Source organism: Sarcophilus harrisii, chromosome 3 (genome assembly GCF_902635505.1).
Source record: "Sarcophilus harrisii chromosome 3, mSarHar1.11, whole genome shotgun sequence".
Taxonomy (NCBI): Eukaryota; Metazoa; Chordata; class Mammalia; order Dasyuromorphia; family Dasyuridae; genus Sarcophilus; species Sarcophilus harrisii.
In genome coordinates this window covers 545782968-545905233 of record NC_045428.1, presented here as the reverse complement: position 1 = coordinate 545905233, position 122266 = coordinate 545782968, and the positions used below count along the sequence as shown (strand labels likewise).

The window sequence follows — 122266 nt, the reverse complement described above, 5'->3', positions numbered from 1 at the left end:
CAGACCTGTGCTGTTATTTATTCTCCTCGTTTTCCATATGGAGAAACGGAGGTCAGGAGAGGTTAGGTGAGTTGGCCAGGATCACAGATGGAAGGCTAGTATGTGAGGCTGCCTTCTAAGCCAGATCCTTCTAACTCAAAAGAGCAAGATAGACACTGAAATATGACATAAGAATATACAGCAAAAGAAAAACCAAAGAAGGAGGAGGAAGAGGAGAAGAAGACAAAGAGAAGGAGGAAGAGAAGGAGGAGGAAGAGGAGGAAAAGGAGGAGGAAGAGGAAGAAGAAGAAAAGAAGGAAGAGGAGGAGGAGGAGGAGGAGGAAGAAGAGGAGGAGGAGAAGAAGAAAGAAGAAGAAGAAGAGGAGGAGGAGGAAGAGGAGGAGGAGGAGGAGAAGGAAGAGGAGGAGAAGAAGAAAGAAGAAGAAGAAAATAGATCTTCACAAAGAAACCCCACTCCCCTACCCCCTTGAAAACCAACAGAGATTGAACAAATGAGTAAAGAAGAAAATCTCAACATAATGAAGAAATACTATAGGGTCAAAGCATGACCCACATTTCGAAACTGCTTATGTTACATCCCCTGCAATTTCCTGAATTTCTGAAGACTTGAGAGAAGTAAAAATGCAGAGCCTGGGAGTAAATTGCCTGAGTCTTTTATCATAAATGCATTAGGGAAAGGTCACATAATGCTGTACTGTGACAGACCATTTAAAACAAAAAGGAGACTTTTTAATAGCAGGCGTGCCAGACATACCAGAAAGACACAGCGTGGACAACAAGCCTGTTTTGTAGGGTGGGACATGGGGGGGGCTCTCTCTGCTTTTCTGGGCATCCATAGATTAGCGATAGAAGCTTTTGAATCTCTGGAGAGCTACAAGGATGGCAAGCACACCAAGAAAAGCCCAGCAAGAGAACATAGAGAACTCAAGAGCACTATGCTAAGAAGAGATTGGGGAGGGGGTTACTAGGTGTTCCCTTAAGAAGACCAGTACAGCTCCTGACCTTGGTGCTGGTGCTTGCCTACGGAAGCACCAAGAGCTGGAGAATTTGTTGATATGATAATCCTTGACCTTGGAGTCCCAGCACCTAAGGTCAAATCCTGATTCTGTTACAACCTCTGTAACCTTGGACAAGATATTGAAACTCTGAGCCTCGGTTTCCTTCTTTGTAAAATGAAACAGGGGGACTAAATGACTTTTAAAGTCCCTTTAAGTGCTTCCTAGGATTCTTTCCTTCTTTCAAAGATTGAAAACAGCATTGGAAATGGTTCCCATAAAAAAAATTTGTTATGGTGCACAGAAGATTCAGAGGAGAGATATTGAGATTTTAGACCTTTAGTGGAACAGTGGATGGCCAGCTGCTCAAGCATTTTAATGTTGTCTTTTTATTTCTGTCTGTTCAGTAAATGTACTATAACCTATAATAAGAGTGTATGTTCCTTTGGATCACATGAAAGTTGGCAAAGAGAGATAAGGCTATTAATAGGATGGGGGATGAAGACATTTTGATAAAGTTATGAAATATAGTTTTCTAATCTGTATTTTTAAACCTTGGGCTAAATAAGGCAAGATAGAACCTGGGTCGGTATTAGGAGGTTGGAGATTGGGTTCCAAGTCCCTGACACCCAGAAGGGGGTCCTACACATAGATCCAGGCAGAGTCCATGTTCATTCATTTTTAAAGAGAGGAATGGAGTGGAAGTGGAGCTCAGAGCAGCATCTGGTGATATGAAATAAATAAGTCACTTACAATTGTTACTTGCTCACTGCTAAATATGCAATTTTTTAAAAATTCTCTGAAGATTTCAAGGAGTTACATTCTATAGGGGAGGATACTTGTATATAAATAAGGTATACATGAGATACATATAGATACAATGTAGTCATAGAGGGGAAAGCACTTGGTCTGGAAAAGGTTTCTTGCAGAAGGTAGGATTTGATATGAAAGTCAAAGGAAGGCAGAAATCCAAAGAGACAAGCAGACGTGAAGAAAGGAGAATATTTCAGGCTAAGTGCTTGACAACATCTGATTCTTACAACAACCCTAGCGGGTGGGTGCTATGGTCATCCCTGCAGAGTATAAGAAGATTGGAAAGAAAGGACTGGACCTGATGATAAATCCAACCTGTTAGCAAGACTTACTGATTTCATGTTTGCAGTGTCTCCAGTACTTTTCCTTCTAGCCTCTGATACTGCCTTTCTGAAGGCGAGTGCAGAAATTCATCCCCTCATCTGGGGGGGGGGGATTACAATGGCCCACTGCTGCGTTGGCCTGCCTCAAGTCTCTCCCTACTTCAACTCATCCTTCATTCAGCCGCCAAAGGGATTTTCCTAAAGCACAAGTCTGCCTGTGTCATCCCCCACCCTCATTTAATAATAACAGTAATAATCATGATGATGCAATATTTCCCCTTTTGTTTGTTTCTTTGTTTTTTTCTTTCTCATGTTTTTTTTTCCTTTTGATTTGATTTTTCTTGCACAATATGACAAAAATGGAAATATATTTAAAAGGATTGCACATATTTAACCTATGTCAGATTGCTATCTGGGGAGGAGGGAGATAAGAGAGGAAGGGAGAAAAATTTAGGACCACAGCATCTTGCAAAAATTAATGTTAAAAACTATCTTTGCATGTATTTAGAAAAATAAAATACTATTAGGAAAAAATATAAATAATTATGATTTTGATGATGATGATAGGATAGCATTTTTATAGCACCTACTTTGTGTCAGGCAACCATGCTAAGCACTTTACAGATATCATCAGTGATCCTCATGGGATCAGTAGGGGAACTGCTATTTATTAACTTCATTTTGCAGTTGAGGAAACTGAGTCAAACAGATATTAAGTGGCCTATTCAAGGTCACACAGTTAGCAAGTTTGACTTTATATTTGACATTAGATTTGAACTCAGGTTTTTCTGGCTCTAGGCCTCTGGCTCTATCTACTACATCACTTAGCTAACTCAAGAATAATAATAGCTAGGGTTTCTATAGCCCCTAGTACATAGTGCCGGGCACTATGTATTCATTAATTTCAGGATCATTTATAAAACCTTCTTTTTGGCTTTTCACAACTTTTATTTCCTACAGCTTTTCTGGGCCTCTTACACTTAAAGCTAAATAAAATAATTAAAGGATGGTTTCCATCACTACTCCTCCTTTCCTCCACCCTCCAGTATTGTCCCAGGCAGCAGTGGATAGAATTTTAGTCCTGGAGGCACAAAGACCTGAGTTTAAATCCGGCCCCATACACACTTCATAGCTGTCTGATCCTGGGCAAGTCATTTAGTTCTGTTTGCCTCAGTTTCCTCATCTGTCAAATGAACTAGATAAGGAACTGGCAAACCACTCCAGTATCTCTGCCAAGAAAACCTCAAACAGGGTCATAAAGAGTTGGATATAACCAAAAAACTGAACAATCCCCACAACAACAAATGAAAATTACCAAGATTTGGGAACTCTTTGGCTATATGAGGTAAGAGGGAGTAATCAGAGTTGGCACTGAAGTTGAGAATCACCAAGATTGGACGGATGGTGGTACCCTCAATAGTAATAGGGGAATTTGAGAGAAAAGGGAAATGAGAGGGGAGGGGATAGTTAATAAGCCCTGTTTTGGACATGTTGAATTCAGGATGCCTGTGGGAAATCCAGTTCAATATGTATCTAATAGGTGGTTTTCACTTAAAGATGAGCACTCAGGAGAGAGATTGGGATCTGATATATAGATCTGAGAATCATGGAATAGAGATGGTAAATGTGCCCATGAAAGCTGATGACATATCTCCAAGTGAGAAAACAAAGAGAAAAAAGGAGAAGAGGATCCAGGATAGAGCCTTGGGGAAGACATTCACAGTTAAATTGATAAAGCCCTGAACCTAAGGTCAGGAAAACCAAAACCTGAATCCTACTTCCCACCCTAAAGAGCTAGCAAGCTGTATGGCCCTGGGCAAATCAATTAACTACTATTTGCCTCAGTTGCAAAATGAGGATAATAATAAAAAATATTACTCCCAGAGTCACTGCCAGTATATAATGGTGTATATATATTTATACATACACACATACATACATACATATATGTGTCACACATACATACATATATGTGTGTATAAACATATATATATGTGTGTATGTATTTGTATGCTTTGTAAGGTACAGCATAAAACTTCAAGTGTCATTTAAATTCTAACTATTATTTGTAGTAGGTGTGGCCCAGATGAAAAGCCAGCAAAGGAGACTGAGAAGGGGCAATCAGAGAAGTAGGAGGTGAGCCCAGACAAAGCAATGTTCAGAAAACCCAGAATTTCCAGGGGGAAAGATAACCACCTTTTTGGTGGTTTGTGGTGACAAATGTCGTGGAGACCAAGAAGGATCAGGACTCAGAAAAGACTTAAATTTGGTAATGAAGCAATCCAAAGTAAGTCTGGAGAAAGTAGTTTCAAGTGAATGCTGAGGTTAGAAGTCTGATTACAGAGGACTTAGCGAAGAATGAGAGCAGAGGAAATGGAGACAGATAATTCAAGGAGTTTGACCAGTAACAGGAAGAGATATGGGACTTTGGTTGGGGAGAAGGATATGTGGCAGAATTACTGCATGATGTGATGCTGTTCCTGTCCCTGTCTTTGTCCTTGTCTTTTTAGGAGTGGAGGAGACAGAGATAGATCTGTGAGCAGCTTCAAAGGAGCAGTACCCAGGGAGAGATCGAAAATTAGAATGAGAGAGGGGAACAGGAGAGCTGGTGTGGGAGAGCAATGGGGTGGAATGCAAACACTGAAGCAGACAAAAGGAGACAGAACCAAAGTGTACATGGAGATTAGTCGGCCTTGATACCTCTTCATCAGTCTGTGCTCTCAAAGATTTCGCTTGAGTGCCATTATAGCCTATTCTAGCAGGCACTTCTGTAAAGGGGAAGTACCTGATCCCATGCAAAGAAATAAAGGGAGAGGAGGGGAGGGAAAGGGTGAGAGGGAGAGAGAAAAAGGAAGGAAGGAAGGAAGGAAGGAAGGGGAAAAGGGAGTGAGGAAGGGAGAAAGGGAGGGAGGGAGGGAGGGAGGAAGGAATTGTCCCAAAAGAAGGGAATAATGCTGTAGTAACTACAACCCTGGAGGCAGCTTGGTGGCAAAGTGAATAAAGTTCTGGATTTGGAGACAGGAAGACTGAGCTTCAAATCTGGCTTCAGATACTTACTGACCATGTAATCCTGGGCAAGTCATTTAATCTGTTTGCCTTAATCCACCAGAGAGGGAAATGTCAAATCACTCCAGCATTTCTGCCAAGAAAAGCTCATGGATATTATCGATGTGCTTTGGTCGATACGGTTATGAAAGGTTGGACAGAATAGAACAACAATATAGCCAAAAAGAGCCCCAGAAATAAGTTGGGAACAACTGCAAAGTGACAAAGAATTATTATGAAGCTAAATAAAAGATTTAAAGGATGATGCTAGAAACAAAATTAGAGCCCTTAAGAATCTCTAAGAGAATCAGTGACTTAGAGTAGAGTATGGAGGACTTATAAATTAGCAGACATCTTGAAAAAGAGAATGTCAGTGACAGAACATAATGATGCCATGCATCAGGAAATATTGGAGTGAAGTCAAAAGACAACTCAATCTGAAAACCATTTACAATTTCCACAAACCTCTCTTTTACTCCAACTCTGACCCTGACTCTCATCCTACACCTTTTTCAGCTTTTGTCTCTTCCCCATCTCTGTCTCTGTTCTCATCTGTTTCTGTCCCCGTTTCCTTCTGTTCCTGTCTCTTTTTCTCTATATATCTTTTACTCCCTCTGCCCCTGTCTGTGTCTCTTTGCCTCTACCCCACCTCTGTCCCCATTACTGTCTCTTTCATTGTCTCTTTCTTCCTCTCTCCCTGTGCCTCTTTCTTCTGTTCTATTACAGTCCTTATCTTTCCTTACCCAAGAGCCACCATATCAGAGAGTGGATATGACTCAGGCCTTGACTATACTATTCCCAGCACTAAAGATGCATCCCCCAGGATAGCTTCTGCTAATTTAATAGACCCCACTCCGCTTAACAGGACATTCCCTTAAATGACTGTCCTTGGTGCAGAGATCTCTGGCATCATGGATTTGTGGTGCAGGGACCTTATGTCTTTGGGGAAATGTTGGGGTGAGATGAGGACTTTTACCTGGTCCCGTGGGGATCTCTATAATCTATGCTTTGTAAAAATACAGTAAAAGAAGGTTAACAGGTACAGTGTTTTCTGTCCTGTTCAAACCCCATCTGAAATGCTGTGACCAAGGTGGGGGGGGGCGTGTTTTAAAATGAAGCTGAAAAGCATCTAGGGGACAGGGACCAAGGTGGCAAGATGACTGAAGACTGAGTTACAGAGGATCTGTGAGGAAACTAGTGGCATTTAACCTAAGGAAGGTGGTCCTGGAAGGTAGGTCATGGGAAAGAGACACCAAACTTAGATCTACCCCCGACGATAGAATCAGGAGAGAGAAGTGCAAAGTATAGAGAAATATATTTCAACTGACATAAAGAACTTTATACCCTAATCAAAGCTACCCTCAAGTGAATGGACTGCCTCTGGAGGTTCTGAGTTCCCTCTCAATGGAAGTATCCAAGCTGGATATTCACTGGCATGATGTGGAAAAGAGTATTCCTATTCAAATAGGGGGGCTGGACTAGTTATCCCCTGATGTTCCTTTCAGTTTCTGTGATTTTACAGTATTGAATTGCCAAATATTACCAAGAGGTACATTGTGTTCCTCGGCGGTGACAGTGTTGCTATTATACACGAGTGAGCAAGCGTGTCTCCCCAGAAAGGGGAGGGCACCCAAAGGACCCACCCTCCTTCCTGTGGCCTCCCTAAGCCAGGGAGAACCTTGGCTCCTGCCCACTCCGGGAGTTTTCCAGGCTCAGGACGTCCCCGAAAACAGGAAGTCAGACAATGGCCACCCCTTATCGGCCCCACATTCCTTTCAGGTGATGCCCAAGGGGGAGGGGCAGGTATATGTCCCTGCCTGGATCCCTTGACCATGACCAGGGCATGGGGGTGGGGCCTCCTTGGCTGGATCCTACAGGGGCCCCAGCACTCACACTGGCCATCTTCTTGACCTTCTAGGCAAGGGACTCCCTTGCTTCCGAATTGGGAAAAACCCACTCACCTTCCACCCCCGTCAGGGCTGTCTTCCTGTTGTCTGCCCTTGATTTCTCTGGCCCTCTCTTCCTTCTTCACTTGCCTAGGACAGGAACAGGGAACTGGAATCATAGAATAGCAGGAGCTAAAGGTGACCTCAGAAGTGGCAGCAGGATTGCTCACCTATATGGTGTGTTAAAGTTTGCAAAGCGCTTTACACATAAAACCTCATTGTATCCTGACACAACCTCAAGTGTTGTTTTTATACCCATTTTAGAGATGAGGACACTAGGGGTCAGAGGCTTAATGACTTTCCAGGGTCATACAGCCAGTAAATCAAATCTTTCAGGTTTCAGAAGTACTCCCTCCACTACACCAGTGTTAGAACTAAATTTATTTATTTTTTTTTAAAGGAAGGACCTTAAAAAAACAGAATATTAGATCCTAGAACATCAGGACAGGAAGCAATCTTAGAGCCCATCTGGTTGAATCCTCCCTTTGTATGGATGAGGAAACTGAGGTAAACAGAAGTTAAGTGACTTTCTGGGAGACTGTTAATCTAATGACAAAGCTGGATTGGGAGACTTGGAAAGATTTTGAGACCCAAAGATCCTCTCTTACTCAAGCAGCTAGAGTTGCAGGAAATAGAGCAATGGGCCTGGTGTTAGGAAGACCAGGATTCAAAGCTGAAATCAGACATTTATTGGATGTGTGATCCTGGACAAATCACTTAATGTTGTTTGCCTCAGTTTCCTCAACTGTAAAATAGGGATAATAACAACAGCTACTTCCCAGAGTTGTTGTGAAAGCAGATAATAGGAGCTTTATAAATGATTATTTTCTTCCTCTGTGTCTAGCTCCTCACCCAGCTGAGTCTGCACTGATGGATACTAGGTATGTGATGATTCTAATAGTTATCCAAAGACCATGAATGAGGGGCAACATAGAAAGCCTGGGAAAGCTGGCATTGCCCCCACTTCCAGGAGGGCAGGGAGACATCTCTCAGCTCATCAGCCCTGGGAGATTGATCCATGGGGACAGCAGCTCAGACGTCACTGCTCTTCAACCCTCCCCACTAACATTTGTGTTAACTCAGCAGATTCCTGGTGGAGTGTAGGAGGGGGACAAAAGCAAGGATCCCACCATTCTTCTCTGATCTCCCAGACCCAGCTCCATGTCTAGCCCCTTCCTACTTCTAGATCTAATCCAGGGTCCTGCACTTTTCTCCTCAGTCACTTCAGCATGGGGTAGTAGAAAGAACTCTGGGCTAGGATAAGGACACCTGAATTTATGGCTTGGTTCAGCCACTGACTCAAATTTTAGCAAATCACTTCACCTCTCTAGACCTAAATTTCTCCATTTGTAAAATAAGTACTTTGGATGAAAACAAGGTTCTTAATCTAGAATTGTAAATTTAAAAAAAAATGTTGATTATTGTATTTCAATATAATTATTTTTCTTTGTACCTTATTTTATACATTTAAAAACATGGTTCTGAGCAGGGGATCATTGGCTTTACCACGCTGACTACCAAAGGGACTGTAATGTAAAAATTGTTGATTCCCTGGGCTAGAGGATCTCTGAGTAACAATAGGATTCTAGAAGGTCATGGGCCTGGAGACAGGGGGAAGAAACCTGAACAGGCCAGAGGCAGGGCAGTAAAGTGCATAGATAATTTGACAAACCTCAAACTCACAAAATCCCAAAGGGCCAGCCTTGGAAAGGGGTCATCTGGTCCAGAGATATCAGCAAGCCCCAAGCAGCCCATAACATTCTTGTGTGTAGCTTTAACTGGATTAAGCCCAGATCAACTGCATCTCTGGGTCTCGGTTTTTCCATCTATAAAATTGGTACATTAGACTAACTCAAGAGCTCTTAACTTGAAGTTATGAATTTGTTGTTTGTTTTAACATTTTGATAGCTGAATTCCGTGAATATGGAAACATGCTTAAAAGAATTTCACATGTTTAACCTCTATCAAATTGTTTACTGTCTTGGGGAGGGAGGAGTGGGGAAGAGAGGGAAAAAATTTTGAACACAATGAATTACAAAGGTGAATATTAAAAACTATCTTTGCATATATTTGGAAGAATAAAATACTATTAAAAATAAAAATAACACAAAAATATTTTGATAGATGAAATGTAATTGGAAAACAATTCTTGATATAACTGGGGAAAATATTTGACAAAATATTCAATAGAACATGAATAATAATATATTATATATAAATGATGTATAATTAATAATAATATTAATTTATGTGTTTTAAAGTCAAGATGACACACTAGATAGAGCATGGCACTTAAGTCAGAACAACTTCTCTTTCTGAGTTTAAATCTGGCCTCAGACACTTACTAGCTCTGTGACTCTGGGCAAGCCACTTAGCCCCATTTGCTTCAGTTTCCTTATCTGTGAGCTGGAAAAAGAAATGGCAAGTTACACCAGTGTCTTTGCCAAGAAAACCCCAAATGGGGTCATGAAGAGTTGGACACAACTGAAAATGACTGAACAAACTAAAAGTCAATATATAGCCTGCAGGAATTCTTCTTGCCTAGTTAAATGGGCCCCATTTCTATTGAATTTTAAGCCCCTGACCTAGTCCAACTTCTCCCAGCACAGAGAAGTTTCAACAGACACGCACACAGTCACACAGTGAGTTAGTATCAGTTGAGCATCTCTGCTTTCCTGAGTTGTGCCTCTGGACAGGTCATGACTGAAAGGAATCGGATCACCTTCTGGTCATGAGATCATGAATCCAGATGTGGAAGGGCCCTAAAAGACCATCTGGCCCAAATACTTGTTCTAGGTGAAGGGTTTGAACAAGATCTTACAGGTAAGTAAATCTGTACTCAAGCTTCCAGACTCTGAAGAAATTGGTGGGACTGATGCTATGAAGTTCTCACTTCACCCTCCCAGATTAATACTTGCTATTTCTTCCCTTTAAGCTTTTAGAGTTATCCTTCAGGGACTGGGGGGAGGGGGGAGAGATTGGTCTCTTTTTTTTAATGCTATTGAATTTTCCACATTGTTAATTGTTAGTTGTCAGTACATTTAACCATTTAAAATTTCTTTGACTTTTCAGAACTTTACTTCTGAACACTTTTTTTTGGACATTTCTTTGACTTCTCAGGAATGGAGGTGAAAAGCACCAAAAGGAAGTGGGGAGTCAAGCCAGATATTGTTAGTGGGTTTCTGGGCTGAAGGGTCTTACTAGAAACAGGTATGCACAAACCCATCAGCATGGGAGGTATTACACAAGCACTTAGCAATAACGCACAGGCTATTAGTCATGACTCTCCCCACAGCCAGTGTAGGCTCAATGTGGTGTAACAAACATGAATTGCACATTCAAGTAGTGATATAACAAACAATTTAAATCAACATGGTGTTGTAAAAGATTTCCAGAAGTCCTAGAAGGAGGGTATGTAAAGAACAATCACACATATGCCTTCTTCAGCACTCAAGAGATAATCCCAAACCAATCTATTATCCATTGTTTCACATGTCAGGGAATCCAATGATCCCCACAAATTTTTGAAGTCCTGCAACAGTCTTTTTATGTGTTAGGGAATCCAATGATTCCTGTAGATTTTTAAGTCCTGCAAGAGTCTTATCATGTCTCAGAGAATCCAATGATTCCTGAGAGTTTTGAAGTCCTACAATTTTTGGTGTCCATGAATCAAATGCCATAACTGCCATGCTCTTTCAGTGGTGGGCACAGTCAGCAACGGAACCACCTGATATTTCTTGGGTCTTCTCCTTCATTTCAAGGGTCTGCTCCGTCTCTCTGCGATGGACAAGGCAAGTACGGCTCATTGGGACCCATCTGATTCTTTCTCCATCTGTGGAGATGCAAGCAAACCCTCTCCCCCAAGCAGTTAACCTATCTGGTCCCTTCCATTCATCACTTTCTGGGTCTCTCCACATCACCTGGCAATTATCTAAAGATAGTGGAGCCATTCACAGTGGACACTGCCCTTCTGGTGGGTTATAAAACTTGTCTGCCGGAGCCAGTGCATCTTTGTCAAAAATCAAGAAGTTAATAGTATAAAGAGCTAGATTTAGAAGTTCTCTAGGGTTACCTGTGGCTCCCCCTTTCTTTTGTTTTTGGAGGAGCGTCTTAATGTCTCTGTTTCTCCTCTCTACTATTGCCTGTCCTTGAGGATGAAAAGGTATGTTAGTGGTGTGTAAAATCTTATACTGTGCACAAAACTGTGCAAAATGTTTAGAAGTAATATTTGCAGGTCCGTTATCTGTTTTTATTGCTTGTGGCACACCCATAATTGCAAATCTTGTATAAGGAATTCAGTGACCACTCGGGCTGGGTCTTTTGCTGCTGGTATTGCAAAAGTAAATCCTGAAAAGGTGTCTACCACAACATGGATAAAAGACAGACAATGGGTCACATCCATTTGCCAAATTTCATTGGGTCTCAAACCATGAGGGTTCTTCCCTGGAGGCAATGTAGGAGCGTGGAAAGGAAGGCAAGCCGTACAGGCTTTTACTATACTCCTAGCTTCCTCTCTTGTTATTCCAAATTGTAAATGTAAAGCTCAAGCATCCTGATGATTAGAATGAGATTCTTGGCTTCCTGAAATAAAGGAGTATTAGCCAACATGGTTAGAAGGCTATCTGCCTTTGAATTACCATCAAAAATAGGACTTGGAAGTCCACTATGAGAGTGGACATGCAAGATATAAATCTTACCTGGATGCTTTCTCACTTGTTCTTGAATTCCTTAAAGAGCTGATATATGTTAGAGACTACAAATTTTATTTGGGCTGTGGCAATTCTTTGTACCACACCTACTGAATAGGCCGAATCAGATATTATATTTATATCTCCTGGATAATAAGTAAGAGCTAGAATGATTGCATACAATTCATTCTGCTGAGTGGACTGAAAAGGAGTTCTGACTACTCTCTTTATAGTTAAGTCACAAGAGTATACAGCACAAATATTATGTTTGGATGCATCTGTAAAAGTAGTTGGTCCTTTAAGAGAAACTTTAGAAACCTTTTCTTCAAGAATCCATTGCCAATTATGTAATAGTCTGGTTATATTTAATGGAGAACCAAGTGTAAAATTTGGAGCCATGGCTAATAAAATTTGCCACTCTAGGATGGTTTCACAGCAGACATTAATTTGTGTATTAGTATAAAAGGTGTATGTCTTGTCAAGGTCTTATCCCAGATAAGTGTACTGTTCGCTTAATGTCCTTTAATAAAATTCTAGCCATAAGCACTGGGTAAGAAGTAAGGCTTTGTTCTGGTTGTGCTGGGAGGTTCACCCACTCTATCACACTGTCTCCTTGATGAAGGACTGCTGTGGGTGCCTCTTATATAGCAAAACTAATATTTCCAAGGGTTTTTGAGTGATTCTTTCAACCACATTGGATAAAGCCAGTTCAACTTCTCTCAAAGCCTTTTGAGCCTCTTTTGTAAGCTGGTGTGGTGAGTTTAAAGCACTGTCTCCCCTTAAAATGTCACATAATACTTGTAATTGATAGGTAGTCAAGCCTAACACTGGATGCATCCATTGGATATCTCCTATCAATTTCTGAGTCATTTAAGGTGTTTAGCTTCTCTGTTCTTAAGGAAAGTTTTTGTTCTGTAAGTACCTTAGGGTATGCTTCATATCCTAAATATTGAAAAGGAGCATGTCTTTGAATTTTTTCTGGCACTATGTGCAATTTGTAGTTCCTTAGTGTTTCTATGGTCTTTTGTAGACATACTTCTAACATTTGTTCCTCAGGTGCACATCCCAATATATCATCCATGTAATGTAATAACATTACTTTTGGAAATGCTTTTCTTACTGGAGTAAGGGCAGCAGCAACATACATTTGATACATAGTAAGGCTGTTTTTCCTTCCCTGTGGCAAAACTGTCCATTCATATCTTTTATAAGGCTCAGCTAAGTTAACGCTGGGCACTGAAAAGGCAAATCTTTTCATATCCTACTTATCTAGAGGGATAGAATAGAAAAAATCCTTAATGTCTATAACCCAAAGAGGCCATTCTCTAGGCAATTGAGTAGGAGATGGAAGTCCAGGCTGAAGAGTTCCCATAGTTTCCATCTGTTCATTCACCTTTCTTAAATCAGTCAACATCCTCCATTTTCCAGATTTCTTTCTTACAATAAATGCTAGGGAATTCCAAGGACTTAGAGAAGGTCGTTAGTATCCTTGGTCAAGTTGCTCCTGTACTATATCTAATAAGGCCTGATTTCTATCACTAGCTAAGGGCCACTGTTCTGTCCACACTGGTGTATCAGTTTTCCATTGGATAGGAACAGGTGAAAGTGTTGGCAGGCCTTCAACAGCAGCCCTGCCTAAAAATCCAAAGTACTCATTTTTAATCCTAATTGTTGTAAAATGTCTCTTCCCCACAGATTGATGGGGATTGTTTCAACTATAAAAGGAGTAAAAACTCCTGTTTCACCTTCAAATATCCATCTCAAAGGGATAGTACTAACTTCAGCTGCTATTGATCCTCCTATGCCAGACATGTAGGTGTCTGCTTTAATCTCTGGTCAGTGATTGGGCCAATTGGTACCTCTAATGATTGTACAATCTGCACCTGTGTCTACCAATGCTTCTAATGGTATGCCATTTATATAGATAGTGAGCATAGGTCAGTCAGCTGTCACAGCTGCTGTCCAGTATATACCTGGATATTGTTGTTTGGAGTCAGAATCTGGGTGACTATCACAAGATTGCTTAAACCTGATGCTGCTACTTCTCCTGGTTGATAAGTCACAAATTGTCTACCTGTATTAGTGACTGGGATATTATCTACACATTCACCAGTTTCCCACATCAGTATATGGATGAACACTGTTTTGTACGTACTCTCAGGAGATGAAATGGTCAAGTCTACTGTGCCTGGAGGCAAGGGATCCATAGGCTGGAGAGGAACAGATTTCACCTCTCCAGGGGGTATCTCAGTTGTCCCAGCTGCATACAACTCTATTCTCCCCAGTTGTAATCCCTTTCTCCCATCAGGTTGCTTCCTGGCTGATTGATTGTGTAATCCCTTCTCCTATTAGATTGCTTCCTGGTTGATTGGTCATGTCTGGATACTGAACTTCTAAAGGCTCTCTGGGTGTAGCATTGGCTGCCATCATGCCCCAAGTATTTTTTGTCTTGGGCCCTGGGGCTGGGCCCCTCATCCTGTTTCCCTGAATCAATCTATATTCTGATTCCCAATGGAAGCCTCTGTTGCATTTTGGACATGGGGTATTGGGTCTTGTTCTTCCACCCTCTTTTTTTCACTCTGTCTCTATGCCAACATTGAGCTTTCAGATGCCCTACTTTACCATACTAAAAGCATTGACAAGTCTCTCTGGAAGTCCCTTGCCAAAAGGGACCCTGTTTTCCCATGTTTGGATCTTGGGAAGTCTGCATCATAGCCTGGCTATAAGAGGCATTTGTGCCCACTGAGGCACAGTGTCTTATGATCTTCTCTAAAGGAGCATCCTTGCATAGTCCTAGTATAATTCTTCTACAAACCTCATTAGCATTTTCTTTAGCAAGTTGCCTTATTATAATTTCTGTTACTGCATTTTCACCATTAGTTTGTATGACAGCTGTCTGCAAACGTCCCACAAAATCAGCAAAGGGTTCATTTAGCCCTTGTGCTATTTTTGTGAAGGCTTCTCCCTTGTTGTGTTTACCTGAGAGAAAAGCCCATGCTTTGATAGCAGCAGAAGCAATTTGCTCATATGCTGCTATGGGGTAATTAATTTGTACTGAAATGTCTCCATAAGAACCTACCCCTGTTAGTTGGTCATAGGTGATTGGAGGATTAACTTCACTTTGCCTATTTTGTTGGGCTTGTATCCTACAGAGCTCACTATATTTAGAAAGCCTCAACAAGTTTTGTCCAGGTTCTAAGCATGTCCTTGCTATAGATTTCCAGTCCCTAGGGGTTAAGATTTCATAAGCCAAATTCTGTAATAACATCTTAACATAAGCTAATGTAGCTCCATAAAGAGTGCAAGCCTTTTTCAGGTCTTTGAGGATTTCTATATCAAAAGGAATGTATCTTCTACTTTCTTGACCTAAAAAGTTAAACTGTTGAATCACAGGATACATTCCTATTTTCAAATCAGCTGTATCCTGCCCTTCTTCTGTGGCTTTAAGTAGTGTCGTTTGCAATCTAGTCATAAGAGGGGGTGATTGCTGGGGGAGAGGTGCTGGTGGTGTCACTGCCCCTCCCACTACTCCTTCTCCCCTCCATCCCTGAAAGTGAAGTTGATGGGGGCATGTCAATAATCTGTTCCCTTTTATGCAGGGTTGAAGCTGCCTTGTGAGAGGGAGAATCACCACTCCCTTCAATATCACTTAAGTCCTCATGCCCTCTGGTGATATTGCCATTAATTTGTCCTTTGTCTTCCTCTTTTTCCTCACACTTCCTCATCTGGCTGTTCTTAAAACTTTTCTTTTTTCTATAACTTGCAGGATTCTTTAAGGCCAATTGTATTATGTTGTATATATAGAATATTTCCTTGGAAATTGAACCAGGACCTTTATCATTGTAGTATTCACATAGATGATCTCCTACTAGTTTCCAATTATCTGTCCCTATATCATCTTCCTTTAAGAACCAAAGGGATGTGTGTTCTAATGTACCCAAGAGTCTAGTGATCTGCAACCAAGTTACAATTAAGCCTTGTCCCTTGATCAACTAAAGTATGCTTTCTACAGTGCCCTCTCAGGGCAGGGGTGGGGATGGGGCTGGGGCTAGGGGAGAATCTTTTCCCAATATCTGCCCCATTTCAGCTAGAAAAGGTTACTAGTTTAGCCCTTAACAAAGTAAGTTTCCTGTTTGTCTATTAAAATACTCACCCTATTTCCTGGTCCCTGGGGACTTCTTCAGTGAAATTAGAGTCCTTGGTCCATACGTTGGGCACCAAATGTGAAGACCGAATTAGCATCCTGGATACCTTAAAATCAGCCAGAGTCAGGATAAGCAAAAGTCCTTGGTCTTTATTCTTGGTCTTTAGAGGTAGGAGTGAATCGGATGGAAGCAGGAACTCTACGACCTCTCCTCTTTGTCTCCCGCCCAAAAAGTGACTCTGGCTAGTCTTGCTCCACCCCCTAGTCCCTCCTACAATTCTCTGTATACATCAATTATCAAGCCAGCACAGAATACTGGGAAGGGCCATTTTCCAAGCATATGTTTGTAGAGTATTGTCCAATTGGTAATTAGCCTTAAGTGCTAGGTTGTTTGATTCCAGTGCATATATTCAGTTTCAGCCCTTTACAGATATCCTTATAACTTCTAATCCTGGTCTCAGTGTCTCCACTGGAGTGGGTAAGTCTGTCTGGAAGGATTCCTTTCCCTTTCTCCAACTAAATCTTCTGGGCCCAAGATTTCTGGATGTGGTGATTCCTGTCCCAAGATGCCATTACCAGGGGAAATTGTTAAGAAGAGAAACATTTCCTCTCCTTCCCTGCACTGAAAGATTCACAAAAGAAGAGGCAACAAATAATTCCTTCTCAAGACCTGGTTTCTATCTCCACGTCTGGGTCTATCCTTGCCTACCTAAGTGATTTCTTCTTAGAGTTTGATCATACATTTTAAGACCACCAGGGATGTGATTGATCCTTTGATTAGCCAATGGCTAGTACTGTCCCCATAATAATAGCTAGTGAATGCTGAGTTTAGTGAATGCCAGTGAATTTATGGTTTACAATTTTTTAAATTTAGCATTCTTTTCTACAGTTATATATAAAAACAATTTTTAACATTTGTCTTTAAAACTTTGAGTTCCAAATTCTTTCTCCTCCTCCCCTCCCACCCCACTCCCATTAAGAATGCAAGCAATTTGGCATAGGTTATATATGGTTTAAAAAACACTTTGCAAATATTACCTCATTCCATCCTCAATACAACCTGGGAGGGATTACTTTTATTATCCCATTTTATAGTCAAGGTAACTGAAGCAGACAGCAGCTTAGTGACTTATCAGGGAGCACATAGTTAATGTGTCAGAGGATGAATTAGAACTCAGGACCTGGCATTCTATGTAATGTACCATCTAACAATCAAGGAATGACTAAAGTAAAATAAAAATATATACATTATTCTTCCTTTACACAGGTATATTAAAATTTGAAAGGGGCTGAAACCAATGAACTGCTCCCAACTTCACATCCTTTCTGGGCTGAGAAATGGTCATTGAAGGTGTGAGTCTCTCAAGGGCTATTATAGGGAAAGCAACTACTGGGGCTGAGTGAGAAAAAGTCATAATACTTCCTTATGTCTGTTACCTCCCTCTCTCTCTCTCCCTCCTCTCTCTCTCTCTCTCTCTCTCTCTCTCTCTCTCTCTCTCTCTCTCTCCAATACACACACACGCACACACATTTATACACTCACATATATATGCACATACATATATACACATGCACACACACTTGCACACATACTCACACACACTTGCACAATACACACATACATACAACATGAACATACACACACTGTTTCCCATCCCTCTCCCCCCCCCGGACCCATACACATCATAGTAATTAGCTATAGTCAGTTAGCCCTATTCTGTCCCTCTCCTTGACTCTTTGGGTGATACTCATCATGAACTATACCAGGGAAGGAAGAAAAGGAAGAAATAGACACAAAAGTTGATTGTGATTTTCTTAATTACCTTTTCTTTCTTTGTTATCCTTAAGATCTGAGATTTCCCCCACACTTTTGCTATCTCATCAATGTGCTATCACACATTTGCAACTATAGGACTCCTTTCCTCTTAAAACTAGCACCTTTCCGTGGAGGGAGGGAAGGGAAAAGTTGGAACAGAAGTGAGTGCAAGGGATGATGCTGTAAAAAATTACCCAGGCATGGGTTCTGTCAATAAAAAGTTATTATTATAAGAAAAAGAAAAGCCAAAAAAAACCCCAAAAGACTAGTGCCTTTCCTTTGTTAACTATCTCCTCTCTATCCTGTGGATAGCTTGTTTGTCCACAGTTGTTTGCATGTGGTCTCCCAAATTAGATTGTAAGCTCCTTGAGGACAGGGGTTGACTTATCTTTCTTTGGTACCCCCAGTGTTGGCATAGTTTTTATTGACTAACATTTACTTTGTGAATCTATGCCTCAGCAAACTCCCAACTGGGTTGCTCTTGCTCTGTGTACTATGGCCTAATTAAAGTGTCATGTTCTTAGTAGCCCTCGTTAGTATTACAAGCCTACTGTGATGATTCCATTGTCCTTGATGGTGAAAAAAACTTATATTAAAATTTTGCAGATTTTTTTCCATTGTTACTTGTTATCTTCCTCCGTTCATTCTTAATTACCCTCAGGATGATTGGCATATTTGGGTCTGTCATTAAATTTTCTTTCTTTCTTTCTTTCTTTCTTTCTTTCTTTCTTTCTTTCTTTCTTTCTTTCTTTCTTTCTTCCTTCCTTCCTTCCTTCCTTCCTTTCTTTCTTTCTTTCTTTCTCTTTCTTTCTCTTTCTTTCTTTCTTTCTTTCTTTCTTTCTCTCTTTCTTTCTTTCTTTCTTTCTTTCCTTCTTTCTTTCCTCCTCTTCTTCCTCCTCCTCCTCCTTCTTTCTTCTTCTTTTCTATAAGGGTTAAAGGACTTTTCCAGGGTTACATCTCTAGTAAGTGTCAATGAAGCCACATTTGAACTCAATGTTCCTTACACCTAACTGCCCCACCAAACATTCTTTAAACTGGCTTTAATCCTCTTCCTCATCTCTAATTTGTATGATTATACTCATGACCTTTCATTACTATTATACTTCCCTTATCAACTCACTTTCCCACTCTCATCAGTGGCTCTTTCAAGCCTTTTTGGAACTTCTTTCAAACCTCTTATGCTTCTTACTCCTCCAGCCCTCAGCTGAGAACCTTGCCTCATATTTTATAGAAAAAAATGAGGCTGTTCACCATGAACTTCCTCTTTTTGCTCTCTTCTTCATTTCCTATCATTCAGGTGCTTTCTACCATTTTCTCTTCCTTCACCCCTGTCTCACATAATAAAGTGGCCTAACTCCTTATCAAGGCTGCCTCCTCTACTTGTTTAAGTGATCCCATTCCATCCTGTCTCTTCCAATAGATAACCCCTCTGTCATCCCCACTCTTGGTTATTTTCAATTTCTCTCTGTCCACTGGCTCATTTCCTACTGCTTATAAACAAATCCATGTCTCCCCTCTCCTGAAAAAACTTTGTCTCGATTCTTCCATCCCTAACTATCATCCTGTATCTTTTCTACCATTTGAGGATAAACTTGTCAAAAAGTCAAACTATAATAACTGGCTTCATTTTCTCTCCTCTCGATCTCTTCTAAACCCCTACAGTCTGGCTTCCCCTTATCATTCCACCGAAACTGCTCTCTCCAAAGTTACTAATGATCTCTCCCTTTTCCTTCTCTCTCTCTTTCTTCCCTCTCTCTTTCTCTTTCTCTCTCTCACCATATGCACAAACACATATACACACTCACATATACATGCATATACATATACACACTCACATCCAATCCACCCAATCCAATGGCCTTTTTTCCATCCTCATTCTCCTTGACCTCTCTGCAGCCTTTGACACTGTTGATCCCTTTCTCCTTTGTTACTCTCTTCTCTCTGGGCTTTAGGGACTCTATTGTCTCTAGGATTGTTTGTTCATTTCACCAACCTGCATGACAGATCTTTCTCTCTCTCCTTTCCTGGATCATTATCAGGTCATGCCCTCTAACTAGAGGTATTCAGAGTTGTGGCCCTGGGCCTTCCTTCTTTTCTCTTCATTTGGTGAGCTCATCATACCTCATGGATGTAATTACCATCTCTATGCTATGATTCTCAAACCTACGGAGCTTATCCCAATTTCTCTGCTGACCTCTAGTCTTCCATCTCCAACTGCCTCTCAGAAAACTCAAACTGGATGCCCAGTAGATATCTAAAACTCAATATGTCCAAAACTGAACTTATTATCTTTCCCCCTAAATCCTCTTCCCCACCCACCTCCTTCCTTTGGACTTATATTCCCAATCCTTAAAGCTCACAACCTCAGACTCAACCTGGATTCATTGCTATCTCTCATCTCCCATCTCCCATTTCCAATTTTACCTTTGCAACAGCTCTCCAATATGCACCTTTCTCTCCTCTGACACCATCACCATTCTGATGCAGATCCTCAACATCTCATACTTTGCTGCAATAAACTGCTGAAGGGTCTAGCTGCCTCTCCCCATTCCAGTTCATCTTCCATTCAGCCAACAAAGTGATGTTCCTAAAATGCAGGTGAGACCGTATCACCACTCAATAAATTCGAGTGGCTCCCTATTGTCTCCAGAAGCAAATCCAAAATGTTTTCTTTGTCATTCACAGCTTTTCATAATTCAGTCCCCTTCTACCTTTCTAGTATTCTTCACACTCTTATTCCTCACACATTCTTCTTCAATTCAGTGAACTGGCCTCCTATTTGTTTTATGAATGAGATATTCTATCTCTGGGATCCAGGCATTTTCTCTGCCTATCCCCCATGCTTGGATTATTCTACCTCTTCCACTCCATCTACTAAATGTTCTGCATCCTTTAAGTCACAACTAAAATCTCATTTCCTACAGGAAGCCTTCCTCAACTCTTTTTAATAATTCTAGTACTTTTCATTTTTCCCAATTAATAGTTATCTATTAATTGAAATTATGGGTTATTTGTACCCAATCTGTGGTCAACCCTTTTGAGCTCATATTGGTCTGATCAGCCACAGTCAGATGCACTGTACGTTGACACTTACATTATGATGTCATTTTGGTCCTCTTCAAGTAGGAAGGACAAGTAGGAAAGATATAAATAGTTTTGTATTTGTTTGTTTAAATCTTTGTTTCCCTATTAGGTTGGAAGCAGCTTCAGGGCAGGGACAGTCTTACATCACTTTTTGTATGCCCAGGGATTAGCACAGTACCTGACTCAGAGTAGGTACTTAATAAATATCTATCGATTGATGGAACAGCTGTTCTCTGTGAGTTTTTACAAATGAGTTTATATTGTAAGTCAATAGTATTTTGCCTATCTTATCTCTTCCCTTGGCAAATAAATCAATTGTTTGCTGAATAAGATACTTTTTAGCTGGAAAAGCATTTAAGTTTTAAATTAAATTAAAATTAAACAAATTTATTTAACTTCCTTTTTTTGACAATTGACTTAAATAAGCTAAGCTTCTATATAAAGTTCCTCTCAGAGGTATCTGTGTCTTTTTTTCATTCAGATTCCATTTACCATCATCAATTATCAGTCTAAATGGGTCAGACTGTAGCTGTCTTAAGCATATATCATATACTTTTTCTCATTTTAATTTTCTAATAGCTTTATGTTTAATTTGGATATTTACTCTAATGAGTTGGTAGTATGACTATATAAAGAAACAAAAAAATGAGAAATGTCTTTTATATCAGAAAACAGTAATTTCCTGTCTATTAGAGCTTAATAGTTTTCACTTTCTGTTCTATGTATGATTTGTTGCTCATTGTGTGATTCTTTTCTAGAGGTATAAGTCTGAAACTTTGGTGTAGAACTACAAGTCTATTACATTCTTTCTCCCTGGTCCATATTTTGTTATTCTCTCTTCACCTTTTTCCACTTTTGCATTAAAGTTTCTGAGTACCAAAATCTTTGATGGGGGAGAAAGGACTGGATCCCTGATTTCTCTGATCTAGACAACCCCTAGATGAAGAAATTCCCTCTACCATTCCAAGTCATTCTCTTCTTGAATACTGGACCTGGAGTCAGGAAAACCTAGGTCCAAATGTGGCCTCAGCTATTTGCTACTTGTGAGATCCTAAGCAAGTCACTTAACCTTGGTTTACCTCAGTTTCTATAACTGTAAAATGGGGATAATAAGCACCTATCTCCCAGGGTGTCTGGAAGGCTCAAATAAGAAAGTATTCGCAAAGTACTTGGCACAGTGCCAGAACATAATAGATGCTTAATAAATGCTTGTTTCCTTCCTTCTTTGCAATTTATAAATAAATACTGGCGGAGACACTGAGAAAGTGGCTTGCCCAGGATATCACACATTTAGTTTCAGTCATTGCTGATCACACCCAGGTCTTCCTGGTTCCAAAGCTGGCTCTGTATCCATTACCCCTGTTGCCACTCATTTCAAAGTATCTGATTTAATTTAGAGGAACTGATGGGGTTTTTTGTAAAGTTTCTGTCCCTCTTCGTTTCTTAGGCTGATCTTTGGAAAGCAGACTCAGTCTATTGTTGGGACTATATTCAAGCTCTTTCTACCATGGTAGAACTTGGTGCTATTATGATCCCTGTTTTACAGATGTGGAAACTGAGGCTAAGACAGAGGAACCCAAAATCACACAACTGGTAAATATCTGAGGCAGAATTGAACTCAGACTTCATTTCCAGACTCCACTGTGCCACCTGGATACCTTAGAGAAGCCAGGATCATCTCAATACCAAGAACAGCAAACATCAGAGAAGAACTTTGTAGAAGTTGCTAAGTCCATCTGAGGGGGATGGAATAAACCTTAAGAATCTGAGACAGCTAGTTATCTTTGCTCTCCACTCCCTTGATGCTGGAGGTTGTAGCTGATTTCCAAGCACAGATTCAATCAATGAATAGATCAAAACAAAAAAAAAATAGAACAAAACAATTAAACACCATTTATTAAGCACTTAGTATGTACTGTGTTAGGTGCTGGGAATGCAACCACAAAGAATGAGACAGTCCCTGCCCTCAAAGAGCTTACATTCTATGGGAGGAAGAAATACAAGATACATACCAAGTAAATGCAGTTTGCAAGGAGGCGCTAATAGCTCCAGGGCCTCCTGTAAGAAGTGAATTTGAACTACAGCCTGAATCAGATTAAAATGTCATTGGGAAATTAAAAAATAAATAAAAATACAATAAAACATAGATAATACTTATATGTGGTTGTCTATGTTGTTATGTGACCCATAGAGATTCTTCTCCATGGTTTAGTGGCCCCCATTTTTATTTGAGTTTAATACTGCTATTCTAAAAAGAATTTAGAATTCTAGGAAAACTGGATGTGAGACAATCTGTGCATAAATGTGGGGGCAAGAGATGGAATATATTATGTGAGAGAAACAAGCCCACCCATTCAATTGGAGCATAGTGTGTTGTGGGAAGAGTGTATGTACCTCTGTGGGAGGGGGAGGGACAGAGACAGACAGATTCAGAGAGACAGAGAGATAGAGAAAAAGAGAGATTTGGAGAGACAGAGAGGGAGGGAGGGAGAGAAGAGGCAGGAGAAGAGAGAGACATACAGAGACAGAAATAGAAAGACAAAGACAGAGACAGAAAGGAGAGAAGGAGGGAGGGAAGGAGAGAGAAAATAAAACTTAATAAGCCTGGGAAGGCAGGTTGGGATGAGGTTATTAAGGGACTCAAATGTCAAAGGAATTTTTATTTGATCCTAGAGATAATAGGACGGGCGCCTAGGTTGCGTCATGGCACATAGGGCGCCAGGTAGGGAGTCAGTAAGATTCATCTTGTGACTCCTAATAGGACCACAGACTCTGGAAAGTCCTTTAACCAAGTTTGCCTCAGTTTTCTCAATTACAAAATGGGCTGCAGAAGGAAATGGCAATCCACTCCAGTATCTGTGCCAAGAAAACCCCAGCTGGGATCATGAAGAGCTGGCTACCACTGAAATGACTCAACAACAATAAAGTTTCTTGAGCAAGGGAATTGCCATGGTCAGACGCGCACTTTAGGAACAACCACTGGCAGCTGATTGGAAAATGGGCTAAAGCAGGGAGAAACCTGAAACCAATTAGAGGCTATAGCAGTAGACCAGGTAAAGAAGATGAAAGTCTGAACTAAGGAGAAGAGTGCAGAGAAGAGGAGACATGGGGAAGAGATGTTGAGGCAGAATGCACAAGATTTGGCAGCCGTTTGGATGAGGGTAGGGAGAAAATAGAACGGAAGAATGGAGGACTTTCTGGGTTGTGACCTCTGGGTGACTGGAAGGAGGATGGTTCGCTAAGAGGAAGAGGGAGGTTTGGAAGAGGAGTGGGTTAGGGAATAGATCATAGCTTCAAAGATCTATAGCTGAGGGACCTCAAAAACTGTCTGGACCAACCACCTCATTTTACAGATGAGGAAACTGAGGCCCTGGGAGGTTAAAGGACTTCCTTGTGGATAAACAGTAATGTGAGTAAAAATCAGAGGCAGGTTTTGAATTTAGACCTTTAGATCCCACTGGATCTCGATGCCACCAGAATAACTTCTTGAGTTTGTAAAATAACTTCTTCAGTTTGTAAAGATTCCAACAGTTTTGGACATGAGCTTAGATGCCTATGGAACAGCAAGATTGAAATGTCTAAATGACAGTCGGAGCTCCAAAGAGAGAGCTTAGAGTCGATATTGTAGATCTGGAAACCATAGGGGTAGAGATAAAAAAAAAAAACTGAAGCCAGGGGAGCCCATGAAGAGAGAGATGGAAACAGAGATTCAGAGGCAGAGATGGGCGGGGAGCCAGAGAAATATAGAGACAGATAGAAATTCACAGAGAGACAAACAGACAGAAAGAAGAAGGGAGACAGAAATGTAGAGAGGCAGAGAGAAATTCACATGGAGAGAGACAGAGAAAGAAGAGGGAAGGCAGAGAAATGTAGAGACAGAAATTCACAGTAAGAGAAATGAGACAGAGAAAGGGGAAGACAGAGACAAAGAGAGACAGAGACAGAGATTCAGAGAGAGAGAGAGAGAGAGAGTCAAAGAGATAGAGACAAAAAGGCAGAGATAGAGATTCATAGAAAGTGAGAGAGTTGGAGAGATAGAGAAGAGGTACAAGAAATCTCTGTCCAGACCCTCATTTCTGAGCTCCTTTGATTCTTGGGGCCATGCAAGGAGCAGACAGTCTTTCTCCTGCCTCATGGCTGGGGAGGTCCTACTCTGCTTAATAAATAAATGTTTACAGAATGGAACTGAATTGCTGTCTGACCCATCCTGTAGAAGGTGGTTTTGTGGGTCCCCCCACTTCCTACCCTTCCCCTTTCCCACAACCCGCAGAGAACTCCAGCCGGAGCGCCTGTGGGTAACAGGCATGAAAAGCCCTCCAGAGAGGCAACGGGAGGCAGCCTGTGTGTGAATTGGGTTTATTTACAGTCAGTAATAAGCAAAATAAATATTCTCAAAGGCTGAAACGACAACGGGAAAGAGAAAAAGAGAGTGGTATCAGCCTAGGCAGTGGGTGGGGAGGACCACAGGCCTCAGCCCAGCTCATCTCCCACCGGGTGAAGACCAGCACGTGTCCATCATGTTTAGGGGAACCCCAGAATGCACCGAGGCTCAGCAGGCTCCCGAGGCCAAGGAGCAAACAAGAGGGGGGATAGGTTGGTGTGGGAGAGGAGGCTGGGGACAGGGCTGGAATCAGATGTCTGAAGCCTCCTCTTTATATTCCTGGGAAAGGGAAGTGGGAGGGGGTCCTAGGGCCTGTCCACCCTGACTTCCTTACCCCACACTCCCATTCTCCTGGGACTGCAGCATCAGCAGGCAGGGATTAGGGGCAGCTCACGCTTGGTTGAGGTTGAAAGACGGGATTTGGGGAGGGGGGCAGGGGGTAGAGAGCCCTCCGGGGGACTGCTGTTTCAGCAGATCAGCTCCCCCTCCCTCTGGCCGGGGAAGGGGCAGGGATCTCACGCTCTGCTGTCTGTGGGATCTGTACCCCAACCCAAGCAAACTTTTTAGCACCACTGGCTGTGGTTCCAGATCTGGCAGCAGGTGACGGGGTGTGGACATTGCTTGGAGGATGCCCAAGTCCTCATCCAGGAGAAGGCCCAGAGGGTCTGGGCGAGCCAGAGCAGGGGCTCAGTGATGGGGGCTCATGTCCTCCGTGCCGACCCTGCCCCACACGCCCACCACGAAGCTCTCGATGTCGCACTCGTTGGCCCCTCGCACAATTCGGAAGTATCCGTTCTCTCCCCAGGTTGGGCCCCACGAGTTGGCTGCCGTCTGTTAGGGAGAGGGGGGGTATGAAGGGAATAGGGGCGAGGGATCCCTTGTTACAAGCAGGCCTTCCACTGCTGGAGCAGCAGCTCCCTGACACAAGGGCCCTGCCTACCCCCGCCCCCATCCAGGGGCTCTCTGGGTCTCTCCCCTCCTGCTTCCCAGGACATGTTGGGACTCACCCAGTATTTCACCTTCTGTCCATCGGGCTGAATTTCCTCTCCCCACCTTTAGGACATGAGAGGAGAGTTAGAGTAAGTTCACAGAATATCAGAGCTGGAAAAAGTCCAGCCATTACCCCAAGGAGAACACAGAGGTCCAGAATGGGCAGGGACTGGGCCCAGGTCCCACAGCAAGACCTCGGATTAAAAGCCGGACCTTGTGGTTCCCGGGCCAAGGACCCTGAGCTACACCCCCACTGCCCTGGCCTCCCCCCTCAGAGGTCTCCAGCCTGGCCTCCCCCTTTCCTCAATCCTTGGTTACCATGGTGACTGGACTTGTTGACTACCAGTCTGGCTTTCCTCCTGGAATGTTTCCTGCCCCGGGGGTCACCCTTCCCCCTCCCCTTCATGCCCTCAGATGTACCAGGAAGGGGGAAGGGGAACAAACCATTCCTTCCTAGTGCCAAGTGGAAGGGGGCAGAGCCCAAGAACAGCATTTGGAGTCAGAGGCCTCGGCCCTGAGTCCTAGCTTCCTCCTGTGTCCATTAGGACAGATTTATCATCTCTGCCAGGCAGGTGTGGACAAGGCAGAGTCTGACAGGAGAAGGGGGCCCTGTATGCCCTCCCAGCTCCACTGCTTTCAAAGCAGACAGAGCCTAGGAGCTCTCAGACAGTGCCTGCTCCAATGATCCATCCTACAGAGGGGAAGACTGAGCCTCAGAGAAAGGAAGGTCTGGACCAAGCCCAGTCAACAGTGGAGCTGGCATTGGAGTCTAGGTGCTCAAATTCTGAATGTGGCCCCCCTTCCCCTTCACTTGGATGCCCCTTTTGGAGCCCCCAGACTGCCTGCCCAGGTTGCCCAGAAAGCCCTTCTCACCCCGTGATTTTGACGGAGTGAGTCCCATGTTGGCGGTAACGTTCAGGCTTCCCCAGACTGGCCGGCGTGTGCTTATAGATCCCACTCTTGTATAAGAAGAAATCTTCATGCACTTCCAGAAGGGCTGCGGGCACAGGGGTATCTGATGGGCACCTGCTCAGGGCATCCATCAGCGCGTCCCTCTGTACTCAAACACCAGGATCCTCCACGGCTTCTCACCCCCTCCCCACCAAGCCCCGTCTCCCGTCAGGGCTAGGGGTGGGGACGAGGTTCTGCCCTAGGCTGCAACGGATGGGCTGGTGGCCCCGGGTGCCCACACCACCCCATCTGGGCCCGGGCACGGCCTGGGGGCTGCACTTAATGTTAAGGGAATAGGTCTCTCGAAGGGGTGTCTGCTGAGAGCTCTGCCTGACAGGTCGGGGGGGAGGCACAGAGCTCTGCCTGACAAGGGGCACAGAGCCTTCCCCAACAGGTATGGAGAAGGGGGAGTGGCCATCTCAAGACAAGGTGGTATTTCTAAGGTCTCTCCCAATTCCTGAGCATGGAATCAGGGCCGGGGAGGGAGAGAAGGGCAGAGAGCAGAGGGTGCGGGGATGGGGGGGAAGCTTTTACCTTGGACAGGCCCATTCTCCATCAATTCCTTCATGATGTCTTTCTCCTAGGGAATGGGTCAAGGCTGTCTGAGGGGTCCTTAGAAGCCAGATCCCCCCTCTCTCCACACCAGGTCATGCCCTTGCCTGGGCCGCCCTGCCCCAGAGGGTCTCCCCCCCCCTCCCCACCCCATCAGCCCAAAAGCCCAGACTCTCACATGGGAGGAGAGGCGATAGGGAGGTGTGGCCTGGTAGATGTGATTAGCGTGGGTCCGGCTGTTGGGGCAGTGGGCAGTGGCCTGGCGTTTGCCCCGGCCCATGTGGCGACTGTGCATCATGCACGGGGCCGCAGGGGCTGCCCCGTTGTGATCCCCCTCAGAGAAGGGGTAGCAGTTGTTGGACACCAGCCTGTAAAGAGACAGTGGGGAGGTGGGGATGGGAAAGAAGGTTAAGGAAACCCCTACTCAGTGGGTCAGGCTGGCCTCTGAGGTGCCCCCTGCCTCTCCTACCTCCTCCTCAGGGGCCAGCGTCCTCTCTTTAGAATTATCCCAGTTCTTCCTCTTACCCTCCCCCACCCTCCAGAAGCCATGCTCATGAACTCCCTCTGGGGTCCCTATCTGCAGCACCCAGGGGCTCCCTCCATGCCCACATTCTCACCCACGGCGACGCAGGAACCACCAGGCCCCATCAAGCCGCCCGCCCCGGCAGCCGTGCTGATTGTGGGTGTTGCAGGACAGCAGGTTCTGAGGGGACAAGGCTGGGCTCATATGACCCATGGAATGGATGGAGATCCGGTCTGAGGCCACGGCTAGAGAGAGGAAGAGGTGGCCATGGGGTCCAGACCCAGGCTCTAGCCTAGCCCATGCTAGTGGCAAACCAAAGTCCCTGGTCCTTGCCCAAAACCCAGGCCCAGCCCCAACTCTTAGCTCCAGCCCCAGCCCTGTCCCAGCTCTAGTTTGGGCCCAGCCCCAGCCTCAAGCCTCAGTCCCAGCTCTAGCCCTGACCCCAGGCCCAGCTCCAGCCCCAGCCTGGCCCCAACCTTATCCCCAGTCCCAGCTCTAGCCCTGACCCCAGGCCCAATCACAGCCCCAGCCCCTACCTGCTGTGGAGAATGCCCAGGAACCTGCACAGTTGCCCTGGTCCAGGGGCTCATGGATTAGGCCAGGCCATTTATTGGAGGCACTGAAGGCTGAGGGAAGAGTTTCATCTGGTGACATGACCATCTACAAGGCACAAACAAACCGTTGCCCCCTGAGCTTCCCCCACAAGTCCTGGGCCTCGGACTGACTCGACAGACTCCCACTTTAGGAGTGAGACCCAATAACTGGGACCAGAGTGGCAGAAGAGACGGGTGAGGGCTGTGCCCAGGATGGGCTTCAGTAGTTTGTATTACTATAATGAGCAGTTTGTGCTGACTAAACACCCAAGCCCCTAGTCAGCTCTAAACGATCTAATCCAATGGCCCTCCATCTACGATTTGGGGAGGGGTCCATGCTGAGTCTTTCGAGGGTAAAGGGAAAGGAATAAGCACTTATTGAGCACCTACTGTGTGGCAGGGACCGCTCAGTGCTTAACTAATATCATCTCATTTGGTCCTCACAACAACCCTGGGAGGCAGATGTTACGACAAGTCTCATTTTTACAGTTTTAGAAACTGAGGCTTAAATGACAGGCTCAGAGTCCCACGGCTAGCTGGATTTGAACTGGACTTCCCCACTCCGGGACCAATGAAGCACCGGTGGGGGGGGGGTCCCCCAGCACTTGAACAACAAGAAGAAGAGGAGTTTCAATGCAAACTTGTTTGTGTTAGAAACACCTCACCAGACCCATGGGCCTCCTGACGTGGAGGGAAGGAGGCTGCCATTATTCACATTGCACAGAGCGGAAAGATAAGAATCCAAAGGGGACAATTCACAGGCTCACAGACCTTGAGCTGGAACCCTCTAACTCAACCCCCAAATCTGACAGAGGAGAAAGGACGTCCCTGTTCCATACCAATCTCTCTCCAGGTCTTTTGTGGGGTCCCTTGCCCCTCCTCCTCTGCCCCTTCCTTGTACATCCTCCTGTAAAGTCTGACAAGCTATTCAAGGCCACAGGGATGGAGGCGAGGAGGGAAGGGAGCGCCGCTGAGGGGGCCCCATGACCTGGCCAGCAACCAAGTGAACACAAAGGCAGGCAAAAAATAGCCGGGCCTGGAAGCCCAGGAGACTGGGGGTCACTGGGCTAGAGGCCATTTCTCCAGCCCCAGGGGTCTTGCTAGGCTCATCTCCACCAAATCCTATGTCCCTTGCCTAACCCGGGACACAGATGGAAGTGTTTTTCCACTCAGAGCCTCCTCTGGACCCTTGTGCCGGGGGTGGGGCTGGGGATGGGGCTAGGGGTGAGAGGATGAGGGTTGGAGAGGGGACAGGCTCAGAGCCTCTTCTGGACCCTTGGGATGGGAGTGGAGGGGTGAGAGGGGAGGGGGAGGGAAGGACAGGCTTAGAGACTCCACCTCCAAATCTGAGACCCTAGGCTTGTCCCAAGGCAAGCACAGCATTGTGGGGTTTCCCAGAATTGGCCGGGGGGAGGGAGGAAAGGGGAGAGGGAGAAGGCTAGATTTGGATCTCAGTTTCTCCATTTGCAAAACTTGGTCCTATCAAATATCAAATAGTCTACAAGTTCCTTCTGGCTGATTCTGTAAGTAGCCTTTTGGCCATAAGCAAGAAGATGCTGACAATGTAAATGCATCCTGGAAGAAACTGGTGGAGAGAGAGGGATCAGAGACAAATCAGCCTTTAGAATCCTTGGATTTGGATCCTGGTTCAGATGGGCCAGGGTCAGTCATCAAGTTTCTACTGATTAAGTTTTCTCATCTGTAAAATTATGATAATAATAGTTCCTACCCCAGAGGATTGTTGTGAGGATCAAATGAGACAACTGCACGTTCAGAGGTCTGAAAACATAAAGTGCTTTAGAAATATGTTATTATTGTCAGAACCCAGATATAAGAGGGAGCTTAGAACCTGGAATGTCAGAGCTGGGAGGGCCCTTAGAACATGGAATGTCAGAGCTGGGAGGGCCCTTAGAACCCGGGATGTCAGAGCTGGGAGGGTCCTTAGAACCCAGGAGGTCAGGGCTAACAGGAAACTTGGAATCTATGAATACAGAATGTGAGGAGAGAGGAAGGAGAGAGAATTCTTGAGTGCACCCAGCGCTTTAGCCTTTACAAAGGGCCGTACGGCAAGTCTAGATGTCCTAACTTCTGACCCGAATTCGAAGCTGTGCTGGGCACAACTGTGTGACCTCAAGGTCCCGAGCTCCCTTTTCTGGTGGGTGGGGCATCTTGGACAGTAACTGGGGCATCCTGGGACTTCCTTGTTTAAAGCCCCTCCAAAGTACTCACTGCACGTGGGGACCCCCCCCCAAACTCACTTGTATCTCATTCATGTTCATGACCGAGGAGGTGGGTCGGACTGTCCCCAGACGGTACCGGATCCCTTCATCGAGAGTCATCCCCCAGAAAACGCTATGGTTCCCAGCTGTCCACCTGCGGGTACAGGAGGGGCAGAAGTTACTGGGGTTCCGGGATGGGGCAGGGCCCAGGCTGGAGGGGAGATTCAAGGAGAAGGTGCGTGTGCAGGCCCAAGTGCATGCATGGGTGGGGGTGCGGTGCTGGAGCTCGTGCTGAGAGAGAGTGAGCCAGGAGGGACATGGCAGGAGCCCCAGGCATTCAGGCCTGGAGCCCAGTGGGCTCTTACCCATAGTTGCCCCGGTTAATGGCATCGATCAAATCCGGGTTCACCAGGCAGGGCTCCTGGTCACACTCCCATTGCCCATCTTCTTTGCAGGTGCTGGTGAGGAGGAAGGAGAGGGTTAATGCAGAGCCTGGGGGGGGGGCCCAGTCACACCCCCGGGAGCTCCTGCCCCTCCTTTGTGCTCTAGCCGGCTTCTAGCAATCCCCGGAGGGGGAGGCAGCAGGAAGGAAACTTCATGTCATGTCAGGAAGTTGGGGGGGGGACGGTCACTGCTTCTGCACGGTGTGTGGGGCCTTCACAGGAATGCTTCCCCAGTGGCCCTGATTCCTGGAAAGGGCTGGGGAATAGTGGGGGATGGGAAGGAACCTCGGCCCCTGCTGTGAAGGAGGGGGATTCCATTCTTGGAAGGGAGGCAACAGAGGCTGATTTTGAGGACTCTGCCTAAGGGATCAGGCCTTCAGTGCTCACTTCCCACACATGGGGTGTTAACCACTTGCCCTCTGGGAGACACTGAGGGGCGGGGGAGCAGCCGCTCCTTGGGGAGTTGGGAGTGGGGAGGATGGACACTTTGTGCTTATGGACAGCAGGAGAAGATGAAGGGAGCCCTCCACCTCCCGGGGAAAGGGGAAAGTTTCTCTGGGCACCGAAGGGTTAATGTCCAGCCCTCCAGCCTCTCCTCCCAGTCCCAAGTCTGGAATTTGGGACCTGCTGCTATACCCAGTTGGCCAGGTCCCATTCCGTTTCTGCCTTGTTCAGACTTGCTCTCGGAGCTCAAGGTTGGGGGAAACTTATAGCCCCCAGCTCAAAAAGAATCCCTTTAGTCTCAGTCTGTCCGTCTCTAGCGCACTCGTCCCTCCCCCAAGTCTCCAGCACAACCCCTCCCTCAGAACCTCTTTCCACCCCAACCCACCCCACCCCACCTCCAGCCTCCAGCTGGCTCAGCCTCAGCCAAAACTGGGCCTGGGCTTCCATCAGGCTCCTTAAAAGGTATTGATTGAGGCCCATGGGAGCCTCAGGGGGTGTGGAGACAGGCACAGTGGGAGAGAGACTTGTAGAAAGACAGAAATGGCAAGGAGGCAGGGGAAAATCAGGAAAGCAGAGGAAGGGGCAGGGAGGAGAACGGGCCCCCAAGACCCCCCAACTGCCAGCTGGAGTCCCTGAAGATGCTGTCCTGGAGGTCCTGGGACCCAGCGACCCCACTGAGCCCTTCCATTCCAGGGGCCCCCAGCCCTTCCCCCCCCCCTCCCCAAAGGCCTCCATCACTCACCATCGGTTACAATTGTCTTGGTAGGTCCCAAAGGTTGGGTATACTCGTCCCTGATACATACACCCTGGGGATGGGGGAGGGGTCAGGGACTGGGGTCAAGATGACCAGGCTGGGCCCCTCTCCCCCACACTCTGCCACAGCAGAGACCTTCCTCCCCCTCCCCAGTATAATCCCACACATCTTGTTTCTGGACACATTTTTGACTCTCCCCCTCCCACCCCCCCACCCCCACCCCAGAGTTCAATATCCTTCCCCTTTACTGTAAAGATTCCCAGGCCTCTCAGTTCCCAAAACACATATTTAGGCACTTGGTGGCTTGAACTGCTCGGGAGGTTGGGATGAGAGGAGGAGAGGGATTGGGAGGGGAACCCCCCAGAAAAAGCCCTTAAAAATAGAAAGGAGTCCCCGGGGTTTGGGGGAGGGAGGTGATAGGGATGTTTTAGCAAAAGAAGAGAGGAGGAGATGTAAAAGTTGAGGCCCACCCCGGGAAATGATGGGGAGAAAAAGGATTGAAGATTTCCCTGTGACCCCTTTAGGAATTTGGTGGAGACTGGGTGGTGTAGAAAATGGGTGGTGGTCAGCAGAGGGAACCCGTTGGATCATCCAGTGTGGTAGTTGAGAAAGAGGTGGGATTTCCCCCAGTTGGAAAAAATAAGGCCCCAAAGGTTGGAAATCCTTTCCTGAAATGGGATTTTTTTTGATTAAGGGGAGTGGACCTCTGGGTGAGTGGGGGTGGGGCTGGGTGGGGCTACCAGGCCAGGGTTAGGGAGAAAGGGCAGGGGAAGGGGTTGGCCCAGGAAGAGAGGGAGAGGTTTGGGTTTTGTTAGAAGGGGTTTTTTTGGGAGGGGGGAGGAGTGAGGAAGGGGTTAAAACTTTTTAAGAATTTTTCCCTTTTCTTTAGCCAATGGAGAAGTTATAATCATAGAATATTAAAGCCAGAAGAGAAGATTTCAGGGGATTGGGGAACATGGATGGCCAAAAAAAAAAAAAATGCATTTTAATTTTTTTTACTTATTTTTGGATTTTTCAATTTTTGTAATTAAAAAAATCCGGTAATTTTCTGAGTTGGGGGTGGATTCAATGACCCTGGATATGATTTAAAAGATTTTGGCCTAACTTTTTTTAAGGGGGGAAGATTTAGAAAAGGCGGGTCCAATAAATTAAAAAGTTTTTGCCCGTAGGGGAGTGGGGGGGAGGTTTTTGATGGAGGGGGGGGGGATGGTAAAGGTTTTGTTTGGGGGAAGCGGGAGAGGTTTTGGAAGGGTGGGTAAGGGGTTTGGTAGGGTGAGTTTGTAGAGGGGTTTGGTGGGAGTGGGGGGTGAGGGGTTTGGGTTTTTGGGTGGTGGGTTTGGGTGGGATAGTGAGGGAGGGGGGGGTGAGTTTGCTGTGGGGGGGGTTTGGGGAGGAATTTTGTTTTGTTTTGGTTTCGGTTTTTCGTTTTGGTGGGGAAGCAGGTTTTGGGAAGTTTGTGGGAGTTTGGGAAATGGGGGGTGGGATGCGGGAGTAAAATTGGGAGAAGTTTTTGGGTTTTGAACTGGGGAAGGGATGTTTAAGGTTGGGGGGGGAAAGCGGGGGGTGGGGAGGGGAAGGGAAGGGCCTTTTTAAGGGAAGGACGGTTTCATAAAATTTTTGGTTTAGGTTAAAGGGTTTTTTGTTTTTTTTTTGTTTTTTTTAAATTTATTTTGGGGCCAAATTTTGGTTTTTTTTTTTATTTTTAGTTTTTTTTTTTTTTTTGTTTTTACGTTTTTGGGCCTTTTTTTTTTTGTTTTTTTTAATTTTTTTTTTATTTTTTTCTTTTTTCCTTTTTGTTTTTTTAAATGGGATTTTTAAATTTTTTTTTTAGTATTTTGTTTGTTCCTTTTAGTTAGGTTTTTTTTTAAGTGGGTTTGTTTTTTTGGTTTTGGGGTTTTTGGGGCATGTTTTCAAGCGTTTTGAAAGCCCCCGGGGGTGGGTTTTGGAGGGGGGGAGGGGGCGGCCCGGAAGGGTTGAGGGGTGGGGGGCCCCGGGTGGGCGTGGCCCGGTGGTTGGTGTTGGTTTTCCCTTTTCCTTTCCCTTTCTTTTTCTTTTTCCTTTTTTTTTTTTTTTTCCCTTTTTGTGTTTAATTTGGGTTTTTCCCCAGAAGTTGGGGGTGGGAGGGGGGAGGGAGGTGGTTTGGGGCCCGGCCCTGCCCGGGGGGGGCCGGGGGGGGGGGGGGGGGTTTGGGTTGGTTTTTTTGGGACCCGGGTGGGGCCGGGAAGGGGGGGAGGAGGGGGGGGTTTAGGGGAAGGGGGTTTGGTTTTTGGGGGACGGGGGGAGGGGTTTGTGGGGTTTTGGTTGAGGGAAGGGGCATCCGGGGGAGGGGTGCCGGGATGGGGTTGGTTGGGGGAGGCAGGCCCCCCTCAAAGTTTTGTCTTTGTAGGGGTTTAAAGTGTTTTTGTGGGCCCTTTACCGGTGGGGCTTTTTCCCACCCCCGGGGCGGGCTTTTGGGTTTTGTGTTTTGCGGAAAGATTTGCGGGGGAGTGGAACAGATTTGGGGATTTTGGTTTTGCCAACGGGATGGAGAAAGGAGGTGGGGGGTTTTGCCGGGGTAAATGGGGGAAGGGGTTATGGGGTTGTTTGGCTGGGCGGGGGGGAGGGGAGGGGTTGGGTGGAGTAAAGTTGGGTTTGGAATGGGGGGGGGGGGAGGTTTAGGGGTGGGATTTGGGGACATTTGGGGAGGATTTTTGGGGTGGGCGGGAGGAGGGGGGGGCTGGAAAATTTGAGCCTGGAAGGGGAGGGGGAAGATAGTGGGAGTTGGGATTTAATGTTGTTTTTTGGGTGTGTTTTTGAATTGTTGGCTGTTTTGGGATAAGGGGTGGGAGGGAAAGGGTTTTGGTACCCTGGCCTGGGGAGGGAGCCAAGCAAGACAGAAGTGGGGGTTTGCAGAGAGAGCTGAGGGTGGGCAGAAGGGGGATTGGCATTTGGTGGAGGAAGTGGATTTTAGATTGATTTGGTTTTTATTTTGTTTGAGGGTTTTGCCCGCTTCTTTTTTCCTTTCTTGGTTAAGTTCCTGTGGGGGGGTGGAGGGAAGCGAGTGTTGTGGCCCCTTAGTGTTCCAAGTCCCTGGGGTGGGGGGAGTGAGAGACAAAGGTTGGGGTTGCAATTACCAGTCCTGAATTTAATTCCAGTGTCCCTTTAGATGGGGAGGAAGAAAGGAGGGCCCTCAAAAGGGTCCCGCCTAAAATGGGAAAAAGGTCTTGGGTGCGGGAGATTAAAAAGGTTTTGAATGTTTGATACTTTTGGTTCTTACCCAGCATGGTTTAGCTATTACTGTGTCCTGGGTCATACAGTCCCTCGGAGCTTTAATTTTCCATGTTCCAAGGTCGCTCCCAGTTCTACCATTCTCTGTAGTCTGAAGGCCCCGAGATCTCCCTCGTCAGCATTCAGGGGCCTCCTGACCCTCCCTCAAGGTTCTGACAATGGGATGTCTGTCTAGAGAGCTATTTTATCCCTTGGGGCTGGGAACTGTGAGTCATGGATCCTCTGAGGGGATGGAGGAAAGGGGAAATCTGCTTCAATGTGGGGCCCTGAACTTGGAGTCCTTAGATCCACATATTCCACTGACTGGCTTGCTGACCCCATTCAAGGTCTCTCCCCTCTCTGAGCCAAAACTCTCTGTCAAATGACAGACCTGGATCAGGTGAACTCTGAGCTCCTTTTTTAGCTCTGGCATTCTGATACTGCAATCAAATCTGGTTTAGTAAGCGGCAAAGTCAAGGCTTCTTCCAAGGTTCTTCCCACTACATCAAATCTGCCCCTCAAACAGAAATTGTCAGTCTACCTGCCTGTCTGCCTGCCCGCCTGCCTGCCTGCCTGCCTGCCTGTCTGTCGGTCTGCCTGTCTGCCTGTCTGTCTGCCTGCCTGACTCCTGTCTGCTTATCTGTCTTCCTATGTATCTACCTGCCTGCCTGTCTGTCTGTCTTTCTGCCTGCCTGACTGCCTGTCTGCCTGTCTGCCTGTCTGCTGGCTGCCTGTCTGCCTGTCTGCTGGCTGCCTGTCTGTCTGCTTGTCTGTCTTCCTATGTATCTACCTGCCTGTCTGCCTGTCTGCCTCCCTGCCTGCCTGTCTGCCTGCCTGTCTGTCTGTCTGCCTACCTGTCTGTCTGTCTGTCTGCCTGGCTGCCTGCCTAGCCTCCCTGTATCTTCACTAGGGGTAGGACCAGAGAATCAGTCTCTGCTGACAAATAGTTTGGCCTCAGATTGGTCCCATTGGAATCTGTGGTGACTCATGTGTTACTCAGGCTCTGGAGAAAAGGGTGGGGAAGACCGGAAGACCCCTCCCCTTAAATACACACATTTCCTTCTTCCATGTGACCCCTTCCCTGCTAGAGGGTCAGAATGACTCATATTGAACTCCATCCTATCTAACAGCCCCCCAACACATGGGAGCTGAGTAATAGGTGAGGGGATCCTCAACAGGACTTTTCAGAGAGCATTCTCCCAGCATTCCACTCTGACCTATCTCCCAGTCAGCTACACAGCTCATGAGGCACTGGGGTAGATGGAGATAAAAAGAGGGGGAGTACAATGGGGATGTCTGAGGCCCTTTGAAGATGATGAAGAAAATGGCTGAGAACCCTGGGCACTGCCCCTTTGCTTCCTGCTTTTGTACTCTGGGCAGGGGCATGATTAACCCTTCCTGCCTCACCCCAACAGCCCTTGTCCCCAGACCCTCTCTACAGAAGGCACGGGAGAGCGTCCCAGAGTCCTCTCTGAGACATTAGGAAAGAGCACCAAGAGCTGGGAGACCTTGAGCTTGCTCAGACTCTCACCATCTTACTAAGTGATTTTCCGGCCGAGCCTCAGTTTCTGTAAAAGTGAGGTGGTTGGATTAAGCTACAGTAACTGCTTTCTGCATTTCTTCCGTGTGCAGAGCACTATATTATCCAGATTCCTAGAGCTCCCACTCTGCTGGAGATAAGACAACTCTCCAGATAATGCATGCAATACCTCATGGTCTGAGCATCAGAAACCTTCAGAAAACTATATAATTTCTGAGCAGGAAAGGCAGCTGCTGAACCCAGGGGATCAGGGACGACTTTGAGGGACACAAAGGAGTTTCCATTTGAGCCGAACTTTTAAAAACGGGTAGGAAAGACAGAGAAGGAGGACGAGTCTAGCCCATGGGGCAACGGAAGCAAAGTCTTGGAGATGGGGGATGATTGGAGGCCAGGAAAGTAGAGTATTCTTGAAAGTGTTACAAGATGAGGCTGGAGAGGAAAGGTAGTACCAGGGAGGGAAGGCCTTGAATACCAGGTCAGGAACTTTGAACATCACCGGCATGTGATAGGTAGCCACTTAAGATTTGGGGCAGAGGAGGAACCTAATGGGCAGCCAGGTGTCCTAGTGGGTGGGGCATCAGGCCTGGACTCAGGTCTTCCTGAGTTATCCAATCTCAGATAACGGATTAACTGGGTAACACTGAACAAGTCCCTTTACTCTCTCAGCCTCAGTTTCTCTGTCTGTTGAATGAATTGGAAAAGTCAGTTTTCTTACCTGTAAAATGAGCAGGTGAATTTGAAGCCCTCTAAGAGGTGACTTAGCAGGTGTTTAACAACTAGCTCTCTGGTCAGCCTTTTAAGCTGAAGCTGTATTATCCACATTTTCCCCATCTCTTTCTTAAATCTAGAGAAGCAGCACCACTCAAAGCCTGATTTGTATCATTTGCTAACTTTGGAGATATAAATTCATTTGTTACTATTCAGTGGTTTCAATGTGTCTGTCTCTGGGCCCCATTTGGGGTTTTCTTGACAGAGATACTAGAATGGCTGGCCATTCATTTCCTTCTCCAGGTTATTTTACACATGAGGAAACTGAGGCAGGCAGGGTTACGGGACTTGCTCAGGGTCACACAGCTGGCAAGCCTCTGAGGCCGGGTTTGACACCTCACCTGGTGCTCTGACCAAGTTATAAATAATCTCACTGAAAATGTGGTCAATAGCTCTCATAAGCCAGTTGAGGCTGCTGCTGACACATCCCTGCTTTCAGCTACAAATCTATGATTCTGTGCAGTAAAATGATGATTGAATATGAGATGTGAGGGAGCGGAAAAGTAATGAACTTGGGAGACTTTGGTGAGTTAGTGACATTAAAAGGAGGGTCATGTTTGGGGGTAAAGATAATGAGCTCAGTTGGGGGGCTCTTGTGGGTCATCTGGGCAGAGATGCCCTGTAAGCGAATGGAGACCTGGGTTTGGGGCTCAGCGGAGGGGTGAGGGCTGAAGATTTAGGAATTGTTGGTATAGGAGGTGAAGGACTGAGAAGGAGCAGTGGCAAGGAAGGGAAGAACCAGAAAGAGCGTGGGGTCTGAAGTCAACAGATGAATGGGAGGCAGGAGTTAGTAGGAGCTCATGGCTAAAGAGTTCCTGAGAAAAAGGCCCTGGATTGGGTCAATCAGGAGGCTGAGGATGACCTTCAAGAACAAGAGACAAAAGGGGACAAATAAGGAAACGGAGGGAATGAGGATAGAGCACCTTTTCTGGAAGATTATCAGTAAAAGAAATAAGTGTGGAAATAATGGAAAGGGCACTAAGTGGAATCAGAGGTTCAAAGCTCACCTCACAATTACTATGTGATCTTGTCCCAGTCATCCAGTCCTGGGGCTCAGTTTCCTCAATTGTAAAATGAGAGATTGTAAATTAGTATGTAAAGTCAAGTATGTATGTATTAATATGTAATGTAAAGTTAGATGGCCTCCCAGGTTCCTTCCATTCTAGGCTTTGACTTTGAGATGGTATAGAATAGTCAGAAGATTCTTTTTAGGATTAGGGAGACTTGAGCATGTTTGCAAGCAAATAGGGAGAGACTAAAGGGATGGTTCTTGGAAGAAGCAGGGATTAATGGGACCTGAGAAGTCCTATTTCTGAGTCCAATGCTTTGACACAGGATGGAGAGTTTGGGATCACAGGAACTTTAAATACCCTCTAGAGCAAAGGAGTCAGACAGTTGGCAGGCCTGAAATTCTCCCAAGTGTAGCCCAAAGTAGATTAAAATGTTAATAGGAAGTAACAGTTAACATTTTTATATAGGACTTACTATATGCTATGCTAAGTACTTTATAACTATTATCTCTCTCTTTCTCTCTTTTTTCCCCCTGAGGCAATTGAAGTTTAATGACTTGCCCAGGGTCACACAGCTAGCAAGTGCTTAAGTGTCTGAGGCCAAATTGGAACCCACCATTATAAGCACTTTATAACTCTTTATACACCTATTTATATTTATTTATTTAGATACCTAATTTATATTTATATATTGACTTTATATATCTCTTTATAAATACTTCATAACTCATTATCTCTTTATAAATCAACAACTCTGGAAGGTAAGGAAGATTGTTATGCCCATTTTACAGATGGGCACCAGCCCACTGTGATCCAGTTCTTTTCATCTCTGGGCTACCATATCCTTGACTGTCAAATATACTCTACTGCCTTCCAGAGCTCCTGTGAGCAAAGTGCTTTATAAACTTTAAAGTGCTGTGGACGCCTATGTTAATACTTGGAGATCTGATTTGACTTGACATGGGAAATCATCCCTCCCGTGACACCATCTTCCACCGTAGAAAGCATTCTCCTGCTTGCCCACTCTCTCATTCCTGGGTGGCAGGTTGGGGCAGGGAGCATCTTGTCTCTCTTACAGAGGGTGAAACTGAGGGCTGGAGAAGGGGAAATGACTCACCAAGATTACCCAGAAATTCAGTGACTGAGCCAGGTCTGGGAATGAGTTCTCCTGACTCTCGGTCACTGGGTGCTGTCAGTGGCGTCACCATAGGCACGGGCTCAGCCAGGAAATCTCCATCCTCTTCCTTCACCCAGGGCACAGCTGCTGGGGACATCAGAATGAACCATTCTCTTCCTAAGCCCAGAGAGGACCCTCGGGGAGACAAAGGCCCCTTTGTGTCCCAGCTCTGGGTGGGAGACCAAGTGAACCTCCCTCCTGGGGGGTGGGGTGGGAGAAGGGCAAGGATTAAGTCTCCAGGCAACAGTCCCTGAGCTCCATGTCTCTTTGCCAGGGTGATCTGGGATTCACGGTCCCTTCCTCAACTCATCTTCCTTGGCTCCAGAATGTTTCTAGCCTGTGGCCGTATCTCTGTTCCCCCCAGTCTCCAGAGGTAAGAAGGAGGTTTTTGATTCAAGAAAAAATGTTGGATCTGGAATCAGAAGTCTTAAATTGGAATTCTGATTCTACCATTGATTTGCCATGTGATCTTGGACAGGCCAATTCCCTCTTGATTTCCTTTCTATAAAATAAAAAGTTTAGACTAGATCAGAGGTTCCTAACCTGACATAAGCAAATGGATTTAAAAATATTTTGATCATTTTAATTTGACTAGTTTCCTTTTAAAGTCTATATGTCTTGTTGAATTTAAAAACACGATTTGGGGAAGAGGTTTTACTCAGCTACCAAGGGGTCCGTGATACAGAAAACGTTAAGAACTCCTTGGACCAGATGTCTCTAAGGTTCATTCCACTGCTAAATCCTCTAATTCTGTGAGACCTATCCTGTCCAATAAGTTCACCAAAGCCAGGAGAGCAGGTGTGAGTATAAACCATATAAAACCAGCATCCTGCGCTCTGTTTCCTGGCCTCCCTCCCTGCCCCTTCCCAGAGGTCACTTAGACTCCACAACCCCATCATCAGTGACTTCCGGGGGAGATGCCCAAAGCTGGATGCCCACCCGATCACTTAGCAACCACAGGAGAGACTGGACCCATCCAGAGGATGCGGGGACAGCCATTTAGCCTCAGCCAGGGCTGGTCACTGAGTACAAGGTGCACAGGTCAGCTCCCGGGTGAATCTCCATCTCCTATCACATCTAGGCAACCCCTCACCTCTGGGGAGGGTGTGCTGAGCACATAACAACCCCAGATGACCATGGACCTGAGGCTGTGGTTCCAAGGCCTGGTCTCTGCTGCCCTCCAGCGTTGGCTGAGAGTGAGACACAGGGAACAACCTTGGAAACTAATCTTGTTCCAGCCCCAGTTGGATAGGGCAAGAGGACCCTTACTGATCGTTTAGCTCCAGCCCCATCCCTTCACTGAGAATGGGGAAACTGAGACCAAGAGGAGAAAAGGGACTTTTAAAAAATATTTTATTTAAGATTTATTATTATTAATTATATTAATTTAAGATTATTTAAGTAATAAACTTAAATAAGTGTGAAAAGAACTTTGGATCTGAAATCACACCTGAGTTTGAGAGCCTACTGACTCCTGCTAGAATAAGAGCACACATTTCCATAGTGTTGTAAGGTCTGCAAAGGGACTTCTAAACAATAAACTAGGGGAACAATATAATTATAACTTACCGTGTCTAGCTGGCTCCAGGCCCCAGAGCACACCCTGAAACTATCCTGCAGTAGTAAGTGCCAGGGAAGAAGAGAGAAGAGGGGAATAGATGAGAAGAAGTGAGGAGAGAAGAGAAAAAGAGGGGAAGGAGAGGAAAAGAAAGGACGGGGGGAAGGAAAGAAAAGGACACAGGAGGAAAAGAGGGGAGGAAAAGAGGGAAGGAGGAATAAATCATCTCATCCTATGAATGAACTCGTCATTCCTGTAACTTCCCAGCCATTTTCTTGTATATGTGGCCTCTCAGTCAATGGCATTTATTAAGTAGATGTACTATGCAGCCACTATACTAAGTGTTAAGGATACAAAAAAAGTCAAAAGACAATTCTAGTTCTTAATCAAATGATGTTTGAGTGTAAGCTCCTGAGGACAGAAACTGTTCTACTTTTGTATTTATTTTCTCATTAATTAACTCAGTAGTTGGCAAATGGCAAATGCTTAATAAATACTTTAAAATTATACCTCTTTTACAAATTAGTAAACAGGTATTTACTAATGTTACATTCTGCTCTGGGATAAAAAAAAAATGAAACAGTTCCTGTCCTCAAACAGCTAATTCTAATTCTAATAAGGGAAAACTACATGTAGATTTATAAATAAAAATAAAATATATACAAAAATAAATACAAGTGGGAGTCTTCTGTAGAGGATGGAACTTGAGCTGAGCTTTGAAGAAAATTAGCAATTTCTATGGAGAAGTAAGAATGGACGGCCTTCCAGGTATAAGGAACAATCAGAGATGAGAGATGAGAAGCTATGTGTGAGAAGCAGCAAGAAGAGCAGTTTGGCAGGATTATAGAGTATATGAAAAGAATAGTACATAATAAGACTGGAAAGGTCTTTTTTAAAGAATTCTATTTTATGACCATTAGCAACTATTTAAAACCATCAGCATCATATGTAATGGGGATAAACTGGAACCATTCCCAATAAGATCAAGGGTGAAACAAGGTTGCCCACTATCATAATTACTATTCAATATTGTATTAGAAATGTTAGTTTTAGCAATAAGAGAAGAAAAAGAAATTAAACATTAGAGTAGGTAATGATAAAACCAAATTATCACTCTTTGCAGATGATACGATGATATACTTAGAGAATTCTAGAGAATTAACTTAAAAAAACTTCTAGAAACAATTCACAACTTTAGCAAAGTTGCAGGATACAAAATAAATCTGCATAAATCATTAGCATTTCTATATATTACCAACAAAGTTCAATAGCAAGAGATACAACAAGAAATTCCATTTAAAATAATTGTAGATCATTTAAAATATTTTGGAGTCAATCTGCCAACACAAAGTCAGGAACTATATGAACACAATTACAAAACATACAAATAAAGTCAGATCTAATCAATTGGAAGACTACCGAGTGCTCAAGATTAACCAAATTAATATAATAAAAATTACAATTCTACCCAAATTAACCTGATTATTAAGTGCCATACCAATCAAACTCCCCCAAATTATTTTACACAGATAGGAAAAAATAATAAAGTTTATCTGGAAAAAGAAAAGGTGAAGAATTTCAAGGGAATTAATGAAAAAAATGCTCTAAATCACTATTGATCAGAGAAATGCAAATTAAGACAACTCTGAGGTACTACCACATGCCTTTCAGATTGGCTAAAATGACAGGAAAACATAATGATGAATGTTGGAGGGGTTGTGGGAAAACTGGGACACATTTTTGGTGGAGTTGTGAACTGATCCAACCATTTTGTAGAGCAATGTGGAATTATGCCCAAAAGGCTATCAAACTGAGCATACTCTGATCCATCAGTATCTCTACTGAGTCTGTATACTAAAGAGGGAAAAAGACCCACATGTGCAAAAATGTTTGCGGCAGTCCTTTTTGTATTGACAAAAAACTGAAAACTGAGTGGATGCCCATCAATTGGAGAATGGCTGAATAAATTGTGATATATGCATGTTATGGAATATTATTGTTCTGTAAGAAACAACCAGCAGGATGATTTCAGAGAGATCTAGAGAGATTTGTATGAACTAATGCTGAGTGAAATGAGCAGAACCAGGAGATCATTGTACACAGCAACAACAAGATTATACAATGATTGATTCTGATGGAATCAGAACATGAGATGATTCAACAATGAGATAATTCAGCTCAGTTCCAATGATCTTGTAATGATCTGCACCCAAAGAGGAGATTGTGGGAACTGAGTGTGGGTTACAACATAGTGTTTTCGCTTTTTTGTTATTTGCTTACATTTTGCTTTCTTTCTCATTCCTTTTTTGATCTGATTTTTCTTGGGCAGCATGATAGAGAATATGTAGAGAACTGCACATGTTTAACATATATTGGATTGCTTGACATCTAGGAGAGGGGATGGAGGGAAGGGAGGGAGAAAAAATTGGAATACAAGATTTTTTGCAAGAGTTAATGTTGAAAATTACCTATGCATATATTTTGAAAATAAAAAGTTTAACATAAAATAAAAATAAAATTCCATTTTATTTTATTTTCTATTCCAAATTTTCTCACTCTAACCTCCCCTACCCCACTTACTGAAAAGGAAAAAAAAAAACGCATTACAAATATGTATAGTCATACAAAACAAATTCCAGAGAGGGAAAGACAGCTACAGAGACCAAGACAGACATAGGGAAAGAGACACACACACAGAGACAGAAACAGATAGGGAGATAGAGAAACAGATAAAGAGAGAGACAGAGAGATAGATACAAAGAAATATGCACAGAGACAATAAAGACAGAGAGAGAGAGAGAGAGAGAGAGAGAGAGAGAGAGAAACAGAGAAAGATACACAGAGAGAAACAAAGAGAGAGATAGAAAGGGTAAGTAAGATAGGGAAAAAAGAGAAAGATTAAGGAAGAAAAGAAATAAACAAAACAAAACATGCTTTTATTTGTTCCCTGAGTTCATCCACTCTCTATCTGGAGGTGGCTAGCATGTTTCATCGTGACTCCTTTGGAATTATGGTTGGTCATTGAATTTATCATTTACTAAATCGTTTAGAATTGACATTTTTTTTGTTTGGTTGGGTTTTTTTTTTTTTTTTTTTTTTTTTTTTTTGCTGAGGCAACTGAAGTCAAATGACTTGCCTAGATCACACAGCTAGGAAGTGTTAAGTTCTGAGGTCAGATTTGGACTCGGGTCCTCCTGACTTCAGGGTTGGAACTCTATCTACTGTGCCATTTAGCTGCCCCTAGAGTTAGTTGATTGGGGGGTGGGGGGGAATATTGCAATTGTATAAATTGTTCTTCTAATTCTGTTCACTTCATTTTGCCTCAATTCACACACGTCTTCCCAAGTTTCTCTGAAACCATCCCTTTCATTATTTCTTACAGCACAATAGGAATCCATCACTTTTGTACTCTATAACTTGTTCATCCACTTGATGGGCATTTTCTCAATTTCCAATTCTTTGCCCATCATAAAAAGAGCTGCTATATATATGAAGAAAGTTCCTTTTAAGCATTATCTTATGATCCATGGGAGGATGGTTGTGGGGAGAGGGCATTGGTCCAAACATGCTTTCTTTTGGAAACTTCCATTAATGAGGCAAATGAGGAACTTATTTCTAATTTACAGACCTAGAGTTGCCTGGGGCACTGAGAGGTTGACTGGCATGTCCAATGTCACAGAGCCAGTATGTGTCAGAATTAGGGCTTCCCTCTTTCTCAGGTCCTCCCACCTCCAAGCTAACCCTCACTACCTGAACTTTCTTAAAGAAATGGAAGTTTTTATTATAGAATGTGTATCAAGTGCCCTTCCGGGAAGAGCAATGGGGAAGGGAGGAAGTCCAGCCACTCTGGACAGTTTGCACTAGGAAGCTTCCCAGTACAACAGGACAGGGCATCACCTCAGGCCCAGGGACACACTCAGTTCATGTAGCACCATAGTACTACATCATCTCCAGGAACTGGCCAGGTTGATGAATGGCTATCCCATTCATTATGAATCTAGAAGCAGTGCTCATATTGGAACACAAGCCTTGGAGTCTCGAGCTCATTCCCACTCCAGTTATTTTGTGAGCACCTACTGTATACTGCCTGGGAGTCAGGAGACGTTGGAGGCTACATAAAACCTATTCACTAGATTTTCAGTGAGAAGGTTTACACTGTGGAAATCAGCAAGTAACACAAATCAAGACTGGATTTAGTGTCTGATGATTTAAGAAAATGATGGAGAAAATGCAAAAGTGATACAGCTTTAGCTTTAAAAAAAATGTGTAACATGTACATTTTTCTGGGGAGACATTTATCATCACATTCCTGATATGAGTAACTGAAAAGGGCAAAAAGAAATAGAGACACTATGTTCAAGAGGAATGATAATAGAGGGAAGAGGGGAAGGACTCATAGATCAAGGCCAAAAGGCCCTTAGACCACAGAGTTGGGAGGACCCGTAGAACCCAGGATGTCAGAGCTGGGAGGGCCCTTAGAACCCAGGAGGTCAGAGCTGGGAGGGTCCTTAGAACCCAGGAGGTCAGAACTGGGAGGGCCCTCAGAGCATAGAATTATCAGATCCAGAAGGGGACCAAAAAAAAAAATAAAAAATAAACGTTCTTGAGCAGTAGAGCTGGGAAGGAACTTTTGATGCAACCTCAGAAAACCGAGAAATAGAAAGAGGTTACACAGCATTTAGCCACATCAAACAATCAGTCTCTCTCCCACCTCCACCTCCCACCCCCAGCTCAGTGCTAGTTTTGCCTTTTGGGGTCAAACAAAAGTCTAATCTCTGCACATACTAGCTCTTTGGGGACGTAAGTACAGGACACAGGTAGGAAGCCATAGAAGGTAAGGGAAAGAGCACGAGCTTTAGACTCAGAAGGTTTGAACCCTGGCCCAGCCACTCACATGACCTTTCCAGACCTATTTTCCACGTGCTGCCTAGGAATGTTTCTTGGACCTCAGTTTCTTCATCTGTGAAATGGGCTCTCTTCCAGCCCTAAGAGACTTTGAGGCGATGTCTCCACCCCAATCCCGGCCTTCACTGTCGGGCTTTCCCTGCTCCCCCTGAAAGCCTGAGCACAGGACCACCATCCCTGATCCCTCCCTCCCCCAACCAATTAACAGAATCAAGGCCAACCACCTTCTACTGAAAACTTTAATGAAACCAATAAGTTAATGAAGTTAACAAAGTGAGGTACTTGCATGTCCGAGAACCAGGTTGGTGGGGGAACCTCGATCGCGGTGGGGAGTCGGGGGGGGGGACTAGTCTGGGCTCTCATTTGGTCAGAGGGTCTCAGCCTCAGCTCCATCTCTGGGTCAAAGGAGGATCTCTTGGGGTCAGTGCAGAGGAGGGCACGGAAGGGCCGGAGGTGGGCAGGCTCCTGGTGCGAAGGTCAGCACCACATGCAGAGGGCATGCGGAGGTGGGAGGGAGAGTGCAGCAAGGGAGGGGAGCCATATCCCCCCCCCAGCCCAAGCAGGGGTGCATGCAGGGCCCCTGGATGTGAGATGCAAAGTCCTTCCCTGGCACAGGGCAGGCACCAGGCGCTGCCCTCCTCGGGGAGGGAGGGGGACCCTGTCTCCCTTCGTCCCCTCGCCCTTCTGTAGGGCACATGTGTGTGGTAGGGGAGATCTATGAAGTTATGTTTCCAAGAAGGCTCCGGGGCCAGAGAATGGGCACATGCCAGAGTGGTGGTGGCAGCTGGGGGGTGGACCCTGGGGGAGCTTTCTTGCGTTCAGAGTGGGAGTGTGTGGTCGATGAGCCGCTCTCTGGGTGGGGGCTTCAGGCTGCTCCCTCTGAGCTGCCCACCCTCTTGCCGGGGTCCTTGGGCCAAGCTGTCCCCCTACTCTGGGGTTAGGGGCACAGAGGATACTAGCAGAAACAGTTTCTTAAGAAAATAGTATCCTGGTCAGAAAGGAGACGGCTCGTCTTCAAACCTGACAAACGGGGACCAGCTGTAGGGGTACTATGGATCAGGTAGGTTCCATTCAGTTTTCTCCCTCCCTGCCCCTTCGGGGCTCAGGGAGGTACTTCCCTGGGACAGCAAACAACCACATTTTCAAATTGTCCATCACTGGGGTTCCTAGAAGAAACCGTGGATGGGAAGGGAATCAATGTGTGTTTTTGTTTTTGTTTGGGGAGGGGCTGCTCTTCCCCTGACAACTGGGGAGCTGACTGCCCTTGAAGAGGGTCCTGGAAGAGAGGTGAAGGGCTAAGGCTCAGCCCATAAGGCCCCCAACCGTCCTTGTGCCCCAGTGGGGAAGAGAGGCCCTGGCCATGCTAGCAAGTACCCCAGGCCCCAGCCCGGGGGGGCTGGACAGAGCTTGGGGAGGCAGCCTGAGACCAGCTTGGGCTGGGAGTATGGCCCCCAAGGGACCCTGTCCAGCCCGGAAAGTTGCATATTTAATGTGGATTGCATATATGGTGCCCACCCGCTGGGGTGGGATCACTGTGCTTTGAGGTGGGACCTGCAGAGGACCCCAGGGGAGTGGGAAAGGGTGTCAGCATTCCTGACAGTGCCGGGGCCTTCCCCAAAACTCACCCCTCCAGGGAGGGGTGTGTGAGAGAACCAGTCTTGCATAGCTGTTAGAGCGATCCCGGCTCTGGGACCGAGGCGTCTGGGGAGCCTGTGGTGCCACGTGGCTGTTGGGAGGGGAAGGGAGGAAGGGCTCGCCCCTCAGCTCCTCAGCAGGCACTAGAGTCACAGGCCCTGGGACAGCCCTCCATTGTCTCAAGGGCCCCCTTGGCAAAGCTGGCAGGGCCCGTCTGCCTGGCTACGGGACCCGAGGTGGGCCGGGCATCTGGAGTTAGGGAACGAAGGTTGAGGGAGGTTGCCCAGCCTGGGGCCCCTGGGGCCCACGAGATGCCTGCTGTGGGGGCCTCCCCCATCCTGGCAGCTCAGTAGTTCCGTGCTAGAAGAGTCTCAGGAAGGAAGGCCTGTTCAAGTAAGATCGGATGGTGGGAGGGCAGCAGGCAGACAGGCAGGTGAGCCTGGGGCCACTGGGCCCGTGCCAGGCCGGGTGCCAGTCCAGGTGCCATCCTTGGGTCGTGGGGAGCCTCCCTCAGTCCATGTTGGCGCTGGCCGATCGAGAGATGCTGAGCGTCTGCGCGGACACAGAGATGTCCTCGGCGTCCGCGGGACTGTGGTAGTCCGACGTGATGTCCGGGTCGAAGAGGGGCACCTGCACGGTGCCCAGGCTGGCAGATGACGCCGCTCCCGCCCGCAGGCACCGGGAGTAGAAACCCAGCAGCAGGTCCAGCTTGTGCTCGATGGACTGCACCTGCCAGGGGACGGACTCGCTGGAGCGGGGCTGACCCCGACCGCACCTGGGAGCGGGGAGGGGCCAGAGACGCACGGGGCGGGGTTCTCATTGGTAGAATTCAGTTGGGGAGATTTAAGTGGGGGGGCAGTTCAGCCACCACAAAGCGGAACCTGGTTGGAGGCGGACTTAGCTGAGGGCGAGGCTCGATGAGGTGGGATTTAGCGAGGGGCGGGCGCCGAACCGCGAGTGCCCGAGGTTGGAGGAGGATTATCTGTCCCGTGGCTGTGGGAAGGCGAGTTTAGGGCTCATCCAAGGGAACACTGAGTCCCGGGACGACCGTTGGCTTACCTGGGACGCGTCACCAACCTGGACAGGTCTCTGGGCCGGAAGGTGCCTCGCTCCGGGGACCGGACTTTGTCCTGCTCCCCCAGCCCGAGACTGGGCCCCCCACCGCCGGGAGGAGACCCCGTGACTGGCGCCCCCTCCCTTCTCACCTGCTTCTCCACCTTAACCACGCGGCCCAGCATGCTGATCTCGTCCCCGGCTTCTCCAGAATCCGAGGGAGCCTTTTCTACCTTCTCGCGGGACTTGCGGTCTCCCCGATCCCCACTGCCCCGGCCCACGATCTGGTCCACACTGAGGAGGGAGAAGCCCGTTAAGGAGTGAGAGGAGGACCGGGAAGAACGAGGGGCACCTGGGGATTCCCTTCCCAGGGACCCCTCCTTCTCCCAGGTGCAAACAACCGGATCAGACCCAGCCCTAAACTGAGGGAACCCCCGGGGTGAAGCAGAAGGGACAGCCCCAACCTTGGAGCCCAGATGAGAGGCGTCAGAGTTGAGTGGGTTTAGGCTGGGAATAATAATAGATGACGTTTCTATAGCTCCTTAAAGTCTACAAAGCCCTTTTTTGCTTGAGCCGTAGGAAACTGAGGGCTAAAAAAGCTAAATGAAATAAAAAGTTAAATAATGAAATAATAAAAATGAAATAAAAGGTCACATCAAAAGTAAGTGTCTTGGATTCAGATCTGGCTGGCTCTCAGCTAAGCACTCTGTCATTGTCAAGAAGACTTCTCCTGCTTCAGGTGGAATGGTGCAGGAGGGGTGGGGAGAGGCTTCTAGAAGGCCAAGTAGGAGGATTCCCTAAGAGAGTAAGCGACACCCACCGGGTCTGCAGACTCTTGATCCTGCCCAGCATGTCGAGGTGGCCAGCTGAGTACTGTTCAATAACATCCTTCACATCATAGGGCCTGAGAGTCTCCTTGAACTTCCTCTTGGCTACCAGGAATTTCAGGATCCTGTGGGGATGGGCAGGAGCAGGGCCTGAGTGTCAGGGCTCCCTGGGGAACCCTAGACTCAGGGTTTCAAGTGAGCAGAGAAGCCACAAAGCAGGGTGCAGAAGCAATCTCCCCAAGCTCCCCTCCTAGTCCTAGTACTCAAGATAGCCCTCAACACCTCTTGCCTGGACTTTGGCCCTTCTCACTCCTCCCAGCTCAGGCCTTCTCATCCTCCCAGACCTAACTTCCAGCTCATCTCCTCCTGGAAGACTTCTCTGATTACTCCTAATCCACAGTGACTCTCCTTCCTCTGTGCTCTCCTAACCCAAATGATATTCTCTCTCTCTCTGATATAGAGCTGGCAGGGACCATAGAGACCATACAGATGAGGAAAATGACAATAAAGGGAAAGTCACTTGACTAGAGTCACAAAACTAGGACTTGTAAATTGTTTTCTTTATGCTTATATCCTATTTTGCTAAATTGTGAACCCCTTAATGCAGACAGCAGGTTTCTTTAATCTCATCTATAGGATCATCACAGCTAGAGTTAGATAGGATCTTTGAGATCTGGAATAATTCCCTCCTTTTACAGATGGGGAAACCGAGGCAAAGAAAAAGTACATTTTTTAAAAGGCATATAGTAAGTAAATACAAAGACAGGATTTGAAACTAGATCTCCTGTCTCCAAATCCAGAATTCTTTTTATTTTCCATCATAGGCTAGCTCTTCTCTCCATATTTCTCCTCTCTCACTTCATTCCCCTTTCCCCATGGTGGCTTTGCGCAAAGTCCCACAGATAAAAGGAGTCAGTGTGTATATAATGTTATCCAGGGATAGGTATGATTTGTATATTAATGATGAGAGAAGAAGGAGGAGGAGGAGGAGGAGGAGGAGGAGGAGGAGAAAGAGGAGGAGAACAAGAAGAAGAGACAAAAACATGGCTGTGGAGAGGCAAGACAGAGAAATAGGATGATTTGTGATCTGAGATAAAAGATGAGACTGGGCTAACAGTACAACTATGACAGGGAGAAGAAAATCAGTTGAGTCCCTAATTCACCACTTTTGGTTTCAAGAGTCAGATGGTAGCGTCCCCTTCCACTGTCCAGAAGTTCCTGAGTCACAGAGCCTGGCTCCAAGGGCTGCTATGAGCCCAGATGCAGCCTCACCCCCCAGCAAGTCCCCCCAAGGCCAGCAAGAAGGCAATACTGGAGTACTGCTAGTATTGGAGCTAATAGAACCCGGACCTCCTAGAACAGGGTGCTGTAGGGTGACACTCACCGGACAGACCGGATCACCGTCTTGATGGCAGGTATTACATCATCCACGGTGAGCTCACACTGGTAACCCTTCTCCTCCGTCACATCTTCAGAGGGGCCCTCTGTTGAGACAGCAGTAACCTGTCAAGTCCTCCTCCTTTGGAGGCTTCCACAGCCTCCTTTTTCAGAAAAGGCAATCAAGCCATATAGCCAAATATTGCTAGAAGATCCCTCCCAATTCTTTCTTGATCTCACCAGGAACTGCCCAGGAGTTTCCCTATCCCTGCCACTCCACCTCATTTTAGAGAGAAGGAAAAAGGGATTGGGTATGGCATTCAATGCCGTTGTTCTATGGCAACATCACAATTTAATGAAGCCATCAGAAAGAAAGGAGCTTCCCCCACCCAACTTCTTTGTAGATGTGGGTTTTTAGAACTTGGAAGTCTGCAGACCTTCTGTGGATGCGTTGGCTAGTTTCAATAGCCCCCCTCTCTTGCTTATTATTATAAGAGATGATTATCTGAAAAGAGGAGGGAAGGATTTATTGAAGAAAGCAGGTAAGAAAAATGAAAATTATTAAACAAATTTAAAGAAGATTAATGCGTTCACCCTTCACTCTTATGCTCTACTATGAGCATTCCTTCCTTATTCCTTATGGAAAGTTTGGAACAAATAGCAGGCAACCTGATGGAGAGGAGACTGGTGCCATTTGTGAATCTGAGAGGTGATGCTGTCCCTCATTCCCAGCAAACAATGAGGAACAAATTCAATGCATCAGGACAGGACAGGCCAACAAGGGGATGTCCAATCGTTTTACATTTTCTCTCACTTCAGTAAAGAGCCTTCAAGGTCACAAAATATTGTGAACTTCTAGAAGGAGGGACTTCACACACTCAGAACAAAAATACTTTCTATAGGCAAAATGGCTTTTTTTTTTTTAAATCAGGCTTTTTTTTTTTTTTAAACCAACTAGTGTTATCTACCAAGCATGCAGATAATAGAGAATTGAGCAGATAAATCAAAAAATCACAACATCCTAGCTGTGTGACCCTGGGCAAGTCACTTAACCCCAATTGTCTCAGACAAAAAAAGAAAAAAAAAATCACAGACAATCTGAACTGGAATGCCCTTAGAGATAATCTCCTGCAACCCCTCCTTTTTCAGAAAAGGCAATCAAGCCACATAGCCAAATATTGCTAGAAGAACCCTCCCAATTCTTGCTTCTCTTGCTCTGAGGAGATTTGGGTTCCAGGAGTCACAGGCTGGAAGGCAAGTTAAATCATTGGTATTGAGACCTCTGAGCCAGTGAGATCTCCAGTGAGGGCACCAGCTGGCCATTTGAACTCACCCTCCGCCGATGCCCGGGTCTTGAGCCTCAGCGATGCCCGGAAACGGGTCCGATCATTGAAGCTCCAGCTCTTCTGGACCTTTGTGGGGCTGGTGGGCTCTCCCACACTCAGATTCTCACTCTCACTTCCCGGGGAGGTTCGGGGTGGGGGGGCCAGGTGCTGCTTAGTTCTTCCGCATTGGCGCTGAGCGCTGTTCATTCGGATACGGTCCTTGATGCCCATCTTAGTGCTGGGACACAGGGGTCAAGGAAGGAAGGAGGGAGGAAAAACAAAGATCAGGAAGAGAGAAAAGAACGGCTCGCCTCCCTCGCCTGTCACAGAGGGGAATGTAGGGATTTGGTCAGGGCACAGAGGTAGCCTCTTAAGGCCAGGGTGGACAAAACTGATCCATGCCCTTAGGAAAGTTAAAAATAGGAATCTTAAGAGGACATTGGTGGGAAGGTGGGAATGGGGGAGATTGGCAAGGAATTAAAGAGCCTGGTGGTGGGAATTAGGAAGATTTAAGGTAGAAATGGGATATTGTAGACTACAGGTGGAGATGGTGGTGGAAAGACTAGAAGGGTTTGGAAACATGAATTAGGGAGACTGAAGATGGGAATGGGGGCAACTAGAGGCATAACTGGAGGTGGGAAATGTGAGGAACTCATTAGAAGTAAAAACTGGGGAGACTAAAAGTGAGATTTGATATAGGGATGGGGGAAAGTGGGAAAGAGAATTGGGGGGTTGAAATTTGGAATGAGGGAGATTAGAGATGAGAACTGAGCATTCTCAAGGTAGGCAATGGAGATTAGAGGCAGAAATTTGGGGATATTAGAAGGCGGAATTAAGGACATTGGGGAGGTAGACCTGGAAGAAACTAAATCAGGACTCCATTTCACTTGATTATCCCCCCATACACACCTTTGCCCAGACAGACAAGAGTGAAAAATGTGGAAAGAGACAGGTGGGCACAGTGGAGATCAGTTTGGTGGAAACCCAGGCAAGAAAGACAGAGAGGCAGATGTACACTCCAAAGACAGAATTAGGAGAAGGTCAGCAGGAATGTGCTCAGACCTCAAGAAAACTAGGGGAGAACTAATCCCAGCCTGGTCCCACTTTGATCATCAGGAAGAATGACTAGAGATAGACCTGTGAACCAGGCTTCCATCCGCTACTGGGAGAAGAGGACTGGGGGAAGTTCTTTGACTGTCTGGGAAATGGGGGAAAGGAGCATGAATGTTTGGAGTTCTCTCCCTACTAAAAAAAGAAAATCTAGAGTGATTTCTCCTCAAGGTCTCTAGTATACTACCTATCATACACATGTTTGTGTTCACCTGTGTGAGTATGTATAGGGCTTATGAATATGTATATACACATATACACACATATGGGTATGTATATACAGCCATCTTGGGCCTGGGTATTCAGATAGCTGTTGATAGTATAGGTGAGTGTCTGTGTCTAAATTATGTGAGTGTGTGTGTGTGATATATAGTTTGTGCTTCAGGATCTTCATTCTGTCTTTTATCAAGCAGCTATCTCCACAAGAGAATGGAGGTCAAAAATTGTGCATGGCCACAGAGGGCATGTAAAAAGACAGATGTAAAAGACAGAAAGGAAGGTTTAGGGGAAACTTCTTAACAGACAGAGCTGTCCCAAAGTAGCCCTCACTGCTTCAGTCACCAGTGAGTCCCGTCCCCATCACGGGAGGAACTCAAGCAAAGGATGGATGATCACTTGTCAGTATGGGTACTAGACCACCACCAAGGTCCCTTCCAGCTGTGATTCTGACCCCGTGAAAAATTCTACAACATTCAGGCTATTCCCTCGATCTGGATGGATGGAGACAAACCTTGCCAGGAGGAACTGGGAGACCAAGAGGAGAGCTGTCAGTCTCCCAGTCCCCCATCCTGGAGGAAGGCCTGGAGAATGGAGCACAGACACAAGCCACAGGGAAAGGTCATACAAGGAGGGTGTTGAGAACATGCCTTCTAGATTCTCCTAATCTCATTTTAGAATCCCTCGATAGACTGTAAGCTCTGGGAAGGCAGGAACCATTTCATTTTGTCCCTGCATCCCCAGCACCTAACAATGCCTGGCACATAGTAGGCCCAAAATAAATGCTTATTGACCTATTGACACATAGGTGTGGCTTATTCTTAAGATAGATTTTCCTTCTTTGCTTCATGAGGCATTACATTAAGTAAATAAGAAGAATAAGATTAAATTCTAATATGTATTTTAGTGATTCAATCAAAGGTGGGTATTGGAAGGGGTCCATCTTGGTAAATTGGGGGCAGTATTTTCTCGAGCACCTCTGAATAGAGGGGGTTTGAAGCTTTCCAAAGAAGGTATTTGTCCTGAATTGGGCAGAATCTATTTCCAGGAAACCAAGTGCATGAGGAAGGATGAGCACCTTCAAATTCTCCTGGCTCCAGAGATAAGCAGTATCCCCAGAGTGCTTTGTTGTCGGGAAGAGGGAGCAAAAATACTGGGACTTCCCTTAGTGGGCTTTCCATGCCTCCCAAAGGAGTGAGAGGTTGTCAACCATCTTGTCTGGGACACCTGGAGTAGGAGCCACTACATAAATCCTATTTTCCAGGCATTGGCTATTCCATGGCTTGTTGGAATGAAAAAGTGAGTGTCCAAAAAACCAGCTGCTCTGGCCACCATCTGACTGTTTTTGTAGGCTTGGCCTTCATAAGCACACTCCAGCTCCCATCACAAGCTTGTTCCTCCTCTGCCCAGAGAGCAGCTTATGGTCTGGGAGGCTAGAAGTTGGGCCAAAGAGCTAGAGCTGAAAGGGACTTTTGAGGTCATCTAGTACAATCTTTCCATTTTACAACTGAGGAAACTGAGGGTCAGGGGAGGGGATTTGCCCAAGTTCACACAGACAGAGAGTGAGAGAGTATAGCACCAGACACCCAATCCTGGGCACTTCCTATCACAATCCTGGGGCACACACTTCCAGGGTGTCCTGCACCAAGTGTACTGTGAGAACTGGACTGAGGTCACGCCGAAGTCAAGGTCAGTCAGAGAATTAGAAGCAAAGAGCAAAACTTTGAGAAGTGGACCTGAGAGGAGGACGGCTGAGGAGGCCCCTCAAGGATGCTCCTGGGTTTGTGGGAGGGCAGGGACAGGCACTGGTTTCAGGGGCAAGGGTCTGGGGAAGAAAGAGGTTCCCCCATCTTGTAAATCCCATTCCTGAAGCCATAATTTGAGGGCCAGATGGGTTGTGAGAGGCAAAGACTGAAACCAGGGGCACCTTCGAGAAGGCAGCCGGGATGATCTGGGACATCCCTGGAGTCAGGAGGGGTTGGGGTCCCTGGACCTGTAGTTCTTTTAGGCGGGACTCCAGAGGATAGGAAGGGGAGAGAGGCAGAGGGAAGGAGACGAATGGGGGGGCATCTAACTCATCTCAACTAGCATGCTCAGGCAGGTTTCCCAAGGTACTTCAGAGCATCCCTTGAGGCAGGGGTAGGGTAAAATTTGGAAGCTAGTGCATGCCTCAAACTTTGCTCAGTTCTGTTCATTTTACAAGATTTCTCACATGCTGACAAGCAGCCCCCTCTCCTCCTGCCCAAGCACCTGTGCAACCAGAAGGTAGAGGGGACTCACCTCTTCTCTTGAGCTGGAGGACACAGGGGATGCTGAAGTTTAGCTTCTCCCAGAGCTGGGAGGTGAGGTTCTAAGATGAGATTAAGAGAATCTAGAACCCAGGTTCTCAAAAATCTCAAAACTTAGAAACCCACAATGGGTCATGCTGATATTAGGAAAGCCCGGATCTCAAAGTCCCAAAGTCTAGAACTCTTTAGGTAGTGTTGAAAGAGAGAGGAAGAATCCAGAACCCATTACAACAGAGCCCAAGAGTGTAGAACTTTGTGAATCATGCTGAAATGAAGATAATTTAGAAATAGGGACCTCAAAATTCCAGAACCTAGAGTCCCATAATTCATGCTGAGACCAGTACCTAGAACCCAGGATCTTCAGTCCCAGAATCTTGACATGCTTCATGGGTTGCCATTTCTGATTGATCCCAAGGTGCCTGCCTTGCCCATCATCCTTGGAGAATGGGGGTATGGAACATACTTGGAAAAGTACAGGGTATGGAACAAAACCCTAATGCAGAGGGACTCCACCCTCAAAGCATTTAGTGTAGATGCCTCTGACTTTCCAGAAAACATTCAAGTTATATTTAAAATAAAGGGAAAAGAGAAATTCCCTAAGGGAAAATGAGTAGCCTACCTAATTAACTTGGGGCTAAACCCTAAATTCTTCCTGTGTAACCTTGTTATTGGAAAGCCTCAATATCCCAGTTTGGAGAAATTTCAAAAGTTATTTCAAGCTCTGACTCCGTGCCTCATTTCTTCTTAGATTTTAGCTCCAAAAAGCATCATGGGAAAGATGGACCTCCTTCAGCTAGAGAATGTTCTTGTTCCCTGGGGTTTGTTTCACTGGGGTTACTGTAAAGGGCACTAGAGTCTCAACAAATGGGGGTGGGGGGTAGAAATTGGGAGAGCAGCAGTCGCAGAAAGGAATATTTGCTCTAGAGAGGTCATTCTCCTGGCACACTGAAAGTTTTTTGCCTTTCTGGGGCATGATAATGTTGGGAGATCGGGCAATAGCCTCTCTAGACTGGTCCAAAATGAAGACTTGGCCCATTAGGATCAAGGAAAATAAAGCAAGGGAGAGGTTCCCTTTCCTTTGTATCATTCCAGGGATCTAGATCCAGGTGACGTCTTTGAAGAAGACATCCCACTCTGAGCTTCATGAAGCACTCTCTCCCCAGTCACAATGCCGCCCCATTTACACTGGGGCTGTGGGCAAAGGATGGGAACAAACTCAGGAATCCTAGGCTCCTAGACTGAGAACAACCGGGCTGGACAGACCCTTAGAGATCAGCCCCTTCAAACCTCTTTTGCATACGGTGAGTGCCAGAATGGAGAGGGACCTGCTCTAAGTCACCCAGTAGGTCTGGAGCAGAACTGGCCTTGAACCCAGCCCTCTGGGCTTCCCATTCAGGGTTTTTCCCCATTGAATATCATCAAAGTGTAAGACTTGGAAGTGGTGCCCTTGAAGACTATCTTCCAGACGAGGAGATGGACTCAGAGATATAAAGTAACTTGTTCAAGGTTACAGTGACTCAGTCATAGTCCCAGTCTTGGATCTAGGTCTAATGCTGTGCTTCCCACTAGGTCATAATACCTGGAGAGACCCTACAGGGCTGGCAGAAGGCTTGGGGTGGGGTCCCTGAGCACTTTTGTTCCTAAAGCTATGGAATATCCATCTGGATATTCCCAATGGCGTCCCAATGCAAGGCAGAACCACACCCCTGTCCCTGCTCCAAGAGGAGCAACACAGGCTATTCCCCTGGTGCCATCAGGCATGCCGGGCCAGGGAAGGGGGGCAGGCAGCATGCACCCCATGCCCTGTTTGGGGGTCCCCGGCTCCCATGCTCCCATCTGGGCAGGAGGCCGGGGACAGGAGGCAGGCCAGGCGCCGGTACCTCGGTCTCCAGCTGGCGTGGATCCGAAAGAAACTCCGTTTATTACTAAACATTTGGCTGGAAAGTTGAGAATGAGACACGAGTAGAGGTTAGTGGGGCGGGAAAGCAAGGGTTATGTATGGGCACGGCCCCAGCTTGGGGTTGGTGCTCCCTGAAAGAGGAGCCTGAGCGTCCGGGGCATCAGTGTCCGCCGCTCTGGCCAGAGAAGGAACGGACCCAGGGGCTACCGGCGCAGGGGAAGATCCACATCTGCAGCCTCACCAGGCAGCGTGAGCCCAGCTCCTGGCAGATCAGCCCGTGAGGAGCAGGAAGAGGTTCCTCTCCTGGGCTCTCCTCTCCTGGGCCAAACCCCGTGATCCTTGCAGAAGAAGCCAGAAACTCTCCCTTGCAAGGGCCCTGGTTTCCACTCCCCCGGGGGCATGTGGAAGGCGGGCACCCTGTGAGCAGGTACTTTTGGTCCTGTGTCCCCAACATCTAGCCTGGACCCTGGCACATAATGCATGCTGATGTAGTGACTAATTAAATGTCAGGACCTCAGAGCCAGGTGCCAATGTCAGCGTCTGTTCCCATGGTAGGAGAGTAGTTAGATGAGTCTTTCTCCCTGAACTCTCACACCAGTGACCATCAAATAATAATAATCGTCACCATTTACATAGCACCTACTACGTGCCAGGTGTGTGCTAAGGGCTTTCCGATGACCATGAGAGCTGGGCTGCCCTGGATTGTTCTCGCCCAGCCCTCTCACTGCACCGTGCCTCCTTCTCAACTCCGGGAGGGTGGACAGACACACACGGAGACAGACACACAAATGGGCATGGAGTCTTATGGGAATGACATCCAAAGGCCACCTCTGAGGTCTTTGAGCTTGAGGTGAGCACTGGGGCTTAATTACCCTTTCTGCCAGTGGGGGTTGTTTCTAAGTGACTTTGGAATCCAGCTTGGGGCCAAGATCCCTTGGGATGGCCAAGAGGACGCGGGTGCCTCCACGCCTTTCTCCATGGCACTCCATCTGGGCAATGCTACCTACATGGTCCCCGGCTCCCCAGGCAGAGCTGGCTCTGATGTGGCCATTCTTAAGCTGTGGGAAAGACACAGTTGTGGAGACAGGAATTGAGGGAGAGGCGCCTGCGGTCTCCTCTGCTGGGAGGTCCTAGGAATCATTTCTTGAATCTCCCATTGACCCTAGTAACCCTCCCTGTTTTCTATTCTGCTTTGCTTGAACAGTTCCCATCCCTGCACCCCTTTCAAAGGTTTCTGGCTATATCCAACTCAGCCTGAGAAAGACCTTTGACTCTGAAGCAGATGAGTGAGAAGGTCGCTGATAGTTCCCCAAGGGGGCCCAGGCTTTAGAGACTTTCTTTTTTTTTGGGGGGGGGGGTTTGAGGCTGAGGTCTAATTCTCAGGCTAATGGGGATAGGGAGAGAGGAGAGAGATGGGATTCTGCCGGGCGTGTGTCAGCCCCAATGTGCCCACATGGCAGCTAGGGGACAGATGGGCAGAAACTAGACCAGAGTTGACATGGCTTCTTTCCCACTGCAGCTACTGTTCCCAACCTCCATGCCCCATGGCCCAGTTCTCTCTGAGCAGAAGTTGGAGCATGGCCAAGAGGTGGGGGATACCACCCTTGGTATCCCCCAGATGCCCTAAATTTGCTGATCCTGGCCCTTCCATCTCTTCATCTTGGGGCTGTCATGAGACTCAAACCCCGGGTTCCCCCCATATTCTGTCCCAATAACCACATCCTAGGTCTGCCTAAATCCCCTGCCTCTTGATTCCTTCAGATCCCTAATCTTAGGCCCCTTCCCCACTCCCCATCCAGGGTGCCGGTACTCTCATTTTAGGTGTCGTCCATATGCCCATCCCAGGTTCCCCTAAGTCCCCCTTACCCCCCTCAAAGAGAGCTTCTTAGGTAAGAAGAGGGAAGGGTTAAGTACTCCTGGTGATTCCCGGGGGACTAGCTGAGTTCCCGGTGCCCTACATAGGAGCAGAAAACCAAGCCTGGAATAATCCATTTTATCCACTCAATAGGGGTGATTCCCACCATTCCCTCCTTCACCCCCACCGGTGCCTACCCGGACAAGGAACAGCAGAGGTACCCTTCCCTAGCTCACCCTGTCTCCAGCCCCCAGCATGCCCCACCCCGCACGGTTCTGCCATTCCTTTTGGGAGGCAAAGGCCCAGGAAAGTTAAGCAGTTTTTTCAAGGACACACAGCTGATGGAAAAAGACTACAGGGAGTACTACCCTCTGTCCCCTATCAGGTTTAAAAACAAGAAACTCTGGGCCTCAGGGAGGCAGATCCTGATAGACATTTGCAAGGAGGTTTTGGGGAATGAGAATGAATGTTAAGAGGAAACAATCAAATGGAGACAAAATGGGGATGGAGGAAAGAGTGAAAGTAATGGAAGAGATCATATTGGATTTCAGGAATAGAAGAAAGGTCCCCTTCCCCCCAAGCCTTCCTCCCATCTGCCTGGAAATCTACCATTAATTCTCTTTAGCTCAAGTTTTGCTTCTTTGAAGATGCAGACACAAAAAGAGTCCAAGGGAAGATGACCATTCCTCTGGTTCAGGGTCCCAAAGACATACTGAGGGATGGGGAAGGAAGGAGGGGTCACTCCTTCTCCCACCCCCGCCAGAGACCTCTGGCTCAAAAGGAAAACTGGGAGATCGTACCCCTGGAGCCAAAGACAGGAGGGGAGAAAGGGAGCGGTGTAAGCTCCAAATCGAGCTTTCCGTGGGATTACACACAAAAGCAGAAGAGTCGTAGTTCTGAGTCGCAGAGCCCACTCTCAGGGAGGCAAAGGCTGGCCCCACATCCGTACAAACTCATACTCACCCTCAAGGAGACAGCTTAGGGGATCAAGGTCACAGGTGCTCTATGGGGAGAGGCCAGAGGGATGGCAGGAGGGGGGAAGAGGGCCACTGTCCCAAGCCTCCACACATCTCCCATCAAAGACTGGGGAATCTAAGCTTTGGGAGCGTGTCAGAGAGCCACCGTTCCAGGCAAACTTAACAAATCGGGAGTTCAGTTCTCTCATTTAACAGAAAGCTGCGGCTCAGAGGGGTCAGTGGGTCAGTGACAGAACAAGGACCGAATAAAGCTAAGCCTCCTGACCCCCAGCCGTGGCTCTATCAACTGCACTGTCTGCCCTTCATTTTACAGAAGAAACTGAAATTCAGAGAAGAGAAAGGACGTCAGGGCCCTGCATCTAGAGCTGGGAGGGACCTCAGAAGTCATTTAGTCCAAACTCTTCATTTTACAGAAGAAGCAACTGAGAAAGGAGAGTTAAATCGCTTGTCCAGGGTCACACAATTAAAAAACCACTACCAAGGAACAGCTGGATGGTGCAGTGGAGAGAGCACCAGCCCTGAAGTCAGGAGGACCTGAGTTCAAATCTGATCTCAGACACTTAACATTCCTGGCTGTGTGACTCTGGGCAAGTCAACTTAACCCCAATTACCTAAACAAAAAAACCCACCACCACAGGTGGGATTTGCACCAAGTCTTCTGGCTCTAGCATCCAGTGCTCTTTCTCCTGTGTCATTTTTCTTTTCTTTTTTGAGGTAATTGGGACAAGGTGACTTGTATGGGGTCCCACAGCTAGCTAGTGTCTGAGGCTAGATTTGAACTCAGATTCTCCTGGCTCCACTTACCAACTAGCTGCCCTGTCATGTACCACTTTTCAAAACTCAAACCTCTTTCTCCAGATCACTAGTGCGGGGCTCATTTCCCCCCACAGCACCCTGGATAGAGCCGCAGGCCGTGTCCCCCTTCCCCCTCCCCCCCATGCCCCGGAGGGTCAGGGCTTGCAGGTGTCACAAGCGCTGTCTCCCCATCTGCCAACTGAAGATTACCTGAGCCGTAAGCACTTGTGGCCAGCGGCCTCCTCCTCTCTCCAACTTCCCAGGAGGAATGGGAGGGGGAGATTCCGGGGGGAAGGAGGTGGGGAAGGGGTTGAAGGTGGAGAGAAAGAGAGACACAGATGACAATGGCATGAGTGGTGAGGTGGGTGGTGGAAAAGTCACAAGGGACGAGGAGACAATGGAGGGGTTTTCTCCAGGAGGTGCCCAAGTGAACCCAGGAGCCCTTCTCTATCAGTAAGCACCCCCACCCAGTACAAGGTTCTGGTGGCCGGAGGGGTCTTGGGGACCCCTAAGTCATGCAGCTGCCCAGAGAAGGGGAGAGCCGCCATTACCGGGAAGTAGGGCCGGACTCCCTGGGTTCCCCCTCACTGGAGGAAACCCCACATTCCACACAGGACAAAGTGAGGCGTATGGATGACTTGCCTAAGACCCAGTTATTGCGTAGCTGACCAGGATTCAGAGCCAGAGACCTTTCCTCATCCTGACTCCAGCCACCCCAGCTCTCCTGCAGGGACCCAGTGCTTTGCAAACTTCCTAACACTGTGTAAATGTCCATAATTATCATTATTTCAGCAAGACCTGCTGCTGGAGTTGGGCCAGAGGAAGAACCTTCCAATAGTCAAACACGGGCTCAACCTGGGGCCCCCTGATTCCAACTCTAGAGCTTGTGCCGGGGCATCCTGGACAGAGCCCCCACCCCCTCCCACCCCGATGCTGGGCCCCCGGCTCCTCCTGCACCAAGACTGGATCCTGTTCCAGGATGTTCTCCTTCATCGCCGGGCACACTGCCGGAGGTGCCAGAGACCTGAGTCCTGTGCCACCCCCTCCGATGCCCATCCGCCTTACCTGGCAGGGAGGCTGGCACATGCCTGCTGGAGAAGGCACTATGGGAGCATGGCCAGAGAGGACCGATGCCCAGCAAGGAGAGAGCAAGCCAGAGTGAGAGAGGACGGAGGAGAGGAGGAAGAGGAGGGAGCCGGCCCTGTTGCGGGGCCCCTACCTTTCGCCAGGGCAATAGGAGGCGCTGCCCGGCCGGTGGCAGGTGGCGAAGGTCTGATATCGGGTGGGCGCTCCAGCGGGTGCGGGCGGCCTCCGCACCTCCACGGGCCACAGGCCCCCATTACGGGCCCGCCGCACATGCTCAAATAATATTACCAGTTCTCTGTGGGGCAGGTGGGATGCAGATACAAAATGGGAGCAGTTACTGGAGTGGGGAGGAGGTGGAGGCAAGTTCCGGCCTTCTCTCTCTCCAGGAGCCAGGGCCAAGAGGGCCATTTCCCCCTCCTCCCCAGGGTGTGCCCTGGGGACCAGCAGGGTCTCTGGGAGGCCATTTGCCCCCTCTCCTGACAAGCTCCAGGACTCAGTCCCCCACAGGAAACTAGAGTGAGGGAGTTCTCAGGCCCTGCCCACCCCCTGAAGTCCTCTGTGTCCAGGAAGCCCTCGCTCTTATACTTGTACCCCCAGCACCCACCATACTTCCTGACACGTAGCAGGCTCCTAATGAATGCTGGGTAATAAGTGAATTAAGATTATATCTGAGGGCAATCCCTGAAGGAATTGAGGGGTGATCACTGCAGGGGGTAAGAAGTGTTCCCTCCAGGAATTAAGGGATGATTCCTTCAGAATTAGGGAGTTTCCCCTAGAAACTAAAGGATTATCATTATCCAGAAGCTAAAGGGGTTTGTTAGCTCCTCAGATAGGAGGAGTCACCTGTTCAGAAAGGAGCTAACAGGTTATTCTGTCCCTGCTGAGCCACTGCCCTGCCCTTCCCACCCCCACCCCTAGCCCACCTTCAGTCAAATTAAGGGATCAGTTATCAGGAGGAACTCAGAACTCATGTAAAGTGACTCGATCAAGGTCACACCGTGACAAGGTCATAGCTTTTTCTTACTACTCCACCCGGTAGTGACCAGTAGACTCCCCCATATGCTGATTTCCCCTTAAGGCACCAGCCCCTCCAAGGGGAAGTGTCCCTCATTGGCCCCAAACAACCCGGCCCCTTCGGGGGCAGGCTGTGGATAAAAGGGGTCTCCTGGCCAGCCTCTCAAGAGGGAGGGGAGGAACTTTGCAGCAGACACGGAGACAGCCCCCTCCAGTCTTTCTTCTCTCCTCTTATCTTTTCTCTTGCTTCCTTTCAGAGTGGCCCCATCAGGGAGGCTTCAGGGAAGCAGGGAAGGGAGGGGGGGAAACCAGGTGTGGAGGAGGCGGGACCCAGCAGCTGGTCTTCCACCAAGGAGCTGAGGAGCTAAGTAGGCGGAAAAGCGGTGAGCAGGATGGAGGGGGAGAAGGGGGGGGGATCGCTGAGCTCAGCATCCTCCCCCTAATAGCTCTGCACCCGTGGGACTGAGTGATGCCCCGGGGGCACAGGCTCCATCCCGGGGCCCCAGGGACCGGGCAGCTCCCCCAACCCTGGGGCACTTCCTGCCACCTCGACTGTGCTATTAATAGCCACCCCCTCCAAACCCTCCTCCCGAGTGGACACAAGTTAACCCCTCAGCAGCTGGAGGCACCCCTTCCCCCCAGGGCTGCCCACCAAATGTAGGCGTGGGCTGGTGGCAGGGAACAGAGCAATCTCTGAACCCCTCTCAGCTGGGGCACAGAATTGAGCGAGCTGGCAGAGTACCCCATCCTTTGCCCCAGACATCCATTTACATGCAAGTTTCCTGCTCTCCAGTCTCCCGGAACAAGCTTAAGCTAGCGCATGCCCCCAGTTACTCCCTCCAGCACTGGTCCTCTGTCCCTTTCACTTGCCATAGAAGGCGACAGCTGCTTGGCTTAAGGGACAGATCCTTAATTGCTGGCCCCCCAGAGCTGGACATAAAGCATTTCTGCCTCTGCCCACATGGGCAACACTCAGGCATTGGGCTCTGGATCCACCTAGCCCAGTGCCAGTGGTCTCTCCTTTTCCTAAGGTGTGTCCCTGACTCAGAAGACATCCAGGTATGGTCAAGGAGACACCTGGGACTGGGGGAATACAGATTCCCAGAAAACCCTGCTGAATAATGCTCACATTAATCATTTTAACAATAATAATAAGTTTCTCTTCTAAGATTTATAAAGGTATAAGGTTTATAAAACCTGAACTGTCCTTGTAACAAAACTGTGAAGTGAGAGTATAAAAACTATTAGTTTCATCTTACGGATGAGGAAACTGAGGCTCATATCTCATGATCAACCACTTGATAGCCTGACCCATCAGCCAATGTGTGTTTTTCCCCACTCCCTAGAAGATCCAGTTACTGACTGCTCCTGTCCCACCCCATTCTCAGATCTCTGGTCCCTGCCCCAATCACCTCCTCCATCCCAGACTAAGACCCAAGCATCCTTTAGGCAGCTGGTGCTCAGAATCTGGTAGATTCTATCTCCCACCAGCCCAACCTCCTCCTCCTCCCCCCAGGGTGGGCCCCCGAGGAGCCTACCTGAAGGATGGTAGGATACTGTCGTAGTAGTACCAGGTGGCTGTCAGGTAGGCTCGGCTTGTGTCAGTGGAGTAGAGGCGCCATGCAGCCTAATGGGAACAAGGCATTCATCTCACCTTACCCACCCCTCAATTCTGGGGATAGAGGTTCAAGCACTGGACCTGGAGTCAGGAGACGTAGACTTGAGTCCCAGCTCCAGTACCTAAACAAAGAAACTCTGGGGAAATTATTTCCTTTTTCTGGCCCTCAGCTTCCTCCTCTGTGAAATCATAGGGCTTGAATAAAGGAAGCAAAACAGTGTAGTGGAAAAATGTTGGATCTGGACCTTAGTTCAGATCCCGAGTCTATCACTTACTTCCTGGGCAACCGTGAAGAATTCACTTAGTCTTTCTGGGCCTGAAGATTCTTGTTCTGAAAAATCAGGGGGAGGATGGACTGAATGACCTCCAGAACCCCTTTCAACTCCAAATCTACTATCTTTTAATCCAAATTTTTGCTCTAAATCCAATCCAAACCTAGTCAGACCATCACACGCTTCTTGCAGTGGTCATGAATTGCCACCAGAGGGCGCTAGACCAAAGGTCCCAGATTGAAAAGAGATGCAGAACTGGCCGGGGAAAGATGGAAGCAGTCAGCATCCCTTCCTGGGGAGAGGATTACAGATGGCATGAGGTTGGGAGGCCGCAGGAACTGGGGAAGGGGAGGTTGGGGAGGGCAGAGGAGAAGGAACGTGAGCTTTAGGAGTCACATAGTCCGGTGCCTTTGTTTCACGGAGAAGCCAGTGTAGCCCCCACAATGTAGCATGTTCAAGACCCTACAAGGGGCAGGTAGCAAAGCCAGGCTTCTGGGCCAGATCCCCAGGGGAGCCCTCGTGGATGCAACGTGCTTTGTGAGATACACAGACACACACACACGTCTGCTAGCGTTATTATTTCCACTACACCATGCTGGAGGCTACATTAAAGGAAGAATCTATGTGAAAATGGTGGGGGAAACCAAAGTGAAGGAATAAGAGAGGAGGGACCCTCTGGGGGATGGCGGACAGGGGCCTGGGGCACCCCAGAAGCCGCCCTTCACAGCTGCCTTGGCTCTCCCTTGTCCTTGAGAGCTCACCCACCTCGCCTGAGCCTGCCTCCCAGGATGGGTATGTTTCTATGGCGGGCAGAGGCTTTGGAAGCCACTCATTAATTATGGGGGAACCACAATGCCAGCTGTCTCAGCCAGAGTTTATACCAGCAGCCTAAATCAATGTCCCCACAGGGATGGGGACAGGGATGAGGAGGCCATTGTGTGCGGGAGGAAGTGGGGAGACTCTGAGGAAGGGAGATAAGAGGTGCTAAATGGAGGGGGGGGTGGTCAGCCAAAGGCCTTGCCAAGGATGTCCGGGCCATTTGCTCCGGGGTGAAGGATGGTGGTAACAGGGAATCAGGTGGAGGAGGCAGTCACCCCAGTGGCTCCTTCTGGGCATAGAGCCCAAGCTGGCAGAGGAGGGGGGTTCAGAGAGGAGAGAGGGACCTCCCCAAAGCTGAGATTAGGGCGTCCCGGTATCCAACTCCAGGGAATTCAGAGCCAAAAAGGGACTTCAGAGATCATATAATCCAGCCTCCTTATACAGATGGGGAAATTGAGGTCCTGAGAGGGGAAAGAACTTTGCAAGGACACCCAAGTTAGCAAGTGAAAGAGTCAATTCAAACCCAAGATCTCTAACTCCAAATCTAGGTAGCTTTTTACTCCATCACATAGCTCCCCTCCTACTGCATTCCCATAAACACAGCATCCCTCCCCAGCGGCTGTCTCCACCAGTGCCTCATCTAGAGATGTTGGATTGGCTGACATAGTGTTCCAGTTTTCCTCTCTTCCCCCAGGTCCTGGTCTTCAGGACCTTGGACTGAAACACAGCTCCTGTTCTTTTTCTCCTCTCTTTTTTTTATTCCTTATTAAAAGGGATGGCTTGATTGGGAGGGGCAGGAGGAAAGATATATTTGGAAACAAAGATGATATAAAAACAAAAGATAGCAATAAAAATGTTTAATGCAGTTCCCCTCTACTTATCCTCAGTTTGTGCCCCTGGGCCTGGAGCTTCTCAAACAGGTCACCTGGAATGGGCATCAGATGGGCACTGAATAGGGTGGTACCAAACGCACCAGAAAGCCAGCACTGCTCCCTACCCACTACCTCCATCACTAAGTCCTCCATTCTTTGGCTGCAGCATTCAGTGCTGGTGATCACCACCTTCCTTCATAAACGTTCTCCTGCCTGGGTTTTTGTGCTATCTCCTGGTTCTCCTCCTACCTATCTGACCTCCCCTTCTCAGCTTCCTCTGCATTTCCCATTTCTTCCATGTGGACATACACCAGACCTTCTCAATATTCCTCCTCTCAGCAATCTCATCAACTCCCGTGAATACTCCTAGAATCTCCACACAGACCAGTCCCAAATTTGCATTTTCTCCCATCATCACGTCCCAGATGTCTCCCTAGAGGTCCCACAGGCATCTCACGCTCACTATGTCTAGAGCAGAACTCTCTCTCAGCTCTCCGATATCTGTCCAGGGCAGCATCATTTTCCTGTCAAGGTTCAGTCTAAGAGCCACCTCTGAGTATTCGCTCTACCTCACTACTGCCCTACTCCATCTGTTCAGCTTCTTCACCATTTTCCTGCACTCATCTCCTTTCTGCCCCCATGACCACCACTTTAGTTGGAGACCCCATTGCCTTTGTTGCAATAGCAACCTAATTTATTTCCCTGATGCCAGCCTCTCTCCACTCCAATTCATTAAAATTAATACTCCTCAAACTCATTTTTGACTGGTTTTTTCCCCCTTTACTCAAGAAGCTTTGATGGCTCCCTTTTGCCTCTAAAATAAAATATAAAATTTCCTTGTTTGGCATTTAAAGAACTTCACAATCTGTCTCTCATCCATCTTTACAGGCTAATTAAACTTATATGCTCCGTTTCCATCAAATTGTTCTAATTACTGTTCTCTGAACATGACATTTTACTTCATAGGATTATAGATTTAGAGTTGAAAGGGGCCTTTGAGGCCATCAAGTCTAATCCCTTCATTGTATTGATGAAGATACAGAGGTCCAGAGAGGTAAAGTAATCTGGATAAGGACACACAGCTAGTAGGTGTCCAAAGACTGAATTTGAACTCAGGCTTTCCTGAGTCCCAAGTCAAGAACTCAATCAAGTGAACCCACTCACATGCTACCTCTATGACTGCATGGGCTGTACCCCAAGCCTGACCCACTCTTGAGATGCTCTCCCTCTTCCCCTTCTCTTACCACAAACCCTGACTCCCTTCAATTGCCACCTCCTAGAGGAGACTATTCCTAAATCCCCCAGGTGTCATTCCTTCTCTTCCTAGATTAGGCTATATTTAGTCAATATATTTTGGATTTATCTCTCTGGGTGTATGCTACCTCCCCTCAAGAAACCCAAATTCTTTGAAAGCAAGGACTTTTTTCTTCTTTCTCTCCCTCCTTCTTTCCCTTCCTTTTCCTTTCTTCCTTTCTTCTTTTCCTTCTTCCTTCCTTTCTTCCTTTCTTCTTTTCCTTCTTCCTTCCTTCCTTCCTTTCTTTCTTTTTCTTTCCTTTTTCTTTCTTTCTTTCTTTCTTTCTTTCTTTCTTCCTTCCTTTCTTGCCTTCCTCTTCCTTTTTTCTTTTCTTTTTCCCCTTTTCCTTTCCTTTCCTTCCTCCCTCCTTCCTTTTTCCTTCCTTCCTTCCCTTCTTTATTTCCTCCCTTCCCTTCCTCCCTCCTCCCTTTTTCTCTCCTTCCATCCTTTCTTTCTTTCCTTCTCCTTCTTCCATTTCCTTCCTATTTCTTTCTCTTTACTTTTCATTCTTCTTTCCTTCCTCTGTCCTTCCTATTTCTTTCTTCTTTCTCTCTTCCTTTCTTTTCCTCCCTTTTCCTCCTCCTTCTCTCTTCCTTTCCCTCTTCCTTTCCTTATTTTTTTAATATCCTCAACACCTAACAGTGTCTGCTGTTTATCAGGTAAGTTTAATCAGTGCTTTAATCAATGAACTTACCTGGATGAGGTTGGCTGCTGGCATCCTGCGCTTCTCAAAGTGCTTCTGGCGATGCTGTTCCTGAACCTTTAGAGCAAAGCCGGAGCCCAGGATGCCCTGTTAGGGGTAAAGTCTGCATGTCAGGGTCAAGGGGGGCAGATGAGGTCAGGCCAGGTCACTCTGATTCCTAATAGCCTTGAAAGGTCTTCAGAAACCAAGGCTCCAGCATTTTCATTCCAAAGGAGGGGACCTCCTTGGGTTGTCCCAGGAATCGGAGAAAGGACATTTGTGTCTAGTCTCCATGCACTGACACCTAGTACCACCCAGTACAGGACATCTGGAGATTGGCCCTGTTCCCCTGACTGCTTCCCTCTTCCTTCCCACCCTACTCAGAGCTGGTGATGCTCAGAGACACTCACAGCAGGCAGGGCGAAGAAGGAGATACCCAGTAAGGCAAAGCCGGCTGCTAGGACCCGGCCTAACCACGTATGAGGGGTCTTGTCCCCATAGCCGATGGTAGTCAGTGTGATCTGTGGGGAGAGAGAGCAGGAGGGCTCAGGGGACTGGATCACTTGGGATCAGTTTGGGCATCTATCTCTTCAGGATCACTTGAGGGAATGGCCACATGGGGCATAAGGTCATTTGGAGGCATAGGGGATCTATTTGGTTAAGGTCATGGAGGCCCTGAGGCGCAGGGAGCTAGAAGGGCCAGGGCTGGGGTGGGAATAGGACATACCGTGCCCCACCATAGTGAATCGGCATAGGAAGAGAAGTCAGAGTTGGCATCCTTCTCCGCCAGATAGACAAGGAAGGAGGCGAAGATGAGGACCAGGAAACCAATGTACCAGGCAGTGATCAGCTCCTGGCATAGAGGGATCGGGATGGTTAGTTTACAGAGAAGACTGCTCCAGAAGGTGGGGAGAGGGTCCTGGCCAGGCACGTCCCCATCTCTCTTCCCTCTGCAACCGCTCCCCTGGGGCCAGGTGGTACTCCCACTGAAGAGCTCCAAGCTACCCCCTCTTGTTCTTTTCTTGGAACTCAGTGGAAGGGCCAAGGTTCACCTTCCCGTTGTAGAGAAGAAATACTAAGTTCTCAAAACCAAATCTGCTGATTCTTGGGTGAGTTTTAGATTCATAGAATTGGAAGGAAGCTCAAAAACCAACTAGTCCCACTGCCATCGTTTTATAGATGTGGAACCTGAAGTCTACAGAGTCCACAGAGGTGAATGTATCTGTGAGCGATTCCACAGCAAGGTTAATGGAGAGGGTGCCCGATGGGGTTAGAAGATATGGATTCAAATTCAGACTGTGCTACTTAAATCTATGGTCTGGGAAGGGAAGGGAAGGGAAAGGGAAGGGAAGGGAAAGAAAAAGGGAAGGGAAGGGAAAAGGGAAGGGAAGGGAAGGAAAAAGGGAAGGGAAGGGAAAAGGGAAGGGAAGGGAAGGGAAAAGGGAATGGGGAAGGGAAGGAAAAAGGCAAGGGAAGGGAATGGAAAAGGGAACGGGGAAGGAAAGGGAAAAGGGAAGGGGGAAGGGAAAGACCTAATTTCCCATCAAAGCTCTTCCCATTCTCTCCTAGTCTTTGACCCTCTCCCCCAAGGCCTGATGGGTGGGCCCCCTGAGCACCTTGCTATGGGCATAGACCACGGAGCCCAACAGCTTCCAGGTGCCTCCACGGCGGTCCATGCGCACCATGCGCAGAATCTGCAGGAAGCGCATGCTCCGCAGGGCAGACGTGGCAAAGATGTTCCCCTGGGTACCAGCCGCAATGACAGCCAACGAGGCCACAAACACGATGAAGTCTGAGATGACGGGAAAAAGGTGAGGAGTTGGGGGGGTCACCAGGGCCCTGGGGCACGGGGCACCCCCTTGTAGGGGCCTCTAAACATAACCCCCAAACTCCTCGGTCCCATGTTTGGGGTCAGAAGTCATTCACCACAAATTAGGACCAAGCTGGTAGGGAAAGAGAGGGAGGAGGCTAATAATTAAAACTAGTGTCATGCCAGGAGCTCCAATCCTGCCAGTCAGGGTTAGTGGGCTGAGGATCAGGGAAAGAGTGGGGGGCAAAAGTAAGGATTGTCTGGCACCTCAGCTAGGGGCCAGAGTCATGGTGAAGGTCGGGAGTCGAGACTCGGGGCAGGGGTCGGAGAGCAGAGCCTCTCATTACCGATGACACAGAATGGTTTCCGGGCAAATCGGAAGCGCCCCTGCCAGCCTCTGTAGCGGCAGCAGCAGCCGGCAGACCAGACGCGAATGATGTACTCCATGCCAAATACCACAATCATCACAAACTCCTGTGGGAAGGAAAGGCTTGGTCTAGTTGGAGGGAGGACCTGACCTCTAATCTCTGATCTTGGGGCCAAAGGCTTGAGAAGTGGCCCTCTGGTCACACAAAGACTGGAGCTCCCTAGGAGATGCAGGGGTTACGTCTCTACTTCTCCTTAGGGATGCTCCGAGGCAGGTCCGTGGCCCCCGCCTCTCACTCAGGGATCCCCTACTCCTTCCCACGTTCCAGAAGCTCCTGAGGACAGACACATATTTCCCCCTCAGCTCCGGAGCTCCCAGAAGAGGCCACTCATTCTCCCTGGCTTCCTCAGCTTGGGAGGGTTCCCTCGGGACACAAGGGTTCCCTAATACTCCTCATATCTTGGGGAGCTCCTTGGGGGGCAGGGCTGTCTCTCCAACCAGGGGTTTCTTTAAAAAGTCCCTGCCTCCCCAACATGGAGGGGTGGTAGTCCATGGGAACAGAGCAGTATCTTCCTCTCAGTCTGAAGGTTCTATGTCCAGAAATTTAAGAAAGTCTCCGATTATAGAGTAGAAAGCAGGTCACCCCAAATGGCCATCTCCCACCCAAAAGACTGCATCCAGACCGGCTCTGACTCTCTCTCCCATTCCCAGACCCCCTATCTGGACCGCGTCAGCTTTCCATTTCATTATTTCCCTTCCTAGTCCCCTCCCTCACTTCTGCCCTGCAGGGACCCAGCTCCAAGATCAAAATTCTCCGTCACCATAGAAAACTCCCATGAATCTCCTCCATCGGCCTTCTCTCTTTTTGTCCCCAAACTCTCTCTGCCTTAGCATCTTTGCTATAAAATGGGAATAATGAAAGCATCTATCTCCCAGAGTTACCGGGTGAGAATCCAGTTAGATAGTTATAAAGTGCTATATAAATGCTAAGCCATAATTATTACAGAAATAAGGGCACTGAGGCCCAAAGAGGTTATATGGTTTGTCCAAAATGACACAGCCAGTAGGTCATGACAGAAACTCAGTTTCTCTGAGTTTTTCTTTGCACTATGGTCCCTCCTTCCTCCTCCAATACACACAGAACTTCTCTGTAGCCTAGGGGCCCCCTGTGGAGAACTGTCCTGCAGGTTGGAGGACCTCATGGACCAGAGACCCTTTCCCCTTTCCTATTTCCTAAAGAGACAAGTCGGGGTCTTCAGTGGGCCCTGGGATTGTTAGCAAACCAAGCAAACCAAGCTCCCTTCAGAGGAGAACGTAGTATCTAGAACTAGAAGGGGTCTTTGGAGACCATCTAACTCAATTCTCTCCTTTTCCAGATGAGCAAAAGGGGGCCCAGAGGCATTAAGCTCAGCTGAAAACTCAGATCTCATGAATCTGAATTCCACCATCACGCCGTGTCTCCCACGTCCCAATATTAAGTCAGGGAAGGAGAGAGGGACAGAGTACCTCCTAAGAGGCCCTGGCAAGCTCCCGGAGAGTAAGTGCCAGTGACAGCCACCCTACTCTGGCTACATTTATCACCACTCACACCCCTGGCTGCAGCCTCAGCCAGATTGGGAGGAATTTTCCACAGAGCCCGATGCCCGGGGACAAAACCCCCTCCCACCACCAGCTGAGGCTCCCGGACCAGCCTTGGTCCTGCCCCTTCCTGTCAGGCCCCCATTTACTTACCAAAATGAGTAGACATTCATTGGCAAGCTCCTGGTGCTCCTGAATGGTGGACAGCACTGACAATACCAAGCAGCTAAAGACCAGCAAGAATCTGAAAGAACAGCAGGACCGTCCACTGCATGGCTGAAGGGCACTCGGGGGCTAACCGGGGAGGGGGAAGGGGCTGGGGAAGGGAGGAGCAGCAAATGAGACTAAGAAAGCGGGGGCAGCCCAGACCCTATCAGCCACAGGGACCCCCCAGGAGATCTTCAGGGTGGAACATGGAGGAGCAGAAGCCCTGACTCCCCACCACCACTGCCCCCTAACAGCCTCTCTGGAAGCAGGAAGGTCTGGCTCAAGGTCTGACGCAGATTTTCTGCAATTCAGCTCACTTGGATTCAGGGGTTATAAAGCACTTAGGTAGAAGGCGCCAAGCTGGGCAACAAAGGAGAAAGAGACCCTGCTCTCAAGGAGCTTCCATCCTACTGGGAGGGAGAGAGAAGCACTGTGATGAGGACACATATAATATACACAAAGCTATATGCAGTGTAATTTTCAGAGACGGGGCTCCAACTCCTGGGGTAGGAGGAAGAGATGAGGAAAGACTTTCCATAGGAGAGAACTCCTGAACTGTGCTTCCAATGAAGCTAAGAGGGAGGGGAGAAGGGGGGCCACCTTCCAGCACAGAGGCAGGAGATGGACCTTCACCCATAGGGATTAGTAGTGGCTGTTTGGCTGCATGGAAGGCATGTGAAAATAACTTACTGAAATGAGGCAAAATGGTGGCCAAGTATTAGGGCTTTAAAAGCCACATGGATTCCTTCGGATCATCTTATATTTTCTCAAACCAAGGACACTGTGGTATCACTACTAGTCTGAGGGTCTCTGAAAACTATTCTGACCTTAGAGAGGGGTCTTCACACTCAGCAAGATTGGGAATCACTGAGTGGTCATCTCCATAGCCCCTTAAAGTTGGAACTCTAAACCTACAAAAACCACAGCAAACAACTACTGCTATTGCTCCAGACCTAAAGACCAGACCCCTGACTCTGGGGATGGTTAGCTTGTCTGACAGGGGCTCCCTGCTCCCATTCCCTTCTGCCGAATCTAGGCCTTTCTTCCTGTAGCTGGTGGGAAAAATGGCAGCAAGGGAGAAAGACATGGCTTTAAAACTGGAAAGGACTTCAGAGGCCATCTAATCACTGAGGATTAATCCAGGAAGGAGAAGCATCTTCCTTAAGATCTTGCGTCAACTGAGTAGCAAAGGGATGGGGAAACTAAGGAAATCTCCCTTCTCACCTTCTTTCCTTCAGTTTTAGAGGAAGAGATAGCCTTTCCCATTGCTAAGGCCAGCCCCAATACCTATACTCTTAATTCTATATCCTCCTGTGTTCTCTGAAACTTCTCCCCCTTCAATCATTTACCTTCCTTTTTCTTTTTTCTTTTCTATGAAATATTTATTTCCTCAGAAACAAGCTTTAAAATCTTAAGACCAAGAAAAGAATGAATGAAAAATATTTAAGTGCTTACTATATGCCAAAGGACAAGCTACAATGGATAGAGTGCCCGTCAGGAAGACTCATCTTAATTAGCCTCAGACACTAACTGTGGAACCCTGGGCAAGTCATTTAACCCTTTTTGCCTCTGTTTCCTCATCTGTAAAATGAGCTGGAGAAGGAAATGGCAAACTACTTATTTCTGCCAAGGAAACGCCAAATGGAAGTCATTAAAAGTCAGACATAATTGAACAATGCAGGGTCCTGTTCTAAACACTGGAGAGACTATATCAAAGAGACAGTCCCTGTCCTCAAGAAGCTTACATTCAATAAGATTGCAACAACAATGACAAAAAAGAATGAACTCCTACCTTAATTTTTTTAAACATAGTCAACCTACAAAAAGGTATTTTGGAACGAGCCAATAAAATCAAATAGTAGGAGTATTTCTTCTGCATGAAGCTTATGTCAATGAATACATTCAGTAGCATGATCTGAAGGGTCCCCAAACTCAAGACATGAAAGGATGAAGACAAAAATGAGATTTTGCTAGGAAAATCTGGGTAGGGAGACCCAGGGTGTCAAAGAACTCCCTCTCCCTTTATCTTTAATCCCCTTATCCATCAGGTCCTTCCTTGCAATCTACCAACATGTCCAGATTTTCCCCTTCCCAGACCAGTCCATTCCTTCACACTATCACTCTTTTTTTTTCCCCTGAGGCAATTGGGGTTAAGGGATTCACCCAGGGTCACACAGCTAGAAAGTGTTAAATGTCTGAGACCAGCTTTAAACTCAGGTCCTCCTGACTTCAGGGCTGGCGCTCTGTCCACTGCACCATCTAGATGCTCCTGACACTGTCACTCTTAACTTACCTTCCTATTTTCAGCCAATCTCTTAAAAAAAAAAAAAAAAAAAAAAAAAAAAAAAAAAAAGACATCAGACAACTGTCATTTCCCAGAACTTCCCAGTTCTCACTTGTTCCCTTGTTCTCATTTAATTGATTATTCCCTCCTCTCGCACACTCTGACCCTGCTTCTTCTGCTTCTCCCATATATCTGACACTACCCAGTGTCCTTTGCAGTTTCACCCTATATATGGATGAGTCCTGGGCTGTCTTCTCTTCCCTCTTTACATTTTCTTCCATGGATTCTCTAAGGGATAGCTCCATCTCTCCCCTGAGCTCCCTTCACCAACCTCCCTGCTGGAAACGCCCTTCCTCCTGAAGTCCCCACTTCTCTCTGAGATCCCTTGGGTTTGCAACTTTGGAGTCATCCTCCAGCCCTCCCCCTCCCCCACGCTTCTCCATCCAATCAGCTGCCGAGTCTCGATGACCCATCCCTCATGTTTTAATGACAGGCCATGATTCCAGAGGATCACTGACCGGGCTCGCTACCCCCTCCTGACAGGTGAGAGATGATGCATTTCGAGTGCAGAGAGAATGGGCGTTGGGGACCTGACTTACTCAGGAATTTGTTTTGTTTGACTATGCATATTTGCATAGTCAAATTTGTTACCAGTTGTTTTTTCTTTTTTGCCTCCAATGGGAATGGCAGCCGGGAAGTTGGAAGAGAGAAAATAGATTTTTATTCACTGAAAAAAAAGTCTCTCACATTTTCTTTCTCCTGTTCGTTCACACAGCAATTGCTTAGACTGGACCCTGATCACCTCTTACCTGGGCTGTTGCAGTTAGCCCTCTAATAGGACTCCCTGCAACCACTTTCCCCTCCCCTCGGCCATCTTCCTCACCGCTGCCAAACTGATATTTCTCAAGTAGATGTGTGACCACCACACTCTACTGCTCAAGGAACTGCAGAGTCTCCCTGTTCCCTAGAAGATCAAATACAAATTCTTTTCTGCCTCTTAGAACCCCCAGCCACCTTCAAACCTCACTTCAGATATCCCTGCCTATACAAGGTCTTTTCTAAGTACCAGCAGACCTTTCAATCTTCTACATATATTGTCTCCTCTACTTAGAATATGAACTCCCAGAAAGTAGGAACTGTGACATATAAAAAGTTTAAGAGACATAATTTCTGGGTAATCAATCATTTTATTAATTATGGCTAGCAAGTAATTAATAAAAGAATGGTCATTTGGCTGTCTCTTGTGAACCAAAGATGGATCATGGTGGCCTATTAATGCTCATTTGCTCTTGGAAGAGTAATTGTTCACAACAGATAGCAATCAATTCTGGTTGCTTAACAGTTAATGAGAAAAATGATAATAAAATTTTTTTAAAATAAAAAAAATTAAAAATGTATGTCTTTCAAACTTTTCATACTTCATAGGACTGTCTGTCTGCTTTTGTATTTGTAGCCCCAGTGTCTGGCACATAGAACTTAATAAGTGTCTATTCAATGCCCTTTCCCCAATTATTATAGTGTGTGTGTGTATATATATATATATATATATAAAACTTCTCAAAAGTTATATATAATATGTGTGTATACACATATATAAACATACATATATACACACCTATATGAACACATGTATACTTATATATGTGTGTATATTTACATATAATAAATAATTATCTGTGTACATATTGTGTCCTTCCCCACTACTCAGGAGAAAGGAAACATCTAGAGAACAGGATCCATTCCTTTCTGTCTTTGTATCCCCAATGCCTAACATAGTCAAGTCCAGGAGTATTTGTTAGGAACCTACTATGTACCAGGCACTGTGTGAATTACTGGGGATATAAAGAAAGGCAAAAAAACAATTCCTGTTCTCAAGGAGTTCACTGTCCAGTGTGAGAGAAGCACAATATCTTAGCACACAGTAGGTGCTTAATTTATACTTGCTGAATAGAGAGCAGGTTGAGATCCCATATCTCCAAGTCAACTATAGCTGTGCTCCTGCAAGAGATTTCATAAATCTAGAGGTGGAAGAGGCCATCTAAGTCAACCCCTCCATTTTGCAGATAAAGAAACTGAGGCTGGGGAAAGTAAAGTGGAATTTGAACCCAAGTCCTCTAAACTAGAAGCAGTCTGCTGTCCATTATCCCATGTTGCCTCCCCTTGGAAGAAAGCAAGACACCAAAAAGGATCTCTCAGTGTATGTGAAGGATGGCTTTAGCCCTGAGGATCACCAAAAGAGGCTGTTACTGTGGGAAAGTCATTTGGGTTCCGAAAACCCCCTATATTTTGTGTATTTCTTACCTGAGTAAAGCCCCCTCCAACACCACCTCCAGAAAGTCTATTCTGATCATCCCTCCTCTGATGTCAGAGAACTTTGTCTATTCATAGGGTTCAGACCTGAAAGGACGCAGAATCCTTTGCTTCGAGCTGGCAAGGCTCCCCAGGCTGTCTGGTCCTCCCTGTACCTGACCCGGAATTTTCTCAGTGACATTCCTCCAAAATGGGCATCCAGAGGAAGGAGAATCTCACTCCTCCAGAGGCAGCTTATCCCACTTTGAAATAACTCTCAGTGTTAGGGAGTCTCTTTACAGCTGAACAAAGGATATCCAAGCGAGGAGCACCTTAGAGCTAACGTGGAGCTAAAAAGGACCTGGGAACATAAAATGTCAAAGATGAGAGGGACCTTGGGACACAGAAAGTCAGAGCTGAAATAACAGTAATGACTGACATTTCTAGGAGGAAATTTAGGTCCGGCGGGAAGTGACTGCTTAAGGTCACACAGCTAGTAAGTCGGGGGGGGGGGGGGGGGGGGGGGGGGGGTGATTAGGATGCTTGCATAGGTCTTATTTCCCCCTGCACCTACAAGTCTGGAAGAGACTGATGGTCACCCAGTCATTTTATTATGAATTTATTATGAATGAATGAATGAATAAATAAATGAATGAATGCATGAGCCTGGGTCCCCTCCCCCCCACCCAGAGCTCCTCCTAGCCTGCCCTCACCAGTGCTGACACAGAGAAAACTGGAGCAGGAGCAGGAGCCGGCTCAGCTAAGCTGGTTCTTCAATAATTAACCAGCTGTCCTGCGGCTCCACTCAGCTCGTTCCCAGGACAGAAAAGGAAGAGACTGGGCACACATGGGAATACAAGAACTCTGAGCCGTAAGGACCACCCCCTGTGGGATCCAGATAGCTAACCCTAAATGCAAAGCTGCCTCTAGATGCATTCCTGGAAGGACTGGAACAAAAAGAGTTGGCAGGGACCTAAGATGTTACTCATTTAACAAAGAAGGAAACTGAGTTTCAGAGAGGGATAGGGGTTTAGCCAAGGTCACACAGTGAGTCAGTGGAGAACCTGGGACCCAGACCGAGGTCTCTTGCCTCTTACTCCATTGCTTCCTACCATCTCCTTTTACCCAGAGCCCCAGACTCCCAGTCTAGAATTTATCTCATCCCCTGACCCTCCTATCACTTTACAACTGAGCCTGGTCATCCCCTAACCTCCCCGGACCCCCACACTCATTCACAGTGTTCCACAACTCTCGCTGCATCTCCTTTGGACATTTATTTAAGCATATGTTTTCTTGGTCCCAGCCCAGAGTGGGAAGTGGGGCAAGGGGAGACATTCTATTTCTAGAAGACAGCGTAGGATCTGGTGCTGGAAGACCCGACAACTCCCCCTATGAGCTTGGGTAAATTCCTCCTTGCCCTAATTGGGCAAATGAGAAAGTTAGATGAGATGGGCTCTAAGATCCTTCCAATTATTGCTCTATATCTATGCAAGACATGGGCCAGATTTGGAGCTGAAGGATATAAGATGAAATCTGGACTCTGCCTCCTATTATATGTGTGAATTCAGGCAAGTCACTTCTCCTAATCATGTCTTAATTTCCTCATCCGTAAAAATAAGAGAGTTTCAGTGATGAAGTGGATGGAGCACTGGTCTTGGAATCAGTAAGACTCACCTTTCTGAATCCAAATGCGACTTCAGACACTTCCTAGTTGTGTCACATAACCCTATTTGCCTCAGTTTCCTCATTTGCCAAATGAGCTGGAGAAGGAAATAGTGACCAACTCCAGTATCTCTATCAAGAAAACTCCAAATGACTCATAAAGAGCAGGACATAAAGGAAATGACTCAAAGCCTGTGACACATGACCCTAAAAATATATTCATCAGTAACCACTATGGAAATTATAAAATAAATGAAGGTAGTGATAATGAGGTATTTGGGTCAGATGGGGGGTCCCCATCTTGAACGACACTAGCCTGCACTCAGACTTTTAGGACATTTTTATAGTAGTCTGCAAAATGCTCTACACACATTTTCTCACTTGAGTCCCATTTCTTGGAGAGCCAGTTATTAAATTTTCAGTGCAAACATTTATATCTTGGTGGTCAGCAAATGCTACAAACTGTTTTTCTTCTTTTTGTTATTGTTAATTATCTAGACTTAAGAGAGTAATAGGGAAAGTGTTGATAATAATATGGGGTAAACTTAAAAGTGTGTCCTGCAGCTGGTTTTAAGCATTATTAGCACACCTTGCATATAAGGTACATACTGTTGGAATTATCTTCATTTTCAGGAAAAAATAATGATGATTGTTGGAGGGGATGTGGGAAAACTGGGACATTGATTCATTGTTGGTGGAGTTGTGAACGAATCCAACCATTTTGGAGAGTAGTTTGGAACTATGCTCAAAAAGTTATCAAACTGTGCATACCCTTTGATCCAGCAGTGTTACTACTGGGATTATATCCCAAAGAGATTATAAAGAAGGGAAAGGGACCTGTATGTGCACGAATGTTTGTGGCAGCCCTTTTTGTAGTGGCTAGAAACTGGAAACTGAATGGATGTCCGTCAGTTGGAGAATGGCTGAATAAATTGTGGTATATGAAAATTATGGAATATTACTGTTCTGTAAGAAATGACCAACAGGATGATTTCAGAAAGGCCTGGAGAGACTTACACGAACTGATGCTGAGTGAAATGAGCAGGACCAGGAGATCATTATATACTTCAACAACAATACTAGATGATGACCAGTTCTGATGGATCAGGCCATCCTCAGCAACAAGATCAACCAAATCATTTCTAATGGAGCAGTAATGAACTGAACCAGCTATACCCAGAAAAGAACTCTGGGGGATGACTAAAACCATTACATTGAATTCTAATCCCTATATTTATGCACACCTGCATTTTTGATTTCCTTCACAAGCTAATTGTACAATAATTCAGAGTCTGATTCTTTTTGTACAGCAAAATAATGTTTTGGTCATGTATACTTATTATGTATCTAAGTTATATTTTAATATATTTAACATCTACTGGTCATCCTGCCATTTAGGGAGGGGGGGGGTAAGAGGTGAAAAATTGGAACAAGAGGTTTGGCAATTGTTAATGCTGTAAAGTTACCCATGTATATATCCTGTAAATAAAAGGCTATTAAATAAAAAAAAAACAAAAAAAAAAACAAAAAAAAAAAAAAGGAATTATCTTCATTTTACAAATGAGGAAATTGGGGCACAGGGAAACAGAGTCAGGAGAGACTGGGGTATAAGTCTCACTTCTGATGCTTATTGGCTCTGTGCCTAAGTTCATTTCTCTATCCACTATAGGACACAGTAATTTCCTTAGTTAGAATTGGTTGTATAGAGACACAATCATGACTCTGTTTTAGCCTCTGCTTCCCTCATAGGCTGTTGGCTCTGACCATGTGATCTCAGTTAAATGCCTCCATTAAAAAAAAATGTTTTCCCCAATTAAAATGTCTTCATTTTATTGATCCTCAGCTTCCCCATCTTTATAGTGGTCCAAGGTCCCTTCCAATTTCAATATTCTATTTTAACATAATTTTCAAAGGTTCTAAATCTAGGCTGCCTTCCTAATATTTATTTGATTTTAGGTCAGTCATTAACCTCACCTCTGTACCTTCTTATCCATAAAATGAGTGGTCTTTCATGTCCCTTCAGTCACTGGTTCTCAGTCAGCCTGCCACCCCAGTGGGCACCATGCACAGAGGATGCTTGCTCCCTGCAGCTATTTGGTGGTTGCTGGGGGCAACTACACTCCTGCACCTGGGCAACTAGCCAGCAGCAGGGACTGGCTGAAATAACAGGTCAGGGGCGTGGGAGGGAGCAGGGGATGGTCCTCTGGGAAAGCTCAGCAGGCCCCAGTCTAGGGTTAGGGTTGAGATATCACCTCTGTCCAGCTAAGGAAGGTGAACGGGTTGAGACAGAGTTCCCATAGGAAAGCATCATCCATCCCTAGGCAGGTGGCAGAAATCCTATTGCTCTCCCCTCCCAGCTTTCTCATTAAGTCACTGTTCAGTCAAGAAAGGGGAATCTCAGAGATTAGGCAGCCTAACTTACATAGGAGGACTAGGAGTGGAGGAAGGGGAACCAAGTTCTAGGATAACCCATGCCTTCCATTCTACAACCATCAGAGGATCTGGATTCAAATCTTGTCTCAGGAGTTCATCCTTTGTGGGACAGCATCTCTTCTCATTCTGTACTCGTCATCTCCCAACTGAATTATACTGCACTAGCTGAATTAAAAAAAAATTCTTAAGTACCACCTCACATGTATTAGATTGGCTAAGATGACAGAAAAAGAAAATAATAAATGTTGGAAGGGATGTGGAAGAAGTGGAACACTAATGCAATGTTGGTGGAGTTGTAAACTGATCCAACCACTCTGGGGAACAATTTGGAACTGCACCCAAAAAGCTCCGAAAGTGTGTATATCCTTTGATCCAGCAATAACACTATTATCTGCATCTCAAAAAGATAATTAAAAAGGGGACTCACAAAAATATTTATAGCAGCTCTTTTTGTGGTAGCAAAGAATTGGAAATTGAAGGGATGCCATCAGTTGGGGAATGGTTGAACAAGTACTGGAATACTATTGTTCTATAAGGAATGGTGAGCAGGCAGATTTCAGAAAAGCTTGGAAAGAATTACATGAACTGATGCTGAATGTAGTAGACAGAACTAGGAGATCATTATACATAGTAACAGCAACATTATGTGATGATCAACTATGATAGATTTAGCGCTTCTCAGCAATGCAGTGATCCAAGATTACAAGAGACTTATGTTGGAAAATGTCATCAAAAGCCAGGGAAAGAACCATAGAGACTGACTGCAGATTGAAGAATAGTATTTTCACTTTTTGTTGTTGCTTTTTCTTTCTTTTGCTTTTTCCCTCTTGTTCCAGTTCTGCTTTCACAACATGACTAATGAGGAAATATGTTTAAAATGATTGTACATGTAGAACCTATATCAGAATCCTTGCTGTCTGGAGAAGGAGAGAGGAAAAAAAGGAGGGAGAAAAACTTAGAACTCAAAATCTTACAAAAATGAATGTTGAAAATGATCTTTACATGTAATTGGGAAAAATTAAAATACTATAAGTATGAAAAAATAAGTAAAATATACAGCACTAGCTGCTGGAGGACCAACCTACATAAGTCTCTTCTCACTCTGGTCCAACCCCCACTCAGCCCCCAAAGTGATCTTCTTAAAACACAGATCTAAACGTGGCACTCTCTTACTCAATAAATTCCAGAGACTCCCCCAATCACTTCCAGGATCAAAAACAAAATCCTTTATTTGGTATTCAAAGTTCTTCCTGATCCATCCCTGCCTCCTAAGTGTCCAGGCTTCTAATCTAATCTAATATTATCTAATATTCTAATCTTATTATCTAATTAATAATAATCTAATATCCCCTCTCCTTATTCTCTGATCCAACCCAGCCTCTTGGCTGTTCCTTGAACAAGACCCTTCATCTCCTGCCTCTGGGCATTTTCTCTGACTTTCCCCCCTCACCCCCCATGGGGGAGCATTTCATGCTTGAAATGCTCTCCCTCCCTATATTTGCCTCCTAACTGCTTTGACTTCCTTCAAGTCTCAATCAAAATCTCACCTTCTACAAGCCTTTGCCATCCCTCTTCTAGTGATTTGACTCTATTGATTATCTTCTATTTATCCTCTCCCTAGCTTATTTATATACTTGTTTGCATGAGGCTCCCCCATTGGACTGTAAGCTCCTTGAGACCAGGGGCTGGGTTTTGTTTTTGTTTTTTGGTCTCTCCAGTGCTTAGCCCAGTGCCTGGCAAATACTAGGCACTTAATAAATGCTTATTGACTAACTGACCTTGGACAAAACATTCAGTCTTCCTGGATCTCAGTTTGCTTTTCTGTATAAGGAAAGAGTTGGATTATATAGCCTCCGAGGTCTCCTCCAACTCCAAAGCTATGGTTCTATGAGCTTTCATACCACAGACTGGTTTAATTTATTTGACTCTATTTATTGGGTCAGATGACAATACTTAAAATAACAACTCCTGTTTCTACGGTGCTTCTTGGTTCACAGAGCACTTTCCTTTCACGAGTCCTTTGAGTTAGGGAGAGCAAACACCGCCATCATTCCCATTTTACAGATGGATAAACTGATCTAGTGAGAGGAACTGGAAGCTAGGCGTGCAGTGAGTGGCAGAGCTGCTGCCTCCTTGGGCTCCGGGATCCCTCCTCTCTCTAAGCTGGCCGCCTCTGAGTGTATGCAGGCTCTGCCCCTTCTCCCGCTATTCGCTTTGAGTACGTCTATAAGCAGATTGCTCCACCATTGAGTGGGGGGCTGTTTCAGAAGGCAGGACTCGGGCTGGACACTTGGCCGGGCTGGGGGGTAACTCAGGCCCCAGGAAGCACCAGCTCCCCCTTCAGGCATCTTTCCTTGTCTCTCCCTGTATCTTCTCCTCTTCTCTGACTGTGTGTGTCTGTGTGCGTCTCTCTCCAAGAATCCTGGCTGCCGGGGCCGGGAGGAGACGTTTCCCCTGATCCAGCGATTCTAAATATGGCAAACGGAGCTGCAGCACGTGACCAACCTTCTCCCTTCCTCCCCCCCACTCCTTGCTGGGCATCTGTCAGCGTCACTGACGGACACTGCAGAGCCTGGCCCCTGGAGGGCTCCTTCCTGAAAGAGGGAAAGCGGAAGAGCCCCCAGGGTATCACTGGGTAGTGTAGTCCCCCGTCCTGCCCCCAGCTCCCCAGAACAAGAGACCCTGGCTGGGTGTAGCCGCAGGACTCAACCTCTGAGTCACTCCAGTCACTAAATCCCAACATCTCCCTCTCCCAACCTCATCCAGTCCCTCACAGTCTCTCCTCTGGGCTCCTTTTTCACCTCCCAAGTAGTTGAAATTATATCTCTTCCCATCCATTCTAGCCCCAGTAATGAGCCCTAAGGCCCAGCTCTGACAATGTCACTCACTGCTCAGAAACCTCCCATGGCTCCCTATTACCCACAACTCAAAGTCCACTCTCCTTAACTTGGCAATTGAGGTCCTCTTCAGTCCTGTCCTTACCCTCCCCAATTCCAACACCTCCATAGGAAGCAATGTTGCTACCTCTCTGTGCCTTCATCCAAGCCGGGAGGTACTTGGTGAGAAAGAGCATCTATCCCTGTCTCCATTCCTCTTCCTTCCCCCATAATACATTAATAACCAGAATAAGATGATTCAAACTGAAGATGATTCAAGGAGAACATAGTTACTGCCTTCTACTATCTGATGAGTTGTCACAAGGAAAAGACATCATAAGTGCTCTGCTTTGCCTCAGACAGTAGAACTTTGGGCAAAGTTCCTCCCTTCCCTTGTCCTCATTTTTTTCCTCTGTAAAATGAGGAGCTGGAATCTGATTCAATTTCCACAGACATATTTTAAGCACAAAGTATTTGCCAATCATTGTTCTTGGAGCTGAGGATCCAAAGATAAAATATCAGTCCCTGCCCTCGATGAGCTTACAATCTACTGAAGAGGATATGACATAGGGATGAGTAAGCAGAGGTAAAATCATTTCAAGAGGAAGAGAGTCAGGGAGGAGGTAGAATCGGGGGAAGCAAGTGTGGAGGATCAGGAAAGGCCAAAAGTTTGGAATGGAACCCAGATTGTGCTTTGAAAGAAGCCAGTCTTGTCTTCTCAATATGGGGAGTGGGCCAGGGGGAAGGGAGAGAATCTGGAACTCAAAATTTCAAAAAATGAATATTAAACATTGTCTTTACATGTAACTAGGGAAAATAAAAAAATTAAAAATAATTCAAAAAAGAAGAAAAAGGGAAAAAGTCAGTGATTTTACTACACAGAATAGAGGAGAGTCTCTATTCGAGCTCTAACATTCTAAGAACCAATCATCCTATGAACTAAGACCAATGAGGGTAGAGTCAGGGAGGGGGTGGAAGATATTTCAGCTCCATATAAGAAAAAAAGAACTATCTTACATTGGAATAGACTGCCTCTGGAGGTAGTGAACTCTCATTGGGAGAAGTGTTCAAATGAAGGAAAAAAGGAGGCTACAGAGGAAATTTCCACACTGGATAGAAGGCTGGACTAGATACCCTCTGAGGTCCCTTCCAGCTCTGAGACTATGATTATAAAAATCCCATGACTTTAGCACTTTCTAGGAGGTACCTGGTACAATAAGGAATATTCTAAGCAAGTTAGCTGTAACTTTAATTTGGCCCAAGAGATTTGGACAGGGAAAGAGTGGTGGCCATTCACTGAGTCAGGGACTGTCAGTAAGTTCTTTAAGGAACTAGATGGCCTCATGGAAACAAGTCCAAAGAATGTATCAATAAAAAGTCTGTAGAGTTTTATCAAGCAGTGAGACTGACAACTTTGTACAGCTCTGTCTCACTTAAATCTAATCCAAGTCAAGACATCATCCTATGATGTCATTGACCCAGGAAGAAAAACACCACATGGTTCATAGGCCCATAGGAAAAAACAGAGCTTAAAAGGACCTTAAAGACAATTCAGACCAGTTCCAATGACCTCGTGTTGAAGAGAGCCATCTACATCCAGAGAGAAAACTGTGGGAACTAAGTGTGGATCACAGCATAGCATCTTCACTCTTCTTGTTGTTGTTTGCTTGCATTTTATTTTCTTTCTCATTTTTTTCCTTTTTGATCTATTTTTCTTGTGCAGCAAGGGAATTGTATAAATATATATGCATATATTGGACTTAATATATATTTTCACCATGTTTAAAATCTATTGGATTACTTGTTATCTAGGGGAGGGAATGAAAAGGGGGGGATTGGAATACAGGGTTTTGCAAGGGTTAATGATGAAAAACTATCCATGCATATCTTTTGAAAAATTAAAAATCTTTAATAAAAAATTAAAATTAAAATAATAAAATAAAAGGGACCTCAGAAGCCACGAATTACACCAGCTCACATTTAATGAAAAAACTGAGACTCAGGGACAGCTAGATAGTATGGTGGATAGAGTAATGGCTGAGGAATCAGGAGGACCTGAGTTCAATTATGGTTTCAAATTTCCTCACAAAATAAAGAAAGAAAGAAAGAAAGAAAGAGGAGAGACAGAGACAGAGACAGACAGCAGACAGAGAGACAGAGACAGAGACAGACAGTCAGAGACAGAGAGACAGAGAGAGAGAGACAGACAGACAGAGAAAGAGAGAGAGAGAGAGAGAGAGAGAGAGAGAGAGAGAGAGAGAGAGAGAGAGAGAAGCTGAGAACGAGAGAAGATAAGGAATTTGCCAAATTTTAAGTATGACATTGACAAGCTGAGCAGATGGAGAGAATAGCCAGAATCATAATAGGAATGGAGATCAAACTACATGAGAATATTGGAATGAACTAGAGATATTTAGCCTGGAGAAGAGAAAAGGGACATTTTTACTGTCTTTGAATTTCAAAAGACTGGTGTGGGGAAGAGGGATGGCTTTGGTTTTGCTCTAAAAGACAGAGTTTTGACAATGAGTAGAAGGTGTAGGGAGCCAGATTTAGGGTCAGTGAAAAGGAAAATTTCCTATGATTTGTTGTTTTTCAGTTATGTCCAACTCTTTGTCATCTGGGGTTTTCTTGGCAGAGATAGTGAAGTGGTTTGCCATTTCCTCCTCCTGCTCATTTTACAAATGAATAACTGAGGCAAACAGGATTAAGTGACCAGCCCAGAGTCACACAGTTACTCAATGCCAGAGGCCAGATCTGAACTCAGAAGATGAGTTTTCTTGACTTCAGGCAGTACTGAAGTCAGAAGCAACACTGCTCAGAATAGAGCAGTAATCCTCTATTCACTGTGCCATCTTCCTAATAAGAGCTGTGCAACAACTTGACTTTTATGAAAATATTTTGCAAAACATAACTTCACATGTGATTTGTTAACTGTGGGTGGGGATAAGAGACAGAATCTAAAACTTAAAAATTTTAAAAACATGTAAATTTTTTAAAATGTAACTGGGAAAAAACCATTAAATAAACAAATAACACACCCCCCCAAAAAAAAAAAAAAAAGAGCTGTGCAAAAGTGAAATGGACTGCCTTGGGAAGTAGTGACTTATCCAAAATTTCAGTTCTTTAAGTGAAGGCTAAATGACATTTTGAGGATGCTATTGAAGCACTTCCTACTCAGTTAAGGATTGAACTAAGTGCCAGCAGAAATCCCTTCCACTTCTGGAACTGATGGTCTAAGATGAAAAGCTTGCTAGACAGGACAAAAGCAGTGACAGGAAGTGAGCTAAAGCCACAGGTGAAGACTTTTTGGAGCTCAAAGGGAAAAGCATCTTCCTGTTGTGGTAATAGACCCCAAAAATATAAAGAGTAGTCTGGTACAGTTTGGATGCTCAAGGGCATGCTTGTCGTCTGAGCTGATCTGAGAGCTTTGAGTGAACAGAGATTTGGAGTCTGGGACTTTCTGGGGACCAAGGAAAACCTATTCAAAATTAGAAACCTAGACACCAACTGAAGAAGGTGATGGGGAAACACCAACATTTGAGAATCCCAGAGAGATCTCCCACAAACAACTGGAACCAAAGCTCAGCAAACATCTAGAAACTAAGCTCAACAAAAATCTGGAACCAAAACCTAATAACAATCTGGAACCAAATCCCAGCAAACGTCTATAATCAAGACCCAACAATGAACCAAACTTGATCCTTACTTAGCAAAGACTTAGAATTTAAAATCAACTAAAGACCTAGATCCTAAAATGTTGGCATAACTTCAGAATCCAAGGCCAGCAAAATCCCTAAAACTTTTAAAGACCTAGAATTAAAACTCCAACAAAGACCCTAGAACTCAAATTCATGCATAGACTGATTAGGTACATAAACTATTCGTGCAAAGAATTTGTTAGAAGCCCAATAAAGATCTAGAACCCAAGACTAACCCAGATGCAGAATACAAACCCAACAAAAACCTGGAACTGAATATAGTGAAGACCCAGAATCCAAACCCATCAAACACCTAAAATCAAACCCAGGAAAGACTTAGAACCCAAACCTAGAAAAGGCCTAGAACCCAAACCCAGAGTCCTATTACTAATATCATGAAGAATCAGTGTTCCAAGTGGAAGGAGAGTTAGGAGCTCTGTAACACTAGAAGTACACATAAGCAAAACTTGGTCTGTACTAGAAGCCTCACAATTCAATGTAATGCCTGGGATTCTGGTATCTCTGCACTTTCTGCTGTCCCATGTGGGGGGATCTCGGTAAGTTTTCACCTGTAGGATTGCTTGAAGAATTTCTATTTAGACTCTACCTTGGAGAAACTGAAGGTCACAGTGTCATATGTAGACTCCCAAATTAGTGTACTGCACTGGAGAAGAGAAAGAGGGTATTTCCACTGTCTTCAAGTATTCAAAAGGCTGTCATAGAAAAGCCAGATAGGTGACTGGGCCAGGCATTTTCCTTCTCTTCTCTGTATACTTAATTTCGCTTCATTCCAGGTAGTAGTTCAAGTGCCACCTCCTATGGGAAGTTCTCTCAGATTTGCCTCATGCTCACTTTCTCCAACCTTATTTTCTTCACCTCACACTTGACCCTGAGAATTCCCCGGAAGCCCTCAGTTCTGCGCCTATGATAGATATCCTCTAAGTTGGGAGTATGGATGGCTCTTTTCCATCTCTAAAATCATAATAATGATCATGATCACACTATGATGCTCACATGACAGAGATAGGAAAGGAATCGTTCTCCCACTTCACATTTAAGGAAACTAAATCTCAGAGCCACTTCTCCAAGGTCCCATAGCATGTCAGAACTGTACCTCAAACTCAGAGCTCCTGATACCTTTCCTCTCCAAAGAACTTTATCCAGTGCCAGTGCTTGTGGTCCCCCAGCCCTCCATCCAACTCACTGATAGTCAGCTCTGTTCTGATACTTTTGCTACTCCAAACTCTCACCTTTTGCTGGCCCTGCCTTTGACTTCCCCCTTTCATGGTGGACACGACCTTGGCACTGCCTGAAAACTGCTGGGAAATTCAGCTTCCCCTACTTTGATTCCCGTAGTGGTTTTGACAAAAGAACTCCAAATTGTCCCAGAGAAAAGCAAAAAGTCCCTGGAGTGCATACAGCCCGTGGAATAGTTCAAGCTGGAAGGGCCCTTGAATGTAACTCAATCTAACCCCATCACTGTAGAGAGCAGGAAACTTAGACCCAGAGAGAAGCAACTTCTTCGTAAAACCAGATCTCTTTACCCTCCTGGACTGAGACTTTACTCGTTTCCTCATTCCAGGAAGACTGGGGGGGGGGGGGGAACCTAGATTCCCAGAATTCATTCTTCAATTTGCCCCTCTTGCCTCCCTATATCTGAGAGAGCAGCCTGTAGTCTCTGGATCTCGGGTTCTGGGTGAGAGATCTCCCTCCCTTCCTCCCCCACCACTTCCTCTGGATTCCACCTTGAGGCCCAGCAGAGGTTGAGGTCACCTCCAAGGAACTCAAATGTTTCCCGTCAGCAGAACTTGAGCCCATAGATTCTGAGATTGGATAGGGGGGACCTGAGGGGACAGATTGTGAAACCACCCCAAATATGGGACATTTCAGCCCTGTTCTGTCTCCCACAGGGATCGAAAAGAACAGCGGCTGGTGCTGACAGGCAGGAAAGTGATCAGGGGTGCTGAGGCTGAGAAGGAGCTGATGTTGGGCAGGGAGTGTGTGTGTGTGTGTGTGTATGTGCTGAGCAGCGATAGAGGACAGGGACAGGCCAGGAATAGGAAGCAGGGAGCAAGGCTCCTAGGAAGGTAGATCACTTTGGGGCAGGTAGGGGTGGAAGTGATGGAAAGGACATCATCCTTGGAATCAGAAACTTACCATATGACCTTGTATAAGCCTCCTCCCTTGGGGACCGGTTTTTCTTCTATGTAAAATGTTGACAATAATACCTAAAATATCTACTATTTTGTACTGTTGGGAGAAAGGCACTTTTTTTTTTTTTTTTTAACTTAAAGCATAGTGGAAATGGAAGCTATTCTTATTTGGCATCAATATGTAGATTTGCATGAAAATAACATGCAAAACCTTTTGGAAGACAGTTGGGGAGTATTCCCTAATGGGGGTGGGGATGATGGGCTAAGAGATGGGGATCTATGCATCTGGCCCCCGTGGGAGCCTGGTAATGGAGTGTCTCTCTGCACTCTAGTTCTATAGATGGCATGCTGTGTGGCTGTGAGGGATAATAATTACAATAATAATAATAGCAGCATTTTAATGTAATGCCTATTGCATACCAAATATTATGCTAAACACTGTACAAATATCATCTCATTTGATCCACCCATCTGAGAAGTGGGTGCTATTATTATCCCTACTTTACAGTTGAAGAAACTGAGGCAGACTGGGTTAACTTTCTTGCCCATGGTCACACAACTAGTAAGTATCATTAGCTAGATTTGAATTCAGGTTTTCCTGACTCTAGGCCTGGCACTCTATTTCAATGCACCACCTACCTATGCCTGGTCCACTTTATCTGTGATTGCCAATTTGGAAAAAGGCAAGGATCAATAGCCCTATTGTGCAGGAAAGGAAAATCCTGTCAGTCTTCAGAATTCTGGTCCAAGGCTTCCTCCCTGACACCAATGGAGATCCCAGCTCCCATTCATCTGATCCAGTCCCCAGCCCCTGGCCACCTGGTGTGGGGTGGGTGGGGGTGGGGAGAGGATGAGTATAGGCTAGGGCTGGTCTGGAAAGGGTTAATGGACTAAGTGTTGATCAGGGAAGGCTTGGGGCTCAATTAATAATTCATGCAGGAGAGAGTCTTTGCAACAGCAGTGTTTGGGGGCAAGACAGAGGTTGAACAGGGGATGCTGGGAGCCTCTGGGGGCTGGGCAAGGAAATAGGAGGCAGCTCCATGCAGGGAAGAGAGCCTGAGGCTGGGAAGCAGAAAATCGAGTTTCTGGTCCTATGTCTATGACTACCATACTCTATGACTTTAGACAAATCACTTTTCCTCTCTGGGGTTCAGTTTCCCTATAATAAAATGAGGGAGTTGGGGTAAATGATCTATTCTAGCTCAGAAATTTATACTGAGGTCCTTTAAGTTCTAACCTCTATGTTCTAGGGTCCCTTCCAACTCTGATATTCTACATTCTGAGGAGTTTTCCAGCTCTGGCGTTGTGTTCTAAGGACCCTCCCAGCTGTGACATTCTGTATTCTAAGATCTCTTCCAACTTTCAAGATCCCTTCCATCTCTGATAGTCTATATTCTAAGCCCCTTCCAGATCTGATCTTCTCTCTTCTAAGACCCCTTCCAATTCTGACACACTCCAGTCCAAGGTCCCTTCCAGATCTGACAGTCTATATATTCTAAGGTCTTTTCCAGATCTGATCTTCTCTCTTCTAAGACCCTTTCCAAATCTGACATTCTTGGTCCTATGGTCCTTTCCAGCTCTGACATTCTATGCTATAAGAAAATTTCCAGCTCTGATAGCATTCTAAGGTCCCTCTCAGCTCTGACATTCCGTGTCCTAAGGCCCTTCTTACCTCTGTTATTCTGTGTTTTAAGACCCTTCCTAGCTCCAACATTTTCTATTCTAACATCCTTTCTTGCTTTAACAGTCTGTGAGCATAAGCTCTGTCTACAATTTGTCCAGGTGTCTTCTTGCTTCTAGAGATCTGCATCAACAGGTCTAGCTGGATCTCTGGAGAACATGGAATCGGGCTTCCTCGAGTAGTTCACAGATTGAACAGTGGCCTGACAATGACCCATCTGGCCTTAGTTCTGGGAGGCCCTAGGTGGAGAGGGGCGAGGCTACATGTAAGACTGGCGCAAAGTGCACAGGGTACTGCCAGCTCCTGAATCTCTAGTTACTGGGCTTAGCCTGGGGTCTAAAAACAGTCTGAAGGTCCAGGCTGGCTTGTTTCATGAGGACTCTTCTCTGAGGGGCAAGGGAAGACTTTTGGGAGGAGGTTGACCCCTTCTAGGAAAGAACCATCTGGGTTTCTGCTTACCAGTTCTCTGGCAAAAACATAGGAAGGAAATGGAGGTGAGTTAGAGAAAACTTTGTGAAGAGGAATGTGATTGAAGATAGGAGGAGAGAATGAAGAAGGCATCCCCACTCCCTGAGGATCACAGACCCTGCTTAGGCTCCCAGAGTCCTCAATTATGAAGCAAAGGAAATACGTCTGCCACTGATTCTGTGTAACTTTGGACAAGCTCCCTTTCTCTGTCCAGGTTTTAGGGTCTTCATTTAAAAAATGGGGATAAAGTTCCAACCTAAAGATTTCAGAAACTGCTTCAGTAGGCTAAGGAAAGATACGCCTGCTACCCCATGAAAAGATAGGGAGCAGGATAGAGTGACTGCTGGAGGCCTTGACCCCAGTTTATGTCCCGTAAGCCACCTGGCAGGAGGGCAGGAGAAAGACTTGACTCTCTTCAGTGCCAGAACATAAGATCATAGAATTATAAAATTTAGAGTCAGAAGGGTCATTGGAAGTCAGCTGATCCACCCCCTCATTTTACAAATGAGGAAATAATCCCAGAGAAGGTTTAAATGTGAAGTGACTTGTGAGCCACTTAAGTATATACCGAGTCACAGATAGAGCTGAGTTTGAACCCAGGTCCTGTCTCCAAAATTCATGCTCTGTAGGGAAACGCGTCAAGGACCCTTCCCACAACCAATCCTGTAAGTGTTGGGCCCGTATCTAGGAGGAAGGAGTAGACAGTGAGATTGAGTCAAGATGTGACTCGGGTCAGAAGGGCTCTCCTCCCTACCCCACTTTTTCCCCTTTCACTGCCAACTACATCACCCATCCCTGGTTCTAGCCTTTGAGAGATCATCTCTTTAGTGGACTAGATGAGTCACCCAATACCCCCTGTTCCCACCCCTTGCATTTGCAGGCCCAGAGAGGGGCTAATCCAATTAAGAGGAGCTTACTGGCTCCAGGGAAGCAGATGAGGGCAGGAGGCAGAGAGAAAGTTGGCAAGGAAACCTAGCAGACCTCGTAGGTATGATGCCCTCTATCTCAGCTCTCTACCCCACAAGAGGCTCTTTAAAGAAGAAGGGGATGTTATCACTGAGGAGCTTCTGGCAAAGAAGAGAGAAAGAAAGGGGCATGGAGAGAAAATCACAGAATTTGGAGATAGAAGCCTCAGGTTGGAATCCAACTGTTTCCGCCTTTGTGACTGAACATGTGTGTTTTCCCCTCAGTTTCTCATGCTGTAAAACTAAGAGGGCAGATTTGATGATCTCTTGGGTCCCTTCCTGCTTTCAGTCTCTGGCCCACCAAGCCAGCTCTGGGCAGGATAGAGTGGGTCAGGCAGTGTCCTTGATGATCAGGGAGGGGGGGGTCTGGCACAGACACCCAGTTCCCCTGGCAGGGCTAGGGGGGTAGGGCACAGGGGCTCCAGTTACCTCCCCTCGGTCTCTTTTTCCGTTTCCAAATTAACAATTGAAAAAGGACTAGTGTGGGGCCAGGTGGAAAGTGTGAAGATCAGGGATCAAGTCTCAGACCTGGAGGGGCTGAGCTTGGGGTTGGCAGGTCCCCCTACACAGCTGCTCCCCTGTTGCATCTTCCTCCAACTTAGCTGGGAGGAACTCAGCTTGTGAGTGGCACCGGATGTCCATGAATCCCAGCTTACTCATCTTCACCTTACAAGCTGAGTGACGTTGGCCAGTTTCCTCTGCGGACCTCAGTTTCCTCATCTGTAAAATGCAGGCGTTAGACTACAGAAGTTCTAAAGCCATCCTTCTGGCCCCAAGTTCCATGATGTCATGTTATCTACTGACCTCCAGGGAGAAGGGAGAGGGGGGACAAGCACCCAGTTTACTTTATCTATCAAGTTTATCCAATATGCACCTACCTCCCCGGGTTTTGTGAGGATCAAACGAGAGAATAATTGTGCAGTGGTCAGCACAGCACGTAACACATGGTAAATGCTACATGAACATTAGCTAGACCTGGGTTTAAGTCACTGATCTGATATATTGACTGCATAAACCTCAATTGAGTTAATTCTCCCTTCAGAGCCTTAATTCCTTCATCTGTAAAATGGAGACATTTGAATCATCCTCCTTATAAGGTAGCTCTGAAACTCTTAAAGTATTACAGAAAACAGTCATTAATATCCCAACCCCCTGTCTCCCACCTCCATGTTTCTGCACTAACTGTCCCCTCTGCCTAGAAAGTAGTCCTTCTGGACAGCTAGGTGATGCAGTGGATAGAGCCCCAGCCCTGAAGTTAGGAGGACCTGAGTTCAAATTTGACCTCAGACACTTAACATGTCCTGGCTGTGGGACCCTGGGCAAGTCACTTAACCCCGATTGCCTCGGGAAAAACAAAGAAAAAGAAAGTAGTCCTTCCTCACTCCACCTCTTAGAATCCCTAGCTTTCTCCAGGATCTACTCAGGAGGCTCCCCAGAGCTACTAAGTACCTACTTGCGGCCTCCGGCAATGACTTTGTATTTTTATGTATACACTTTCTCTTTACTTAAGTGTTGAGCTATTGTATTTCTGCTCTCCCTTCCCCCCAACCCTGGGGACTATAAGTTCCCTGAGGGTAAATACTGTTTCAAATTCTCCTGCAGCTTAGGAGCTGCAGTTTAGGAAAGTGCTCCGGCTCAGGTACTTGCTACATGACTTGCTCTGAGAAAGTATCGGGGCCCCCGGGTCTGGAAGGGAGGGGAACACTTCGCTTCACCACGTTGGGATGGGCGCCTCAGAGTCAGAGGCGCCCCCGGCTTGGGAGGGTAGGAGTCCAGGGATCCTGGATTCTGGGCCCCAGCTGTTGGGACCCGGAGGTCAGTGACATCCATGCTGGGGGCCACCCTCAGGCCCCACAGCAGAGGGTGGGAATGTGCCAGGGGTTAGGGTTCAGGCTGGTCCTCAGGACTAATGATCCCGCTATTCTCGAGACCCTTGAGCCCAGGACCTGCCTTGCTAGAGCGGACCCAACCCAAAGAGCCCAAAGGGGCCAATAAACAACTTAAGGAGCTGCGTTGCGAGATGGGGACTGAGCTCTCTAGTCCTGGGGGCTCTCCAAGGAGAGGCTCCATCACCTCCTGTCAGGGAGGAAGGCCAAGGACTTCCTGCCCGGGTTAGAGGCTGACCTTTAGAGACTTCCCACCTTCTTTCCAGCTTGGAGCTTAGATGAAGGGAGAGGAAGCAAAGGAAGAGAAGGTGAGATGAGGTGAGGGTCAGGAGGACAGGAGGGAAGAAAAGGAGAAGGAGGAGGAGGAGAAGGCAGGGGCTGGGGTATAAATAACCACAAGGAGCAGCAGGCCCTGTTTGGGCCAGTCTCCATGGTGAGGGCCTTGTGTACCGCCAAGCCGCCAAGCACAGGGGAGGTCACCAGCACATTTGCCTGCCTGACTTGTAGCCAAATTTTTCCAGGAAGGGAGGCCCTGAGCCCAGTCCCTATTACCCCCAAACATATTTCAAATCTCGTTGCCTTGTCCCCCAATCCCTAAACGTCCCAAGCATGGCCCTTCATCAAAACACTGCAGACTAGGGCTTCTCACTCCCTCCCCTAAACATCCAGGGCCTAATTCCTCCTCCCTCCCCCCCACCCCCCATACATCCCAAACACACCCTGGTCCTGGTCCTCATCACTCTTATACACAACATGTTTTCAGCCTCTTTATTGTACCCAAATATCTCCCAAATACGTCTTGAGCACAGCCCCCAGCTGTCCTCAGCCCAGTCCCAGTGACCCCCAGACCCAACTTAGATACATCATTAGCCTGGGAAAACAATCATAATGGATGCAGGCCCAGAGCCAGGTCATGTGAGACTGGGGGTCCCTGGACTCTAGCCCTGGGCTCCCAACTTGAGCTGGGAACAAGGAAGGAGGCTCCTCTCTAAAGGATTAGAAGGAATCAAATCCCTAACCCAGCCTAGCCCCATCATGTGGTCCGAATTAGGGTCAAAGAACATTAATGTCTCCCATCAGTGAGGAGGTCAGAGAACATTAATGTCTTCATCAGTGAGAAAGTCCGAGGGAAGCAGAGAAGAATCAAAATGTGTTAGGGGCATTTCCCCAAGCTTATCACTTTAAGACTCCCCAAAGATTCTGTACCCTGAATTGAGCCCCTAATTTCCCACTGAATCCCTCTCCACTGAGCCCTGTCCTACCACTGATGCCCATCTCTCTTGCTAAACTTGTACTTCTCCTGAGCCACCATCCCCTTCACTAGGCCCCCATCACTGAGCTCTCCTGACTCCCCTATCCTCTTCATTAATCTCCTCCTTTCTCTTCCTCATGGAGACACCCTTCCTCTAACTTGAGTCCTATATTCCCCTCCCTAAGTGGAAGCAGTGGGAAGGGACAATCCCTGACTATGACCTTTGAAGACTTTGCTTATAGGAAAAGTGGTTATGCAAATCCAGGACATGAGCAGCTAAGTGTCTTGGGCTGGGAGTGGTAAGGGAAATCAGGACTCATGTCTGCCCCTATCTTTCCTGCAAAGAATCAGACCAGGAAAAGGAAGTACCCAAACCTGAGTATTGACTGGGGTGGGGAGGCAATGAAGAGAAGGGGCCTTGGAGACCTTCAAGTTTAGCCCCCCTCCTTTTACAGATGAGGAAACTGAGGTACAGAAAGGTCATACAGATAGTTTCTGGTATGAAATCTGAAACTAAGTCTTTCTGGGATCTGTATGTGCACGAATGTTTGTGGCAGCCCTCTTTGTAGTGACCAGAAACTGGAAACTGAGTGGATGCCCATCAATTGGAGAATGGCTGAATAAATTGGGGTATATGAATATTATGGAATATTATTGTTCGGTAAGAAATGACCAGCAGGAGGATTTCAGAAAGGCCTGGAGAGACTTACACAAACTGATGCTGAGTGAAATGAGCAGAACCAGGAGATCATTATGTATTTCAACAACAATACTGTATGATGATCAATTCTGATGGAGGTGGCTAACCTCAGCAATGAGATGAACCAAATCAGTTCCAATAGAGCCGTAATGAACTGAATCAGCTACACCCAGTGAAAGAACTCTGGGAGATGACTAAAAACCATTACATTGAATTCCCAATCCCTATATTTATGCCCACCTGCTTTTTTGATTTCCTTCACAAGCTAATTGTACAATATTTCAGAGTCCGATTCTTTTTGTACAGCAAAATAACACTTTGGTCATGTATACTTATTGTGTATCTAATTTATACTTTAATATATTTAACATCTACTGGTCATTCTGCATTACAATTTTATTCAGCCTTATTTCTGAAATGTTTGGTCTGTGAGTGGTCTATGCCAGGGAGAAGTTTTGGGAAAAGGAAGAAGATGGATATGAAAGGATAAAGACTAACATGGTCACTCCCTGCCCTAGGGGATCCCATGGCTTAGAAGAGTATTGAACAGTCTCTAGAGGATGCCAGGACAAGTTAGTGTCAGTGCATGTGGCAGCTTGTAAATCTCAGGGACACAGAGAGTTGGGATAGCTTAGTGCAGCCCATATCCATTGCTAGAGACACAGCCCAGAGCCAGGTCCTGGCCACAGGTAGTGAGGAAGGCTGTTGTTTTCTACTTAGATAGTTAGACATAGGAGAACTACATCAATAACTAAGCATTTATTAAATACCTACTGTACTGTGTGGCAGATCGTAGGCTAAATTCTAGGGATACAAAGACAGAAGTGGCTGCTTACAAGAGGTTAGTGGTCAGGAAAGACAGAAATAGAAATGGGATCACAGGGAATAAATGTTCTAAATCACTATTGATTAGAGAAATGCAAATTAAGAAAACTCTGAAAACACTTCACACCTCTCAGGTTGGCTTACATGACTTACATGAACAGATACTGAGTGAAGTAATCAGAACTAAGAGAACATTGTTCACAACAACAAAATTATGTGATGATCAACTAAGATGGACTTGGCTCTTTTCAACAATGAGATGATTCAAGGCAATTCCAATAGACTTGAGATGGAAAATGTCGTCCACATCCAGAGCAAGAACTCTGAATCATGGATCAAAGCATAGTATTTCAACTTTTTGTTGTTGTTATTTGCTTGTGGTTTTTTTCCTTATGGTTTTCCCCCTTTTTATCTGATTTTTCTTGCACAACATGATGAATATGGAAATATGTTTAGAAGAATTGTACATGTTTAAACTACTTGTTGACAGGTGGAGAAAGGTTTTACAAAAGTTAATGTTGAAAACTATCTTTGGGTATATTTGGAAAAATAAAATAGTAATATAATTAATTTAAAACAGAGATGGGAATAGGATAGAGAGGGATTGGAACAGAGATTAGGACTGGAATAGGGATGGGGATTAGGAAAAGGACTAGGTATTATTTCATTGGCATAGGGAACTTCTAGGTAAGGAAATTCATTATTGATGTAGATTACTATCTTTTCTGCAATTCTTAGCCTTAAAGAATTAGTTGTCAGGGGGATTTCCAAAGGTCAGGAAGAACTTCTCCAATGAGAGAAGAGAAAGGAAGGAAACAGTGATGTCTTCTGTCTGCTTCAAGGTTGGATTTGATGATTTCAAGCCCCATTTTTCTGATTTCTGACTTCCTTCAGTGATAATTTCAAGGATTAGGGGAAGAATCTGGGCCACAAGAGATACTGAGGCAGGAACAAGGAACTTCCTTGGGTCTGGAGGCATTTGGGGCTTCCTCTTCTCTATTTCTCCTCTTGGAGATAAGGCCTTGACATAGAACTAGGAAGAGAAAAATGTGAGACATGGTCCTACTAGCAGGGAACTCTTAGAGATAAAAACCAGCTATCGATCACAGACAAAAACAGTGGTGTCTGTGAGAGGATGTCATGCAATGCAATAGAAATCACCCCAGCCAAGGGGCAAATGATTGCTGGAATCCTGACTTTGCCACCATCTGGCCGTGAAACTCTAAGTCCCTTCTCTTCTTTGAATTTTAGTCTCCTCTTCCATAACATAAAAGAGCTAGATTGATGATATTTAAAGTCCTGATCCCAAGTCCTACCCCTAACACATGGCTTAGTTTCCCTATCTGTAAAATTATAAACCTAAGAGTTGAAAAGTACTTCAGATGTTATCTGATCCTGCTTGTCCTGAAGAAAAACACTGCACACTAAACTGTTTAGACCTTTTGACCCAGCAATTCTCCTACTGGTCATAAACTTCAAGGAAGGTCAAAGTCAGAGAGAAAAGATCAATATGTGTCTTTAGCATCACTTTTTATGATAGCAGAAGACTGAAAATAAAGGGGGTGGTCATCCACCAAGGAATGGGTGAACAAATTTTGATACATAAGTGCAATGCCATATTATTACATTTAAAGGAATGAAGAAAATGAGAAATTCCAAGAAATATGAAGAGATCTTTATAATATAAAATGAAGGAAGAGGAATCAGGAAAACCTCAAGTAAACTGACTCCTGTGGTAGACAAGGAAAGAACCCTAAAAGGTAGCCAAACAGATTAAATGCAGAGAAAGCTCAGTCCCAGAGAACCAACATTGCTATATATTTCTCTTCTGTCAGTAGGAAGTGGGGAGGATATTTCAGGTTCAGAATGTTGTATTTGCCATAAGAAACAGGTACTTTTGCATAAATGTTTTTCTTTGTTATAAGAGGGTTAAGTGGTGTGGGAGATGGAGGAAAAGGAAATATTGGAGGAAAGTTTAGGTACAAAAACAAGAGGCAGAAGACCTAAGAAAAAAAGACACCAGATTTGGACCCAGGTTTGAAACAGTCTCTATAATTAATCAGCTATATGGCCTTCTGCAAGTGACTTCATCTCTCTAGGGCTTCCTTCCTTTCTTCCTTTCTTTCTGCCTGTTTTCTTTCCTTTCCATTCTTGCTTCTTTCCTCCCTCTCTCCCTTTTTTCCTTCCTCCCTCCCTTCTTTCCTTCCTTCCTTCCTTCCTCCCTTCTTTTCTTCCATTTCTTTCTTCTTCCCTTTCCTTCTCTTTTTTTTTTTCCTCTCTGTTTTCTCATCTGAAAAATGAAAGGGTTAGAATAGACATTCCAGCCCTAGGTCTAGGATCCCATGACTTAGATTATAATCACAACAGCTTTCTCAAAGCTGCCTCATGTGGTAGAGAATGCAGGTATTATCCTCATCACAAAAACATGATCATTCCCATGATTTGACAAAGAACTAGGTCAGTGACCTTGACTTAAGTTTGTGCCAAAATTCTAGACATATTATTAAAAAGATGGTTAAGAATGTCTAGAAAAGGAAGCAGTGATCATAAAGAACCACTATGACTTCATCAAGAATAGGTTGCCTTAGTTTTTTTGTTTTGTTTTTGAGAGAGTTGCTTGACTAAGGCAGCAAGGGAATGCTAGGAATATAGTTTACCTACATTTTAGTAAAGCATTTGTCAAAGTCTCTTAACACTAACTTTGTGGAAACAATGGAGAGAGATGGGGAAGAACAATTAGTTGGATTCAAAACTGGATGAATGGTTCTATCTGAAGAATGGTCATTTTATGGCTCGATAACAAATTAGATAATTCTGGACAACACTAAAGATCTACACTGTTCAATAATATTTTATCAGAGACTTAAAGTTAAAGATGGAGTAAGCATCCAATTTGTGGATAGTATAATACTAGGATGGATGTTTGCATTCTAACATGAATGTTTGCCTCAAGATCCAAAAAAAATCTTCACCATCTAGAACTTGGAATGAATCTGAAAACCTAGAATTGAATATGAATAAATACAAAGTCTTTTGTGGAGTTCACAAAGTTTAGTTTTCTAAGTTGGAAAAAGCATAGCTAGACAATAGCCCATCTGAAAAAGATTTGTCTTATCATAATGCAAGCTCAGTGATTCAAAACAGTGTGATATAGCAATCAACATTGAGATCTTAGCAGGAATAAAAAGTTGATGGGCCTACCATACTCTGTCATTCTAGACAACATTTTAGGAAGGGCATTGATAAATGTCTAAAGGACAGCAACCAGGACAGAGCAGCAATCAGAATTCAGGAAGTATCACATATTGTAGTAATTTCCATCAATATATTATTCCCCTGCCTCTGGAACAATGACTGAACCTTTTGGAGGAGATTCATGGGAAGACATGTATATTCCAATCAAATTGCCCGACTTGCTATTCCTTACTTGATCCTCTTTCTCACAATTCTTTATACCCTTTAACGAACTGGGAATGGACTCTTGCCTCTTGGAATTCTTAGCTCAATTCAAAACTCAGTTCCAATGCAGTTCCAATTCTAGTCAAATTCATTTCCAATTTACCCAATTTTTATTATTTTCCCCATCTCTCCAACCTACCATGAAATTACTTTATTATATTTTTGTATTTATTTATTGGAAACATGTTGCTTCTTTCCTATTACCAATGAAACACAAGCTGTCTGAGGGCAGGGACAATTTGTTTTTCTCCCTTTTGTATCCCCAAGAGCTGGCAGTGCCTGGCATAGAAGCAGATGCTGTTTTGTCCTCTATCATGAGAGAGCAGGATTAGAAAATTGCTTATTAGTCATTTTTTGTTTTAAATGTCTGACCTATGATCTATTATCGTAAGTTCAATGAGTCAACAGTGTGATATGGTAGCCAAAATAGTTAATGTGATTGTATTACATTCTCTGCATTAAGAGAAATAAGAGAAACAGGCAATAGTCTTGCTGCTCTCTACCCTGGTCAGACATCTGAAAGATATCATTCAGTTCTGAGCATCACATTTTAGGAAAGATATTGACAAGCTGGAGTGGAGGAGATTGATCAAGATGATTGATTGGGGGACTGGAAATCAGGCCATCTGAGAATTACTTGAAGGAGTTGGAAAAACAGAAGCTTAGTGGGGACATGATAGCTCTCTCTCTAGATATTTAAAGATCTGTCACTTGGAAGAGGGATTGAACTTCTGCTTAGCCTCAGAGAACAAAAATTTAAATAATAGAGAGAAGTTAAAAGAGTCAGGTGGTATGAGAAAAAAAGTAACAAAGCTGTTCATGGGCTGTTATGAAAGTTGGTACATTGGATAGCTTTGGAGGGTAGAGATAAGATGGCAAGAAAAGACAGAAACTGGCCTGAGCTCTCCCCCACACCTCTCTGAATACCTTTAAACAATCCCATAAAACAATTCCCGGAGTGGCAGAACTCACAAAAGGACAGGATGAAATTATTTTCCAGTCAAAGATGACTTAAAAGATCAGGAAAAGTCTGTTGCACCTGAGTGAGAGTGTTGGGAGTCCCAGGGTAAAGAGGAGCATGAACATATCAGAGCTTGGGGCTGCAGTGGAGTGAGGGCCCTATGCAGGACAGAAAGAGTGCTTGTGGTCACTCACAGACCAGAGTGCAGACCAGGAAAGTAGTAAATACACCTCTTCTTAATTCATATTATCTTAGAAGAAATGAAAATTTACAGGTCCCTAGAAGTATCTGAAAACAGGTATACAAAACTCCCAAAGCTTGGGACAGTGTATCCTCTACCATGGAGGCACTCTTAACAAAGAGTTAAAAATCAAGAAATAGGCTAGAGAAAAAATAAGCAATTTACAAGGAAAAAAAAAATCTGATCACAGAAAGCTACTATGATGATAAGGAAGATTAAGGCACACACACAAAATAAAACAATAAAGTCAAAGCTCCAACATCCAAAGCCTCCAAGAAAAATATGAATTTGTTTCAGGCCATGGAAGAGCTCAAAAAGAACTTTGAAAATCAAGTAAGAGAGGGAAGGAGAAAATGGGGAAGAGAAATGAGAGTGAAGCAAGAAAATCATGAAAAAAAAAAGAGTCAACATCTTGGTAAAGGAAACACAGAAAATATACTGATGAAAATATGAAATTAAAAAACAGAATGGGCCAAATGGTAAAAGAAGCACAAAAAGCTTATAAGGAGAAGAATGCCTCAAAAAGCAGTTAACCAAATGAAAAAAGAGGTACAAAAGCTCACTGAAGAAAATTATAATCGAACAAATTTAAGCTAATGACCTTATGAGAAATCAAGAAACAATAAAACACAATCAAAGAAATGAAAAAATAGAAGACAATAGAAAACAGCCATTGGAAAAAAAACACCCAGCAAAACTAATTATAATCCTTCAGGGAGAAAAAAAAAAGGAAATTGAAGAAATAAAGGACTTTCAAGCATTCTTATTGAAAAAATCAAAATTGAATAAAAAATTTATCTTTCAAATACAAGACTCAAAAGAAGCATTAAAAGGCAAACAGGAGAAAGGAAAACATAAGGAACTTAATAAAATTTTATTTTTAAACTTTTTAAATTCCTACATGGGAAGATGATTCTTGTAACTCATAAGAACTTTCTCATTATTAGGGCAGTTAGAAGGAATCTATTTAAATAAGTTACAGATAGACAGGTGTGAGTTGAATATGAAGGGATGATATCTAAAAATAATAATAATAATGAGTGAGAAAGAGAAATACCCTGAGAGAAAGAGAAAAGAAAAAGTGGAATGGGGTAAATCATCTCTTACTTCATAAAGGAAGAAAAAGTTTTTATAGTGGAGAAGATGGAGTGAATGGAAAAGTGGATGGAGTGGATGGAGAAGATGGAAGTCAGGGGAGTGAGTGAATGTTACATTTATCAGAATTAGCTCAAAGATGTAATAATATATTATTTGGATATAGAAATCTATCTTACCCTAAAGAAGGGAGGGCAGATTGGGGGGAAGTGGTAGTCAGAAGGAAAACACATTTGAGGAAAGACAGGGTGAAAAGAGAGAAAGAAGAGAACAAACAGGGTGGGGAAAATAGTATGGAGGGAAATACAGTGAGCAATTGTAACTGTGCAAAAAAAAAATTTGAAATAAGTTTCTCTGAAAAAGACTCATTTCTCAAGTGAGAACTGAGACAAAGTTATAAATATAAGAGCAATCCCCCAATTAATAAATGACCCCAAAATATGAATAGTTTTCAAATGAAGCAATCAAAGCAATCTATTATAACTATGGAAGTTCTCTAAATTACTATTGATTGGAGAAATGCAAATTAAAACCATTTTGAGCCTCACACCTATGAATTAGGACATTAAAAAATCCTCTTGTTGGAGGTGATGTGGGGAAAATGGGATATTAATGTATGGTTGGTGGAGTTATGGTCTAATTCAACCATTCTTTAGAGCAATTTGGAACTATGCCCAAAGGGATATGAAACTATGCACTCTTTAGACTTAGTAATACCACTATTAGGTCTGTATCCAAAAAGAGATAAAAACAAAAGGAAAAAATACCTATATGTTCACCAATATCCATAGCAGCTCTTTTCTGATGGCAAAGAATTGGAAATTGAAGGGATATCCATCAATTGGGGAATGGTTGAAATGTGCTATGTGATTGTGATTCAATACCATCATGCTATAAGAAATGATGAGCAGGATGCTCTCAGAAAAACCTGGAAAGACTTCCATGAGCAGACACAAAGTGAAATGTATTGTGTACAAAGTAGCAACAATATTGTAACATTATTTAGCCATGAATGACTTAACTATTCTTCGCAATACAATGATCCAAGACAACTCTGAAGAACTTATGATGAAAAATGTTATCCATTCCCAAAGAAGTATGTTGCAGATTGAAATATTCTTTTTAAACTTTCATCATTAATTTTTTGGATTTTGGGGGGTCTGTTTTCTTTCGTAACATGACTAATATGGAAATCTGTTTTGCATGACTACCCATGTATAACCTATATGGAATTGCTTGCTTTCTCAAAGGGGTCAGGGAATAGAGGGAGGAAAAGGAGAGCATTTGAAATTCAAAGTTTTAAAAATGAATGTTAAAAAATTTTACATATAATTGGGGAAAAATAAAATGCTAATTTTTTAAAAATAAAAGGCGAAAGTTGGCACATTGTCCCTCATAGCAGGTCTTTAAGTGGAGGGTGAATGAACCTTTGTTAAGAATATGGCAGAGGGGATTCTGGTTTAGCTGGCTATGAGATTAGATGCCTTCTAAACACCCCTTCTAATTCTGAGATTCTGGGATTCTTAAGTGACCTGAATTCGAAGAAGGTCAAAGTTGGAAGGAACCCTGAAGTTTGTCAAGTCCAAACATTTTTTTTTTTTAACAGATGAGAATACTGAGGCTTTGAAATAGGGAAGCACTAGTGGCCAAGGCCAGAACTGGCATTTGAACCTTAGTTTGAAGGACTAAGGTGTATTGTTGTGAAGGTGCTGTGATAAATTATCCTCATGGGTAGGAGTTTTCACTATTCCCTCTGCCATGTTTGGATGGCATGGCATCTAGTCAGCTATAGGTTATCTAGTCCTTTGGACGACAAAGAACTGGACTTAATCTCAGGGAGACTCAGGTACCATTCTCTCCTTTAACATTTATTAGGTAGGGAACCTTAGATAAGATATTTAACTTCTCTTTGCCTCTGACAGCAATATGGTTTAAGTGGAGTGAGCTCCTACATGAGGAACACAGGTATTTCTCTCATAGTATGAGAAAATGTTGAAAGTACTAAGACCCATCAAACTGGCTGAAAGTCTGGGGTTAGAGTTCATACCAATAAGCTTGGTCCAAAGAACTCCAGAGGACTTGGCTGTTTTCAACAATGGAGTGGTTCAAGTCAATTCCAATAGACTTGTGGTGAAAAGGGCCATCTGCTTCCAGAGAGAGGACTATGGATCCTGAATATAGATTAAAGCATAGAATGTTCACTTTTTGTTGTTTTGTTTGCTTTTGCTTTCTCATTTTTCCCCTTCTGATTTTTCTTGTAAAGCATGATAAATTTGGAAATATGTTTAGAAGAATTGCACATGTTTAACTTATATTGGATTACTTGCTATCTAGAGGAAGGGAGAGAGAAGGAGAGAGATTTTGTAAGGGTGAATAATAAAAATTATCTTTGCATGTATTTTGAAAAATAAAAAAGATATTATTTTTTTAAAAGAACTCCAGAGAGTTAATCTTAATATTGGAATATTTTGTCTAAGAGTGTGCTGTTGAGCATGCACAGGATCATAGATCAGAGTTGAAAAATTCTCAGAGGTTATTCCAGTCTAACTCCCTCATTTTAGAGATGAAGAAATTAAGGCCCAGGAAGTTCAAATGCCCAAAGCTATAGATAATGTAATATAGAAGTGGCACTTGAATCCAGGACCTTTGACTTTACAGATAATAATCTTTCCACTGTAATGGAAAGACTTTCATAATACTTCCTATAGCCTGGACCACATCCTGGACCAAGCTCCTTGAGGAACTTAGGAAAGCTAGAGTAGCTTTAAGAAATGAAACAGCCCTTAGTCTGGGACTGAACTAATTTCTTTCTTTCTTTTTTTTTTCTTTTGGTAAAGATTTATTATTTTACTGGATTGTTTTATATTTTCTTAAATTTATTTATTCATTTATTTTTATTAAGGCTTTTTATTTTCAAACCACATGCATGGATAATCCTCAACATTCACACCTGCACAATCCTTTGTTCCAAATTTCTTCCCTCTCTCCATGTCCTCCCCTAGATGGCAAGCATGAATTAATTTTTTTCATCCTTCCTTTGGTGTGATATTTCTGCATTTGAATATTTCTTTTGTTTGTTTGTTTTGCTGAGGCATTTGGGGTTAAGTGACTTGCCCAATGTCACACAGCTAGGACTTATTAAGTGTCTGAGGCCAGAATTGAACTCAAGTTCTCCTGATTTCAGGGCTGTTGAATATTTCTTTAGAAGTGGACATTTATGTCTAGGTGCATATGAGGACATGGACAAAGGAAACAAAGGCCAACTTTGAACATCCAATGATACTGCTGGTGAAAGACAGCTAGAATTTTTGATTTAGCGTTAAAAGGGTCAATAACCTCATTGTATAAAGAGACAATAAGTCCCGACCACATGGATAAGAAGGAGGGAAGTTTGGAATTGAACCCAATCCACTAATTCCCAATTCAGTCTTCTTTCAGTGTGACCACATTGCTCACAAAGGTTGCATACTCGGCAAAATGGTCCCATAAATAACAGGTTTAGTCCCAGAGTAAGGAAGGGAATATCCAGAGAGAACTCAAATCCCAAGGCACAGGGCTGGCAAACAAACCCATGACTTGAGACAGAAAAGTTGAGTTCTCAAGAGACACAAGCATATACATTGACAGAGACAGAGATACTCAGAGAAAGATGCTGTGGAAAGGGGCTGTGTGGACTAGAAGTCAAGAGCTCCAAAAATTATTAGCTATGTGACCCAAGACCTTATTATTACTACTGCTGCTGCTGCTGCTGCTGCTACTTCTACTACTACTTCTACTTGTTCTTCTTCTACTGTAACTACTACTACTACTTTTCACTGCTACCACTACTACTTTATTTCTTTTTTTTTTTTGCATGCCACTACTACTATTTTTTTTCATCTACTACTGCTACTACTACTTTTTCTTTTTATATTACTATTACTACTTCTTTTTCTAATGTTGCTACTACTACTTTTTTTCTTCTACTGCCACTACTACTACTACTTCTTTTTATATTTTTGCTATTACTACTACTTCTTTTTCTTCTACTTTTTCTACTACTATTTCTTATTTTTCTTCTACTGCTGCTGCTACTACTACTACTTTTTCTTCTAATACTACTATTTATTCTTCTCCTACTACTTCACTTCAAATGTTCACACAAATGTTCATTACTACTACTAAATAGCATTTACATAGTGCTTTAAAGTTTGCAAAATGCTTTCTAAATCTTGTCTCATTTTATACTTACAACAGCCCTGGGAGGTACTATTATTATTCCCATTTTCCAGATAAGGAAAAAAAGGCAGAGAGAGGTTAAGTAAGTTGAACAGAGTCCCACAGCTAGTGCATTTCTGGGGTCATATTTGGGCTCAAGTCTTCCTGATACCAAGTCCAGTTCTTGTTCATCACCCAGCTACCACGCTAATCAAATGCCTTACCCTTCTCTGGGTCTTGGTTTCCTTCTCTATAAAATGAGATTGATAATTTCTGTGATACTATAGAATGATAGATTTAGACCTAGAAAGAACTTCAGAGGCCATCTAATCTGACTCCCTCATTTCACAAATGAGGAAACCAAGGCTGAGAAAATTAATTTGCCCAAGAATTCAAACCCTGCTTCTCTGACTCCAAAGCCAATACACTTTCCAGTGTACTCCATTGCCTGGAGCTTCTTTAAGGACCAAATGATGTGTGTAAAGCAGTTGGCAAACCTGAATATACCATGAAGATGATACTGCTTGTTATGATGATCAGTAATGAGGTAATTAAGGGGGGATGGGGCACCAAGATCTCTGAGTGCAGACAGCCAAGCTCAGGGGCCAAGAAGAATCAGGCAAGTCATGAAGAAGAGCCTCATGAGGTCAGCACTGCAGGCACCATTACTCCCACTTTATAGGGATAGAGCCTCAGAGCTACCTGCCAGAAATCTCACAGCCAGTCACTATTTGTAGCTGAGATTCAAAGCCTCATCTTTCATCTCTAAATTCAATATCATTCCATCTCGCTAAGGGGTAGAAGGCAAAGGCCCTTGGGAAGACAAGCCGGAAGCCCAAAAAGATGAAAGAACTGAGGACAGAGGACAGAGGTCTCACACTGGGACATGGCGTTATTGGCAGAACTAGGGCTCCAGCCCAGGACTCTGGGTTCCCAGTATAGTCCAAGCCTTTTCCTCTACCCTCAGGCAGATTCTGGGGTTGAGACTGACAGTCCCAGAGACATATTGGGGGGAGCAAAGGACTGCCCTTCAGAGAAGGGGGCTGGATCAAAAGCCCAGCTTTGCTCGTACTGCTCAGTGGCAGACTAAGAGAGGCTGACCTGGCCAGAGCCAGCATCCTCTATCTTGGGTCTGCTCTGGGCTCTCACAGGGCTAGGTTAGAGTCTCAAGCCGGCAGGAAGAGGAGGGCTCATTGTGCTGACTTAGCTATTTGGGCTTGCCTTCCCTGGGGGAGCCCAGCAAAAGCTGAAACCAGAGACTGAAAATGTGTTGTGTAGCCATCGAAGGGGGTGAGAGAGAGAAAGGATGAGATGCAGTCTTCCCACTGCCCTTCCCCACCATTCCTCAACCCCAGAATCCCTCAGATGGAGCCATGGATGGGTGGAGAGAGTAAAGAATTCTTTCAGAGTCCAAAGCAGCAAGGTAGCAGAGGTCATCTCATCCATTCCCCTGCCTCCCAGCTTCATGAGCTCTCCCTCATTCTGGCAGATTTTCCCAAGAAAATAGTCCCCCTAAAAAAAAAAGAAAAGAAAAAGAAAAAGAAAAAGGGAAAAAAAAGAAGAAAATAGTCCCTCTTCCCCAAGTGTCTACCAGTTTCTTCCTTGTGACTGACCTTACTCCCTCTCACTGTAGTCAGAACACACCAGGTCATAGAATTTAAAGGTGAAAGGAATCTGAGCGATCATCTCACCAATTCTCATACCAGATGAAGTAATTGAAGCTGAGAAAGGAAAGTGACTTGCTCAAGATCACCCAGACATTATATAAAAGAGTTAGGATTCAAACTCAGATCTTTTTGGGTTCTAGGTGCAGTATTTTCTACCTCACTATGCATTCTCCATGCCCCATGCTCTTCCTGCCCCCCAAGGCCTCCACCCAAGCCAGCTGGGAATTCACTCCCAATTCCATTTGAAATCCCTGAGTCTGAAAGTAAGGGAATCTCTACCCTTTTATTCATCAGTGGAGTAAGAAAAGGTCAGTCTCAGAGCTACAAAGCCCCTTGTTTGCTATGCCCAGTTTTCCCTTAAGAAATGGAGTTTTTCTTCCTCTTCCCCTCCCAGAGTTGCCACCCACAGATTTCCAGCCCAATTAATACAATGCCTGGGGCCAGTTTTCCTTTTTACCCAAGGCCCTGAGCCAGCCCCCCGGGGAGGGGGGCAGCCCAGGGGGCCCCTACTAGGTGAGGAGACAGGATAAGTAGGACTCTGAAGAACTGCCCCCACAGAAGGGGAGGAAGAACATCAGTCAGAATTTTTTTCACCCCTTACATAGCTCCTTTCCTTCTTGTAGCTGAGAATGTGGACTCTTGGGTCCCTTATTGTATTCTTTATCTTTGTCTGTCTCTGTCTCTTTCTTTCACTCTGTGTTTCTATCTTCCTCTCAATCCATCCCCTTAGGCAAAGAAATACAAATGTGGAGAGTAAAGCTCTGGGGTTCACACACACACACACACACACACACACACACACACACACAGTACCCTCTACCTGCCCCTCTGACACTTTAGCTCCTAAAGAAGTCACCTCCCCAATCAGTGATGTGAGAAGTTATCCATAGATCTGCAATATGCTTTTGGGCTCCCCAGACTCCTGGGGAACTGAATAACACTCTTGCTATAGAGAGAGGAACCAAAACCCCAGGAGATAAATGCCCCTTCTGACACCCCAAATCACTTGCAAAAACTCTCCCACATGAAGAGACAGACAGATGAGAGAGAAAGAGAGAGGGAAAAGGAGGGAGGAAGAGAGAGAGAGAGAGAGAGAGAGAGAGAGAGAGAGAGAGAGAGAGAGAGAGAGAGAGAGAGAGAGAGAGAGAGAGAGAGAATCTCCAGAATAAGCTAAAAATGTAGTTGAATCTTTGATCTGCTGTCGAGCAGATCTTTCTGCTCCAACATTTCTTTCTACCCCCAGCCCTGAATCGACCCCTCATCTCCCAATCAGATCCCTGACAACCTCATCATCTTTTTTAGATAAGATTATGTTTTATCATAGACAGATACAAACCCACACATAGCCCAGAATTCCAGAACGGAAGGATCATTAAGGTCTTCTAATCCATTCCTGACAAAAAGTTCCCTCTAACACATCCCCAGCCTCTATTTGATGAAGATCACTCTTTTGGGGATAGGGCAGTGAACCGGAGACAACTCATTCTACTTCTGAAAAGCTCAAATTATTAAGTAGAATTCCCTGACTTCAACCTAAAGCCGCTTTTTTGCAACACAGAGGAGCATTCTCTCACAGGATGACTTTAGAGTCTAGAAAAGTGAGAAACGACTAAAAGTTCCCAAGCCTCCGAGCAGAGCTAATACCCATCTAAGGGACCTGAAGAAGAACTGGAAGAGCCCAGAAGTCTCCCCTCCTCCACCTCCCACCTCCTGCTGGAGGGGACTGTGCTGAGCTAGCTTTTTCCCTCCTTCCCTACCCCACCCCACCCCTCTCCACATTTCATAATGAGTCAGGCTCGGCTCCCTCCCCCTCCCCAGGGAGGCAGCACCACAGCGGGGATATTGTAGGAAACAGGAGTTGGTAGGGGAGCTCTGTGGTCAGGAGGGGTAGAGCAGGCAGAATCCAGTCTGTCAGCTCCCCCACTTATCCACTCTAGTCCTGGGGCTTCAGGCATAGGAGTTCCCAAAGATTTGAATTAGAAAAACTAGGATTGTGAGCCCTTCTGACTTCCCCCTCCTATCCCCAGTCCAAATCCTAGACATCAATGCTGGGGTCAGTTTGCCAGTTTTGTGAGGCCCGGGACTGCGCAATTAGCCCACAAGAATCTATCCAAAATAATTGTTTTAAAAAGAAGAAGAATCTGTTCAGAATGTCCCTAAGAAGGACAGCATGGGACTGACTCTCAGAGAGCCTTCAGGACAGCAACACTCAGATACGAGAATCCAAGAACGCCCCAAATCAGGAATGGGCAGTAAGGGATGCCCTGCTCAGGCCAAGGGCAACCGGACTTCCGGCCCAAAATTAGTTTCTAAGGGAGGAACAGCTGGTCACTTTGCAACACTGTTGCCTATGTTGCAACATTATTGCGAATCACAGCCCTCTTCGGTTTCCAGGTTCAAGGTCTTTGGCAGCAGCAATGGGTGATAATTATTCTGTAGTAGTGACTAATCCAGAACTCAAGGAACGGAGCAATAAAAAAAATGCTAGTCATTAAGTCAACAGAGGCCCAAGTTCAAGTCTAGCCTCTAACTATTTACTAGCTGTGTTACTTGGCATAAATCACAATTCCCTGAGTTTCATTTTCCTCAGTTATAAAATGAGGATTATAATAAGAGGAGAAATGAAATGAAATAATGATGTAAGGTATTTCTCAGAGAGCAAAGTAAGCAGAAGTGGTGGAACAATAGACACAAATAGACATAATGACTACACCAATGTAAATAGAAAGAACAACTATCACAAAACAATTGGAACTGAACTGAACATAAAGAACAAGATTGGTCCCAAAGAAAAGTCACGGGGAGCCTCTTGCCCCTCTCCTCTGAAGACATGGGGAGTTCACAGGAGTGGAATATCTACCTTCAGGTGTTTCCAATGTGTTAGTAGATTTTGATGCTTTTTCTCTTTTTCCTTTTAAAAATGCCCCTTGGTATATGGGATGACCTCTGGGAGCCAGAGAAAGAGGGATACAGGGAAAATCTTGGTGATAGCAAAACAAAAGATATTAATTAAAATTTAAATTTAAATGATTAAATGTTTGCGTATCTGAAAATGCTACATCAATGTTAGTTAAGCTTTTGTGTTTGCCACTGATGCAGTATTCTCACACATCTAGAAAGAACCTTAGAGGTCATCTTGAAGATGGATAAATGAGGGCAAGGCGAAGGGATTTGACCTAGTATAGCCCAGTGAACAAGATGGAAAGATGGGAGCTAGATGATAGCACAATAAAAGTAGATGAACCCACAAATTGATTCCACCTGGAAGGAGGACTCCGTGGAATTCATCATGGATCTGTCCGTGGTGCTGGGCTTTTCAACATTTTTATTGATGGTTTGAAGACATAAATGCTCTAATTATCTAGTGATCGTGACAAGGAGTTGGCCAAGATAGCTAATATACAGGATAGCGAGAATGGAATCCTAACAGGCAGAATCTAAGAAGACCCATTTGATGCAGGCAAGTTTGAATTCATTCAATCAGAAGGCTTGCTCCTACTTGGGCTCAAAAGATTAAGGATATAAGTATATGATGGGGGAGATTCATTTGAAGACCTGGGGATCTAAGGCAGCCCCCAAAGCTAATGTGATCCTAGCTTGCATTAACAGAAGCAGTTTCCAGAATAAGAGCGGTGACAATCCTGTTGTTCTCGGCCCTGGTGAGCTCACATTTAGGAGATTTGGGGTACCTGGGTGCCATGATCAGAGAAGACTATTGATGAACTAGAGCAGTACAAGGTGGACACATTTGGTGGGCAGCTAGGTGGCTCAATGCCTGAAGTCGGGGGGTGGGGGAACTCATTTTTTTTTTATTTCAGATTCACCCTCAGACACTAGCTGTATGACCTTGGGCAAGTCACATAATCCTGTTTGCCTCATTTATAGAATGAGCTGGAGAAGGAAACAGCAAACCACTTCACTTCAAGAAAACCCCAAATGGGGTCATGAAGAGTCAGACATGACTAAAAATGACTGAACAACAACACAGCATTACTGTGGAGGGCAAACAGATTAGAAAAGAGGCTGCAGACCAAACCACAGGAGGAAACATTATAGGAACTGGAGGCAGCCGTGTGAAAAAGAAAAGACTTGGGAAAGCGTGGCTGCTACTGCCTTCCTATCATGAGGAAGAGAAATTGGGCTTATGCTGGTTGGTCCTAAAAGACATATAGAAAAGTAACTGGGGGAAGGAAGTAACAAATCCCAGAAAGGAGGATTTTCTCTGTCTTTATAAAAGGAAAAACTCCCTTTGTTGTCCAAAGATATTTTGAGAGACAACCGCTGGAGGTCTTTTAGCAGACTGAATGGTCACTCCTCAAGGACGTCAAAGAGGGGATTCCTGGTCATGTAGCCTAACCTAGATGTTCTCTGAAGTCATCTCCAGCCCTCAGAATTGATCCCAATCAAGCCTGGAGTACAGTCAGCCAGCCCAGACCACAACCACCCTGTGGGGGCAGGCAGGGCAGGCTTTATTACTGTCTCCTCCATTTCATAGATGGGGAAACAGACCCACAGAGAAAAGCTGACATGGCCAGGATTACGCAGAGTTGAGGCTAGAGGCCAGGGTGTGTGACTACCAACCCCAGCTTCTTTTAGCTATGGCGCACTGTCTTTCACAAGCTCACAGGGATGGATGCCAGCCCAAGTTCAGATCAGAGTGTAGTGAAGAGGAATATATTGAAGGGGTGAATGGATGGTCTGTGCATTATGGGAGATCTGAGTCAAGGGCTGAGGAAGTTCTTATTCCACTCCAATGTGGAGGGGTAGGTTAGGGATGGAAGGGAAGCTGCCAGGATTTTTCCAAGGAATCTGGGAAGAGACCCTCCCTCACTCCCAAGAGGTGACTGGACTGATGAAATAAAATTAACTTACCTGAATAAAGGTGGCTTAGAGGTAAAACATGGCTGGGGAAGCACACTTAGCAGAAGGCAATATGGAAGGGGAGAGTAAGATAAGAAATGAAATTGGAGTGAAGAGCTCTCTACTACTTTCTCTAAGATTATCTGCACTCTTGAGAAGGAGTAGGGCTTGGCCCAAGGCTTCCTCTCATTCTGGGCTTCTAGATAAATGCTGCATCCCCAGCCTTAGCTGCCCAACTCCCAGGGGGAGTCTTAAATACATCACCCGCTCAATACACAAGAGAGCAGGGCAAGAATAATCAAGTCTGAGCGTACTCAACAGCCAGCCAGCTTGAGGAAGTGGCTGACTTTCACAACAGCAGGAGGGATGGGGATTAGATACCCAGAAGTAGCACAGAATGTTTAAAAAAAAAAAAAAAAAAAAGGATAAAAAGAGAAAACTCTTGAGTTCAAGTCACAGCTCTGTTACTTAATGCGCAAGTAACTAAACCTATCCCAGCCTCGGTTTCCTCATCTGTAAAATGACGGAGTTGACTATTAAGGTCTCTTTATGAGTCTAAATCTTGGCAATTAAGGACTTTCCTCAGAAGGAGGTGGGTGTCCGCATGCACCTTTCTTTCTGCGTGTGACTCATGGAGACATCTGACCTTGGAAGTCTCAAAGTATCTCACTTCACTTAGAGGTGAATGAAAGGGGCAATAAGATCCTACAAGCAGGGACCCAGAGAAATTGATTTACAATAGTCCAACTCCTACTTGGCTAAGAGGGCTGGAGCATGGTCTCCTGAATTCTGATCCATAGGATTCCTGACCTGGCTTTGGGGAAGTTCTACCACATCTCTCTGAAGCATGGCCCAGAGAGGTCACAGAGGTGATCCAAGACAGCCCAAATTCAATTTTGGAAGGAGACCAGAGGCAAAAGAGAGGGATGGGAGTTGTTAACATGCCAAGTGGCTTAGAGAAGGCAGAAAGTAATGAGCAACGGAATGAAGAGCTATGGAATTCAATGCTTCCCTCAGGACAGGAGTTAAAATGGAAGCTAAAGAATTTAGATTAGACTCCCAAGTGCTTTTTCACGGCAAGGAGGTAGAAAGGGTAGAGTTTGGGGAGAATAGGATTTCCTTGTCCCAAGCTGCGGGAAGTCCTGAGCTAGCTATGGCTCTGCCAAAGAAACTGCTAAATGGACCACACAGACCCGCCACAGCGGCCCTGAGGCTTCACATGAGTCTCCAAAGAGAAGCCGCCAGCCGCCAGGGCATCCCAGGGAACAAGTCCAGCCCTAGTGCCCAGGATCTTCCTACTTCCTCCCATTGCCTGTGTGCACTTGATTCCGAGGGCTAGCTGGGAGTTCAGGTTTGAGAAGAGGGAAGAGAGAAAGCGAGAGGACTATGGATCAGGATTACTGCTCAGTTTGAGTGAATTGGGGGAGGGAAGAAATGCTATTGGCCATTCATATTTGTATTTATCAGTTTTTGTGATCATACAGAAGTGCTTGTGAGTACAAAAACACAGCCTTTCCAAAGAAAGGCAGAGAGAGGAAGCTGGGGGTGGGGGAGAATGGGGAGCAGCAGATCACCTGTACTTGGCAAAAATCAGAAGAAACCAAAGAAATTTAATGGGAAGGCCTAGCTTTATGGGGAAAAAACCTCACCGTCATATGAGAATCAGGGCTCTGCTTATATCACTGATTTGCTGTGCGACCTACCAAAGGCTCTTTTCCTTTGTAAAACAAAAGAGCTAGGTCTGGATGATCTCAAACACTTCTCCTGGCCTTGACATTCCGTGTTCAAAGGCCTTCCCAGCTCTGACGTTCCCAGCGCTCCACCTTCTACAACCTCTCAGCTCTGACATTCTGTGTTTCTGTGCTCTAAGACCTTGCATTGCCTCTGACAGTCGATTCAGGAAGGTTCTGTCTTTCGATTTAATAAGCCACCATGGTACTGGAGTTCTCGGGTAAGATCTGCAGGCCCTTTATAGGTCTTCTCCATAGGTGGTCTGGACCACCTGAGTCCCTATCCCATTGCCTCCTTTCTCTGGACCTACTTCCTGCTGTCCTGACTGTCAGCAAAGATGAAGATAGTCTCTAAGAGGGTCTCCTGGGGGGCAGAAGGGGAAGGAGGAGGAAGCAGCTTGAACCTTCACACAGAGCAAATTCTTTGTGGGAACAGGGAGCTTGCCTTGAAGCAGAGAGAGGAAGGGGAAGGACTTGGCTTCCACTGGCTTAGAAAAGGAATGATCCATAGGTCTTTGCAATGGGCGTGGTCAGGGCAGGGGGAGGATGTGATCACCCTATGGGGGCTCCAAACTACTGGTGCCCTGGAAACAGGTCCAAACGCTAACTAGCTTAGGATGGGGCTCAGGAAGCCCTTAGCCAGACCAGAGCACAGGGGAAGAAGGGAGCTAAATAGAGTTCTAGAACCCCCTGGCCCTGGGAAGTGGGCCGAGCACTTCATTGGGCAGTGTCATTCTGACTCCCACCGTGCTATGGAAACAGTTATGAACTTCTCCAAGCCCTGGGAGGCTTCAGACACTCCAATCTCTGAGCATGGCTGGGCAGTGCTGCTGACTGGCTAATGTAGAGCTCAGGAGAGGGGGAGGATGGAGAAGGGGATGATCTAGGGAGGAAGGGTATAACATTGCTTGAAAGGAAGCCCTAAGTATGAATGAGGTTCATGTCTCCAATGGGGGTTGATTCATTTTTCCCCAGTGTCTCTTGTCCACATGCCTCAGCTCTATTCTTTCCACCTAGGACTGAGGAAAAATGGGTTGAGGTCCAGAAAGGCAAGAGCCCAGCCGACTGAAGACTGGAGGCTCTCCATTTCTGGGCCGTTCCTTCACAGGGCATTCAAGAGATCAGAAGACAGAGAGAAATTCAACAGAGGATTAGAACAAGATTGAAAACGGATCGAGGTCAGTTGTCAGGAGGTGTGAGATACTGAAAGGGGCAACTGAAGGGATGTCTTTAAGCCCCCTCCCTGCATCTAGATTGGAGGGAAGGCAGGGTCGGCCCAGTTTCCAGAGCAACCCGGAAGGCCTTAGAGAGTGAGGGGATTTCCCCAGACCAGGCACCTGTTCATCTTTCCAAGACATGCCTGGCATCTCCTGGGAGAACGGATGTGGAACAAAGTTATTCGATGATCTAGCCCGGAAGGAGGGAGCTGAGGCCTTTCCGGAGACAGGGGTTAGGGTCAGGAAGGACATGGTGGGTCCTTCACCTGCGGCGACCAGCAGTACAGACAGAGGCTCAGGGGACCCCCTCCCCAAGGAAGTTGCAGCTCGTTGGAAAAGGAGCCTAGCACCTCAAAAGCACCCACAAGGAGCTCTGCCCCTTTCTCATCTGGGAGACAGGTCAGAGAAGTGAAAGCAGCAGCTTCTTCAAGGTTATACAGACACCAAATGGCAGAAGTGGGGTCTGAACCGAGATTCCCTGGGGTCCTGAGCTGGGAGAGTTCTGCATTAGGGGCCCTTCTAGTACCCAATGTAACACCCTTCGGAGCCCACCAGCTGACTTCAAGTAGTAGTGGGCACCTGTTCCCTGATTAATGACTTCCTCCTAAGAACCAAGACCAGGAGTATAAGCATCAGTCAGGAATGGGAGGAGGGAAGGAATAGGGGGACTGTGCCTTGTTAAGCTGGTCCCCAAATTAGTGGGCTGTCATGGCCCCCTCACCCAAGCCTTCCCCACAGCCCTTCCTAAGTTGTTGTACCAGGGAGCAGCCGAGAGCCTCCGTACAGCACAGCCCTCAGACCCCCAGTCCGATTAATGATTCAAGCAGCCCTTGCCTTGGACAGCCCTAGATGACCTGTCCTGACCCCTGACGTTGACTCTGACTTAAGCCTTCCCAAAAGCTGCCCTGACCAGCCTGAGTTCCGACTCGGTCAGACCCACAGAACAGCCTGGAGCGTGTATGGGAAGAGCCTTTGCCCACTGCCCACCACTAAGACTTCTGCCTCCTTCCCTCCCCCCCCCGGGGGCCCCTGCATCTTGGGGCCCCTCTCTTCTCTTTCCCAGCAGCATTCAGCCAGCCCAGGTTCGAGAATGGAAGGAAGGCCCCCCTCCAAGCGCACGGGCTCTCTCAGGCCTGGGGGCCAAGCCTAGACAGCTCACTGCGGGGGAGGGGGTATTAATAGATGCACATTTTCCAGGGAGCCGGAGGCCGAGCGGGCACCTCCAGCCGCCCCAGTGCCAGGCCGAACCCTTCAACTGATACCCGCGGGGCCTCTCAGGTTCCTTCCTGGGCCTGTTCCATCCCCTCAGACTCCATGCTCACAAGGTTGCGAGCTGCCAAAATTCATTCTTTACCTCGAAGAAGCCGGTTTGTTGTTTTTGAAAGTTGTAGAAGCCAGAGGGGGGGCCGAGGGAGGGGGAGGGCATAGCGTCAGTGTTTCCAAATGAGTGCCTCCTCTTTCTTTTTCCCTCTGCTGGGAGCCAGGCCTGGCCAGGGCCGGGGAACCAGAGAGGGCCCGGCCCTGGAGCCTGCAGCAAACTGTCCCGCACGGGGCATGGGCCACAACAAGATGGTGACAAGGCCCCGGCGCTGGCCGGCCAGCCCGGGCATTAAAGGAGAAAGATTCTGGTGGGGGAGGGGCGCGGGCAGGAGAGGAGCTAGTAGAGGTCAATGGGGCCATGATGGGGATCTCCACTGAGGGCAGGGCAGGCCAGAGGAGAGATTATCAACCAGTTGTGTCTCTGAGGGGGGCCGGGGAGGGGGTGAGGAAGGCGGGCAGGGTGGGGCCTCCAGAACAGGGTCTCAGTCATAGAAAAGTTAGAATATAAACAAATGTATGTGTGGGAGAGAGAGAGAGAAAAGAGAGAAGACAGAGGAAAAGGAGAGTGAGGCACACACAGAGAGGAGACAGACAGACAAAGAGACCGAGACAGAGAGATACAGGAGAGAAAGAGAGACACAGAGAGACAATTCAGAAAGAAAGAGAGAGAGAGAGAGAGAGAGAGAGAGAGAGAGAGAGAGAGAGAGAGAGAGAGAGAGAGAGAGCGCTCACAACTGGCTGGGGCTAAAGGGGCAGGAAAGGGTGGTGATCTAAGATCCAAGGTGGGGTGTGTGTTTGTGTGTGTGTGTTGCAGGGAGGTGCAGATACCCTGTGCTCAGGAGCCCAGGGCATCTGGGACTGGAGGAATACTCGTGGGGAACTGGACACAGAAAGGACTGGAGAAGATCTGGGCATGAAGGAGCAGGGATGGGGGTGGGGGGACAGGTGTACTCCCTAAGAGGGAGCCAACTGGGGGTGGAGGAGGGTGGTGAGAGGACAAGGAGACAAGGACACAGAGGCCAGCAGCCAGAGAAGTGGACAAGAATAGGGCCAGGGGTTGGTCCCAGAATCTGTAAGGGGGCACTGAGTCTGGACAAAGCCAGGGAGAAGGACAGTAAGGGAGTTAGGCTGACACCAAAAAGAGGACAAGGGGTCTGGCTGAGAGTCGGGAAGGGAACAGGTAGGGGCGCATGGTTCAGTTCGCTGAGAGATCAGAAAGGGAAGTAGAAGGGGGGGGCAGTCAGGGCTAAGTACTGCGCCCCAAAGCGGGATCGGGCCAGTTCGGAAGCTGGGTGGAGGGTGAGACGGGACAGGACGAGCTAGGAGCGGGGAAGGGGTGAGGAGACCCGCAGGACCCAGAGGCTGGGGGCGTGGAGTAAAACTCCGAGGCGGGGCGCCCAAGCCGGGGGTCCCGGGGGCGTGACTCACATGAAGACGTGGTAGGTGAAGGCCCAGCCACGGGGTCGCTCGAGCACGTTGTAGACCCAGTTCTGCAGACGGCGATAGCGCTTTTGGGCAGCGGTGGAGCGCTGGCCGCAGCCCGAGGCGGAGCCGGAGCCGGAGCCGGGCCCCGGCTGCGGAGGCAGGGGGCTGCCCAGGAGCCCCAGGCGGCGCGGGGAGCCCGCCCCCGCCTCGCCCCGCTCACTCTGCACTGCCGTGAGCGCCACCAGCTCGGGCTGGGGGGCATCCCCGGGCCCGGGGCCGGGTGGCGGGGCCAGGCTCAGGCGGAGCGGGGGGGCCTCGCCCCGGGCCATGGGCGGGGGCCAGCCCGGGTTGGGCTCCCGGGCAGACGGCAGGCGCGCTCAACCCGGCTTAGCCGGGCATGGCACCGGCCCCCGCCCCGCCCCGCCCCACCGGGCTGCCCCGGCCCGGCTCCGGCTCCGAGTCCCGGGAGCGCCGGCCCGGCGGGGACAGGCTGACAACGGAGAAGAAGCGCGGACCGAGGAGGGAGGGCGGGTGGGCGCTCCGCGGGCAGGCGCCTAGGGAGAGCCGAGCCGAGCCGAGGAGGGGGCGCTAAGGGCCAGGCTGGGGCCGGGGCCGGGGCCGGGGCCGGGGCCGGGGGCGGGCAGGCTGGGGGCCGCCGGAGCCCGCTCGCTGACCGGCCGCTTCGCCCGCTACTGGGGCAGCACTTTCCGACTCCAACTCTCTTATTACTCGCTCCATGGCGCTCGGCTTTCCACCTGCCTGCGCTCCCGCTCACATGTCACCCCGGCCCCCCCCCCCCCCCCCCCCCCCCCCCCCCCCCCCCCCCCCCCCCCCCCCCCCCCCCCCCCCCCCCCCCCCCCCCCCCCCGCCTGCCCAAATCCGGAGCGAGTCCGAGCCCGAGCCTGGGGAAAAGAGGGAGGAGAGACTGGGGAGGGGACGGTGGGGTGTGCGTGCGTATGAGCGTGTGTGTGTGTGTGTGTGTGTGTGTGTGTGCGTGTGTGCGCGCGGGTACTGCCAGCACGTGTAAAGTTGTGGGC

General features: G+C 46.1%; 2 protein-coding genes across 4 annotated transcripts; both read right to left on the bottom strand.

Annotated features, from left to right (window-relative positions):
• Positions 1 to 25196: 25196 nt before the first annotated feature.
• On the bottom strand, positions 25197 to 32847 carry TINAGL1 (tubulointerstitial nephritis antigen like 1). Its single transcript, XM_031962256.1, has 10 exons — positions 32693 to 32847; positions 31429 to 31521; positions 31103 to 31217; positions 28788 to 28911; positions 28346 to 28496; positions 27907 to 28096; positions 27711 to 27756; positions 27099 to 27222; positions 26243 to 26288; positions 25197 to 26066 (listed from the first exon to the last, which is right to left on the bottom strand). The coding sequence occupies exons 1-10, from the start codon at positions 32749 to 32751 to the stop codon at positions 25923 to 25925; spliced, it is 1092 nt and encodes a 363-aa protein (XP_031818116.1). The 5' UTR covers positions 32752 to 32847; the 3' UTR covers positions 25197 to 25922.
• A 14263-nt stretch (positions 32848 to 47110) lies between these two features.
• On the bottom strand, positions 47111 to 121834 carry KCNQ4 (potassium voltage-gated channel subfamily Q member 4). Of its 3 annotated transcripts, XM_031962249.1 has the most exons (15): positions 121233 to 121834; positions 73832 to 73922; positions 72081 to 72207; positions 71540 to 71715; positions 70651 to 70776; positions 70334 to 70444; positions 69936 to 70031; positions 65905 to 65993; positions 62477 to 62521; positions 58620 to 58676; positions 53134 to 53363; positions 51808 to 51907; positions 50417 to 50548; positions 49749 to 49890; positions 47111 to 49272 (listed from the first exon to the last, which is right to left on the bottom strand). In XM_031962249.1, the coding sequence occupies exons 1-15, from the start codon at positions 121556 to 121558 to the stop codon at positions 49054 to 49056; spliced, it is 2067 nt and encodes a 688-aa protein (XP_031818109.1). In that variant the 5' UTR covers positions 121559 to 121834; the 3' UTR covers positions 47111 to 49053. The 3 variants fall into 3 exon arrangements, with proteins under 3 accessions (XP_031818109.1, XP_003765471.2, XP_031818110.1); XM_003765423.3 differs by lacking the exons at positions 58620 to 58676; positions 62477 to 62521 and adding an exon at positions 63486 to 63647; XM_031962250.1 differs by lacking the exon at positions 58620 to 58676.
• Between the last annotated feature and the right edge of the window lie 432 nt (positions 121835 to 122266).

Bases quoted from the DNA above. Each gene is read 5' to 3' on its own strand.
- TINAGL1 (XM_031962256.1), bottom strand. From the start codon at position 32,751: ATGTATCAGGGACGAGTATACCCAACCTTTGGGACCTACCAAGACAAT. The intron at 28,097-28,345 runs GTGAGAATGTGG...GTCTCTTTACAG, and splicing joins TGGTTCCTGCGTCGCCGTGG to GCTGGTGTCCAACAACTGCT. The intron at 27,223-27,710 runs GTAAAAGCTTCC...CTGTGCCCGCAG, and splicing joins GGAGAATGGGCCTGTCCAAG to CCCTTCTGGAAGTGCATGAA.
- KCNQ4 (XM_003765423.3), bottom strand. From the start codon at position 121,558: ATGGCCCGGGGCGAGGCCCCCCCGCTCCGCCTGAGCCTGGCCCCGCCA. The intron at 65,994-69,935 runs GTAAGTTCATTG...TGTTCCCATTAG, and splicing joins CAGCAGCCAACCTCATCCAG to GCTGCATGGCGCCTCTACTC. The intron at 63,648-65,904 runs GTAGGCTCCTCG...CCTGCCCCACAG, and splicing joins AGTATCCTACCATCCTTCAG to AGAACTGGTAATATTATTTG.